Below are 125,450 nucleotides of genomic sequence, written 5' to 3'. Positions count from 1 at the left end.
GGCAGCAGCGCGCAGGCGGGGGGGAGGGGGTTGCCGGGGCTGGGGGGGGGAGCGGGCGCTGGCGCGGAGGCTTGGCCGGCGGCCAGGGGGAGGCTTGCCAGCTGCTTTGAAATGGGCTGTATCTTTTCTTTGCCTTTCATGTAACGCCTGATTATTTTTATTATTAATATTATTATTATTATTATTTTATATATATGGAAGAGAATGTAAGTAAATGCCATATAACTGCGGATGCCGTCCAGGGAGAGAGAAAAGCAGCAAATATTTGGAAGTCAGGCTGAAATATGTCCAGGCAGTGGGCAGATTAGATAGAAGGGAAGTAAAACCATTTTACGTTTGAAAGAATGCAGCTCCTAGGTAAGGATTCTGTGTTTTAATCTGTAACGTTAGCATGGTTGTTAAGAATGCGGATTTGACTTGGATTTCTGATCTGGGAAACTGTCTGGTGGAGCATGCAGCCAGGGTAGATCTTTCCAGGTTAAAAAAAAAAAAAAGACAATAAGACTCTATTTTTAGGTGTTAATTTTATGCCTTGATAACAGTGTTCTGAAAAATGGAGTAGATGTCTGTATGAGAATAATGGTATGGTCAGATAAATATAAGGATGAATGTGCGCAGAATATAAATTCTTCTGGGTTTTTTCCTCCGTTAGCAGTGAAAAGGACTGAATAGGCCACATTTTGCAGGGTGTGAACTGTTGCAGTCTGTATTGGTCTGTTTGTATTAATGTTGGTTAATTGCAGACTATCAGTCACTAAAAATCAAGGATTGCTATACCAGTTTTCTAGTATCCATTTTAAATATCATTTCTCATGGCTATCGCAGAAAAGTGCTGTGTGTTTCAAACAAAGAAGGGGGAGGAGGGAGCTTGCTGGTTTAAAAGAAAAAAAGGCATTCTTGTAAAATAAATAGAGGTTATTTTTAAGGAATAGTCTAAATGTAGAGTAGTGGAGCAAAGGATTGCAGAGAAGTAGATGTGCTGGTAGGAAGAGCTGTAGAATCCACTATTTCCAGGTGACAAGTAGACATGTAAAAATACAGTGAGCATCTTCATGCTGAAGCTATGTAGCAGAGGATAGATACTAATCTTTTTAGATTACGTTAAAGCAGAACTGTCATTCTAGCCCATTAAATTAAATTCCTGATTCAACTGTTACTATACATATTCTAATTGTGGGCCATGCTTGATAGTACAATTAGAGAGCATTTAGGGAACTTATCATAATTTCTGTTTTCCCTTAAAAAGACAGTAATACTGGTTGCAGAGAGAATTGACAAGTGTATGATCCTGCCTTGGGTTTATTTGACTAAAAATGTAGAATTTCTCAATTCTTGCATTTTCTAGATTTTGTAGAGTTTCTCCTTTATTAATCAAGGTCAAAATAGCTTCTGTCCATCCTCAGCTAGAATATTCTCAGTGGACCTTTTGTTTTAGAACTGCCAATTATTATATTACTGGAGATGGGAGGGAGATTTTAAAAATTACCTCCCCCCATCCCTCTATCTTCTGAAATGCACAGCAGCTTTGCCGCCAAGGCCTGGCCAGCTGCTGACCAGCCATGATAGGCCTTCATTAAATCAATCAAATGGACACAGACCTACTTAATATGTAATGAGAGCGTTAAGTCAGTCAGAGGAGTCTAATTCTGTGTATAGGAAGGATCCTAATTTTCTGAAGTAGGATCTTTTATGATGGTAATGGAGCAGAGAGACCTACTGTAGCTGGTGATAATAGATCCTACCATTTTTCCAGTAGCTTGGTTAAAGTCTGTAACTTTGTTTTGACAGAGAATGTCTCTCTAATTGTGCTGCTTTTCATGATGTCTTAAAGAGTATGGTAGGATTGGTACAACAGGGTTTCCAGGGTTTACATGGTTCTTCTTCGACGGCTTTTGTAAGCTAAGAAGTGGGAACCAGTATGGTGGTGGTGAGATGCTAATCCTCCTCGTTGGTGGTACCTCACTTATACGTGGTCCAGAGTTGACTGTGAAGGAGGAAAATGTGGAAATTGCTTATCACTGACTTTAACAGGGATTGTGTTCCATTGAGTTGCTCAGCATGTTCAAATTGTTGGATTTTTGGCAATAATTGCAATATATGGTGCAATTTACTTTTCATTCTCAATGTGAGGTTTGAATAACAGACCATGCGCTGCTTGTGTCACAAGAAGTGAAAAAATCAGGAGGTACTACAGGAAAAAAATTCTTTATCAAATGAAAATTTAAAGAACCACACAATTGGTTTGAATCCACATAAAAATCCGGATATTGCTTTTTGTTCCTACCCAGTTATCAACATGTCAGAGTAAGAGAAGTAATGGTGTTTTGAGGGTACGTGTGGCAGTCAAAGAATGCAATCCAACTAAAAGGAAAGAGAAACTCCAGTATCACCACGTAGAAATAAAAGATTTTTGGAACATTATCTGATTATTTTTGTTATTAGAAATTAGATTATAAATACTGTTGTATTTGCTTGTATTTAAGTTCTGTCAGGGAAGAAATAATACTTACTTGTTTCTCAGGACTAAATAGTCAAATACTCTCCATTTTACTAGGGTACATGGAGGCAACATTTGGTTTTGCACCTCGGTCTCCCTGTAGGCCGTTCTGATTCCAAAAGAATCAAGATTTTAACATGCAGCTTTTTAAACTACGTTTTCAGTATATGTTCTTAATAGACTCACATAAGATCAGCATAAAAGTAAGGAATTTGTTCTTTAGAGTTTGAATTTTGCAAGTTTCCAAATTGTATCTTTTGATAGTATAAAGAGCTAGAAAAAGGGATTTCTATCTTACCTGTCGAATTGGTTATAGCACCATCTTTGAGAGATTCTTCCACGTTCTCTATAACACTTTAGGAGCAATTCCTTATTCTTTAACTTCCCCTGTCTCTCTCCCTCTCCAACTCCCTCACCTCCTCCTCAGCCCTGCAATCAAACATGCAAAAAAAGTCTCCTGAAAAAAATTCTAGCTCTCTGATCTCCATGCCTCATTGAAGAAAGAGTTGTATCACCTTCAGGTGTAGAGGAATTTCTTCTCAGTCTTCATTTTGATGGTCACCTGAAGGATGTATCTGTAGTACCTTTAATAGTCTGCATTCATTTAAAGTTTTTAGGGTTCTTGCATCACAATAGCATCAAGAAACATTGGTCAGAGTTGCTTTATGTAGTTGAGCAGGGAAAGCACCAGAAGCATTTTTCTAATGCACCTATTCTGCAAACAAGGAAGGAATTCATTTCCCGTAATAAGTCATCACCATATATTTTATTAGCACTAAATTCATAAAGGAAGGATGTGTATATGAAATCCAGGGATGTGTGTTAGGAGGATTGAGATTCCTACAAATAATCAGTAGTAATCTATTAAAATATTTACATTTTGCTTCAAAGTGGATCTTATTTCCCACGTAATCTTTTCTCTACGAGACTACATAAAATGAGACTCAACTCATCCATTTCTGTTGCAACCTGTGAGTATTTTAAGATAACAAGAAAAAGCTGACTCTAAAAATTAACTACAGAAATACAGTAATTTCAAAGTTAAGCATGGTATCCAGAAATAAGTGGCTTATTTACATATGTAAAAAAAAATCCATAAGCAGCTGTGATGTGTAGTATGCAGAATAGCCTTTAAAAAATACCTAAACATTGATTAGCTAATCATCCTTCTGATGATACATGTATTTGTAGGAGTTTTGACTACTGTGAAGCATGGCCTACATCATGCCGTGCAGAAATGTTCGTTACGAAGACTTTCTTGCTCACAATTTTATGCTAACAGGTATTCTCAGAATATTCCTCAAAGAGGAGCAAAAAAAGTTGCAAACTGAGGTACAGCTCTAGAGTAAGTCATTGTTGAGGATGGTTGAATTCCTGGTTCTTATTGGTAAAAATTAACATTTTAAGACCAGTCTCATCTCCACGTGGTATAAAGCTGTTAACTTGTTGCGATCAGTTCAGTTTTTAAAATTTCCTTAATTAGTGTTCAAACTTGGCATCAGAAAGCAAATGTGCAAGTGATAAAAACACATTTAAGTATACTAAAGCAACAAAATTATGTTAACTCTAATTCTGGCAGATTAATTGTCTTGATTGCGTACTCTTCTGAACTCTAAATCCTGTATACATTGTTCTTCCTCTTAGCTTGCATTTATTTCACAGAAGACCTTATAGTATTGTAAGTCAATTAATAACATCAAAGAAATATCTGCCCCTGGTACCTTAGCTCTGTATTGATTTAGTATATGGTATACATGCTGGTAAGTAGAGATTAATTCTTTGTTTGGTAAAATAAACTATTTAATCCTTGTGCTGCCACTCAGGTCTACAGGCTATCATCCACAGAAGCTTTTAACATCTTTCTTTAGAGGAAACAATGAGTCAGGATAACAGAGCTATATTCTTGTTTCAAATCATGCTAAAACCAGAGTCAAAACTCATGGTGAATGAAGTGGCTCGAAACCAAATGAAGTAAAGCCAGTTACTAGTTTTTTTACAAGTTTCTGCGGGTTTTATGTTATGCTTATTTGCTGGTTGTTATTCTCAAAATAATTTTACAAAATACTTGAAAATTGCTGGTATTACTTGGAAGGCAATAAGAAATTGAGTTGGGAAAGGCATATACAGGCTTATACAGAGATCCTGTATTCATTGTTGATTTCAATGTTTTACTGTTTACAATATTCTCAAACTGCTGTGACCTGCTAATCAGAAAGAAGGACGAAAAAAATCTCAAACCCATGAAATTACAGCTTTTTAATTAGAAGCAAAAAAGGGCATATTGGAGATTCTTTATAATGAAATTCAGCCTCTCACCCTGAGACAAAAATAATCAAAACATTTTCTTGTGTTGCATTTATTTATGGGTATTGGATGAACAACAGAGGTCTCAATTTTGAACTCCTGCCACTTAAAATTTTCATATTGCTTTGCCTCTCACTTGGAATTATCTTTGGCTACAATCTCCCTTTTTTGCAACACCTGTATAGGAAAAAAATAAAATGGAGAGACAGAACTTTCTTAAGAAAACTGATTTTGAAGAACTGTTACTGTGAACTTACTTTATCCCCAGCCTAAAATGGGCACAAGTGTCTGGAGAGAAGTGAGGTTTGGAGGGCAGTAGTGTTGCCCTGGTGCCTGCTGGGAATTTTAGCTCTCCAGTGATGTTGATGGCAGGTTGTGGCATCAACATTTCTCAGGTGTTTTCTTCACTTTGGGTGCAGCTTTTAAGCTTGCTGATGCAGCAGCTTAGATGATGGTTGATATTTTTAAAATAAAACTCGGCTCTAACTCAGAACAGTAGACACTCCTTGCAAATTCGCTATGTCCAGTTACAAACAGAAAATCTTGATGAAAAATGACCTTTTACAAAAATCCATGTATCTTAATGTTGCAATAAGCATATCCATGAAGGGTTGGTCTTTCTCATTTTGGCCAGTAGCAAAAAAAAAGACTTTGAAATAGCTGATCTGTGATTTATTCCTTGGTGACAATTATTCAGGTCTTATTCAAGTCACCTATCATAAGGATTTGATGTCTGCCCTGGCATTCATACCTGGCGTGCTTCAGACTCTCTTTGTCAAGGGGTGGCAACCTAGCTCTTATACCATCAACAGAGAAGTAGGTACAGGGTTCAGCATGTCTCTCATAGGTGGATGAATATTGCAGTCAGGTTTTATGCCCTGGTCCTGTAAACATGTAAAAGCTTTTCATCTTTCCTTTTTCTTTTCTTCAGCTGAAAATACTTGATATCAGTGAAATTGTTAACATTCTCTCTGCAAGAGTGCTATTTCTAACCTATATTTCTGCTGTTCTGACCTACAGTTCTGGTTTGACACATAAAAAAATATTTGAATTCAACTATCCTGAAATATTTCTGAATGTTTACTGTTACTTAGATTTATTTACCTTGCCTAGTTTGAGTTGCATTGCCTTTAATCTGTAAACATTACAGTAGATCATAGAAATTTCTCGATCTTGAAGTTGGTTCACAATCTAGATGGAGAGAAAAAAAGCTGTGGTTTCTATAGCAATAATTCATTTGTTAACCTGGAAGAACATAATAATTCTACAGATAACTGTTTCTCTTTATATAATCCCTATAATATGCAGTACGAGCAAGTGGTAACTGATGCTGTACAATGTTGTGATTATTCATTTAATTCCCTCCAATTATTTCCCAAGAAAAAAATAGGATAAGAAGCAAATATTGTCTCTACCTGATTGTAGGTGAACCCTGTTGGGCTTTGAAGCTCAGAATTCACTGAAGGAGGCAGGGCTGAAATTCATTCTGATGCTGGGAAAATTGCTTTCTGGTTAACAAATCAGTAGTGTATACATTCACATTTCACTGCCTATCTTCCTGCATTGAAGATTAAAGTTTACAGAATGCAGAGATGACTGTAATAGAAATTTGTGTTCTGGTTTCCTTCTGGAACTGCTTGTGACTTTTCTGTTATTTTTAATAATGTAATAAGATTTTTTTGACATGTACTGTACGTCTTTTCTTCAAGACAGCTGCAGTCTTCCTTGTGCAAATTGCCTTACCAGCAAGCCCTATAGTTGATTGCCAGGCTGGCAGGAAGAAAGGGGCATGTGTAAAGCATTGCAGGGAAAAGATTATTTTATTTTATCTTATTTTATTTATTTTATTTTATTTATCTCTGCTAGAATTTCAGAATTCTATGAAGTATATGTTGATATGTAGACATTATTTCCTCTCCCCCACCCCCCAATAAATTTACTTTATTTTCATTTCTTTCCACCTGAACAAAAAAACCCCCTTCTTTCTACTATAAAGTTCCTAAGTGTTTATCTTTTTGAGTCTTGAAGTTGCAAAGATAAAACTAAGGAATTAATAATAATAAATTATGGGAATCTGTATTCCGGGAATTATGGAAGTGACTCTAAAAGTGTTTCCAAATATGAGCTGAAATCGAGCATTGGAGCTTAATCACAAAATGAACATTTTCTGCAGTATCAAAAACAGGAACAGTTGGAGAACGATTGTTCTGCAATTTTAGCTATATTGGGGTAAGGAAAATTAGTTAAACAAAAATAAAACCCCACAAACCCAAACAAACAAAAACCCCTAGAGTTCTTGAGAATTGCTTCAGTCTTGTAAGTAACAAACCTTTTCTGTATTACAACAATACAGAAAGTATATGAGTGTTTTCATTTTGAAGGTCCATTCTCAAAGTTTTTTTTTTCATGCATTGAGGGTTTCTCTGATATGCATATTTTTTTTTCCTCCTCCTGAGGTACGCACTTCGGTCTCCTGTGTAAATTTTGTTTTCTGCATATTTCACCATTATATGGGTGCATGGCCAGATGGGAAATGGCTTGGCTTTAGCTCTTGCTGTTAGGCTTTTGTACAAATAAATTGTTACATTGCATATTTTATGTTTTCATTATGACTACACATTGGTTTTCACAGCCTGAGGAAGAGCTTGATCCTGAAGAGAGGGACAACTTCCTCCAACAGCTTTACAAGTTTATGGAAGATAGAGGTAACACTGAATTTAATTTTTTTTTTCTTTTTAAATTTTATTTAATCTCTAGTCCACTTTTTTAATGGCTTCTAAAAATTACTTTAAAATGTATGGGCATTGTTATGAGCATATTCTCGCATCAGTGAAAAAGGATAACAGCTACTCTCTGGTGCAAGGGAATACACTTCTACCCATTTTCACATGGGGCAGGTCTGCTTCCAGTACTTGGAAGCACCATGTGCCAAGGAAACTGAAATCCTCCCTGTGGTGCTCTTTTTTTGTTTTGCTTTCACAAAACCTTTGTGATGTTAACAATCCCTGTTAAATAAGCTCTTGGTTGATTTCTTGTTGTGACAGCCATTGCTGGGACCTCTGCTGCTGTTCATCTCAGGCTGGAACCTGAGGAGGTTACTCATGGGTGGTGAAATTCAATCAGCAGAGAATGGGAGATGTGCTCTCTTCAAGTCTTCTTGCAGAACTCTCTTAATAATATACAGATGTAGCAGTGATACTCACCTGAAGAGACAACTTAAAGATTCTGCTTTGTCCAGTAGCTAGAACAGGAAAAATAACACATTTTAAATGCTTTTCTTTACAGAATTAGGAAAATCTGTTATAAATTGAAACAGTTAAACTCCTAGCATAAGACGTATATTGGAAAAGCATGCACTATGTATGTAGAGCAGGATATACCCACTGACTTGGGAGAACTGTTGTTGTATAAGCTGTTCACGTTTGCAGTTGTGATGAGACTGACGCTAAAGTGGACACTGTTCCTTGGCTGGACACCCTCCCTCTTTTTTTTTTTTCTTTTTTTTTTTCCCCTCTGTTAAATACATTTAAGCCTGGTAAGAGTTTTATCTCTGAGTAAATTTGGTTTATTCATTTTAGTCATGAACTCGCTATTTCAGTTTGAATATTGTGTTAATCCTGCAATAACATTGGTGGAGGTAGATCACAAGTGCAACTGCTGCCTTTTTTTTCTTCCTTTCTTTTTCCTTAACAAAATTTACCTGAATTATATTTCTGTAGCAGCATATAGTACAGCAAATGTTGATGTACTGGAATTTAAAATAACTAGAGCTAAGAGTAAAATGTAAAGTGCATGTAGTATCTGAATATTCCCTCTTTTCTCTTGGGTTTTAAAACTGGGGGGGTGGAGGAAATCAAGTTACCTTTGTAAAAGAGGCTCTGCATTCCTATTAGCAAGGTGTGTTCTAGACCACAGAAGCGTGGTAAATTCCAAGAACAGTTCCAAGACTTTGCAATATTACCAGTTCTTATCAAAGGTTTAGAAATTGATCCTGCATTATAGCAAAATATACTGGAGTTCATCCGATATAATTTTGAGGCCTCCTGTGTATAACCAACGTTTCTGGAGAATAACCTGCCTTGGGGAATAAGAGGCTCTGTTGGGGAAAAAGAAATCCCTATGCTGCTGGACTAATCCACAGTTTTCTTTCTTTTCTAATAGCCTGATTCTTCCCTCTTTTCTGTATTTCTCCTTCCTCACTCCCTTTCTTAAGCACACTTAGACTTAAAACAATTAGGGATCATGTCAGGGATTTGTAGAGGCAGAAGAAGAAAGCATGTCTGCACTGAATTTGAAGACTCAGTCCAGAAATTACTCTTTAAGGTAGTATGTCGATTGAGTGATGTACAGGACTTTGTGGGGACTGGGTCTTTCCCCCTGCCTGTCTATGGTTTTGGGGGGTTTTCCCTTCTGATAGCAAGATTTCTGTTCCCACCAGGTTTGTTCTACGTTTTGTTCTCTCGGTATGAATGTTTTGATTCGTGTAATTGTGACAATATTCCCAAAGTCCTATAAAATTATTTTAATGATTCTAAATACAATTGCATGAAGAGGAAGGAAGAAGAGAAGCAGCAGAGAAGAGGTTTGATATTCTTCCTTGCTGGGAAGAATGCTGTCTATGTACGCAGCCACTTGCCCCAAGTCACTTTTGATTTCTCCTCTTGCAGTTGATTATTGTTCTTTATACCATTGCCACTCGTCCCATCTGAGTTCTTTCTTTTTGCAAACTGTTGCAAATGCTTGTGTCCTGTCAGGGCTTTGTGCTTTTTCACGTTTTGCCTCTTCAATCCAGCATTTCTGCTTCTCCCCCGTTCCTTTCAGACCTGTGTTTTGAGTTAATCTCTTAGCACATTGCTATATTCCAGCATTCATCAGGTGTTCTTGGAGAGCTCACTGCAGTTTTAGCTGTCCCCTGCTCAAGAGAGGAACAGTGGGATGCAGCCAATTGGATGAGAGTTATTGCACAATCTGAAAAGGAGGTTGAGAAGCCTTAAGTTAATAAGCAATTACTGCCGCTATGCTAATAAACCCCCCAGAAACACGTGATGATTCAAAAGAGGGTAAAGCCTAAATTGGTGTTTGGAAACTACTGACTTGTGACGTATCTTTGAACTATTCAATACAGATTTTAAGATGTAGAAGGATATTAGTAATCAAATGTGTGCTAAAGGAATGGAAGCAGTTTGCTGTTCTGTGTGTAAATTCTTTATTTCTGGTTTTGTTTTATTTAGGTACTCCTATCAATAAACCACCTGTTCTGGGCTACAAGGACCTTAATCTCTTCAAACTTTTTAGACTGGTATATCAGCAGGGTGGGTGTGACAGTGTAAGTGTCAGATGTTTCCTGAACTAAATATGTCTATTTATTCTTGAAGGTTGTAGCTTGTGGCTGTGTTAGATGTTATTCCTTCATGTTCTTCATTAACAAAACCAAAAAACTTCCTTTTTTTTCTTTTTTTCCGCAAAGATTGAGAGTGGTGCTGTATGGAAGCAAATTTATATGGACCTTGGCATTCCTATTCTGAACTCAGCTGCTTCCTATAATGTAAAGACTGCTTATAGAAAGTAAGTTCTCACATTGTATAATGGTGAAAATATTTTTTTTTTTTTTTTTTTTTTTTACTAGCATGTACAATATTCAAGCAGTTTTTGATAGTTTAATGAAAATTTAGTTCTTCAGCTACTGAGCAGTTCTGAGTATTTTCCAGTGCTGAGGACTGAAGTGCTGGAGTAAAGGGGAAAGTGCTCAGGGCTGCATAAGTTCCTGTTGCTCTAATAATTAGAATTCCACTCATTTTCTTATCAAGAAGCATTCACTTTTAGCAAACAATGATGCTGTTTCAGAGTACAACAATAAAACTTATAAAAAAGCTTTGGAAAACTCAGCTTTGCAATTTATGGTGATTAACAAGAATGGACTCTGTCCTCAGTCTGCAGATGCTGCATGGAGTGAGGAGAATTTTATTCCACTCTCTTTAACTTCCTGAAAAATGTTGATAGAGATAGGCATGTTTCAGACTGCATATTTAAATATCATGTTTGTGGAATTTGTAGAATAATGGTTTTAGGGCATGAATTTGTACATTGCTATGGTGGGTGTGACAGTATTAAGTAGTAAAATCACTGCTTGTAATTAAAAAAAAAAACAAACCATAAATCCTTTTATTCTGACCCCTGCTTTTTGGTTGTGTTTTAACTTTAGAAATGGAAGCCTTTTAGAAATGACACCTTTCAAGCTCATTTTCTAAATAAAGATTATTTTTTTTATTTATTCTCCTGGAATTTTGACAAGAAACAATTGGGCTTTTTGAGTAACGGGGACGAACGAGATTCTCTTGACTCCAACCTAAGGAAGTTTGGCTGATTGAATAGGGATGACTAATGACTCAACTCATGTTAATGTTGATGAACGTGAAAATATTCAAATTATCTTTATTGGGATTTGAACCGAGCACTTATTTTACAGAGAACAGTATTTATCATAAAAAGAGCAATTGATAAATATGTACTAGGTTGCTGTTACAGTGGAAATAATTATATTGTATGGACAGAGTATAATATGTTGTAACTTGCATATATATTCTTTGGTGAATGATCATAGTTCGCTCACCTGTAACTGGAGTAGAGCGTGCACACAGGCAGCTGGTGCTTGGCAGTTTGTTACCAGGTGGTGACTCGTTTGTATGCCCACGTTCACACTAGACTGGTCTTAGCTGTCACTGTGTGTTTGCAAAGCAGTGGACGTGTTCTTAGGCTTTACTGTCACGATTTTGTAATTGGACAGGGATGAAGTTAAATTTGTGGGAAGCACCTGTGTATTCTTTCTCACCATTTTACTTACGTGCATCATTGTTTTATTGCAAAATCTTCTCTGGCTTCTGTTTGTTTATTTATTGGTTTTTGTTGATTTGTGTGGGGTTTTTTCCTGAAGTTACTGTTCCTCTTGCTTTTCTGTGAGCAGGAAAAGTGTTTTTATGCACTTCAGTAAATAGAAAATAAAACATGAAATATGAATGAAACTTTATTTGTATCTGTAGGTATCTTTATGGTTTTGAAGAGTACTGCCGTTCTGCAAACATTCAGTTTAGGACCATCCATCACAATGAGCCGAAAGTGGTAGAAGACATACAGAAACACGTGGAACCAATGGAGGAAAGTGTAAAAGAGGAACAAAAAATGCCCCCAACAGAAGTTAAAAAAGAAGCAGAAGAAAATTATTCCAGCAGTGAAAGTGAAAAGGAAGAAATATCCCCAAGGGTAAGTGGTGTGAATTGATTTCTATTTAGTACTTAACAAAACCCCTTTGTATAGTGAACGGTTTACATAATGAGTTTTCCCTTGTGGAGTGACTGTATGTTTGAATTAGTGTACTTGTACAAGCACAGGACAGTGTTGTGTGAATGCAGAATTGGTGTTAACTGTTAATTATGTTTTACCTGTGAATAGAATAGTTTTGCTTACTTCATATTCTAAACCATGGAGTTTTTTTCAGGCTGTGTTGTATGTCAGACATGTTTTGGTTCAGGGATGGTTTGAGAGCTACTGAGAGCTGTGTATCATCGGAACAGTGAAACTCAGCAGGATAGTCCTGGTTGTGGGGGAAAATTTCCGTAGGCACATGGCATCTGGAGCTTTCTGGCAAGAAGCAGGATTATCAAGGGACTGCTGCAGCTTTAAGAATCAAAGGAAGACCCGTTTCTCTGAGTTGATTTTTATCACAGTATCTTTTCTTTATATAAAAGAAACACTGCGATTTTACAGGGTAGTATTACTAGTTCCATAGGTAAGATCAGCTAGTGGATACTGAACATGATGGAGAATATAAGAATGCTTTTATGGTATTTGTGTATGAGACTGGACTGCTCCTGTCAATTCTGGTAAAAGGACATTTTGTGTTCCTTGACAAACCATGATTACTGAAGGAGTCGCTGCTTTTTAAATTCTTGAAGTTGAAAGGATTCTGTTCAACTAAAATGTAATTCTGTTGAAGTACTTCTTGCAAATCAGCTTTTCAAGGAAGTATAGGACCTTTAAACTAATAGATGACGTAATGTAAACATAAGTTTAGATTTGTATTACATACTATATTTCGATCTAACTGCAAGTGGTTTTTCCAAGCTGGATCAGCCTTAATGGACTTCCAGGCATGACATTACCTTTGTTGTTAATTTGTTGTAATCTTTGGATAGCTTCCAATGCTATGAGCAATGACTGTATTAAGACACTTCTGATAGTAAAATGATAAACCTGTACTAGCTCCCCAAGAACCAGTTGCAGATAGTTCCAGACAGCAATTGTCTGGCTAGTCAAAATACCTTTCAAAAATGCAAAACGTACTGTTTTTCTAAAATGACAGATTTCTGTTCTGTGAAATCTACAGGTAGCTATCAGGACTGAAGATGCTGAAAGGAAGATGCCTTCTTTCAGTACAAGCACCTTAATTAATGCTGTTGCTGTACTTGAGCAAAGGCATTTTGGCTATTTCTATCAGCACAACAGACTTTACAGGTCCAAACAAATGTCCTGAAATCCTCCAGACATTGATCAGAAGCTCAGTCTCTTTATTCTAAACCAAGCAGAATGACTTTATTTTGCTTTTTTCCTCAATAACAAGACTTTTAGCTATTATCTTAAGATTTTAGAATATTTTGCTTTTTGGTCTTTCTCTGGTCTTTCTTCTGCACAGGAATAGGATGTTTCACTTTTAGCTGAGGTTTGGAGAGGTTATACAGAGAACAATTGACAATAGTCATTAATCTGATCTTATTTCTGTTCTAGGGACGAAGGAGACTTGCCCGTGATGCAACTCCTGCTAAAAAAGATAGTGAAGAAGATAAAACACAAGAAAAAATAAAAGACAATAACAAAGAAAACAAAGATATAGAGGAAACACCTGAGAATCCAGAAAAGAAAGAAAATGAAACTCCACTAGGGAGAAAAAGTACACCAAAGCAAAAAGAGAAAAAAATTAAAAAACAGGAGGATTCTGATAAAGAGTCAGATGAAGAAGAAGAGAAGCAGAGGGAGAGGTAAATATTAACTTATAATTGCTTTCTTATGAGTATGTCTGTGTCATGATTGAGCTGTGCTCCAAGCAGGAGTATACACAGAGTTGGAGATCTTACCAACTAAAATGTGGAAATCAGGGACATAATTCACTTAGCCAGACAGCAAGGGGAAAATTATTTCAGGCTTTTAGAGTCTGCTGTACTTTATGAAAGCATCTTTTTCTGGTAGATGCCAGACAGTGGTTTTCACTTTAATTTTCTTTAAGGTCTTGTCAAGATTGTGTTGGTGTTTTATCACCCTGGGACGTACAGACACCAAGTAGACTAGGCTATAACTAAGCCAGGTGCTGTACGGAATCCGTTAGCAACTGTTTGGGATGGTTGTTCTGGGAAGTTGAAATATAAATGGAAAAGAGAGTTCCTCTTCTCCCGTGCTTTTGTTTAAGTGCTTAGTGATGGCTGATGAGCCTCTATAGCTTGCTTGTTTTTTGTTGTTACTTGGGGTATTGTAGGCAGGAAGGGGATCACCTAATAAAGTAAAGGAGAAAGAGGGAATTTGAAGGAAACCTAGAGGTAGGTTGAAGAGGAGGGGATGGAGAGACAGGGAAGGGCAGAGAGCAAAATAGGTTCCAGACTAAGCTTGACAAGTTGAATCAGATTTATAGTCCCGGTTACAAACAAGTTGTGAGCAGGTGACTAGTTTATTACCACAGCAGACTTCTTCTTAGCTAAGTTTGGCTATGGTGAAGGGCAGTATCTTGCCTTCTGGCTTTTCTACCTAGTTTTTCTTGTCCAGGTGGCCAAGTGGTGCAGACACAAGTTGATAGTGAATAAAGCCTGATAAGGGTATTGCATATTTTCCACTAAAGAACCTTGAGGAGTGGGAAGAACACAATTATTTTAAAGAAAGTGTTGCTGGGCAGTTCGCGGGGGGGGAATCTTGTAGTGCAGAAATGCCTTGAATGAAGGTGCAGCGTTGGGTGTGCAGCAGGTTGCAGAGGTATGTCAGATGACTAAGGCATTAAACAGTTTTCTTTAAGTGGTGCTGATGGTGCTGGTCCTCTTTATTTTAATTGTTTGTCACAACAAGTAGTTCATGTTTCACTGAAGGCTACCAAATGTACTTCATTAAAAGCAAACCCATAGTAATCTTCAGTATTTTCTTTTTTGGTGACATTTTTGTAGTTTAACTTTTACATTATGCTAAATTCACCCTGAAATAGGGAGGGAAGTATAGGTGAAAACAGGTTGGATTTGTAATTCTTGAAAATATGTTTAAGTAGAATCTTTAAATATTAGATATAGCTATGATAATAGGTAGATCTAGCTAATAAGAGCTGTGCAGACACTTTTAATCTTGGTTAAACACCAATGTAATCAACTTTTTTTTTTCAATGGAATGGTGTTTGTATCCATGAGAGGTTCACTATGATGGTGATTGAAACTTCTGTGCTGTTAGTGAACTACAGCCTGTTAAGCAAACTGTAGAAGACAGAAGTATTTTTTTTAAATAGTGTGTCAAAATCAAGTCTATTTTAAAAACTGAGGTTAGTTCTTCCTATCTTATTTAGGTGCCAGAAACCAAGTTAATTTATTCCTCTTTTTGTATTATCAAAATGTTCATTAAAAAAATAAGCTTTAAGGTATTGTACATCTAATAAATTGCATTTAAAATGTAATTTTTCTGGATATTTTTGGCACTTACCCTATTCTAAGTCCTGTTCTTGATATTAAAAGGTGCATCCAAACTAGAGACAGTGCAGGATGCAGAAAATGAGAAATTTTTTTCTTTTGTAGTAGCTTGGCTACTCTGGTTAAATGTTAAAACTTTGGTTGTCAATAATTAGTGGGTATTTTAAATACACTTTACTGCAGGGAGGAAATTGAGAACAAAGGAGAATCAGAAGGTGAAGAGGATGAGGAGGATGCAGAACCCTGCCTGACTGGAACCAAAGTGAAAGTAAAATATGGACGTGGAAAGACTCAAAAAATTTATGAAGCTAGTATTAAAAGCACAGAAATTGATGATGGAGAAGTTTTATATTTAGTTCATTACTACGGTTGGAATGTAAGGTGAGGATAACAAATTGCCTTTCATTTATTTGTTTTCTAAAATGATTATTTGCAAAAGAATTTTTGTTTTTAAGAAAAAAAAAGAGAAAGATGATCACTGAGTTGGCTCCAAATTGAATTATCAACGTGATCTGACTCCCTTACACTTCTCAATGTCAGTAATTTTGTTCATGGTACGACACTGTTGCATTGAAATCTCAGAATATACCTACTGTCTGTTTCCAAGTTTCAGTCTGTCTTAAAGTGAGCAATCCTGACTTCTCACAGGAGTGTCCCTGTAATTTATTGTGGCAGCTAGTGCTAGCACTGTCAGACTTTTTTTTATTTAAGGGAGTCATTGGTAATAGTGAAGACATCTACAATGAGGTATATCAAGCACTGGTATTTTGGCAACAAAATTTGCTCTTGTATTGAAAGTTAACTGTGATTATGGAGAATGGTTGTTATATCTAGACAAGGTAGGAGAGGGGTAAGCAGCAAAGAACTACAGGAAAAACATTCATCAAATGCTTCTCTTGGCAGCCATGCCTTATATTCAATACTGCTATAGAAATGGCTTTTTTTGTTGTTATTCTTAAAAGCGTTGTGATTAAGTTGACAAAAATAACACAAAATTGATCTTTTCTTAAAAATAGAATGCTTCTGGTATATAATATGAGATGTTCCAAATCCATACATTTCTAAGTAAACTAAATAAATTTCTTTATGTGGCAACATAAACTTCTGTGTAGGTGGGTATCTCCCCAATACTTACTTGTGTCTCTCCCTTATAACTCAGGAGATTTTGAGGAGCACTAGTAGTGTATTTGTGCTTTTCAGAATCTCATCCAGTTTGTTGCTATAATTTTAAAACTTCTCCATTTTTTTTAAATAAAAAAAAGGAAAGTATATTTTACTACTGAAGTATGGTGTGGTGAAAACTGTCTTTTGTATATGATGTGAAATAATTGACAAACTTTATAGCTGACTCACTGCCCTGTGTTACAGTGCTTTGCTAGCAAGTTACAGGGAAATCTGCAGCTCTGTTCCCCTATCCCATAATTACTTTTATGGGCTAGAAATGTAATTCATCATTTTAATGCCAGATACCGCATGTGTTTGTAATATATGCTCTGCTTTCCTACCTCTCCCTAATAAATATTCTCTGTAACTCAGTCTTTTAATCCTCATATTGCAAAAAATTTCTTTATATGCAGTGATAACAGTATGTCATTATTTACTTTTAGATATGATGAATGGGTGAAAGCTGATCGGATTATCTGGCCTGTAGACAAAGGAGGACCAAAGAGAAAACAGAAGAAAAAAACAAAAGTAATGGTTATTTCGATAAGTTTCTTAACTTACTTAGTAACTATCACTGTTCCTTACTTTAGAAAGCGAAATAGTTATCCAGTTGACAGTCTATTTTTTTAATAGAAGTGTAAAGTAAAAGAAGAAGAGGTTTGACAATCAGCAGTGAAACACGTTAATAAAAATTCATTGCTTTCCCCTCAGAATAAAGATGACAGTGAAAAGGATGAGAAGAAGGATGAGGAGAAACAAAAATCAAAGCGTGGGCGACCCCCTCTGAAATCTACTCTTCCATCAAACACATCTTGCAGTTTATCCAAAATGCCTAATAGCGAAGGTAAATCAGGAGCCAGAAGTGCACGGAACAACTTGTCAGATTCCTCACCATTACCAAATGGAACAGAAGGTACATCTGGTGCACTCATGTTCTGTCATGTAAACAGTGATGTAATGTAGTGCGTTAATATGGGACAACTTCAATGAACACAGTGCTGTCAGGAGCATTAAAGCCCTATTTAGAATCATAGAATGGTTAGAGTTGGAAGGGACCATAAAGATCATCGATTTCCAACCCCCCTGGCCTGAGCAGGGACACCTCCCACCAGACCAGGTTACTCAAAGCCCCATCCAGCCTGGCCTTGAACCCCTCCAGGGATGGGGCAGCCACAGCTTCTCTGGGCAACCTGTTCCAGTGTCTCACCACCCTCACAGTAAAGAATTTCTTTCTAGTATCTGATCTAAATCTCCCCTCTTTCAGTTTAAAACCATTATGCCTTTCCTATCACTATGTTCTCTGATACAGAGTCCCTCCCCATCCTTTCTGTAGCCCCCTTCGGGTACTGGAAGGCTGCTAGGTCTCCCTGGAACCTTCTCTTCTCCAGGCTGAACAACCCCAACTCTCTCAGCCTGTCCTCACAGGAGAGGTGCTCCAGACCTCTGGTTGTTTTTGTGACCCTCCTCTGGACCCGTTTCAGCAGTTCATGTCCTTCCTATGCTGAGGACTCCAGAGTTGGACACAGTACTCTGGGTGGGGTCTCGTGAGCACAGAGTAAAGGGGTAGAATCACCTCCCTCAACCTGCTGGCCACACTTCTCTTGATGCAGCCCAGAATGGGGTTGGCTTTCTGGGCTGCCAGTGCGCGCTGCTGGCTCATGTTGAGCTTATCCACGAGCACCCCCAAGTCCTTCTCCTCAGGGCTGCTCTCCAGCCATTCTCCGCCCAACCTGTATTTGTGCCTGGGATTGCTGTGACCCATGTGCAGGACCCTGCACTTGGCCTGGTTGAGCACTTCATTAAGTGTGCAGAGGCCCACCTCTCAAGCCTGTCCTGGTCCCTCTGCATGGCATCCCTTTCCCACTGTGTGTCGACCACACAGCTTGGTGTCGTTGGCAACCTTGCTGAGGGTGCACTCAATCCCACTGTCCATGTCTCCAACAAAGATGTTAAACAGCACTGGTCCCAGTACTGACCCCTGAGGAACACCACTCGTCACTGGTTTCTACTTGAACACTGAGCCATTGACCGCAACGCTGTGAGTGCGGCCATCCAGCCAGTTCCTGATCTACAGAGTGGGCCATCCATCAAATCCATGACTTTCTATTTTAGAGACAAGGATGTCATATTGGGACAGTGTCAAACACTTTGCATAAGTCCGGGTAGGTGATGTCTGTTGCACAACTTAACCACTCAGTGAACAAGCAATGCAACAAAACAATTTTTTGGTGCAGATTTTACTTCATACCAATTAATACTTTTGATTCTGATTTTTGCAACACCTCCCAGGCAGACAAAAGGTGGCTCAGGATTGTTCCTGATAGAAGATCAGACAGAGAGTGAATCTCACTCTTGTGCATACTTTTGAGGGTTTTATTAATACTGTTTTGAAAAGAGGTTTGATTTATATTTTTTACTATTTTTTTTTCTCTCCTTTTGCATTTTATTGAGGAAGTAGTTGAGCTGACACTGTTGAAGAGCACAGTTTTCTCTTAGTAGAGCTATGGCATGGAGATGACACTACAAGTCATTGTGTATTCTTTAGCCAGAGCCTTTCAATCCCAGACTTGAACAGACCCAATCTAGTGCTGTAGTGATAGTCTTTATTCTGGTAATTAAGTCCAAGACCTCAGTACTACATCATCCAGCAGGGTTGTTCATTATATACGAATGACAGCAATGTTTTTGGTATTTCTAAGCCTATGTGAACAGGAACTGAAGTGAAATCATTGTCTTCTTTTAGTACAGGTCCCTGAATAATCTTCTGGTAATGTAACAACGCTTGCTCTGAATGCGGTGTGTGATTCCTACTGTAGTTTAGCAATGAAATGTGTGTGGAAGAGTTGGGTTTTTTTTAATGTTTGGGAGTGCATGGAGGGGAGGAGGCTGTGATGTCAGGTGGGGGAGGCATTATCCCTAGGTAGATCATGGGGATCTTTAAAAGTATTTTTACTGCTATAAAATGTAATTTGTTTGTATTGACTTATTTGGGAAATAGTAGAAGTACTACTACTATTGTAGTTTCATAAACATTTTGAGAAAAAGCAAGAACTGTGTCAAGTAATGCAGAATTTTTAAGCTTGACATTGTTTATCGTAAACCTAATACCATAGATTACTGAGAAACAGGTTTTGTGTGGTTGAGAAAAGAAATTGTGCTGAAATTGATGATTTAGGGTGCTGTTTCCTTCTTTTTTAAAATTTTTTTGCAGACTCTGGCTCCTCTGACAGTGAAGCAGATGAATCAACTGAAAAGAATTTGAATGAAGAATTTCCTCCAGAAACTTCAGAACTGGAAAAAAGTGGAAAACTACATAATGAGAAGCTAGATGAAGAAAACCCAAAGATTCCTCATGCATTGAAAGAAAATGACAGGACTCAAGTGCAGCCATTAGAAACACTGAGACTGGAAGTTGAAGAAAGTGAACAAATTGTTGAGATTTTTGGAAGTAAAACAGAACAAATAGAAGAAATCAAAAGAGAGGCTGAAAAATCACCTAAAGTAAAAGGGAGAAGGGGCAAGACAAAAGATCCCTCTTTGGAGAATGCAAAGATTTCACCAGGAAACCAAGAAGAGGTGGGAAATGAATCTCTTGCAGAACCTGAAAGATTAGATGTGTCTTCATTGGACCATAAAGAAATTTCAAGCACTACAGAAGGTGAAACAGAACCTTCTACAAAAGACAAGAAGCTTTTGAAAAGGAAAACTTTGGAACAGGCATCACCTGAGAAGAGAAATCGACGAGAGAGTGAAATGGAAGTGCCAAATATAATATCTGAAGAGAGGACCAATGAATGTACTGGAACGGAGGAATGTAGAGGGCTGAATGCTGAAGAATCCCACAGAACTGAAAATGAGGAAATGCCATCCCTGGTGGCAGAATTGGTTCAGCATGGTCAAGAACTGAGGAATGAGAACTTTGAACGTCCACCTGAAGAAAATGAGAATGTTCCCTTAAAAGATGAGGATGATGCAATGCCTCAGATTGGTCCTGAAACGTTGCTGTGCCATGAAGTAGATTTGGATGACTTGGATGAAAAGGAGAAGAGCAGTAATGAAGACACAATATCAGAAAAACCAGAGCTTAATTCTTCAAATCCATCTGCCTTACCCCCTACTGTCCAGTCAAGCTTTTCAGTGGCCTCGCCTCTTACTCTTAGTCAGGACGAATCGCGCAGCATCAAGAGTGAAAGTGACATGACTATTGAAGTCGACAGTGTGGCAGAAGAGTCTCAAGAAGGTCTCTGTGAAAGTGAGTCTGCTAACGGATTTGAAGCCAGTACTACATCAAGCAATTGTAGTATAGCCATGCCAGAGAGAGAGACCGGAGAGAAAGGTGAGCACTTCCTGTGAAAAGTCATTCTGTGCTGTAATGACTTCTGAAGCCATCTTAAGTCTACTTTGCTAAAATTTGCATGTTTGTTTTGTCTTCTATTTTTAAATCCCTTTGTTGCTTATTGAAAAAAGCTTGTTAGTAGCAGAAATATTAGAGGTTGTTTTTTTTTCCCTTCTCATTTAGGTCAAAAAAGGCCCAGCGATAGCAATAGTGGAACAATGGCAAAAAAACAAAAACGTACTCCAAAGCGAGCAAGTGCTGCAGCCAAAAATGAAAAGAATGGAACAGGTACATTCCTGGGGGGGGGAGAGGGTGAAGGTTGTACTATCCTATGAACACAGAATCATAGAATGGTTAGAGTTGGAAGGGACCATAAAGATCATCGAGTTCCAACCCCCCTGGCCTGAGCAGGGACACCTCCCACCAGACCAGGTTACTCAAAGCCCCATCCAGCCTGGTCTTGAACCCCTCCAGGGATGGGGCAGCCACAGCTTCTCTGGGCAACCTGTTCCAGTGTCTCACCACCCTCACAGTAAAGAATTTCTTTCTAGTATCTGATCTAAATCTCCCCTCTTTCAGTTTAAAACCATTACACCTTTCCTATCACTATGTTCTCTGATAAAGAATTCCCTGGTTGAACACTTCATTAAGTGTGCACAGGCCCACCTCTCAAGCCTGTCCTGGTCCCTCTGCATGGCATCCCTCTCCCACTGTGTGTCCACCACACAGCTTGGTGTCGTTGGTCACCTTGCTGAGGGGGCACTCAATCCCACTGTCCATGTCTCCAACAAAGATGTTAAACAGCACTGGTCCCAGTACTGACCCCTGAGGAACACCACTCGTCACGGGTTTCTACTTGAACACTGAGCCATTGACCGCAACGCTGTGAGTGTGGCCATCCAGCCAGTTCCTGATCCACAGAGTGGGCCATCCATCAAATCCATGGCTTTCCAATTTAGAGACAAGGATGTCATGTGGGACAGTTTCAAATGCTTTACATAAGTCCAGGTAAATGATGTCAGTCGCTCTGCCCTTCTCTCCCAATGCTACAGCACCATTGTAGATGGCCACCTAATTTGTCTGGCATGACTTGCCCTTGGTGAAGCCATGTTGGCTGTCAGCAGTCACCTCCCTTATTTCCAAGTGCCTAAGCAGACAATCCAGAAGAGTCTGCGCCATGATCTTGCCAGGCACAGAGGTGAGACTGACTGGCCTGGATTTCCCCGGGTCTTCCTTTCTTCCTTTTTTGAAAATGGGGGTTACATTTCCCCTTTTCCTGTCAGCGGGAACTTCACCAGACTGCCATGACTTCTCAAATACAATGGAAAGCAGCTTAGCAACTTCATCTGCCAGCTCCCTCAGGACCTGTGGATGGATTTCATCAGGTCGCATGGATTTATGCACCCTCAGGTTCCTTAGATTGTCTGGAGCCTGATCATCTCCTACAGTGGGTGGTTCTTCCTTCTCATAGTCCCTGTTTTTGCTTTCTGCAACTTGGGCAGTGTGGATAGAGCCCTTGCTGGTGAAGACCAAGACAAAAAAGTCCTTCAGTACCTCAGCCTTCTCCAGATCCTGGGTGACCAGGTCTCGTGTTTCCTTCCAGAGGGGGCCCACGTCTTGCCTTTATCCCTCACATACTTGTAGAAAGTTTTTTTTTTTTTTGTTATCCTTGATATCCCTGGCCAGATTTAATTCTGTCTGGGCTTTAGCTTGCCTAAGCTGGTTCCTGGCCACTTGAACAGTTTCTCTGCATTCATCCCAGTCTACCCATCCTTGTTTCCACCCTCTATAGGCCTTCTTTTTTGCTTTTGAGCTTGTCCAGGAGCTTCTTGTTATCCATGCAGGCCTCCTGGCTTTTTGCCTGACTTCTCTCTTGGGATACACTGCTCCTGAGCCTGGAGGAGGTGATCCTTGAATACTAACCAGCTTGCTTGGGCATTTCCTTGTTGGGTTCCCTACCATTTGAAGAAGAAAATTGTCATCGACACATTCTAGGAACTTCCTGGATTTCTTTTGCCCAGCTCTGTTGTCCTTCCAACAGATATCGGCGTGATGCAAGTCCCCCATGAGGACCAGGCTCTCTGAACGTAGTGCTGTTCCTCTCTGTCTACAGAGGGCCTCATCACCTGCCCCTGTGTTCCCTTTAATCTTGACCCATAAGCTCTCCATTGGGTCTTCTTCATCCATCTCCAGGTGGAGCTCCATGCACTCCAGCTGTTCATTGACATAGAGGACAACACCCCCTCCTCATCTCCCGAGCCTGTCCTTCCTGTGGAGTCTGTATCCCTCCATTCCAGCGCTCCGATCATAAGCTTTTCTCTCAGGGAGGTTAGAGCCTGATTCCACCAATCTGTTTCTTGCACTCCGGGGGAGTTTGTCTGGGCAAATGACCTGAGCACGTGTAAGAGCCTCCTGTGCTTGGTGTTACCTGTTGTTTCTTTGGATGGGACTTCCTTGTCAGGGTTCTTGATTATTATTCTCTCCAGTTAACAGCCAATAATCACCATGAACTTAACCAGTTACATGGTAGCAGTGTTACTGGGAAATTTCTTGGCTATTTTTAGTTACTTCGTTAGGAAAAACTTTTTAATAACTGTGTATATTAGAAATGACTAAATATTTACTATTATGCTGATTTTTATGTATTCGGTTGGGTATTCATTTGGGAGAGGGAAATTTGTTCTGGATAGAAACATCTCCTTCAGAGTCTTGGTGTTTCTGATTGGTGAAAAAAAGTGCATTTATGAAGTATAAAAAAATTTTGATGCTAAAAAAGATCTGTTCAGCAAAAAGCAATCTTGTGTGGTTTTATCTCAAGTATGTGACTAATTTTTAACTTGCTATAGAAGTATGGATTATTGTGTTTCTGTAGCTTATTTTTGGTAATCGTTGTATTGAATGAGTCAATACAATTAGGCCCTGTAGCAATAATGTTACAATTTTTAAATACCAAACTAAAATATTAATTATCTGACATACAATATTCAGCCATACTTAACATGCCTGTGTAAAACTTGGTAATTATTGTGGGAGTCTAAAATATTTGCATATATCAGCTTAACATTTTCTATAACATGTTAAAGCTTTTACACTTTCAGTCATGTTTCAGAACTGTTCCTTTCAATGTGTAAAGCAATTTGGTAAATGTACAGAATCATGTGCTACCCACCTGTATTCATTCAGTTTTCATTTTATTAATCTTTAAGAAAGAGACTTTAGTGTCATCTTTATATTAGAACCCCAAAATATGTGCCTTTATTAGAGAACTGACAAGAATATCTTTTCTTATTTTAATTAGCTTCTTTACTCCTTCTGTAAAAAAAAAAAAAAAAAAGAGTATTGCTTTTTAACTAAAGGCTTAGTTGAAAACTTGACTTCTGCATTAACGATCAGTACGCTTGAGAGTTCAGTGCATGTTGTATCTTGTACGCATTTTGGGATCTTCTGAACAGGAAGGAGCATTTTTTTCTTTAATTTTTTTTTTCTGACTACAAACTGCAATTTTAAAAATGTTGAGGGGTTTGGTTTTGTGGTGTTTTCTTTTAAAGTCCAAATGCATTTTCTCTTACTGCAGGACAAAGTAGTGACAGCGAAGACCTTCCTGTCCTGGACAGTTCAAGTAAATGTACTCCTGTCAAACACATAAATGCATCCAAACAACAGAAGATTTCTCGATCACCTGCAAGAGTGATCTCACCTCACATCAAAGATGGAGAGAAGGATAAACACAGAGAGAAACATCACCACCAGAATGTTTCACCTAGACTATACAAATGGAGTTTTCAGCTCAGTAAGAATTCTTTAAGTGACTTGGTTAGAGGGAATTTACAAGAAAATTTGTTCTGGTAGAAAAACTTGCAAATTTGGGGATTCTAAATTAGGTATAGGCCTTTTATGGCACAGCTATGGAACCGTGTTATTGTTCATGCTGCATCTTGTATACTCTTAAGATTTGTGTTCATTTGTTTAAAATCACCTTGATGAAGCTATTTTTTCTTATTTCCCACTTTTAAGATGAACTAGACAATATGAGCAGCACTGAAAGGATCTCCTTCTTGCAAGAGAAACTACAGGAAATACGAAAATACTACATGTCCTTGAAGTCAGAAGTAGCAACCATAGACAGGAGAAGAAAACGATTGAAAAAGAAAGACAGAGAAGGTAAATTTCAGATTTGTTTTATGCTTCCCCTGAGAAGTTAATTTCCTTAAAAATACATTGCTCAAAGCAACTTAATTGGCAGTATTTTTGAAAAAGAAAGTATTAATGTCTGTTTATTGTGTTTGTGTGTATATATATTTAGAATATTTGTGGCTTTTCAGAACTTGAACCTAACAGAACTGTTGTTTTACTAGGTTGTATTCACTATGCTGTTTTCACTGTTTTATAACTGTGTATTAGAAACTTGGGCTTCCTAGTGCAAGCTTGATCTGAGTTCTTGATTAATGTAATGACTCATCTGATTAATCTGAAAAGATTGGTCTGTGATGCAGAAGGGCTAAGGTTACTCATCCAGTTTATGTGAATGTAGCAATGAAAGCAACTGAAAAAAATCTGTATTGGTTTTGTGGTCTTTTAAAGAACTTAGTAACCAAGGAAGCCTTCATTCTGAGGTGCGCTTTGATGATCTGATGCTGATCTGTTCTTCTGTATATTCAGTGTCACATACAGGAGCATCCATGTCGTCTGCTTCATCGGATACTGGAATGAGTCCATCATCATCTTCTCCTCCACAAAACGTGCTGGCTGTAGAGTGCAGGTGATACACATTTCTCTGCCTTGTCAGCAGCTTGCTGCCATGGACATAAACCCTGAAATTCAATCACAGAAAGCACTCGACTGGTTTGGTATTGCCAAGTATATTCTGTACACACTTCCACTACTGGACTGTACCTGTTCTCTCCTATCCTCTTCTTTTGCTTAATTTACCATTCAGAGAAATTAAGCTTATTGGTAACTGAAGGTTTGTAGGCACAATGTGACATGGTTGTGATTGTGTTCGTTTTTGTTTTGTTTTTATTAATGCAGAGAAAGGGCACTTACCAAATTTGGAAAGTTATGTCCAATGAAGCATTCAGGTGTTCTAGGGAGATCTTAGAAAAGCAAGTGAACCAAGCAGACATCAGAGTATTATCAAAAAGAATTGAGTAACTGCTGCACTTTCACCAAGCTCTATGTAACTCTTGGTGAGTAGTTCCTCTTTGTGGAAGCACTTGCGATACAGAACTGCCAAAGTACATGTTCAGCAGTGTGCCCAGTTATAAAGGTGTAAATGGGACAAAATAAATTGTGAAAGGAAGTGTAGTTGACTGAAAACTACAGTTGTAATAAGTCTTCCACTTTTTATAGGATTTTTGAGCACACAATTATGCAAATATTTTACTGTTTATTAATGTTTACAGTGGAATTGTGAATAGGTTTTCAGTGGACTATCTTATCCCTTGACAAAAATATTTTGTCTTTTTTCTATGTAATTTCAGAGTTTTTATTTTGTTACAAAAAGACAAAAAATGAAATATATAACAACAATGAAGTTATTTAACAGGATTTCTAAAGCTGAAATTTTTGTGTAAAATAAGGTATCTTGCAACTTGTTAAATATATTTATTCAGACATTGGATGTTGTATTTTTATGTATTTTTTAAAATATTAATAAAATTGGAAAAAACCCTCTAGGTTAGTTCACTCTTTGGATAAAACATACTTACAGTTACGGCTCTTAAGGAGGTTTTATCCAGTAGCCACGCCTGTATTTCAGATGGGTCTGTCTACATCTCCACAACACAGGTCTGTAAGTGGGCATCTGGATCAAACTATGACTTTATTTGGAAACTTTGGCAGTCCTAGTACTTACGTTGTTTTGAGGAACAAAATTTATTGGGTTGCCCTTAAGATATTTTGTCACAAGTTCCTATGTTTGCTATACTGCCGAAAGAATTTCTATCTCCCAAAGTTGAGATGCAACAATAAAGTAAAGCAACTGTGTATGCTTTGTCTGTGGATTGTACCACAGACAGATACAGTTTGTAAATAACTCTTCCAAAACCATGTATTTAAAACAGTTTGCATATACATTATGTATAAAAGTGATTTTTTTTATCAATTTTTTTATTCATGTTTGTACATTGAAAGGGGTTCTTAACTCCCTTTTCTGTGTTTAATGTGCTGTATAGTAATAACATAGATGCTCTAGACTGTATATCGGGATATTCTGGTTCACATGGGAGAAAGAAACACTAGTGATGGCATAGCATTACTACAATTGATGTTTCTTGAAATTTCATTTTACATTTGTCAACTTGTGATTCCAATTCCTTCTATTTTCACAGAAAATTAAAGAAAAAGTACTCTTGTAAATGCACTTTTTCTGTCTTTTCTTAAGCAAAGCAGAACTATTTCAATGTAAGATAAATATAGAGCTCACTAGACAGCATTAATAAAGGCCATGTTTTAAACATAGGCTTTATATTCTATTTTTATTTAAGTGATTGTTCTTGTAAATGTCTGGACTTACCTAAATAGGAAAATTTATCTCCATAAATTGTTGTAAAGACTTTTTTCAGAGCTAACTTTTACTGTTGATCTTATAATAGCTATGAATAAAAAGGAATACTCATTTAAAAGGAAATAACATGGGTCACATTTTCTCAGATTACCTTCCATGTTTAATATTTGCAGAAGTAAATTTTAAAATTGGTGAAAGAATAGGATTAATGATATCTTACGCAGATACCTAACCCCTCACTACAAACTGAGATCTTAAACAGGCACATACACAGGCTGCGCGTGCACGGAGGATGAATGAGCTCTTAACTGCCTGTGCATCAGGAGAGGTGTTAGCAGGCTGTACGCTGCCTGCTGCTCCTTATCTCTTAGCAATGTTTAAAATAGTGCCTGGAAGACTGAAGGTACGGTTCCATGAGACATGGAAACCCATTCGAAGGGGTGGTTGCTAGAGAACTCGCTTCTTTACTCCCTCTCTCCCCCTGCTTACCTTGCACTAGGAGTCCTCACACAGACAGGTCCCCCCCTGCTCCACAGTAACAGCTGCAGCCCTGCTCTGGCAGAAAACTCAACCTGCAAGAAAAGGTGGGTGACTTTCTGCCAAGCCACTGGGAAAGCCTCCAGCACGTTACTGATTTCCCAGTTTTATCTTTCTGGCAGGAAGCGTATCAGTCAGCCACATTATTCAGGGGATGTTTAAAGTAGTTTGTTATGATTTTTAAAAATACTGTAGGGAAAAGAAGATTAACTATATAAGATGGGACTATCCTGTACTAAAGGTGAAATCAACAAGAAACCCTAACAGGTCTTTCATTTCTAACTTCACTATAATCCCCTTATTTCTACTTTGTTGGCATAAAATAAATTCCAAATTGTCTTCCACTGCCTTGAATGGAATTTTTTCTGTAGAGGACACAGTAATTATACTGAATTAGGTATCATGTTTGCAAGAGCAAGCAAAAATAAAGCCCCCTCTTGGCAGTCTTCATGTTTTTCTTCTGCCTTCTAATCTTTACAGTTTTTCTCAAAATGACATATATTATTTCTAGCTTAGGAGGTAAAAAAAAAATATATATAATTAAGATTATGGGACCAAACAATGTTAGAACTGTTAAAAAGGGCTGTAAGAGAATTGAGACTTTCCTCCCACCTTCTGCAATTGATACAAAGAACTGTCAGATTTCTGGCAGATTTATTATTTTTGTATTAGCATTATCTGAAAGTTGGAAAAAAACTTGAAACATTTGCATGCCAGGACATAAGGTAAGAAAAGGTTCTTTTCCCTACTTGTTTGTTTTCATTTTCTTTCTATGTATACGAATGAGTTTTTATTTACTCTCTAATATGTAAGTCTGGCCATACTCAGTTAAATCTCTACTTGTTTCTGGCTCCTCCAGCAGATTGTTGTTTGAGAAACTTTCCTTAAATCAGTTTTAATGGATCAGGCAGGAGAAGCAAAGATGTTGGAACAGTAATAACAAGCTATTATTTCAACAGAGGTTAAACAGATTTACAATATCTTTGTGAAGTATAAAAGTATGTGACCTTCACAGGAAGCAGCAAAGACCTTTAATTTGAAAGACAGCTAAACCAAAAGATGAGTGTCTTAACAAAAAGCATGTTGAAGTGTTTACTTCACTGGGCCCTTGCATTTTGTGGGTATTTTGCACTAAAATACTGGTTATTTTTACTTCTCTGTGCTTGGGATTTTATTATTTTCTATAATGTGCAGGATAAAGACTATCTCTGGAGATTGTAAAGAACATAATAAAATAGTGGAACCAATGGGGATGTTGCCAGACACTGACTCACTATAATTCCAGGGTTTAGGAAAAGGACATTTTATAATTAGCTCACACTATTTACCAACCTATTGCCCTCCACCAAACAGGATGATTTTTTAAGAGGTCTCTGGCACAGTTTAAAATTAGTCACCTTTATTAGTTTCCACTAAGTAGCTGGTATTTATTGGGAAGCTTTTGTTTGCTTTGGAAACCTGTGAGTTCCCCAAATTCCACAAGCATTTATTAGTCTTACCTATTGCTTTAGAGCAGTATGTAAATTCAGGTTTTTTTGTGTTACAGTGTTATTAGTCAGAATATGTGCTTGTTTTAATGAAGTTGAGCGGTGGATTTTGTGACTAGTCATGGCCCAATGATAAATCCTGCACGGAAGCTGATCAAGGCAATTCACCTGCTCTCCACACACCTTATCTTAAATACCCTTGCCTTTCCATTAGGATCCAGAGACTACACTGTATTCTCATTTGTGTTCTGAGTTTGGCTGTGTGTTTCATTATGCCGTGCAAGCTTGAAGCTATTCAAGAGTAAGGGATGGAGAACAGTCCAGATTAAGTTTATATCATGGAGGTCAGAATGCTCTGCTGGGAGGGAAAAGGCTGCCTTTGTAGCCATTCCCAGCCTTCAGAGTGGAGACCCAGCCAGACACTGTACAAACACCAATTCTTGCGTTTGCAATTACATGTTTTTGAGAATTGAGCATTGGGAGACCTTGATCCAAGGAGGAAAGACCAACTGCAACACTTGGGCTGAAACGTGAGAGAGACACTGAAACACTTGGTCATGAATCGTTCCCAACCCTGAGTCCTATTCACAAAATCTCACAGGGTGATATTTTCTAAGCAATGTGATTTGGGGCAGCCATGGTGCTAACGCAGCAGGGAAGAGAAGGGAAGCCAACGCTCAGCAAAGCAAGCTGGACTTCTCAAGAGTTTTCACTGTTGCTTTTTGTACCACCTGGATGCTTTAAGTGACATGGATGCATTTTATTCCCAAGCTAAAATATATTTGTTTCCTATTTCTTCAATCAGTCACCTGGATTGAAAGATTTGGAAAGATTGCACTATTTTTTGAGTGAAATAGAAGTAGGACAAAACTGCTCATCCAGAAGAGCAGGCCCAGTGTCTCTGTCCTTATTGTCATGTTTGTGGATTAGCATTGCAACTTATTTTCCACTCTGGTTGGCTTTGAAATAGTCACGATTAACAGGCACATCCCGGACAAACCAGGGGCTGTAAGCACATGGCGCCTGCAGGAGTAAGAGACTCTGTCTGGCCGGCTCCCGAGCAGGGCAGCAGCTGCCAGCTCCACACCTGTACTTCCCGTGACACTTCTCATTCCCCCTGAGATGACGGGGGAGGCAGAGGGATGTGACATCTCATTAGATTTTTAAGAACTCATGCTTTCCCTGGGTAACAGGGGGCTAAGGCAGCTTTAAAACTGCAGTAAAAGGAAACTGGGGAAACCCGAAAGTGGCGTCATTTATTAACTAAGTCCCTCTAACACTTGCTTAGCCTTTTGTACAGTAAATCTGTTTTAACAAATATTTAAACATCTTCCTACCCACAAACACTGAAACATGAGGAAAAACACGTATTAGCCTCGTCTTCCCCTCCCCCCCGACTTCAGCCCCAAGGAGCTTTGCCCAGAAGACATGAAGATCCTCCAGCCCTTTCACTTAAACTCGTCAGTCATTTTACACACTCACATTCATTTTGCACACTAAGGTACAATGGAAAACGGGATCATTTCAATCATGCCTTACTTTCAAATGTTTAACAAAAAGACAGCTTCAAAGAAATCCTTAAATCTTCATTATGGATATATTATTTCCAATTAGCCACAACGTGGCCTAATTGTAGCAAACACTCTAGAAATTATTAGCCTGCTATTCCTTTGAAAAAAACCAGGTCATTGGAGACTTGCTGCCTCATTTGGGCTTTCTTTTAGCCTTTACTATTTTAGAGGTAGCTCTTTTCCATCTCCAAAGCAGGCATGGGCTGTGTAAGGAGAAAGCTCTGATAGGCCCAGTACAAAACACATGTAAATGAGACTATAAGAACATACTTGTTTCTTCTTCCACCTGCGAGAAGCACGTGAACAGATTTCTGTGAGGAGCTGGGGCAGCTTTCGACAGGAGCAAGCAGAGCGACGTCCAGTGCACGTGCAGGTGTACGGTGCTGCAGACAGGGCCCAGCAACACCCAGCCTGGATCGCTGAGACCTTGAATAGGAAAGGAAAAAAACAGGCAGGAAATCATTCTTTCAAACTGCTGTTGCTTTCTATTTCCAGCAGAGAAGGTAATAACACAAAAGCATGTGGGCAGGCTTCCTGCCATTTCTCTTCCTTATTGTTGCCTTTCTACCCAACAACAGAACCTGGCAGCTGACACGAAATTGCTTTGTTTCAGTATTCATTACTTGAAATCCTACAGTCAGATTGTTAGTACAGTAGAATGATAGCTAACAGGCACATCTTACTTTAGTTCTAACTAATAAAATACAGTAACAAAAGGAACTGAATATCAAGATTACTGTATCTATTTTGAGACTTCAATTATCAAGATCCCTTCAAAGGACTGGTGTTTCTTCTAAACCAAACCCCCACCATCAGAACAGCTAGCTTCCCAGACTTCTCTCTGTTCTTAACCAGCAGCAAGAAAGACATCATTTTGTGCGTACCTGTACTTTCTGTTGGCATTTTCACAATTAAAGGAGAAAACTGCCAGCAAGCTCAGTGTTTGGAATGCATCATGCTTGCATCAGGCCAGCAAGCTGGGGTTGGAGGAAACAAGGAGTGCATAGAAGTTGCCCTGGGCACAGGTGCTGCTAATGACACACTCATGTCCCTTGTAAACCACCTGGTGAAGTAGGAGGTAAACATAACCTAGGGATAAGCTGGCAGAGCATCTCTGCCTACCTGAACTCATTAGTTACAGCAGCTGTCTGCCATTTATAACCACCCTTGGCTTGGTGCTCTAATAATCACCATAGGGCACCCTGGGAGAGTCAGAACGATCACAAGGCTCTTCAAAGGTGGCTCAACCCTTCCCAATTCCCTTCCCTTAATTCTTCCCAAATTAAGAGAAATAACATATTCACAGATCTCCAGCTGCTGAAACAAAGCCACTAATTCTGTTATCAGCAACTTAAAGCAGCCATGAATGAACAAAATTCTATAGTAGCTGAGAAGCAAACACACAGAAAACAAACCACTGCTCTCAAGCAGTGTCCTAAAAACATTATCTTTGGAAAGAACATACACACAAGTGTAGAGTTTCCATTTATTTTACTTGATTTAAAAAAAAATAAAATAGAAGTGTATTTCCCACATTACACTTTTTTTCATCTGAACCAGTCCTAGCAGAAAGGACGTATAGCCCTCCCGCCACCCCTGAAATTTAAACACCCGTCTGTGGGCCCTGGAAAAGTTTGTACCAGGGTACAAACTGTACATTGTGGGGTGAAAAGGACCTCAGAAACACACTCCATTGCCAGTCCACCATGACTAACTTCTTGTTTAACCTTCATGGTTTCCACTGTCTGAAAAGCATCTAGAACTCTTTTCTGAGTTGCTGGGGATACATCCCGACAGTAGAAAATCCAAAATGCATTCTTGCCCAGTGGCACTGCTTGTAAACTCTGAACAGAGGGCTCTTGTCTAACGAGGTTGGCCAAGTAGTCCTGCTTTGGCTGCCAGAGCTTCATTCTGCTGAATATGGTACTCCTGAAATCTCATGGAGATCCTTTGTGTCATTTTTAAATACTTCTGTAAGCAGTGGTCTGAGCAAGTCATCTAGAAGAAGAGGGAAACAGAAGGTTTCAAACAGTAATTAAAACACTTCCTCAAACAGGACCCAAAACATTATGATATACAAGGACAAATGATTAGGTGATTACATCTCATATTCTGTGTTAAGCCTCAAGATGAGGGCCTACTTGTGCACAGCCTGTCTATGCAGTGGAAAACATGAAATTCAGTTTTTGAGACATGTCTGAAACATCTTTTAATATTCATCCTCATATGAAAGACATCTCAGATATAGTAGATTTTACCATTTCATCCTTGGGCACCTCTTGTGAAATTAAAAGTATATAAAGCATTTCATTTTGCAATAAATACTATATCTATTAAATTAGAGTCTTCTTTTTATTAATTCTCTTTACAAAGACATAGTATTTTTGACAGTCAAATATGGTCTGCTGTATACTAGCTCAGTCTAACTTTCTTTGATCTTGTTCCTATTTGCTCTATCAGTCTTCTTGTACCTGCTTGGTTAACCTTCACAACAGCAACCCAAGTATCCTCTGCAGTTCTATCATTCAGCTGGACAGGGAAAGAAATACCAGGGCCTATTCCACCCATGGCATTATTTTTTAAATTTTGGGGGTGGGGGATGCGTGCTCTTTCTTTAAGTGTAGAGAAAGAGTTATGAAATTATTTCTGAGCAACAGTTCTACCAATTGGATATTCTGTATTATGGTTCTAAACCTTGTTATCACTGTAAAAGGTAGCAAATTTAGATAGAAAAGAAAGATGACCGCTTTGCATGATTACTAGAAAACCACAAATTTCTTTGATTCTGCTCAGTATAAAGGGATGTGGAAAGCAGAGGGGCTGAAAATGAACAAGACAAAAACATCACGCAGCTATGCACGCCACCCACCCTTCTCTCTCCTCTTGACTTGGCATCAGCTACAACAAAACCTGTTAAGCTGGAAAGTCTGACTAGGAAGCAAATTCTGGAATTAGCCCAAGTGACTTCTCCCAGAGGGCGTGGTATTTGTGATCTGGTGCCCAGGGAAGACTAGACTTGCAGGGCAGACTTGCTGTATGGAAAGAGGTCAGAAGTTGTTTTTTCAAATGTAGAATCTCAAAGGAAACACATGGAGGTATTCATGTTTAATAAGAAACTACAACCTTAAATAGGACCATAGGTATTTCCATACCAGATCAGACCAGTGGTCCATCTAGACCAGTGTCCTGTTCCGAGCAGAGGCAAGAGCCAGATGCTCTGCAAAAAAAAAAAAAAAACAACCCATAATTGATAATCATGGGCAAAACTTCCAACTTCCCATAAAAAGAAGTTTCTTCCTAGCCTTTATTGTTAAGAGATAGCTCCTGCATGGCCAGACATGGCCCCTTTGCAGATCGCAGATGCAAAAAAAATAGAAAGGGCAAATCAGAATCTAAGCAATTTTTTTAATATCTAAATAATCTTAAGTTTTATTCCCCTCCAATGAGCATTCTTTGGTTTTGGATCCCCAGTCTTTAATGAAAGCCTACGTGAACCATTATTTTTAAATTAATTATTGTGACACTTCAGGTAGCAGAAGAAAAAAGTATAATCTTTGGGGATCAAAAAATTTGGGGATTTTTTTCCCCATGCCAGCAGGGTCAAGCGAAGGTTATTAGATTTTTTACTAACAAAATTATGAGATTCTGAAACAGCCTCTCAACAGGAGAGGAGAGGCAAAAACCACACAATTAATCTTACCAAGAGCTTAATCTTTTTCACAGATGACTATGATGGAGCTCCCTGCAATGCAGAGAAGTGGATATAACAGCCAGAGTTTTGGAGGCCTACATTTCTGTGATTCACTATGATGCAGGGAATGTGGGCAAGTAAACAAGTATTTTAGTAGGACTCTACCTTCAAAGAATGAGATGCAGGCTGTAGGTGAGTAACTCCCTGTCCGTAAAGATGCCACCCACCAGCACCATAGCTCAGAGAATGAAATACACAGAATGGCAACACGCAGCTAATACTCGCAGTGAGATCAGGAAGATTCCCTCTGTGTGTACATACTAAAAAGAAGACGATGTCAAAACCTTTGGACATACTTGAAACAGCATAACTACAGACAAGCTCTTTCTTCCACTAACACACTTCCTCACTTGGAAGCTATCCACGAGACTCCACTAAAGACTGCTTCCTAGTTTTTTTAGCTAGTTCAAAGACCAAAACTTTTAAAGTTGCTTCTAAAAATTGAATGCTACGCAACAATTCTACGAAGGGTTATTAAGGCATTTACCTACCTCTTCTGGTTTAACCTCTCTACTAGTGAAATCCTTTATGCAATCCAGAAAGCAGTTTTCTGTAAGTTTATTGTATGTTCCAAGAAATTCCTTGAACTGTGAATAAAAATTGAATGGATGAGTATTAAAAAAATTCTACGTTAGTTTCTTACACACAGCTGCATGGGCCATCTGGTGACACTAATATTAAAGAACAAGTCACTACAAGTCAGAAAATTTCAGGACCAAATGCTGCTAATACTTAAATCAGACACTACACTGTGTCTGTCAATGGTCAAATGTTTAAATTTTTGTTGCTACAGAGCTAGTCTTAATGCAGGCAACTTAAACTCTTTGTCCTTCTCCATGCCCTACACCTTTTACTCAATGTGATAAAGTAACATATAATATTTTCAAAGCCACCACTCATGAATACAGCACCTTACCTGCTTGATCTGCTCCGATTCCGATATTTGTCCAGCCATATTCCACCGCCTGTGATTCACTCACCTATTCTGAAGATAAAAGTCAAGTTTCACACAGAAAGTATATATATGAACTGCAACATTCTACAACAGAATGGAATTTTATATGTCCTTGAAGTGTGTTTAAATGCAACTTTGCTAGCAAGCTTTCAAGAAATCCACATGAAAAGTTACCTAAATGAAATGTATTCAGTTAAAAGAACATCCAAGATAATTCCAGGTATGAAACCTTCCCAGGTCGATCTGCTAACTGCTGTTCTTTAAATACTTTTTAAGCATTTCAAATAGTTAAAGTGATTTAGGAAAAAAAAAAAAAAGGTAGTTTATAAATGCTTCAAAACTCACAAAGTAAAACTAGAGCAGGAGTCAGGGGAGAAGCAAGCAATAACATTTTCTAGCCTTACAGTTTCAGTGACTTCAGATGTCATCTGTAAAACAGTAAGGAAAAAGGCAAGCAGGAATGGTAGCCACTCTGAATAGATGCAACATGAGTGAGCTTCCATCAGAGAAGCAGATGCCTGGTTTTTACGTAGCTGCATTCTCACCAAACACTTAAACTAGAGCAAATGTCATTCGATACAGTGAATTAAACGCAAGAAAATACGGAAGAATGAGAATGGCCTTAAAGGATGTGAAACAGACAAAGAAAAAGTTAATAATGAACAGCCACAGATCCAAGAATTTAAGCAAGTATCTTCAAGGAAGACTCACATTCCTAATCCAACATGGTAAAAAAGTTCAGTCTTGAAAGCATCCCTGCAGGTTTCCTAGACAAATACTAAAAGCCAGATAATATATAAATTAAGAGAAAAGGAAGACTAAGACCTATCATAGATGCTAACGCAAGCTGGCATTACACATGGACAACAACAAGATCTAATTCACATCAACTTGCGGAAGAGAAATCAGCACTGCAGTAGTAATCACTTTGTGAAATAAATTCATTTAGCCCTTTAGCACAGGCTATTTATAATTAATCTTGTACTATGCTTTGCCAAGTTTTGAGCAAGACATGCATGTTTTAGAAAGCTTAACCAGCAGGGGGAAGGGAGAGGATAAGCAAGCCTTCTGAACAAGAACAAAAATATATTAATAATTGTTTCTACAACAGAAAGAAAACTAAGCACCTAAAAATACCACAGTGGAGCTCTCACAAGCCTGCATTCTCCCTACATCCCCTCCCAGTAGCAGAGTAATTATAACATCTGCCTTTTAACGTTACACTTTATCACTCCACAGGAAGCAAATGAAAGGATTGGCGATGAAGAGCACATACGATTCTTGGATTTAAGACATATAGTCCCACTACCAAGAATTCTTCGTAGGCAGATAAGTCACGTAGGTTACTCTCAAGGAGAGCCTACAGCATACAGTTGCTCTGAAGAAACAAGACATCACTCAGGTTAATGTAAACCTAATTTTTTTTAGGAGAGGCAGACATGACTATCATCTGGGACAACTATTGAAAAGGGATAGCAACTCCACTCTCTCATTTCTCAGCCTGTTTCAAGAAAAATCAGTGACAGTTTCTATAAAGTCAGTGTAAGTAGATTATTAAACAGAGTTAAAAAGTACAGAGAATCCTATCCCGTATGTCCTATTCCAAGCACAGAAAACTAAAGCTTCAACTGTCAGTGCTATCCTCTTACACTTAGTATTGCTTCGAATTAGGTGTAGGTACAATCTACTCTATTTATACAAGGCTGCAATTTTTTTTAAAACTTCACTTCTAATTGTACATACAGAACACCATACAAGTGTTTCTGCATGTGCATAAAAGGGACAGAGAAGAATAAAAATACCAAGTCAAATGTGCCAAGATAAAGCACCCTTGGCTTGTAGAGAAAGTGGGGTTTTCTATAGTTGGGCATTATTAGGCTAGAACTTGATTGTCCTCAGATAAAAAAAACCCTCATTGACTTAAAAAGCTCTTTTACTGCAGCTAATCAAACTCCAAATACCTATGAAACAGCAGGATGCTAAACTAATCATGTAAAGATCAGCACAAGAGACAATTTAACACTAAACTCTGGGTGCTGTGTGCCTGGGCAACCAACCTTCCATCCTATACCAACCCAGCAAGGCAGCAGTGCTGGCCCCACTGTGCCAGGAAGGCAGAGCCTGGCTCTCCCCGCTCCCCCGCGGGCTCAGCCGCTCTCCCTCAGACTGGTGCCAGGAGTGTGCTTACTCACAGGTCTTCTCGCTCCACACACGCTGTGCTCTGCCTTCGGAGGCTGATGGCGATATGAGAAAGGGACCGGGTCAGGTGGTGGCTGGATGACAAGATGTATACTGCACGCTGGTCGCTGTATGTCCTATCTCCTGGGTGTGGGCCTAGACCCTGCTCTGAAGGAAAATGGGTCAATGGTAGAAGAGGTCTCCTAATGAGTTAACCCAGCAAGACTGAATCGAAACACTCCAACAGCCTCTTTGAACAGACTGAACACATGCAACGGGGTCTGCCCTGAAAGACAAATATGTTGTCTACTGTTTAAGTTAGATTAGGCGTGGCTGATACTTATGACCCAGTAAGATCAAAATCTAAGCTGGAAATAAAACAATTTCACCTTGATCTTGTTTGTTTGTTTCAGCTTCAGGTTTATTTGGGTCGGTTGGGGTTTTTTTACTACATCCTTCAGTCCCTGCTTTCAAGGGCACCTTGAGTTTCTCCACCCAGGGAGACACTGTCCAGGCCAACCCCCAAGGCCGCAGGCCCAGCGCCCGCCAGGCCGGTTCACAACTGCGCCGCCTCCCCTCCCCTCGGGCCGAGGAAAAGACAAGCCGCCCCCGGCAGCAGAAATGCCTCCAAAGGGATAGCTTTTTTTTTTTCTTCTTCCAGGGGACCTTTTCCGTCCCTCCTGTCCCGCCGCCCGTCTCCCAGTAACGGCCGCTTCTGACGGCTGACCCCTGCCTGCCGCCCTCACAGCCCGCGCCCCACATCGCTGCACCTCACACCGCCGCAGGGCCCACCGTGAGGCGCCGCAGGGCCGCCTGCTCGCTCCCTCCCTCCCTCCCGCAGCCGCCCCGTCAGGAGAAGCGCCGCCACTCGCGCGCGCACTCACCCACACCGCCGCCAACCGGGACCGCGCGGGAGAGCGAAGAGGAGGCCGGGCCAACCGCAGGCCCTGCCGAATCAGCCGGCGCGGACTCACCAATAAGCGGGCTCTCCTCCACCGGAAAGCAACGCTCCCATCCGCCGCCGCACCGCTGCCGGGAGGCGCGGGAGGCGCGGGAGCAGGTTTCCCTCCGGACGCTATTTAAGGCGGTGACGGCGTGCGGGCGGGAGGGGGTGCGGGTCGCCGCTGTTGCCATAGCAGCGGGCGCTTCCGGCGCGGCGGTGTCGGGCAGGCGTGTCGCGGAGGCGGGAGATACCGTTCCTCGTCGCCTTCAGGTTGCTTTCCCTGCGTGGAGGCAGGCGGTGGGGCCCGGGCTCTGCTGGGGCGCTGCCTTTGAGCTCCCTTCTAAGCCTCGTGGAAGCGGAAGGCAGCTCCAGCATCAGCTAGGACTCCCGGGCCGGGCTCGGGGTGGGTGTCGTGCTCGTTCCCCCCACCGGCGTTCGCGGGAAGGAGCTCCATCGGTGCTGCGGCAGGAGCTGGTGACCGTATGAAAATAAAATTTGACGTTCGTTGTCCAGCGGGTTGGCGAGGCGGCTCCTCCCCGCCAGACAGCTGAGGCCGCAGAGGAGAAACGCCGCCTCCTCCCGGGCTGGGCGCGGGGCAGCCCGCGGGACATCGGCTTTCAGTAGGACAGTCTGCCCAGCCCGTGGTTTTGTCACAAATGGTAAGAAGAGTTACTGTTGCTTCCTGCAATCCCGAACTAAGAGAAGCGCGTTTTTTCTCAAAAAGTTGCAGTTCCTGTAAAAGCATAGCAAATCTTTAGCTCAGCTTCTACAGAGTAACTGTGCAGCTGCTTTCTCTCTTTGAGTTGCTGCTAACGTGATACTAATGCTGAAGTGTTTAGAGGAGCTTTGTTTACTGTACTGCTGCATAATTAATACCAAGATTTGTTTTTAAATTTTCTCAATTGGTCTCTCTATGGCTCGAAGTAGACATAGTGAGCTAAGCAAAAGTCTCAAAATTATGAGACATCAAATAAGGTTAAATAAGAGATTTTTGCGTTCCTAACTTGCCTCTATGACTCCTTACAGACTTTGATTATTCATGGGTTGCTCTTAAAGAAAATTCAGCTCAATCCCTTCAGTTCTACAATGTTATGTGTGCTTAATTCTGTGTGCATGGGCAGTCCTGAATTGTTTGAGATGGGCAACTAGTAGCAAAACTACACGTTTAAGTTTATACTACTTCTTTGGCCATAAATGAGGAGAATACACTTAATCAGCACTTAGAACACTTTTAATTTGAATTGTGTTTCTATTTTTTTTTTGGTCCCTAAAAGGTCATATGAACTCTTGACTACAAAGGCCAGATGATTTTGTGTTAGAGGCTTTGTTTTGTTCCATTAGTGTGTGGAGATGCTTACATTTGTGTATTCAGCAATTCCATGTGCTTCTAAAATTTTGGCTGCTGATACCAGAGGCTTTGATGTATGCTTTTCTGCTCTTGTTCTGAAGGATTATCCTAGAGAAGCTGCAGTACAAGAAGATCTTTCACTGCTACTGGAGGACAGCAGAAGACTTAAAGGTAAGATGCATCAATGCACTGCTACAGCCCCTTTTTTGGTAAGAAAACTTATTAATTAGAGAAAAAGGGAGCTTTAATTTTATCTTTGGTGTTTTTCTTCAATATAAGAAGTTTTAAGTGAAAATATTCAAAGGTGTCTTTGATAAAAAGATGATAATTGTAATTTGCATTCTTTAATAAGTAAAATTTTGTAAATTTTACTTCAGTCTTGGTGGCATTATGCTAGCTTATGTAGCTCTTGTGCTTAGCTGAGAGGAACTTCTACTGCATGAGAATGTTGAGATCCTTTTGCCAATTGAACTATTCATGTCTCTAAATGGAAAATTTGGGGGGCACACACCTTTTTTTGGATGTGTTTTCCTGTTGTAATTGTACTGCAAATGCATATTTTTCTGCAAGCAGCCTTCACCATGAAAGTATATGTTTAATTCTTAAGAATCTAAGAAATCACATTGTCAGTGCCTTTTCCTGCTGAATCTCCCAGTAAGTTTCAGTCAGATTTGGGGAAGTGAAGGGTTTTTAAAGAAAATACACTTCTGCAAGTTTCTTGGATATCTGTGGCTGTGTAGAGGAAAGAAGCGCAAATCTGCACCCCCACATAAGGCCAAAACCCAATACTTTAGTTTCCTCTTTGATGCTTATAGAGGCAGCAGATAGCTGGCTTGTCAGTCTGTGTGTACTAACTGTGTGTAATTAGCAGTAGAGAAACACCAAACCTGCCACATCTGCCCAGCAAACAGTAGATGGAGAGCCTGCAGTCCTTTTAGCATAATTTAAAGCTATTAAGAAAATTTTTTGTAATTTATGATGACTGCTGGAAAATATTCATATTGCAGTTCTGTTTTTTTTTACTTAAAATTTTTTCAAGTTTGAATTTGCAGGGTTTTATTGAATAGATTGTCTGAGCTCAAATTACCATTTATATGGCATTTTCCCCCAAATTTTATGGAAGTAAGGTATTGTCATTTTCATAGCATACCAAAATAGATTTTGTTGATACCAACATTCAATACTGTATAAAATTGTGTTAAACAAAGCTGAGTCTTACTCTCATCATGATTTAAGTGAAGGGAAACAATTTTTTATTGCAGTAGATAATGTGGTTTCTGCAATATTGTTCACATCAATATTGTACATGTTGTTGAAATAATGCTTTGTGTCTACCTCTAAAATAGATATTTTGTCAGGTAATTCGACCGAGTATATTTTGTGTCCTTCCCCACAGATGATGTTTTTATTTCTCAATATGCTACTGGCCAGAAAGAGGCTTTGAGAGCAGTATTAAAGCAAAAGTAAGTATGTGGTATTGTTCGTGTCTTAGCTGTTCTGTTTCTGTACAGATATACTACTATACTTACTTCTTCAGTTTATGCCAAAATGCACTGCTGGTAAGGAAAAAGTGTTATTTATTGTTCTCTCTTAGTATTCTTTTTCTGACTATGAAGGTGTTTTCAGTTTGTCATTCTGAGCTAACTGTAGTATCTTGTTTATTTTGTCTACTTTTGGTAATGCCTTCAGACCATTTGAATTAATGTTTTCATGATACAAGAGTCAGGCAAGATCTGCTCTGATAGATAATTCATTTCGTATCAAAACCATGAAATATTTTTGAAGACAGATAAGGACACATGCTGTTTATCCACAGGCTGGAAATCTTGAAGATCAGAAATTTAGTTGGACTTTGCTAGTAGTACATTGAACTTTGCAAAATACAACCTGTAAGCATATTCTTTGTTGTGGTTGTAGTCATCACATGGAAATGCCTTTTATATTGAAATTTCTCAGGATTGTGTTACAAATTCTTTGTGTCATGCTGAAAGATAGAATAAAATTGTTTCTTAGCTGTCAAGAGCTTCAAGGAGAAATACTTATATAATTAGTGATATCAGTGCTCTGTGTGGGAAATCATCTGCTTGGAGGGGATGAAACAATGCTATTTACAGGCACTTGTTTATTTTTATAGAGCTCAAAATGGTCCTCTACTTAAGGAGGAGAAGGTACAGCTCTTAGGAAATGCCTCCACAGAGAAAAAGAAAAGCATTGGTTATGAGACCAGGTCAGCACACAGGGAAGTTGATTCTGCAACAACCATTGCAGCAGCAACTGCTGCTGCAATTGCTACTACCGCTCCGCTTCTTAAAGTAAGTGGTAATACTTTAAGTGGTAATACTTTAATACAAGTAAGCTTGTGGTAATACTAGTTCTTTGTCCATTTAAAATAGTAGATGTTTTAAGCGCGCCTGAAACTGTCGGTATTTGAGCCAGAGGGACTGAATGTGTCTGCATACTGTTTTCTCTGTGTTGATAATCTCAGACTTGCTGACCAATATATCAGAGAACTAACTCAGATTTGGCTAAATGAGCAAATGGATGGAGACCATTTGATTTGTCTTTTAGAGTAATTCATAGTATTGCTAAACCACCAGGCATGAGGGGTAACTAGGATTTTATTTGTGTCTTTTGGGAAGCAAATCATTCCATGATGGATGGGAAGGATGTTTTGTTCTCTTCATCGAATCACAGAATGGTTTGGGTTGGAAGGGACCTCTAAAGGTCATCTAGTCTGACTTCCCTGCAATGAACAGGGACATCTTCGACTAGATCAGCTTGCTCGGAGCCCCATCCAGCCTGACCTTGAATGTTTCCAGAGATGGGACATCTACCACCTCTCTGGACAGCCTGTGCTAGTATTTCACACCCTCATTGTAAAAAAATTCTTACTTCCATCTAGTCTAAGTCTACCCTCTTTTATTTTAAATCCCTTAGCCCTTGTCCTGTCATAACAGCTCCTGTTAAAAAGTTTGTCCCCATCTTTGTTATAAGCCCCCTTTAAGTGATGAAAGGCAGCATGCTTGCACCTCTTTTTTCCTTTTATTTTTTTTTCTTTCTTCTCTCCCAGGTTCAAAATGAATTGGAAGCAAAAGTTAACTCAGTTTCAGAATTACTTCATAAACTACAGGAGACAGACAGACAATTGCAGCGTCTTGCTGAACAGCAAATAAATACTAAGACTCAGCCTGAGAAGCCCTGCTATCATGAAGGAGTCAATGAGCTTGCAAAACAAATGAATACTTTCATGGTGCAACGGATTCAACATTTGGAAAAGTTACAGGAGCAACAAATGAATATGCAGGTGTCTAACAATGCAGATGCTTCAGCTTAATCGTTTCTTCTGTATCTCAGTGTTAATGTTATAATACTTCTGATTATATTTTAGGATTAGAAAGAAAGGTCCAGCGGCCAGCACGTGACCTTAGAGCTTTTGGGGAAAAATTATATTTCTGGTTCTGTCCCAGGTGTCTGCTCCTCTTCCCCCCGTATTTTTTGTGTCTGTGGAAAGTAAATGCAAAAATTGTGAAATGTTCTTGTTCCCACTAAATTTGTTTAGAGGTTAGTAATTGAAGAAACTTTTAATTTAATAACAGTCAGTCAAACAAAACAAAGAACAGTTATAAATTATTTCTTTATATACTCCTCCATGCTTTTTTGAAAGACAGAATAATATCCAAGCACATCTGTGTTCCAAGGTTGTTATAAATGACTTCTCTCAAATAGCATGTCAAAATGTGTTTGCTGTGATTACATGGCAAGTATTCATGCTTAGATATTTACTTGGGGAAACTTAACGCATAACTTGTAATTTTGTCTGTTAGTCTCATCTCATTAGCTTTGCAGTCAACACCAGTGGCTTACAGCAAATTCACCTGCCTTCCTCCAGTCTCATGACAAAACAGTCTGGGAAGCCAGAACAGCCATTTCTTACTAGCGGAGTGTCTTCAAGTCAGGGGGGTTTATTTCCTGCCAGTGGTCCACCTGCCCAAGGTGAAGTTGAATTCTTAATGTCTTCTGGTGTTAGTTTTGCATTAATTTTGTTTCCATTAATATTGAATTGTAGACCCCACCAGTAATAAGTAGTAAATATTTCTTCTGTATAATTGGTTTTGTTGCCTAGTATAGTATATAATGGTTGGACTCGATGATCCCAAGGGTCTTTTCCAACCTGAATGATTCTATGATTCTATAATATATACCACTTACTCTGAAAATGTTCCGTTTTAAATTAAAGTGAGAATTTGGTATTTACAAAGTACTTCATCTGCACCAAGAGAGGCCTCGACTTAACCTAAAATAATCTTACTGAGAATTTTTTTCCTAGATTTGTTTTCCTATGAAGAAAATTGTTATCATTTAAATAACTTTAATTTTCTTTTTCCCTGAAGTGTATTCAAGCCAATTTCAAAGTCATGGCACTTGTACACAAAAATCTCCTCTAAAGACACCGGTTCCTCGGAGATGTGCTCCAGAACCTGTATCAAAAAATGTGAACATCTCAAAGAAAGAAAACTCTGTAACAGAAAAGGAAAATATTCCCAAATCCATGTGCAAAGGTACTGTAAGACACTTGACATTCCTGGCATGAATAGTATGTCCTGAGGTTTACTTTGTGTGGTCTTCACCTAATCTGAGCTGTTGGGTTGCTGGCACTTAAATACATATAGTCAAAATATTTGAAAGTATTTCTGGGAAGGGTTAATTTTGTGGATAAGTCACTTATTGTTAACAATAACTAATGACTGAATGGCAGTACTAATCTAATCTACAGTGTTTTAACATGATTGCTGCCTGAAGTGTTTTCTTAGATGAAATTCGAATGACTGTTTGTTGTCAGGTTTAAGGAAGATTATATAGATTAATGAAAAACCTCCTATCTGCTCAATAACTTAGTCATTATCATTGGTTGAACTGATTTATTCATTTTTTTCATTAAAACATGTATTCATAGAGTCCCTATGCCATCATAATGAAAATAGCGTTTGTAAAGCAAAGGGAATAATTTTCTTTTGCTGCTTTGATCAGTTTAGTGGCATGAAACTGAGTTTTGAAGATGTCATCAAAAAATAAAAGCGTCTTTTTTTTTTTAGCTGGTTGTGTTTAGGCTTGCTTGAGGATCCTCAGATCAAGGAAGAACCTTTATAAGATCCAGCCATTGTACTCTATCGCAGCCTGTGATGGGCCTGTTTGTGTTTTCATCAGATCTTTCTCAGACTGCTGCTTCTGTCTCCTCTTTTTTTTTTTACAAATCTCTCACATATTGCTATTGTTCCATGAGTCCAGGAAGAAATGAAACAGGACAAAGGAAAAAGAACAATTCTGTGACATTATGGATAGAATGTTTCTCTGTGACTCAGTTAATTGCTGTCACAGTTACATTTATCTGTTTTCTGACTTTGCTAATGTAAAGAGTCATAGTAAAACAGATTAGTGAGAGTGGGTTTATGTGACTTGTCTTACCTGAAGTAAATCTGTATTTTAAAATTTAAGAAATGATTTTTACTATCCTTTGTGATTATTATGTAATGGTGAAATTTCTGGAAAGGAGAAGAAAGTATTGAACAAACTAACAGTAAATATAACTTTCCTTTTTTTCCTGCCTTAGGTGAAAGGCAGTTTCTTGAGCATATTCTGAATTCTCAAGAAATGCCACTGAAGCAAACTGAGCTTTCAGAGAAGGCAACAACAGAGAAGGCAACTTTCAGAGAAGGCAACAGTAATAAAATGAGCTGGCATTCTGAGAGAAACAGGTAAATAAACGTAACAATCTAAAATCGAGGAAGATGTTTTGTTTTAATGAAATGGAGAAAGGTGTATTAGATATTGATGGTGTAATGGAGGCACAGGCATGGTCCTTGAGTCTGACACAGCTGTGCTTGAAGTAAGACCCTGGAGCACTGATATTTGTATGCTACTTTTGCATTTCTGTCATACTGACAGTAGATGAAGCTCGTTGCTAAGGTCAGTTTGTAACACCTTTCTCAGAGGTCAGTAGGTGTTACTTGAAGTTGCTTCTCTGTGTTCTGAGTGTATTTCTTCTGTTGCAGCAGCTTGTAGAGTAGTGTCAGGGAGCTAGGCATTGTGTGAAAGTGGGATTGCCCTTGTCAGTGAGACTCCAAGCTGCCTGCGTACGGAGCATCATCAGCCTGCCAGTTGCTTAAGGTTTAGAGTGAGTTAGGAAATTTTTTTAGCCATCCAGTCTGAAACATATTTTCCCCAGGAAATGTTAGTTTAGTGAAATTATGAAATCAAACTAATATAATGAGAGACAGCTACATAGATACTATCTTATTTGTGATAGTTTAGGCAAAAATATTAATTGCTTCAAATGAACAGGTATCCAAAGTTTAAATGTTGCTCTCTTCGATCTGAGTTTTAGATGTAGTTTCACTGTTCAAAGTACAAGGATACAGCACAAGTTGTTAAGTGGTAAATACAGAAAACCCAATAATCTGTCTTTAACCTCAGGTGAAAAAGCCAATTCCATTTTATGTAAAGGTTGTGTATTCTTGTATTTTAAATTCATGCTTAGTTTCAAAGTTGGCTACTTTCTTGGGCCACATGAGGGACCATGAGACTTATTAGGAGTGTTTCTCCCATCAGGCGTACTGCTTTGCGTACAGACTCATTCCCCGCTTTTGAAAGCTCCTTCCAAAATTGCAATTCAATTGAGAAAACGGTGAAAAAAGCAGATGATTTACTTCAAGATCTTGGCCAGTTGAGAAGAGAAATGCATGATGTGCTACAGGTAAAGTCCATGTTATCAGAAAGACCAAGAGTTTGAATAAGGGGAATAAAAAACATGGAGAAAAACTTAGAGGTCTGGTATCAATAGCAGTGTTGCCCTTGTTTCTGCCTCTGTGAAAAGACTGATGTTTGTTTACAAGTACTTGAAATGTTGCAGTCTTTGTATGTGGAAGGGCTTTGAGCCTGAGTAATGTCTCAATGAGTTTGCAATGGACTAGCCTGGGCTGTAGAGACTCTTACTGCTGTTCCACCAAACATAAAACAGGTTAAAAAAATGTTTTTTAATTTATTTGTTTTAAGGTTTCAGATATTTTCAATGTCTGTTTTCTGCTTGCTCTCTTCCTCTGGTACTAGAGCTATGGAGCTGCTGTACCATTCCCATTCGGGAAAGAACAATGTTATATTTATCTGCACTCAAATTTAGGGAAGACTTAAGCTACTTCCTTTATCATTTTGCCATTTCTTTTTCTAAAGAGTGTTGTTTCCAATAGCTGCTTGGCATATGTCATTGTATTGTTCCTCATATGAATGATTTTGTGCCTCTGGTGCTGGAATGGTTTTGTGCTGGGAACATATAACGTGTCTGGCTTCTGAAGATTGAGGCTTTAATGTGTTAACCTGGTTCCATGTGGAAGGAAGGTTTGCCCGATCATTTAGCGTCTGTCCTGTGGTCCTCTCTGTGTAAACGTAAGCTGTGGGAGAGAAGAGAGACTTTAATGTCCACAGGATTGTGAATTGGCTTGGAATGTCATAGGTTTGGTTCTGTTGGTTTGTTTCTGTGGTTGAAGGTTTCAGCTTGCAATTTCCCTAAAAATAATGTGTATCACGTGCCAGTTATTTGTTACTGTAGCTTTAGAAAACGTAGCTTCATCCGTTATAGTATAGCTGATACATTGTTTCATGGATTTTGTAAGGTATTAGTGGATTGCACATTTATCTAACTGTTCTTACTAGTAAGAGAGAACCGATGTCATGTGCCCTATTTATGTTGCAAATATTTGCTTACCACTATTGCAAAAAAATTCCATTGAATAACATACCTTAGGATAGGTAGCACAGAACATGACGAGATGGGAGAAGGAATAGCAGGTAAGAAAGATCACAGTTGACATAAACAGATTCAAATATTCTTCTTTCTTATGAAAAAGGTCAGTAGAAAGACAGAGATGATTAATTCAGCAAATGTGGAGTTAAGTCAATTAAATACTTAGCTATTGACTCCTCATTATTAAGAGATAGATGCTTGGGAAAATAAATGCATGGAATAAATGACTGCTAGTGTTGTCATACAAGCAAATGAAAGGCCTGAATTAGGCTGAGACAGAACAGAAGGTGATGCTCTAACCCTAAAGAAGCATGCAGTGAGATTTAGTAGTTCACAAGGAATTCATTGTGCTGATTTAAATTGATCAGATAGCTACTCTAGATTTTACCTTGACAGAGATATCTTTCAATAAGTTTCAACAGCTCTTCTGTATTTTTAGGAAGCAAGTTCATGGAAATCAGACATGAATGATCTCATTAAGGTATACCTTGATTATTTTTTTTAATGCCTTTTTAAAAAAAATATTATTATACTGAAACAGTTTTGGATAAGCTTGCAATAAGATAATATTACAATAACTATGCATGCTGGTATTTTTTTGAAAAATTTGGTATATTGTTCTTTTCTCAGCAGGCTAAACCAAAATAATGGAATCAGTGTGTTGACTTCGGTTTTGCTATATCCATTGTGCTTTGGCAGGATACCTGTTAGAACATAAACTTTTGTTCAATTCTGATTTGATAAAAGGTAGCCTTAAAGCCAAAACTGATTTTTGATCTGTGAGATTTTTCTTCAGTTCATTCAGTTAATGCTTTATGAGTCTACTCAAGTTTTAGGTTTTTGGTTTTTGTTTGAGGATTTCTTTTTCTTTACATTCTTTTATCACTTTTTAATTTTTTTTTTTCTTCCTTTCTGGAAAACGAAGCACTCTATTTGGGGCCCTCTGGGTTTCACCAGGGGTGTGAGAATGAATGGGAGAACTATAGCTGTATGGCTCATTTCCCGTGTACTTGTGTCCCTTCTGTTTGTATTTAGCAGCTAATATATGCTCAGTTTTTATCTCTCTGAAAGGGTTCTGCAAAGTTAAAGGCTAGTAGTTAATTCATTATTTCTTATAAAAAGTAAAAATTGGGGAAAGAGGGAGAGAATCATGGTGCTTGTTGAGGGGTTTGTTTAATTTGTTGTTGTTAAAACTTAGGCATGTTGCCTGGTGTTTCTTGGGATAGATTGATGCCAGATCATAGAATAATGTGGCTTGGAAGGGACCTTTAAAGGTCATCTAGTCCAACCTCCCCTGCAGTGAGTAGGGTCATCTTCAACTAGATCGGGTTCCTTAGATAAGTGTATATATTTTGAGGACTTTGGTTTTTATTATGCTTTCAATTCTAGTTCAGTATCGTTAAATGCAAATTATATTGCCTGCAATACCTATTTATTGTATCTAATTGCTGGTTTTTCACATGCTTGTTTGCTTCGTTAGCATTGCTTCTCATACATGATATCATTTAGTATTTGAGGGCTTTTGGATGCCTTTCCATTTTCTTAAGTTTTAAATATATTCACATCCTACTAAATGTTCTTGAGTAAATCAAGCTGATGACAATACACATAGATAGTATTTCATATGATGGGCATTGTTTTGATAATAGATTAACAGGAATTCTGATCAGTGTGTAGAAAACTTAAATCACAATCTCTGATTAAAAGCTAGTGGTTCTGTTTTAATTTTAGTCAAAAAACCCTGCTGTTGCCTCTGATCTTTCTGAACATCATCAGCTCAATAAGTCATCCATTCTTCAAAACGTTGAAGTGCCAAAATCTATACTGAGAGATGCTGAAAGGATTTTGAGAGGAGTTCAAAACAATAAAAAAGTTTTTGAAGAAAATTTGGAAGCTGTCATTCGTGCAAAAGATGAGGATGCCATGTATACTTTTATTAACGCCTTGACTACAAACAGGTTAGACACTATTATTCCGTGCTTTGTGTGACTACTCATTCTATGTGCTTACCTTTTATCAACTCTCAGGTTCTTTTAATTCCATGCATTGAAGTACTAGTGCAGTACCCTGAAAAAAGTATTTATTGATTCTTCTTTGCAATCATGAGATGATTCATTGGGATGTTAAATGTTTTTTGACCTTCCTGATGTGAATTGAATTTTTTGATGGATACCTGTTACTACTTGGTATGATCTATGCTCCAGAACTTAAATCTGAATTCTGAGACTCTGTCATCTGGACAAACTGCTCTGCTGTCATGACAAAGAGGCATTTAGCTTTTTATAGGCAAACATGCATTAGTAGGAAAATTAAGCAGTAATTCATAATGCTAAGCAGAATAAGCTTCATTAACCTGTAAATGTTACAGAATTAGTCATCCTACAGCAGATCATTGGCTTTTGGACTTTTGCTTAGTTAGTAGTGTTAATGTGGTTTAACCTCAGCTGACAGCTAGAACCACACAGCTGCTCACTCACTCTCCCCAGTTTGAATGAGGGAGAGAATCGGAAGAGTAAAAGTGAGGAAGAAGGACTGGTGGATCTTCCTTCTTCTTCTCTCAGCTTTATGTGCTGAGCATGATCTCATATGGTATGGAACGTCCCTTTGGTCAGATGGGGCCAGCTGTCCGAGCTCCTTCTCCTTCCAACTTCTTGTGCACTCCCAGCCTGCTTGCTGTCAGGGTGGTGTGAGGAACAGAACAGGCCTTGAGAGCTTAGCAACAACTGAAAACACCAGTGCACTGTCAAAAGTATTTCTCATCCCAAATACAAAACATAGCACTATACCAGCTGCTAATATAAAAGTTCACTCTATCCCAACTGAAACCATGACAGTTAAAACCTCCTGCTTGAATCATAATGAAAGTTTTCCTATTAAAATGCTCCTTAATCTTGTGGTCTTTTGAGGACAGTAACTATTCTCTTCATGTAAATATTTTTTCAGGCATGATAGCTGCCATCATTATCTTTTAAAGGAAGTAGTAATTTTTGTCATCTGTTTTTTGTCATTTGAGTTGGATTGGTTTTGTTGCCTTGTTTTTTCAGGTTTTGATCAAAATGGGAACTGACACACGGCTGCCACTTATTCACAGATGTATATAATAAAGATTGAATATGCAAGTTGGGTGCAGGGTTTTGATTTGGGAAACTCAGGGTATGCTTAGTGCCTTTTGGAGGCTGCAGGGGTATATAATCTTACTGTCTCTGTGTTCTGGGTTACTTTTTTTAAAATGTTGGTAGGTCGCTACTTTCCCAGGATCAAATCTGCAATTTCAGAATCGCTGACCTAAAATACTTATTTCTTCTATTTCAGAGATGTATTGGAAGAGATCCGTATCAGAAAGACTGTGGATGAGTGGATTAAAGCAATCAGTGTAGAAATCCAGGTATGCCTGGAAAAAATGAGTTCAGGTTTTTGCATTGTATTTTTCCACCTTACATTGTTCTTTCATGTCAAAAGTTAAACATGATTTACTCACAACTTGAAAACATTAGAAAACTGCTTATTATTACTAACATGTACTATGTTATAATAAAATATTTACCTCTGTTTTTAAACTTCCATTGCTTAATGAAAATCACTGGTCGCGGTTGCTGGCTAACATGAAAAACACGCCATTTCTCAGAACTTCAAAGGCATCCACAGACTTTTCTGATAGCCTTGAAGATAAAATCTCCTTTTATTATGTTTATGTTTAATCTTCAGGCTGAAATGACAAGAAATGATTTGGAACAAGCGAAATACGATCAAAAGGTCCCATGGATTGAGAGAGCCCGCAACATCAAGACTATCAAAACCAATAAAGAAATTAAAGCAAAAACTCAAAAAATCCAAGGATGCTTGACAAAGAATCCTTTATCAGCAGCTAAGCCGTTGCAGAAGCAAGGAGAAGATAACATGAGCAAACAGAGGTTTAGAACTTATTTTTCTTCTGAAAGTTTGCAGAGGAAAGAAAAAAAGGCAGCTGTGAGTTCTCAAGCAGTTGGTTTCTTTTTTGGTAATGACTGCTATGCTTTAGATTGCAGTATATGTAACAGTAATAATTTTAAATTAAAATGATAGCCTTGTCCTGTGCGTTGCTGTTGTCAGAATTGTCCTTGTTTTCATGTGCTGTAGAAGCCGAGGCTGAGTGTGTGTAAAAATGTAGAATTCATTGTCATGTTACTGATTGTCTACTAATTGGTCTAATAGCAATACTAATAGCACCTGCTATTTTATCCAGCTGTTGGTAAGCTTCTTGTATGTATTCTGTATGCATAAGTTTTCATTTGTACTTCCAATTTATACTACTTCTTGCAGAACTTCTTATTTTTTTCCCTCTAGACTTTTGCAACACTACTGATGTATTCAAATTTTCATAGATTTTCTTTTTGTGTGTGTACATGAAGAATTGTAAACTACCTTTTTTTTATGTGTGTCAGGGACCTGTGAATGGAAGTGCAATGGTACAAAATGAAGACAATCTGTGTCAAGTCTATGGGAAACCAATTTACCAGGGCCATCGTAGCACACTTAAAAAAGTACCATATCTGAGATTCAACTCTCCCTTTCCCAAATCTAAACTTCAAAGACCCAAGCTGATAGAGCGTGTTAGGGGTAAGTACCTTCTTTGATGTGATCAAAGTGTTTCTTCCCAGATTTTCTATTAGGAATTCCTTATATAAATGAAATTATTTGATTGTAGTTCAACTGTTCTTCAATTTAAAGTTCAAGCAACTGCAGTAGACTTCCTGGAGAGATGTCCCATGTTTGTCATTGTTTAAGATGAATTTGAAAAATACCCTTAAATGCTTTAACTTTTGGTCAGCCCTGAAGTGGTCAGGCTGTTTGACTAGATTATAATTGTAGGTACCTTCCAACTGGACTATTCTATTCTAAAAGATGCTCTTTTCAAAACTAAAAAATACCAGTAGGTTTTCAGATTTGCTTAGTGTGTATTGCATTTATTTTAGATTGTAAAATAAGTACTTAATTCTAAATTTAATAAACTTATTAATGTGTATTTATTGTTGCCCAGATCTTAAACAGCTGAATTGCTAGAAGTAATGACCTGAAAACTAACTCAGTTTTTGATAAAGACTGCTGAGAGGTGTATTCTTCGTGTCAGGTGTATCCAGTTACGTTACTTAAATGAAGAGTTTAGAAATCCACTGAGATTTGAAAAGTTAAGGAAGCCAGATAATCCATTTCCCACTTCTAATACATGAATTGAAATATGAAAGTTTAAAATTATTGGTGTGAAGATGACATCTCTTAACTTGAAAATATTGAAAGACACATTAATCTGAAGCATTGTTTAATGCCAGTAACCTCTTTTGTTAGTCAAGTCAGGGTTAAAAGTGAAGTATAACTCTTTGGTACTAGCTTGTTAAGGTTATTAGTTGATTAATAATGAATTCTATTCACTAGTTTTGTAGGCAAAGTGTTAGGATCACAAGATTCTAATTGTCAAGCCTATTAAAATATGTAAAAATAATAAAAAAGTGAAACTATGATATCTGACATAGGTAAGTGTAGATGAACTCTATCTTGAGTTATTAGAAAGTACTGTTTTAAGTGGATCTGTTTTTATTTCCTAGTTCTCTTTTCAAAACTAAACTGATTTTTAATACAGAAGCTAAGATTGATCTTTAACTGATATGTCAGAAAAAGTAATGCCTATCATCTTCTTACTGCAGGAGAAAGTGAGGAAATTACATAATAGAAGATAAAGATAGAGAGAAAGTGTGTTAAGTGTAAGAGGCAATTAAAGTGGGCACAATCGAGTTAATAGAATGAGTATTGATGGAAAAATATTAGTTGGCTTCCCTCTACACTTCTTGCACTTATGCTGTTGTTACGTATGCAGGGAAAATATACTTGATACAATCTTAATTGTGTGAAAAAAAAAAGTGCCCATTTTCATTAGAACTGTCAAAATATTATATTCTGTGTGAAATATAAGAGATTAACATGAGAAGGCAGTCACTTGATGAAACCATGGTTTTAGGCCATTAAAATGCATCATATAAAACATATACATGTCTTTGAAGATAAGCACTGCTGGGGTTTGGTTTGGGTTTTTTTGACACTATGATGTGATCCACGGTGGCAAATCCTCAAAATAGTACAAGAATCTATTGTTAAGCTTTATAAGCTTAGTTAAGTGTAGTTTTTATGCCATTTCCTGATGCTTTTCTTACCTTTGCTTTGGAAAACTTTATTTTTTTAAAGGTGAGAACTTGGTATCAACAATTCTTTTTGACTACTGGCTATGCTGCACACCCATAATTTAGTTTATTTTGTAGATTTTTTTTTTAATAAAATTTGTGCTAATAAGCACTTAGTGTAGCAATAACAGTGAAACAGTGACTGCTAAGATTTGAACTGAGAACAGACAATTCTTTAAAAATATTTAATCAGCAATTCTGCCTTTGCTGAGTCCTAAATGTCGTTTTTCTTCTATATTTATTGGGCAATAGTGTCCAATAAGGTCACAGTCTTTCCAGGGAGGCTAATTTCATAATTCCAGAAAGAACACCTTGTAAAGAGGCAGAAAACGTCCCCCACTCCCTCCCAATCTAATTATAATTAAGTTGGTCATTTGATCATTTGATGCTACTAGTTTTCTGCTGGTATTGTGTTTAATTCAGCAGTGTCAGTGAGATGTAAGTTACAGGTTGCATGCAGTTGTAATAACCTGCTCCTGTGGTTTAGCTTGTTTTCTGTTGGAGGTGAATAGAAATGAAGGAGAAAACTGTGTACTGGATCCGTGCTGCATTGTCTTCCAGAACTCCTGTGTGTGACAAATACAGATTAAAAGCTCTCTGCTTGAAAACGGAATGAACTCTGTACAGCCTTTACCCAAAGTGATTCTCTTCCAAATCATTGTCATGCTACAGCAGTACAGCAATGTGTGTGCTTGCAAGAATAAAGCTGCCATAAAACTAATTTCTCTATTTCACATCAGACTGCAGTTACAGAGAGTTATGGTTTTGTTTCTGTCATGACAGTAAATAAAATAAGACAACCCCTTGTATTCTTATCTAAGAGAAGAAAGGAAGGATAAGGATTTTTTTGCATGTCGCTTAAAAGAATAACACTCCAATGAATATGTGTCCTATTTCCAAGTTTTCTGATTTTAATGGCTTTTAGACTGAGGTCAGCCTTTGTTTGATACAGGCATTAGTTGTCTTTGACTCTTAAGACAATTTGTCAAGCTACTTTTAATTTTTTGGGCTTTGCTAATGAAATGGAAAAGTAGTACTTCTGTGTTTGTCTTATGAAGACAAAATAGTTAACACTTTTTGAGGGCTGCTATTCTGAAAGATGCTGTTATGGCAGGAAAGTATAAATAACAAAATTAGGAACAGATCTGTACTCCTCTGTAGTAGGAGTGGAAATAAAATGAAACAAAATTGAACGCGTTCTTAAAAAAAAAAAGAGAGAAATCTTGCTCACTTTAGGCATGGTTAATTCTTTCCTTCAGAGATCTGCACCCCCAGATTCCTTTCCTGGCCTTGATATACCAGGTGATAAAGGCTTAAAAATTATTGGAAGTCGTTGGCCTTGGGTTTGATTGGCTGGAAAATCCAGACTTACTAAATTACTCTATTTTGTTAGAGCAGCCCACTGAGCTTGATTTAAATTAGCGTTAGAAAGAGGATGTTTATTTAAGACTGAAATGGCCATCTGGAGAGTCTCTTTTCAGTCATTTTATAACTTTCTCAACCATTTTCTTTGCAAATAAACTGTAGTGATTAATGCTTGGTTTCTTCTGAGAAATTAGAAGAAAAATCCAACTAACGCTTTTATGAGTAAGAGAGCATTTCTAGAAAAAAAAAAAAGTTGGAGTTGTTTTCTTGCATAATTTGAACTGATGTAAAATACCAGGGTTTTCTAAAGCTAAGTTTAATTAAATATCTAGTTTCTGCCCAGCGCAAATAAACTTTTCAGGGGGAAATGAAAAGTTGAAACCAATTAAAATGAGGTGCTGTTTGTATACAGTACTTAATCATTCTTACTGTGAGAACCTTGTTTTTACAAGTTGGCGCTATTACAGATATGTTGCCAATTTCTGCTTTTACTCAAAAGTTCTAGGCCAGGGGGGACTGTAAGATCATGTGGTATGACCTCTTCTAAATCACAACCCACTGAACTGTATCTGTTTATGTTACTGAGTCCAGTAATTTGTCTTTGACTAAAGAAATTTTTTCTGGCTAACCTATGCTTTGCAGAAAGACACATGCTCATCATTTGAAGACATCAGAAATTCTGCTCTTAATTATGACTTCCCATGGCTAGATACCTTACAGTTCAAAAGTAAACAGGACACTTCAAATTTAGTATCTGATTTATAGTGAATTTTTGGCTTCAGTTTCCAGGTGTTTTTCCTTAAAAAAAATGAAAAAGGCCTTTTAATGTCTGATCTATTTTGAGATGCAGAATTAGTAGTGAATGCAGTATTATCATTGGTTACCAATGCGATTCTTTCCAGGTTCATTTTCCTAGCGCCTACAAAATAGCAGTAGAAGCGCTTGTATTTGATTTATGATTGTTGACTCCTTTTTTGTGGATGTTTTTATCCATTTAGATTGAAGTTAATAATTTCCCTAATAATATCCAATGTTTGTAAGGAATATAGGGTGAATAAGACCTTGCATTACTGTATAGCAAGAAATGCAACATTGCAATAAATGATCTCCTCTGCTATATGCTTAGGCTTTGATACATACAAATTACTTCTGGTTAGCTATTTAACAGTACATTTTCAGAGCTGGACCAAAAAATCTGAGCTTCCTTGATGTTGCAAGTCAAGACTTATGGCTATTAGTTGTGGCTTTATTTTCTAGTAGCAGCGAGTTGCTAAACCAGGAATTTGTAGATTATACCTGTTCCTTGTCAGTCTTCTGGCTGGAGACAAACTGCATGTTCATAAAACTGAGGCAGTTAATCAGATGAACAGAAGATAAGTTTGGCTATCTTCTATATTCCTTCTATTTTTTATGCCAGGCTTGCATGCTCTTCTAATGTTGTATTTCAGACCTGAATCGTGGTTTTCTTCTTAGCTGATAAATCATATGTTTCATTCCAACATAGTACCATTCTTGTGTCCTTTTCTTCACATTTTTGTACCTTTATTTGCTAGATTCAGGTGTTCAAAAATTGTAATTTTAACTCCTTCATTGCTGTCAATACTGAGACATCCAACATAGTGCTTTTAGATTCTGCCCTTCCTCCCTCTCTCCCTCATTCCCTCCATCCCACAGCAAAAATTTATAATTGTTTCAGTAGAAGGGCTTAAATTAGTAGTGTGTGATGTTACTGGGTTTGTACATGTGTTGATCACATGCAGTTTATCTTCTCTTGTTTCAGGTACAAAGGTAAAGTCAGCAAGAACACAGACTTGTTCCCTCACGCAGAAGGTGGTAACCAGTCCTAGGAAGCAGCATCCTTTGTGTGCCCTTGCCCAAGAAAATCAGTATCTCTTTAGTCCACGTGGAGACGTGTCTGCTGTTTGCGATCCACTCGAAGATCAACTTATTCCTGTGGCTATTCCACTAGGTAGGAGCAAATAACCTATAGACGGATGCATGGAGGTTAACACCTGCTACTTCATGGAAATACAACTTACATCTTCTTCAGGCAGTGATTTGGCCTGACCCATGAGATTTGCAGCTGCCCATCTTGTGGGAAATCTAGATGGGGTAACAGTTTAAAATGTTCTGGTTCTTGTTACTCTTTATGCTGGCTGTCTGGTGACACCCTGACAGAGCAATTGTTTGCTTAGCTGTACATAGCTTCTTTGGTACACTTTATATTTCTAGGGTTCTTGCTCTGGCTTTAAGTTTGGTGTCCATGTAAGCAGGAACTGAATCATTGGCACTTGGATTCGACATTTGTGATGACTTAAGTCCAATGATTTCAGTGGGATTGTGTCAAACACACTAAATTGATTGCCATATTGCCTCTATATTTTTGGACCTTCAACAGAACTTTTATACAGGTCTTGTTTTGGGAAGGGTTAATATTATATTGGCATTTAAAGAAAATAATTATTAAAGAGAAAAGGTGTCTCAAAAATTTGTGGGATGCTATACTAAGTGTAATGGTGTTTTGAATATGGTTAGGAAAATGTGAGATGGAGGACGCGTGTAATTTTTGAACAGCAAACACAGTAGTTGTTCTGGTTTCCAGCAGTAGGTGTCACCATAGTCGAGAAAAGTGAATAATTTCAAAAGATGACAGTGTTTACAGTTTCTGCTGGGAAAGCACTATACTTTACCCAATGTTAATAGGGGACTTTTTAATTGGTCTGTAATCTCATGTGAAATACAGACATCCAGAATTTAATGAATTTATTCATTTACTGACTTTAGAGATTTATGTATATCTTTAGTTATTTTTAAACTGTCCTTAGGTCAAACCCAAATTAGCGACACCTCACTGCAGCCTGCTGGAGTAGTTACAGGTAAACCGCCCCCAGTTGCAGTTACAACCTCTCTTCCTCAAGTGCCACCAAAACTACCAGCTGAGATAAAAAAGCCAAACGTAGCTGTAATACAGATGAGATCAGAGAAGAAGGATTCACCTCAACTGTCTGTGCAGGTACGTGTCAGGAATGATGAGTATTTGTTTATTTTAATAAAGGCTAACTAAAGACAGTCTCATCCATCTTTGGTATCATCCTGCTTTGATATCAGTGGATGGTTTTCAGTAAGCATTAGAAACAAATAGACTTGAGTGACCAAAAAGTTGTGATGCTATGCTAATATTTTTATTCATATTTTAACAATTATCTTTATTATTTAACCAAAATAGAAAATCTTCACCTATGTGGGGTGTTTGTAAAATAGTTCTTTGTTACAAATCTCATTAAAAAATATGAGCAAGAACAAACTTTGAATGAAAAGAAGTATTAAAATAAATATCAGTTTTCTTGGATGAATGCTTTAGCCTTTAAGATTTCTGTTTCAAGCATGATGATCATCCCCGGATTAATCAACCATTGCAGTCCTTACCTAGAGAGTTGGTTGTTGTTTTTTTTTTTTTAAATTTTTTACACGAGTCTGTTGTCAAGGAAGTTAATGTTTCTTATGTGTTCATTATTTTGCATTCAAATTGTTGAGGATATACACACTGCTACACACACCTTTCAGATACAAATGATTAATGGAACTCAAAGTTATGTAGAGGTAGAGTATGTGGCTATTCCAGTGCTGTATCACTGCTTTCTTCCCATGTGCATTTTGCTGTTATTTCACACAGTTCTTAAATTTTTAAGATGATTTTTGTATTATTTTTACCCCAAAGAATTAATCAAGCATTTAAATATATGTTCTTTAAAAAAACCCCAACCAAATACCAAAAAACCCCAACCAAAACCGTTTTGATGCTGTAATGGACGTGCCTTCGTTACAAACTATATCGTAATACAATTATCCCTTTATTTTACCCTACCAGATGTATGACAACATGAAACCACTAACCAGCCTATCACAGTGGCTTGCAGGCCAAATTAGTGTAAACATGCTGCCAAGTCAAATACACAGCTGCTATATATATAGTTAAGGATATAGTCACCTTTTGTCACATGCAAGACAAAGCGTAAGGGAATTAGAGAACAGGAGAAATCAGGTACTGCAAGAAAAGAGGTGAACATTTCTGGGGTTAGTTTTTGTATGTTACAGCATTTTAATTTTCAGAACCAAGTTATTATCAGTTACAGGTATGAGAAAAGGAGATCACTGAAATTTAGTGGCTCAGTAGCATGAGGAAGAAAGAATCTAAAAAATTCAATGATAGTAGCTCAGCTAATACACAGATTTTCAAGTTGGTGCTTTTTCTCTCTTCTAGGTGTTACCAAATGTAGATATTGACAGTATTTCAAGTGGCAGTGTGAGTGTAAACCACGTTCTTCCAGACTCTGAACCTGTACTTTCTCCTGTTGATGCTGGAATACAGGTATTCCAGGTATTGGTCTAAATATCTGGGAATTCAAATTTGTTAAAATTTGTTAAATTACTACCAAGTTACCTTGTTATCTTGTTTTAGTTAGAGAAATTAGACGGTTCTGGGAAGAACTGAGTAATTCTGCATAATTTATAGGATGAAGTATTTGTTTAAGAAAATAAAAAATTGCAGCAAGACACTGTTCTTCCAAGATTAAGTAATCACCATAGCAAAACGCTGAGAAAAACAGCATTTCTCTGTCCTGTTAACAGTTGTAGTCCCTTATTGGCCTATGTCTGTTGTGTTTGTACTGGCTTCAGTGTTCTGGTACAAAGACTGAGGATATTCTTCGTTCCTCTATCTGCTCTTTGCTTGTACTGAAGTGGTTAGTGGCATGTATGTGTAGCCTGTTCACTGGTAGCCTGCTGTATGTGGCAGACTGTGGCCAGTCTACTCTAGTCTCTTTCCATATGACTTTTCAGAAGTGTTTTTAATCTAATATAATCCAAGCAGTAATGAAAGTTTTTGTGCAACTAAAGGGTTAACTGCTGCACGCTGAATGCTAGGGTTGTAAGCTAGGGCACATGGTTACAGCACAGCATATTGTTTCTTCCAGTGAACTTGTGACTTGTGCATTGCACAGTCTGGACAGTGTAATGGCACGGTAATGCAGTGATTATTTTTCTATAGTTATTGTGCCTTCTGTTTTCCCTGTGTGTAAGCTGCTAGTCTGACTTGAGGAGTTAGATCCTCCAGAGTCCTCTGGTCAAGGTACTCACTAAGTAAGACAGACCTCATAGAGTAAAATAGCGATTGTTATTTACAAATGATAGTATTAAATCACACTGTAGAGATCACACATAAGTAAATTCCTTAAGACACTTCGAGACTCTTGTGTGCTATGTTTTACAATATTTTGTCATACTGATTTTTTAATAAGAGTTACAGGTATTGCCCAGAACTTCTGATGGTGAAGTATTCTATTAGGTTTGGAAACAGCAGGTTTTAGTTTTCAGCATACAAGAAAGAGTTCTAATAAACTCTTTTTATTCTATAAAAGACATTCCTCCTAACTTTTAAGGTAGGTAAAGCATTTTTTCTGGATTCAGGCTATTGACAATGAGTCGTGATTAAATTGCATTCTTGTCCTTAAGTTTTTCTGCTAATGCATTTTTCCCCACAATATGAAATACTTAACAATTTCAATCTGTCTCTATAAGACATCAGAAGATGTACACTGTGAGGAGGAAGACATAAAGTTTCCAGGAACTAATTTCATTGATACTACTGATGTCATGCAGGTAATTTTATTGCAAAGATATCCTTTCCTTTTAAACATTTTTATGTTTGTTTTCCTATTATTCTTATTATTCTTGTTTTATATTATTCTGAAAACACAATGTAGAAAATAATTTTCCTTTACTAGCAACTTTAAAAATACACATTGTGAGAAGTAGTGAACTGTTTACAGTGCTATAAACAATATTAGAAGTTTGTGTGTGTGAATAAGTAAAGAAACTTCCAAGAATTACAATAAAAAAAATAAAATTAGCTTTTATTTGGATGTGTTAGAATCCACTAGAAATAGAAGTAAAATCAGTGGTGATTATAGCACTTCACAGTTTCAACATCTAAATGTAAATGTAATGCATTTGTAAGATGTAGTAAGTTGTAATAAGATGTCAGAAAATGTGTGCATAATCTTGCAGATTTTAAGTAAGGCAACCTATATTTTAAAATATGAAACTATTTTCTGAGTGTTCCCTTTTAGAAAATTTGCTGTAGAGCAATTTGTATATGTTTTTGAGGTACTAAAATGCTTTTAGCAAAATACCTAATTTCAGTCAAAAATTGAACAACTGAAAGGAAAAAACATAGGCAAGCAGTGTATGCAGATCTATGTGTAGAGACAGCATGTACTACTCATCTCACGGATCCGACCGGTAGCTGAGAAGTTTTATATGTTGTTTTTTTTGGTTTTTTTTGCTTGATGCCTAGCTAACGTGTCTGTACACAATTAACTTTTTTTGTTACTGGACTGTGATAACATGGGTTTATTGGGGATACTCTTTTACAGTTTAATTTTTTTAGGTAGCAAGTCCTTTGCTAACCTCTCGTTAGTCAGAGTGGGGGCTGACAAATGCTCAAGGTTGATCCAGGCTGTATTTCACTTCTCCAGTTTAAGCAGAAACGTAATGGTAGCTGGGAAAAGCTGCCTTTGAAGAAAGGTGCCACCTTTCTGAAGATGCTGCCACCCAGCTGGTCTGTGGTATCTTGCCTCTGCAGAAGATGGCAGCTTCCACCTCCTGCTGCATTTAGTCTCAGTAAAAACCAGGAGCTTGAAATTGCTATTGAGGGCTAGTATTTCTCTTGGAGTGCTGCTTCCACAAGCCTCTTTCCAGTGAGCTAGACTTGCTGCGTGCATATCAAAATCTACCCAAAAATGTATTCTTTTTACCTGTTCTGTGTCCTCCTGGTCTCCAAGTTGAAGTGTGCATTAAATACTAACTATATAGCCTACAGATTAGTATGGCGGATTTATTTTTAAAATTAATTCATCATTTAACATGATTAGTTAGTTAGAACAGTTCTAAAGAGGTGGTTTACCTATCAAAAGTGGGGAAATGCATTTTTAATTTCAAACTTACCTTATGTTATTGGAGCAGAGGAACTAAATCTATTTGTACAACTTTCTTCTGTTTGCACAAAACAGCTTTATTATTATAAAAATAAATTAGAAAGCTATTTAAGAAATCAGTTTATGAACTAACAAAATGCTGCAACGTTAATTTTTTTGTATGTGAAAAATAGTTATTATTTGTCTCTTCTTTTTGGCAATAGGGTATTCTTTAACCACAATACCAAAAATGTTTCAAGTGAAACATATGTTTGGCCTATGACTACACAGACAATGGTCTTAAAAATGTGCAAGACAAACACAATGTGGAAGCATAAAATCAACTTCTGGAGTGGCAGGGATATTTAAAACATCAAAAGAAAGCAAAGTCATAAAAGAGGCTTTAGATGCATGAAAAAACGTGCCTAGAATGCTACACAGGAAAATAGCTTATTGTTGTCTTTCTGTCACACCCCTTTTATTATGAAAACTTATTCCCTTCAGTTTTAACAGAATTAAGTATTCGTGTGAAATATCCTCCTTTTTTTTTTTTTCTTTTCCTTCCCTGATGTGTATTGCAAAAAAGCTTCAGGACCCTGGCCCAGGCGTTTCCTTTTTCTTTGGATTTGGTTTACCTTTATTACTAGAAGACACGTATTTAAGAGATACTTAAGAGATGAAATGCTAGTTGTTAAGCACTGGTAGCCCAAAATAGTTGATTTTGGTGCTCTTATTTCACAATAAGAGAATTCAGATGTGGAACAAAGCAGAAAAGGCTGTTAGAGCTTTGATTTACACAGTTCTTTATTTCTGATCAATGGTTCCACCTACGACAAAGTAGGTTCAGACTTTCTGAACAGAAGAGGTTTGGTGAGGCTAGCCCTTGTGTGGACCCTGCTTCATTCCAGAGTGAGAAATGTGCACGGCTAACAGGAGCCCAGAACGGGCTCTGAGAGTTAATGACTCTGCTCTCCAGCTCTTGTGACCAGCTACATCCTGCAATGCCTTCAACAAGTTTACTAGGATTTAAGATTAGAAACACTTTTTGCTCTCTCTGAACATTCCCTAATTGCAAGGTGGGGACTTGTTTTCCGGATTTTTCACTTCCATTTTTGATACCACCGCAAGATATATAACCTGCAGAGATCAGAGTAAATGTTTTCCTCAGCCCTGGTTTCCCATAGATGATCTTTGGGATAGTGATTTTTTTTTTTACGTATATAACTCTTCAGACAAAAGATCACAGGTGGGACCCGCAATGCAGTGTGACCTTGCCCGTGAAAATTGCTTTAGAAATCTGTCAAGAAGAAATAAATGACTAGGTTTTAGATGGCTTTAATAAAAGAGTATGCATATACCTGTTTGGTAATGGAAAAAAAAAATCTATACCACCTAATCATTTCAAACGTTCTTTTAATTATCTGAATGTAATTTGGGAAATAGAATTTTTCAACTTGATACTTTTTAATTTATGCCATGTTTTGTTTGGGAGTCATGATAGATATTTTCAGCACTCTTACTGGAAGTAAAATGCAGAATTGAGTGCAAAGTATTCAAGATTGGTCTATAAAGTGATATATGTACAAGTTCAATCTTTATAATTAAATGCTATCATGTTATTTTTTTATTTCAAAAGAGATAATACATCACCCCAAAATGAAAAAAAAATCTTTTGGATTTGTGCACTATTAAGTATAAAATATTTTTGCATATAAATAAGAAATGCAGGAGAACTGCAAAAATTTGTCAGAAATTGGTAAATATATGTAAGATTTATTGTATGTACTTGGTTTATTTAATCCAGACGTTTGTATTTTGCATACTTTCAGAAAATAGATTAAATTGGCAACATCAAAGAAAATTTATGGAGTAATGCAGTCAGAAGAAAATGCATAATGAAACACTGGACAAAGACATCTTTACACTTGCTGTCAGAATGAATTGGGGTTATGAATACATATATCCTAACAGAATGAACTGCTTATCAGCTTGCAAGGCATCCAGTGCTATTCTGAGTTTAACTTTACTGTCTTATTTGTGTGCCTAGAATGGTTTAGAGATCTTTGTTTGTCTACCAAATATACGTATTCTGTCTTGCCTGCTTTGTAAGCTAGAGCTTTTCTTTGAAGAATTATTACTCTTTAAGATGCGGAGGGGTGCCACTCCCCAATAGCTATATGTTGCAATACCTGTTATGGACGATATGACTTTTCAATTTTAGGTAGGAGAGAAGTATTAATGCTGGGTTGGGGAAGGAGACAGGGAAACATTACTGATTTTTTTTTTTTTTTTTTTTTTTTTTTTCCCCTTCCTCTGTTCTTTCTGGTTTTAGTGATTTTATTCATAGAAAATATATAGCATTTTTTTTATTTTATGGGTTAAAATGAAGCTTATATAAGGGAAAAGGTGGGGTTTTTTTCTCTTCCCTGTGTTGGAGATTAATCTTAGTAAATGTAGATTTACAGTGAGCTCTTTTATGCAACATTGCATGCTTCTTGCTGGTAATTTAGGGCTCAGCTCTTCATCTCTTTCTGGCATACCGAATTTTCTTCTTAGAGAGTCGTATATTACTATTTGAGACATTTGTTTTTTCATATTATTAGTGAAAGGTGCAGGTTCTTATCCATCAGGAGACATTTCTAAAGTGTTACATCATGATATGATGGGATGGTGACTGGGTTTTGGGGCTTAATGCTGTGTATGTCCTCGGAGGGGGGAAAAGGAGGGTGGCGTCTTTGGAAACAGTAAAACATTATAATGCACACTGAGTAACTTCCGTAACTTTTTAGAAATAGCACATTAAGGTTAAATTCAAAGCGTCTGCAAGGATCTTCTGAATTAGTTACCCAGAGATACCTTTCAACTTTCAGCAGCTGAGGTTAGTGAAAGTGTAAATGTACGTGTAACGTATGTGTAAACTATTAATGTCTAGTCTTCAGTGCTGACAACTTTATTAGCATTTTCACTGGCTGCATGCTCATCAACTTTTGAGATGTATCTTTTCAGGCAGGAGACACTAAAGTAAAAGCTTAATTTCTAAAAAAAAAACCCAACAAACAAAAAACAAACCAAATGTTTTTGGAAAAGGATGAGCATTTCTCAAGTATTAGCATTACCATTGGCTTCCTGCCCTGCGCAGAACAGGCAGGAAATGTGAGCCAAATCATGTTTTACTTAGCAGTTCCTATAGCCTTATGCCTCTACAGATTTATGATTTTCCAAGTTTAGAATTGTATCAATTAACTTCAACATACTAAGGAGGGAGAATATGGTTTGTGTGCTGTGATACATCTACAAATGTTTCTCAAAAAAATCAGATGGTTACCTCAATGACATTGCCTTCCAGAAACTCACCATAACTTAATTTACTTCTTATTTATTAGGATCAGGAAGAGGAGGGGAATGAAATTCCAGAATTCTTTGAGCCTCTTCTAGAGCTTAATGGACAGTTGCAAGTTGCCTCACCAAAATACAATGGTCCTTTGTTTCCGCCAGTGGCTTCTGCTCCTCAGCAGTCTTCTGATGTTTTGGATGAACTGATTCAAAGGAGAGAAACTATAGAAAACAGGTTGATAAATTGGTGAGTTACAAAGTAGGGAGAGAATATGTATGGAAGAAGGAATGACTCCGTAAGATACGTTTCCTTTCTTCTCCTCCATTCCCTTCTCCTCTTTCCTTTGAGCTGACTTGCATTTTATGGCAAGAATGCTCTTTTGTATACTTTTTACAAGTCTTGGTGTTTGCTGATAGAATAAAACCTGTTTAACTGCTAGGGTGGAACAAGAAATAATGGCAAAAATTATCAGTGAGGTGTACCCAGTGCAGAAAGAAACAGTGCCCGATGTCAGCACTTCAGAGAGTGAAGACAGTGAGACTGCAACCTCTGACATTGGTAAGTAGGAATTATTGTTCTCAGCAGATAGGTTATCTCAATTTTTGGCTAATTTTAACAAGTGGCGTAGGTAGTTGTTGCCTAAGAGTGGATGAGGCTGAACCAGTGAAACTATAAAATGGTAAAGTGCATGCTTTAATTTATGTTGAGACAGAGCAAGAATTATAACGCCATTGAAATAAATTACCTAAAAAAATAAATAAATTTGTACCACTGTACAAAACAGCTTCTGTTATTGGCCATCCAGATCAGATTTGGCATTTTGCTACACCTGTAATGTTTGCCTGCCTTTTCATATTAGATATGTCAAAAATTCCTTCTGTTATAAACATGTGAGAATGGGAGACAAATGCATTTCTCCTGTGATTTCACTGCCTGTTGCTGCTGTCGTCTTTTATGATCCTGAATTGCTTCTCTACTGTTGTTTATCTGTAAAATAAAAAAATAAATAAATAATAGAAATAATAGTAAAATAATTTAAAAAACCCCTAATGTTTAGAAGTTCATGAGTGGCTGTGGTTCACTACATGGCATTTTAAGTAGTGAGACCTGGATGTGTGTTTTTTGTTTCTTCATGTTCAGTTGAAGTTGCAGGTGGTGGAGGATTTCAGCTCTTTATCAATGCTGGTGTGCCTGTGGACTCAGAGATGATAAGTCATTTTGTAAATGAAGCTCTCAGTGAGACGATTGCGACCATGCTGGGTAACAAGCAGGCTCAGAAAGCTGTTCCCTCTACAAATGTTCTTCCAAGCACAATGATTATGATGGTAAGAGGCCATTTAATTTGAACTTTCCTACTGAAGTTCTAAGGAATAATTTCTTCATGGCATGACAGTTCAACTAGGTGCAAAACAAAGATGACAGAAAAAACTCATGAATTGAAAGTGCATGATTAGCATTTTTTGTTTATTTCTTATTATTTCCCAGCAAACAAGATTAAACCTATTTCACTTTAAAAAAAATTTGAAAAGAAAAAATAATTAATTCCTTTGTGCTACATGCAGCTTGCTATATTGATTTATTTACATTAAGGCTGAGCAGAAAACTGTTTTCTAAGGGAAAGACTTGGTACTTAGTTTCATGTTGTCAAAAGATAGCTTGTGTTGTTTTCAACAAAAATAGCTGTTTTCCTTTCTTGCAAAGAAATGAAATATGAAGAAAATAATTTCTTCATACAAGAAGAAATAGAAGCTGAGCACGATACTATTTTTAGTCTCATGGGTTTGCAGCCATTCTTTAATATCTGTAAAAATTATTATTACTTCTTTCTTAGTTTTGAGTTCAATAGTTTTCATTAAATGCTTAAATGATTAGCAGAGCTTCCTGTAATACAGGATAATTTTCTCTGTTCCCTTTGATAATCAAATGACAGCTGACTCTTACTGTGATATCATGGCTGTGCTACAGTCTGGTGGTGCAGAATGTCTTTAGGATGAATGTGGAAATTGCTGCTCTTACAAGTCTTAACTATTCAAAGCTTTGTTGAATGTGAGATCAATTAATTATTCCGCTACAGTGCATATATACTGAAATACCACCTAGTACCTGCTGTAAGTGACCAACAGGCTATTCTATAGTCAAAAGTAATCATTTCACTGCTGTAGGCTTAAATACAGCTGTCCTGTATCTAAAGAGCTCTTCCCTACTCCATTACGGATTAAGGAGGGTATTGTTCTGATACTTAGAAACCTCTTCTAATAACCGTTCTACATTTACTAATGGCTCTCTTAAGGTTTCTTGTTTTTGTACCAGCTGAAATGTCCTTAGGCTGAAATGGTTGTTTTCTCCTTACTACATATATTCATTTGTGCTCTTCAAGAGATTAGTTTTGTCCTTTTTGACCTTCGTTTGATTTGGCTGAAAAAGCAATAGTCTGTATGTATACCATTTTTCGACTTTTGCTGATGAACAGCACTTTTATGTTTTCCCATTTAGGTTGGTCTTGACCATAGCTAACGCTAATATGCTGATAGGCATTTTTTTAATATTAATGTAGTATGGAAGGTGGGGTTTCCTCAGTGCCTTATACTATAGTAGTGATACTCTCCTGCTTTTATTGGAATCTCAGGTAGCTAATTTTTTTTTTTTTCAGCCTTTCCACGTTTGTGGCTAATAGTTATCCTTTGGATAACCTGTATGTTCATAAGGTTTTTTCTTCTCCTTTTTCCATTTCTGCTCAGCTTGTAGCAGAAGTACTTGACTATGTAGTTATGCGTTCTTAATCTACCTCTTCTTAATGTGAAGTTTCCTGTGTTGAACTTCAGCTGCCCAGTTACCGAGTTCTTTGGTGGTCATGGAGTCACACAGTTGTGTGTGAACTGCCAAATGTGTTAGCATCTTCCACTTCCCATAAGAGTTTTTAGCCTGGATGCTTTCCTTTAGCCCCATTACCTTTTCTTTGTGAAATGTCAGAGAACAGGGATGGAAAAAACCTGGAAAGGTTGATAATATTCCTCCATAGCAGGCTGAACTTCATCATATCTGCTTGTCAGATTTATCTCCATCTCTGTCAGTTTTAAGGAACATCACAACTGTGTTTGAGCTTATTTTAGTGCTTTACTGTCTTGGCTATTACTTTGTCTGTAATCTTCTTTTTAGCTGAGTCTCTTACCATGAAATTGTCATACTGACTCAATTTTATCCATGTTATAAATATTTTCTTGCTTAACATTGTATCAAATGCTTTATTAAAACTAATATAATCATATTATTCATATTTAGACTGGACATTAGGAAGCATTTCTTTACCAAGAGGGTTGTCAAATACTGGAACAGGTTTACTGGAGAGGTGGTCGATGCCCCAAATCTGTCAGAGTTTGAGGCATGTGGACAATGCCCTTAGCAATATGCTTTAACTTTTGGTCAGGCAGTTGGACTGGATGATTGTTGTAAGCCCCTTCCAACTGAAATTATTCTATTCCATTCTATTATATTCATAATGATTTCCAATTGTAATAATTCTAATGCATACTTTACGTTTGGTTTTTTTAATTTATATTGCTATTGTTAAATTTATATCATTTAGCCTGATGCAACTTCATGTTTAGATGGAGGAGTTAGATCCATGAAGCATGTATCTAAGCAACAACTGTTCCTTTTCTGTGATAATGTGCCTTTCTATTTCTTCCTCAGCTGTCTCTGGGGATACTTGGAAGATAGGAATTCTGCACTGAGATAATAAATAACTGTAGTTACAATTTTTTTTCCTCAGGAGTCTCGTGTGCCTACTCCATTGCCAACACCCCAGGCCACACCACCACAAACACCACCTTCAGAAAAAGAATTGCCTCCAGTCAAAACTCCAGAGTCTTCTCTGTCTCTTACAGAAATGAGTGGGGATGTTCATGAACATGAAAAAATTAAAGAAACAGGTAGTGAAGATAATCGTTGATGTTTAGAAGTAGCAAATATGCTTTAATCTACTGCCTTTAATTTTTTTCTACAAAGACTTATTATCTCTCAGGACAAAAATTCTTGAGGCTGTAAATCAAGTGGAAACTCATTTAATACAAAAATTATGGGCTAATTCATGTAAAAAGCAAACATCATCTATTTGGTAACAGTTCTATTTTCAGACTTAATGCACATTTCTATGGTCTCTGTGATTTCAACCCTTCCGCGCTTTTTCACATCAGAAACAAACCTGTCTTTTGCTCCTTCCTGTGTTCTTAATCTGCAAATAAAGCAGCTAATATTTTAAAATGCAGAGCAGTCTCCCTTATTAAAGGAAGTAAGCAATTGAAGTTTTATTCTAGCTCCTTCAGATGCCAACAGTGTACTTAGAAGAAACTGGTCTTAATCTAGTCTTTTCTTCATAACTATCAAAAGATATCACAAACAGTACAAGTGCTTAGTGGACTGACTATCTCTGTCTGAGATGTACTTCCCTCTTTCCTTTCTGATCTGAAATTTGGCTTCACATGTGCAGGAGTTGAGATTCCGGCTGTCACTAACCGTGTAGGCACACCTGTGGTTACGCCTCTCAATACGCCTCCTAGAATAACCACACCAAGCCCTCCTGCCTCAGAATGGGTCTCCAAAGCTGCAGAAGTGGAAAGTCCAAAGCCTACAAACCCATTGGATGATGCAGAAGTTCCTCTGGAAGAAGAGAAACCCAGTCCTCTAACTGAAGAACCATTCTGTCCTAAGCCTGTGTGAGTTGAACAGGTTTTTTCATTTATTAAAAAACCAAATGCATTATTTCTAGATACAGCCTCAAAATGCAGTAGATAAATGATTAATGTGTATATTATGAGGCATTGAGATAAGCGAGGATTATTTTTTTTTAATTGCTTCACTTATATGTTGGGGAAAAATGTGAAATCAGGACCTTTCTCAGAATTTATTGGTCTTTATTGATTGTCCTGTTGAGCAGTGTAGTTAGTAAACTGGTATCGTTACACCTACCAGTAACAAATGTAGCGACAATGAAATATTGTACTATTAGCATGATATTTTTTCTAATACCTTAGTGGGAATACATTATATTTTTTTAGTTATATGTAGAAATTAATTGAGAATGTTATTTAACCACGTTGATTCTTGGACTATTCTGTAAAGTCCTGTCCTTTCATTTGAAAAAATGCTCACAAATTAATTTCAGTATTAAGACTTTAGTTCAATGTGTTTTGATGTATTCATGGTGCGTATTGTTACATTACAGTGAGATTTCAGTGGCTAATGATGAAGAACCAGAGGCCTTGATTTTCCCACCTCAGCAGTTGTCAGCGAGGTCCTTCGAATCGCTTCCTTGCCATCTCCAGGTTCCAACACCTGTGCCTACAGTTAGTTCTGGGCAGTCCTCACAGGAGAGCAGCCTTACCCTCACAGAAACAGAAGCTGCAGACAGACCCATCTCGGAAGGGGAGGTACTTTTCAGCTATGGACAGATCCTGGCTGCAAGAGGTAATTAACTAGACAGATTTGTGGAAATTAGAATTTGGATTAATGTTTTTTTTCTGTATAAACTTCTCTTCCAGTCTACTGAAGTTACATTTCACACATTTGCTGATAGAACTGTGAACATTAACCTGGTCCTTAAGTTCTGGTTCACGGTTTTTGGATTTCAGAGACCTCATTGCTCTTTTTCTTGTCTCCAAACAAAATGCTTCTCCTTACTAATGAAAAATATTAAATCTTTTCTTTTGCCATAACATTAACTTGTAAAATAATTGGAACTGTGTTGCACAAGTACCTTGTGGTACGAAGTCCTAAGTTTTTGTTGAAAGCAAAGTATAAGGGCAATTTTCTTGCAAGCTGAAAATATGTCTTTATAATATACCTCTGGTAGTAGGAGTTTCCAACTTTACTAAAGCACTGTGCTGCAATTGTTAAAATAATGTGGACTTGGCTTTCTTTTGTATATCTTGCATGTTTTTTAGTATTTGTAACTTAAAATATTTTTCCGTGTTAGCAGAAGGAGGACTGTCTCTTCCAAACCTTGCTGAGAGCTTAATGAGTACTTTACAAGATGCCAATGAAATGGTAAGGAAATGTTTCACAAGGAAACTGAGTTAGTGTGGTGTTCTACCTTGAGCATCTTGATAAATTGGAGGTGCTTTAAGCATTTGGTTTATAAACTTTTTAAATTTATGCTTTTAAACTGTACACTTAGAAAGAATGTTAGAATTTCAGAGTTCCAAAGGAAAAAAACACATTATACAAAGCAATTTATATATTTCTTTTTAAGCTGAATTATTTATATATTTCCATGGATGAGAGAGAGCTAATAAGCTTTTTCATCTCTTCATTGTGTTTAGTTTTATGACATCTTAAACAGAATAGAATATTGTTAATGCTCTGAGATGTCTCTAGGTATTGCAGTCTTGTATATCAGATAAAGACTGTGCATGTCTGTGGGTAAAAGGAGAAAACAGTGGATCAGTTTGCTTACTTTTAAATTCCTAGATTTTTATGACACAAGTTCTCAATGTGGAAACTTGTAACAACTTCTTTTATAAAAGAAAAAAGCTTAATTGTGAACTTAAGTATGAAAGATTCAAGTTCCTACAAAAAAATAGTTTTTAGATCATGTATTATGTGCCTTTTGCTTCCTTATTTTAGGATTATGATCCTCCCAGTGAAGGGCAAGTAGTGAGAAGACTGGATAAAGGCTATCACAGGGATCCTGTCTTGACTCTTTTAGCCAAATTAAATCAAGCACCTGTTGCTGCAAAAGAAGGAATGTACCATTTGGAGGTAACTCACAGTCCTTTTCCTTCCATTGCAGTAGTTTTGAAGTGATACTTTCTCCCTCAAAATATTTCAAGCTATCCTTGCTGTTTAGAACAGGTTCATACACTTCATTCCCTGCTGGAGGTGATCACACTTCTGTTACCTATGTTCTCATGTAAAACTTTTAGAAACACCAAAGGTTAAGTGTTATAAACAAGTTAGCTGTACAGAGTATGACATGTATCTAGTTCTCAAGGTGTGTATGTGACTGTTCCAGTGTACCACATTTGTCTTGTAGTTTGCACTTGGTGTCTGTTCTAACTGGCATAGCTGGACTGACACTGCCCTGTGCAGTCGCAGGGCTGTGATCTCATTGCAATTCCAGAGACATGGGGAGATAGCTCACATGACTGGAATGCTGCCACGGACAGCTATGTACTTTTTAGGAAAGACAGGCCAGGCGGGGCGAGGTGGTGCAGTTTCTCCATGTGCAAGAGAGCAGCTGGAATGTATCAAGCTCTGCCTAGGTATGGATGAAGGACGTGTTAAGAGCTTATGGGTAAGAATTAAGGGGTGGACCAATATGAGAGACACTGTTGTGGGTGTTTAGTACAGACCACCAGATCAGGAAGAGGAAGATGAGTCCTTCTACAGACAGCCTCACAATCACAGCCCCTGTTCTCATGAGGGACTTCAACCATGCTGATATTTGCTGGGAAGGCAACACAGCCAGGCACACACGGTCCAGGAGGTTTCTGCGAGTCCTACTCCCCACGCTGTTCCTGACACAGGCCAGGATGCTGGTGGCCTTCTTGGCCACCTGGGCACACTGTTGGCTCATATTCATTATAAAGTTCATATGTGTATTCAACCTCTTTTCATGTATAGAAGCACATTGTTTCTTCTCTGCAACTTGAAAGTCAGAACCATCCCTGTTTTACTTGCCATCCAAATCTAAGTAAAAATGGAATTTTTTTATCTGACGTATTATACAACAGACAGTCAATAGCTTTTAGATGCTTCCAATGTTACAAGGTCAGGTAGTCAACAATGGCCATATGCGTAACATTGAAGAATTCATGTGCTAAAAATATACCTTAGGTTCCGCTCGTGTTGGGATACCACTAACAAAATAAATGATGTTCTTCGGCTGTAAGTGATTCTTTCCTGTCCAGTACTGATAAACGTAGGCCTTGCTTTCAAATCCAGTTAGATGGTAGTCTCTTAAGTTCCAGTTTACTTATTCATTGCTAAGGTAACAATGCCTGGTTTTGGAAGAAAAACATTGGTGTTTTTTTGTTCCTGCTCTTCTGATGTTGCTGTTCTATGTAGGATTCTGATGATAGTGTTGGGGAGCTCAGTGAAGGTCAAAGACCAAGGCTGACCAGAGCAGCAGAGAGAATCCTAATGGAACATTCAGTTTATATGGACCATCCAACGGCTCGGACTTCTCAGAACAGGCCACACCAGGGTTTCCGTTCTCCATCACCAGGGCAGCTTGCCCAAATTGGAGGTACAATTACACTGTTAATTGTTTCTCTGAGGTACTTCTGTGCATTCTGAGGTTTTTTCTATAACAGTATCTGAAATAATTTCAGAATGTTCAAAATCCAGTATTATAAATTTACAGGCAATTGCTGCAATGAAAAAGATTAGCATTCCTATTCTGAGAACTGGATTTAGTTCAAACTGTGTCTTCAATCTTCCTTCTCTGTAATATTCTACAATTTTAACAAAAATCATGCCTATAAAAAAGTTGACTTGTAAAGTGTGTATTTTATTCTTTTAAGTCAAATTCAGTTCTCAAAAGCACTTAGTTTGACCATTCTTCAAATCAGTTTCCATAGGACAGTTATTAACACGGCAGTTGAAGCTACTTCTCTCTGTCCCCTTATACAGCACTCCTCCTCAGTGTTTTTATGACTCCATCAAGGTGATACTGTAATGTCTCATAATTGGTAATGTATTTTAGCTTCATATGTTCCTATAATAATATGGAAATACTTTTTTTTTTTTTTTTTCCCAAATGGGTAGCTGAGGCACACAGGTAACGGCTACTACAAAGTAATGCAGGGATAAGTTGCTGTGGCAAAGCAATGAAATTAATTTCTTTCTTTTCAGTTGAAACTAGTGCTGTAACCAATGGCCCATTGTTCCTCTCCCTTCTTATCCTAGTTTCTCTATTGTTATCTGAAAATGTTCTTCTATACTGGCTTAATTAAACTGCTGCGAGAATGTAGAAACTCTTCATTTTGTTGACTGTGGCTTCAAATATGAATAAACTGAAATAATTATTAAGCTAGTACAACACAAATGTGGTTGCACTGATTCATCAAAATTGGTGTGAACTAAAGTGATCAAACAACCGGTTTTCTGTCCTTCTAGTTTTCACATTGATGAGTTTGACAAGAGAAGCATATCTCACATTATCAACCCTTGACCAGTAGGAAGTGGACCGAAATTGAATGTGTTCAATGTGTGGCAAAAATAATCTCTGACGAATGAGAGTATTTGCTTAGTTTTGAACTGATGCATGTGTGAGTGAGCTGGTCATGCAGAGACTAATCTTTTTAAGATAGCTGTTACCTAACATTTTGGACCAGCTGTACCACTGTTGGCCTTGACAGTATGTTTTGGTACATTATATATTACCAAACTTCTACTTGAAAGTAGTTTGTTGAATGTTGTTTGGAGATTGGTTACATGAGGCTCCCTGGCATAAGGCATATCATCAAGTTGCTTGTTTAACACTGTGTTGTTAGAAGACAGTCAGCATTAAGAACACTGTGACGTAGGAATAAATTAGTGATCTAGATCAGTCTGCAGTAAGACTAATGTTGCTCGGGATCATGTATAGTTAGAAGATGCACATTAATGAGAGAACCTGTCTATTAGGGATATTTCATTCTTACCCAGACTGTCCATAGCTGTAGCTGGCATAACATGTTTGTATCCCTTCTATATTTATTTTTAATATTTATTTAATTTAATTTGGGGTGCCCTTAGTTTGTCCTGTGAATATCTAACACTTTTCAAAACCAGCTCCTGCATGTGATGATGGTTTAGAAGCAGTGTGTTTCTGTAGTATTTTATTGTCAACTCTGTAAATCTTGTAGTATTGTTTCTGTTGTAGTATTTTTTTAGAGGTGGTAAATGCCCTGGACTAACTACCATAGGGGAATGCCCTGTACTTTTACATTGTCTGTAATAATCCCAGACTGATTTCTGTTGCATTCTGATAATTTTTAACTTAGCTTCCCTCCTTCCCCACCTCTGAACGCACAGCACAGTATTCATTGATATTGCTAAGGAAAGAACATTGTATAAAAGCTAGGATCTACTTTCAAGACAAGAGTATTTTTGTATCCGGGAGGAACAGAAAATCTTGTTTCCAGCTCCCTTTGATAGCAAAGTCAACACTGAATGCAAAACAATGTGTTCTGGGTGAAATGATCTGTGATTGTTTCCGCTCTTCTTCCAAATCTTTTGTATCTGTCCACTGGTATGTGAGATTGCATGTCCTTTAGTCTGTTGCAAGTCAGGACTAGGGACTGATAGCCACAACAGTTACAATGCAGGTCCACCATTTTAATTGAGAATTATTTTGGGGGGTAAAATTAAATAATTATACCAAAGGGTGTAAAAATTCATATATTTCAGGGTATATATCTCTGTATATATAACCTTGCAGTGGATACTCAGTTTCTCTGTTGGAATGAGTCAGACACAAATATGTTTCTAAGAATTCTGGAGACTGGGTGTCTATGGGTATTTTCAGTTTTGTGACCAGTTTTTATTCGTATTATGGAAACATGATGTCTATTTGTAGGATGGAGAAGGTGTTGCTTATGTAGCTATATAACAGCATCCTGATGATCAGTCTTTCATTTATGAATCCTGTTTTCAGTTCTTAAAGTTATGGATACAAAAACCAACATGCAAATGAAATGTGACACATGTAGTCTTAAAGTGGACAATAATTATAGTTAATTAAGCAATAATTTTAGTCATTTAGACATATTTAGTCATTCATCCTATGGCTCTGTATGATAGTAGAAGGACAACATTTTTAATAAAGATGCTTTACACACTTTCAGGCTGCAAAAGCATGATGAATGCTGGATTATATAGTAAATTATCCCTTTAAAAAAAGACTCTATACAGGTTTCTTTTGCATTCCCAGAACAGTGAAACATTTTCATGAAGAAGCCTTTCCAATCTCTTTCCAGTACACGTGATAAAGCTCATTAAGCATTTAATGGTATGATGAATGATACAGCTCTGAAGCTATCATAAATGCTTGCCACGTTAGAAACCTATGGATGACAAAACTGATATGTTTTTTTCAGTTTCAACAGACATGCATTTCTTATTTCTTTTTTCCCCACCAGAACAATTTAAGGGATATACAATAAACCATGTAAGGAGGAAATAATTCTCTTCAACATTGCATGTCCCATTGTTGAATCCTGAAACACTTCACATCCTGCCATATGAGTTGCTGAAGCAATAAATTCCAGGTCTCATCAAGGAATTTTTTTCTCTTTGTTTTTCCTCTCTCAACAGAAATTCTTGGAGATGCAGATACAAGTCTTGGTCCAATGCTTATGGCTGAACTGGAATCACAACCAGTTTCAGATCCTGTTCTGCAAACAGCCCAGCTAAGCTGCAGAGTGACATCTCTCTCAGAGGATCTGTCCCAGGTAAATTCAAAGGATCTTTTCTGTGACTGTGCAAACTGAGACCTAGGAAAATAAATTTTCCTGTTTTGCTATGCTGACTGACATCACAGAAGTAGCCCATTTAAAGTGACACATTCAGCTGAGAAACTGAAGTAAAAAATACATGTATGTAATAAAAATGATTGTTTTTACTATGGTGGAATCCTTACAATCCTTTCTGTTAGGGTCAGAGGTTCTCTATTACCTTTTCTGCACTTCCTCACACATTCACTCATCTCATGGGATCTGATACTATTTATACTCAGTAGAGATGGGGCACGCCACTGTTGTAGGGGCACAGTGCTTCAAATACAGAATAACATGATAGATATATGGGAGAGGAAGTAGAAAGATTTGGCCTCACCAGTTGTAACCCACTGGCTACATTTCTGAAATTCAACATTTCAGAAGCTTCAGTTGTCCTCGTGGGGTGGGGTTAGAAAGGCAGTAATGATGATGTACCTCAGAATATTTGAAGGCAGAGGAAGATCCTACTGATCTCTGTTTGAAATCTATAGAGTTAATCTTCTGCTGCTTAATAGTATGTGCTGTTACCTAGAGATGATGGTTTACTCACTAATTAAAGATAAATTCAAATAGCAGTGTTTTGCCTTCCCTGAAATGAAACTGTATCGACTATGTACAAAGCAAGAAGACTAATCTATTTAGGAGCAAAACTAGGCTTTTCTTGGTGTTTGCCGAGAGGATGGAGAAAACACACTGTATTTCAGATAGTGTCCAGCTGGGCCTTGCTTCTGGTAGAGCTTTGTTCTGATTTAACTGGGAATTATCCTCCTGGATGTTAGGGTTTGTTACGGCAAAGCTTGGATGGTTTCTGTAATCTGCCTGTGCAGGATCCTCATTTCGGAGAGGTTGTGAGCGGTTGTATGGAGCTGTAATATACATACCACTTGTTTGCTCCCTGGCATGGATGTGTGAATCAGATTCTGAACCAACAGAAAGAGTGTTGTCTTTCATGTAGGGAAGGAGCAAATGCCTTCTTTTAGTCATGAAGAGTGAAGTCTGTGTGGTCACTCACTTGAAAACAAATGGCCTGTCTTACAGGAATTTTCTTATCTACCCAAATTCTTTGGCTGCTCCTCCATTTCTGGCATTAGATTTTTGTGAGATTTATATATTCTTTTAGCCACTGTTAGACTGAGTGCCAGACCGAATGGATCTTGTGTTTGACCTCTTCTGTCCATTCTTGTTCAACAATATGGGAATTAACTGTTATTTGTGCCCACTTTGCCCCTGTATTCTTAGTTATAAAAGCAAGAGATGACTAAGAGAAAGCTGGGCTTTTTTTGTCCATTCTAGATAAATCATTTTGATCATGGCAGGGACATGAGCACTGAAAGTCATATTTGTGTGGCTAAACATTTCAAAGAAGGTAAATCTAAATAGTTTGAAATCCCAAATGCATTGTTAAAATCTTAGAAAATCAATTAGTTGCAAAATATTTTCATATCATACTTACATAAGTATGAATGTTTTTATACAAATAACATTTTTTAAGTGGGCTTGTCACTTTGGTATTCTCATTAGCTTTCATTTTCAGTGTTCAAAAGACATGTTTTTTAATCTGCCAGGAATGCATAATTGTAGTTTATGAATCTATGTGTTATCTTAACTTCTGAACCTCAATTCAGTTTAAACTGGTTTTGGGGGGGGTTGTCTTACTAAAAATCCAAAACAAAACTTAAAAAAACACTTCAAATGGACTCCTGAGCATACTGTTATGCTGCTTCCATTTAATGTTCTGTAACTTTAGTGGCCTTCAATCACATTTCCATTTCACATGAGACCTTCCCAATTTTAGAAAACCATCTCAACTCTTTCTTGTCTTGTCAGCTTCTGTCATGGTTTTGGCCGTATTGGCCAATCAGAATGACAGATGGCCCCTTCTTCCCCCCTCTTCAAAGAGAGGAGAGGAAGACATAAAGAGGCTTATGTGTTTAGAAAAAGAACTAAACTACTTTAATGAAAATATAAAAAAAAATAATGAAATAATAAATAATAGGAAGAAAAATAATTTTTAAAAAGAAAAAAAAAGGTATCCAGTATATAAAAAACCATATCAAGCTCCCAGGATGGCGATCAGGTCACGAGCAGGCACAGGGAAAAGTCTCAGACTGGACTCAGTGATGGACAGGAGTTGGATTCCAGATCTGGAGTCAGGAATACTCGGATTGAGATCAAAGGCAGACGAACAGACAGGGTCCTCCTCAGACCTTGGCCATTGAAGAAAGAGAGCTGACCCCTTGATCCCTCTGTTTTTATACTGACTGTGATGCAGACGGGATGGAATACCCTGTTGGTCAGTTTTGGGTCACTTGTCCTGTCTGCTCCTCCCCACAGGTGGGACCCCTCTACACTTTTCCGCTTCTGACCCTCCAATGGGGCAAATTACCTGACCTTATTCTTATAGCAATAAGTATAAGCAAGAGCCTCTCCACATGCCATTCCTTGGTATAATCAGGTCTTATCACTGTGAGATTGAACAGTTTCTGCACAATATGCTGTTAATTACAGAGTTTAGTCAGTTAGAAGCATCCCAGCTAAAAAGTAAAATTGCTGAACAGAAAATTGGTTCTGTTGTACCTCAAACCAGGACAGCTTTAAACAAAGAGAGTTGGTCAACATCACAGTGTGTAGAAGTACTGGAGTTAGTGCTAATGGTAACTGGTGTAGCCATGCACGTAGCGCCTTGTGAAGATGCCAGTTTGATCTCAGATGCATGCATATTCACTTTTGTCAGCTTAAGCTCAGTGCTGTGCTGGTGAGGTTGTGTTGGTACTAAATGACATGCTATATGTTAGTGTAGGCTTTGTTCACTGGCAAGTGTAAACAAGTCCATTCAACCTCAACCCTTGAGGAGAATACCGGGACTGAATGGCTTATCATTTTGCTCCTTCTGATGTTTGCAACGCTGGCTTAAATGGTTGTTAAGTATGTGACAAGCAGTATCATTACTGATGAGATTCCCATTATCATAGGAGACACTTGTTAGCTGAAAGAAATGGGAAGCCCTGGTTGTGTAGTTGGAACCATGCTTATTGCTTCCCAGATGTAAAAATTTTCTTATTTTTGTTTGTATTTTGGCTGCTTATTTCACTTGCAGCTTCTCTCATGGAACTGAAGTGTACTTTCTTCTTTTTTAGCTTTTGTTGAGCAAAGTACCACTGGTATTTTGTCATCAGGTTTTCAAGAGAGTATCTGTGTCATGCTTCTCAGGGTATATAATTCTCACAGAAGTCATATAGCAATTCTGTCCATAGCTTCCAAATGCTGTGGGATATGCAAACATTTATGATCTTTCTCATGTTCCTCCTTTAAGAATCATCACCAAAAATCTTACGTTAATCTGTAGGATCAACAGAATAACTGATGAAATCAAATTTATTTGTTATAGAGAATGCTTAAGTCTCCTAGGTCCTCTGTGCCTCTGTGTTTTGCATGTTTCAAGTTTCCTGTCTACACGTACTGGAATGTCCTTGGGCCACAATTCTTGTTCCAGTTAACACATAAGACAACAAGCGTATTTGACAAATACAATGTCCCCCTTTTTAACATGCAGAGTGTTTGTTGCTTCTAAGAAGCTGTTTTCCCATAGGCATTGTTGCAGACCTAGATCCTGAAGAGCATTTCAGGAAGAGTGGAAAATGATTTTTAAAACATAGTCAAGGAAATAAAATTTATACTTGACATGGGTTTTCCAACCTCCATGCAGAAACTTTTGTTTTTCTTTTTGCTTTTTACTTAGGAGGATAATACCTCTGGAGAAATCCTAGGTATTGAAGAAAGCCAGATAAATCTTGTATTCTTTCTACTACATGCTTTGATTAGAAATGGAGAATCTTGTGTGCCTTCAGGTCTAAGTGGCACTTTGCCATACCTCCTGCTCCCAGGATGTTTGTCTAGAGGAAATAGAATTGCAATAGGCTAATTCAGATCTGAATTCTTTAGAAGTCAAAAGGAAGGAGAGCAAGTGTATATCCTTTAATGAATCTTTAAAAACCTCTTTGGATGTTTCTTGAAGCTCCACATAATTTTACTGAACTTTTACATCAAAAGTCAGATCTGTAATATGATTTTAATGTATGATATATAGGAGGAAAACCAAGGAGCTGTACAAGTTGAGACTGTGAGACCCCGAGTTATTCATGTGAAAAGGAAGTCTGAAGAGACGCAACAAGAAGGTAAATCAATGTCAATAACCAAACATAGTTCTTTCACTCAACTTTTAAATGTTGTTGTATACTGATTTTTAAGTTTTGTTTTCATTACAACCAAATCCCAAAATTTCCAAACATTTATATGTAACATGTATAAATCTGTGTACATAGTTAAGATATTGTTGGGGTGCACTGAAAGGATTGGTAATGTATCTGTATGCAACTCATCAGAATCCTTGCAATTACATATTTATTTACATTTTTAATTGCCAAGAGCATTGCAACGTGCAAATTATATAGTCAACTGAATCTTAATTGCTTTATAGAATGCTGCTCAGCAAACAAAATATTCATAATGTTGTGACAAACATATATGAACAAAATATTCATAATGTGCAGTGGCTCATACATTTGAGAAAATGCAGGGGGTACTAGAGGAGAACTGAAAGATGATACAAAGTTAAGATCATGCAAATCCCAGGCACAAATGCAGGTTGGGTGGAGAATGGATTGAGAGCAGCCCTGAGGAGAAGGACTTGTAGGTGTTGATGGATGAGAAGCTCAACATGACCCGGCAGTGCGCACTGGCAGCCCAGAAAGCCAACCCCATCCTGAGCTGCATCAAGAGAAGTGTGGCCAGCAGGTCGAGGGAGGTGATTCTACCCCTCTACTTTGCTCTCACGAGACCCCACCTGGAGTACTGTGTCCAACTCTGGAGTCCTCAGCACAGAAGGGACATGGACCTGTTGGAACAGGTCCAGCAGAGAGCCATGAAGATGCTCAGAGGGCTGGGGCACCTCTTCTGTGAAGACAGGCTGAGAGAGCTGGGGTTGTTCAGCCTGGAGAAGAGAAGGCTCCGGGGAGACCTTATAGCAGCCTTCCAGTACCTGAAAGGGGCTACAGGAGAGACAGGGAGGGACTCTTTGTCAGGGAATGTAGCGATGGGATGAGGGGTAATGGTTTTAAACTGAAAGAGGGGAGATTTACAGTAGATATTAGGAAGAAATTCTTTGCTGTGAGGGTGGTGAGACACTGGAACAGGTTGCCCAGAGAAGCTGTGGCTGCCCCATCCCTGGAGGGGTTCAAGGCCAGGCTGGATGGGGCTTTGAGCAACCTGGTCTGGTGGGAGGTGTCCCTGCCCAGGGGATGATCTTTGTGGTCCTTTCCAACCCAAAGCATTCTACGGTTTCTGATTGTACGAAATGTGAAAAAAAAATTAGAGCTTTTAAATGTTAAATGGCCTGGTTTGTGATGGCCTTCAAGCTAGTACGTGACAGGTAGTGATTTTCTTTTGTGAAGGACACTATTATTTATGCATAGCGATGCTGTTTTTGGAGATTCTTAACAGTGTTTGTTAAAAGTGTTAAGGATATTGCATGAGAAGGAGATAATATATTTTGTTTATTGTTCAAGTCAGTGTTGAAATAACATAAACTGTGCATATTACTGCCATATTTACTTGTTTTAGCAGATAATAAGTTTGTGGAGGTGATAGAGTGAGATATGGAGCAGTTTTAATCTTACATGATAAGGCAAGGAATCTAAAAACCTGCATGTCTACAACATGTGCAATTGTAATTGCTCCACCCTAGTATAGACAAATTATTCCTTCAAGCCCTTTTAAAAATAATTCTTTGAATTTCTTCCATTTATTTTTTTAAAAACATCTAATCAAAGTATAATTCTGATGAACTTATTTTTCTTCAACTACAGTGGTAAGAAAAGCTCTAGGCTAATGTTCTTGGTCATGGGACTTGGAAACTAATTTCATAACTGTGGTTTACATATGAATAAAGTTATTAATAATTTAAAATTTAGCTTCTATGGACAAAGTGGAAAAGCTTAAAGAATTGAAGTAGCACACTGTAGCGCATGTATATGCTTTTTTGTAGGGACAATTATTAAAATGTGCTTTTAAAGTGGGTAAATAAAGAATTTATTAAAAAAAATGGGGGTTAACTCTCTTATTTAACATTAGTGGAAAATATTGCAATGATTTTTTTCTAATAGGAAGAACGGTATTTTTTCCTCTGGTGTTCAGAAATTCCAGATTGCCTAAGGAAAGTGAATACTCAACTTGAGTATGACCTCCAAATCAACAAAAAGGAAATCATGTGCCTTGCAGGATCAAATCATTCCCAACTTTTTAAAGCAATTTTCCTTAATAGAGGATGTAGGAATCTTTCTTCTTCTTCCTCAACACTTCATATTAAGCATCAGAGAGAAGGCAGAAAGGGGCGATATCCTCTTAACACTTTGTCATGCTTTTACACCACAAGTTTTTCTCAAAGTGTTAACAAAACAGCACTTCCAGCCTCTGTGGTTGGGTGAGGTGTTACGGATGGATACGGAGTAAAATATTTTTTTTTACCAAATCTCTTGTTTTCTGGAATATTTATCTTAAAAAAAAAAAAAAAAAAAAAAAAAAAGTGCCTGTACTGCAATACAAGGTTTGGGCACAGTGTGACTGTGTGTCAGATGAAAATATTTGACCACAAGATGGCAGTAGTCAATTTTCTTTAAGAGGAGAAAAAAAATTGTGATTTATATACCGGGATAATTTAAGTCTCATTCAAAGTACACATATTTAATGACCTAATAAAAATCTAGAGCATTTGCAAATGGAAACAACTGTCTGTCAGTTTTAACCACAAGGTCTTGTCTTTGTAAGCTTCACTACTGCAAACTTAATCGGTCAAAAAGTTGAGGGTAGGAATTAATAAGAATCATTTGAAAGAAAAATGAAAACTTGTAACATGATAAGTATACATGGGTTTAAGTAAATAAAACGTTTTTAAATTGAGCACATCTGTTACTATAAATTCAAAGTACCCTATAAAAAAAACTTTTTGTCAAACAGTTGCCTTTACTGAGATAGCAAGGGACAATGTGAATTTGCCTGAAAATGTAAAAGCGTTTCAGAGGCAGGATCATTTAGGTGCTTTTTTTCAGAGTTTAAAGGGTAAGTGGTTGTGTTGGTATTAGAACTTAGAAAATCTGTAGCCCTAAAATGAAGTGTGAATTCAGGATGTTGGGAGAGAAGGAAAATTGTTTTGGACTTAGAGTTAGATGTAAAAAAAGCCTTTTTTTGTTGAATTGATAAATACATGACAAGATTTGATTCATCTTCTGCCTGTGGTCATAAATATATATATATGATAGAGCTTTCTTTTGTTGTTGAAAAAAATTTTGTGGTCTACAGTGACCATGTGTTTTTACTAAAAGAAAGTTGATTGATGTTTTCTAATGAAAGTTGAAGTTCGGTAGGATTGTTACAATATCATGCCTGAAAGGGTAATGTCTTCTGAAAGTTACAACTGAAAATAAAGCTTGAATGTATTATTAATTGAAATGTGTGCCTTCTCTAGACATAGTGGAGACAGTGGTTTGAAAACATATATTTGTAGTGTATAATATGCATGCATATATATTTTTGCCTTTATAATACCCTTTAATCTTTGTACCATTCTTTCATATATTTTCATAGGCCTAATATGATAATAATTGTTGCGGTTGGTGAATGCACATATTTCCAGAATACAAGCATTTTCAGGCTTACACTAACATGATTCAGAATTTTTGAATTAAAATGAAAGAACAGGTGGCAATTCTTGGCTGCAGAGCATTTTTAAACTTTAATATAAGCAGCTCAGAACCAGAAGGTAGATGTATTTTCACTTAATTATTTTTCTACAGCAAAGACTCACAAAATGTGACCTAAAAAACACAACTTCATGACAGTAATTCCTTTTTATCTCCAGCTAGTGAATTGTATTCAGGCAGCGGAGAGTATATGGGAAAGTAACATTGCAGCACTAAGCAATTGGCTTTGTTGCCACAGAGAGATTGCACGGTTTCTTGTGGGAGGAGATGATCTGTGCAATAAATGAATAAGGAGGGCAAGAAGCCCTTAAAACAAGCTGCATAAAAAAAAATAAAGCTTCCAGAGTCCCTGTTTGGTACCGAAAACAGGCTAGTTCTGTGTTAACATTGACATTATGCCGTATTAAAAACTGTAATATTGAAAATATGGATAGAGTTGAATATTTCTTTGCTGCTCTTCTTCAGCCAGCCATTGCTCTGAATTAGATTTTGGATTATTTTTAATTAAAGCTATTGTGGCATGAGGCAAATCTCTTAACAGATGCTTCAAGTAAGGAAGATGATTAGGATAAGGCTGAAGGCCTTTTTTCTTGGAACTGTTTTGGTCAAACTATTAAAAACTATTTCTCCTTAATATCCTATTTCTTTCTCTTGGACTGAATTTTACTAAAGGATTTTGCTAAAGACTGTTCATACCACCCTGAAACTAGCAGCTAGTGAAGCAAACTGGAGCTATTGTTTCACACTGCAGACAGTGCCACCACAGCCTGAGAGGTAGGAATAGTTTGCGTAGCCTCCCTTGGTCCTTGAATTTGACTAATTTCTAAGAAAATATCTTGGAAATTTTAGTAATTATATCAATTAGCTATAATTATGGCATTTTAAAGTAAATGTCCTGTTAGAGCTTCATGTAAGTTTTTCAGTTTTTCTTCAGAGCTCTTATTTCTGGTGTATTTTGAGTCTGGTTTTCCTGTACAGTTACCTCCCTGTGCTGTCGGATGGCTCACTGACATAATTCAGTTAATATATTTTACATTTGGGCAAGTCAGGAAATGCAAAGCTGCATTTGCCACAGAAACGCTCTCTCTTCTGTAAGTGGTCAGTAGCTTTTAGGTGCTCCAAGTGGTTTAGAACACCAGTTCTCAAAGAGTTTTCGTTTGCTTTTCCTGTACCTGTCACCATAGCAGTTACACACCAGCCCTTGCATTAAGGTCCATGCATCTGAGTAATAATGAATTTTATATATTATCCCTGCATAAAATCATCTGTAGCCACAGATGAGAGTTTCTAGTTTGGACTACAGTCAGTCAGAATTTAGCTGTGTCACCATACATTTGGAACAGGAGTTTTGAATTTCTTGGCTTTTGTAAATGTTACTGTATATCTGTATATGACAAAATTAAGCCTGGTATTTCACTCATACATGGGGGTTGTAATGTGCAAATAATGAGGGACCAGTCCTTTTTTCATATTGGTGAGTTGAACCTGCTCTGTGGTACCGCTGCATAAATCATCCAGTGTACGTTCTGGAGTTTCTATGTCCTTTTTGCCTCAAAAATGGTACCCAGGATGGGTGCCTGCTGAGCATCAGCTGTCTGTATCGCATCACACAGGCACCAAGGGCTCTGAGGAACTTCTCTTAAATATATCTTAATAATGTAAAGGAGTCTACTTCTAAGTTTATTAGAATTTATTTTAAAAATTTCGATTCATAATTGCATTTGCTTTTCAAACAATTCTGACTACCTGCCTGGAACCGAAGCAGTCCAGACTGCCAGTTCTGCTAAGCTCCATGCTGTACCACTGTGTCATCCCTACAGTGCAGATTTCATAGAATCATTTAGGTTGGAAAAGACCCTTAAGATCATCGAGTCCAACTGTAAACCTGCTGCCAACTCCACCACTAAACCATGTCCCCGTTTCATGATTCTAAGTGTCTACACATCTTTGAAATACCTTCAGGGATGGTAACTCCACCACTGCCCTGGGCAGCCTGTTTCAATGCTTGACAGCCCTTTTGGTGAAGAAATTTTTGCTAATGTCCATTCTAAACCACCTGTAGTACAACTTGAGGCTGTTTCCTCTTGTACTATTGCCTGTTACTTGAGAGAAGAGACTGACCCACCCCTCACTCCAACCTCCTTTCAGGTAGCCATATAGAGCAATAACCCTCAGTCTCCTTTTCTCCAGGCAGAACATCCCCAGCTCCCTCAGCTGGTCCTTAAGCGTAAGACTTATTGAGACCCTTCACCAGGTTTGTTGCCCTGCTTTGGACACGCTCCAGCACCTCATATATCTGTCTTATAGTGAGGAGTCCAAAACTGAACACAGTATTTGAGTTGGGGCCTCACCAGTGCTGAGTGGAGGGTGATGATCAGTTCTTTAGTCCTGCTGGCCACACCATTTCTGATACAAGGCAGTGTGCTGTTGGTCATCTTGGCCACCTGGGCACACTGCTGGCTCATATTCAGCTGGCTGTTGACCAACACCCCCAGGTCCTTTTCTGCCAGGTAGCTCCAGCCACTCTGCCCCAAGCCTGTAGCGTCCATGGGGTTGATGTTGACCCGAGTGCAGGACCCAGCACTTGGCCTTGTTGAACCTCATATAATTGGCCTCAGCCTGTTGATCCAGATCCCTCTGTAGAGCCTTTCTACACCCCATATTTCTCCACGCTTTTCTGTTTATTCCTTTTTTGCTGGTTAGGGGCAAGGGTTGAGGGTTTGGTTGGTTTGGGAGTTGTGGGGTTTTTTGTAGCTTGTGTCTCTAGTGGCCAGGCATATTCTAAGCTTATTAGAATTCTAATTCTCCTCATTAAGAGGAGAGTATATCTTGCTGCTACATATCCACTATATCCACTAGAGCTGGAATATACTAGCTAAGAGTCCTAAATTGCTGTTTCCAGATTGGCAGTCTATCTTTGATCTTTCACTAGTTCCAGTTTGCAGTTGTATAAATCCATCTAATGTCAGCCTGTCTAGGGTCCAAGCATGTATGTGATGCTTTTTCTTGTGTGTAAGATTCTCATATGGTGCTGAATCAGCTGGAGTTGCTGTGCATTGCAAGTACAGAATGGTCTTGGTAGCAATTACTGAATACAGTCTCATATCTCCTGGATGCTAACATGCTCCTCACCGGTTTGGCACAATTGTTGTGCCAAAGCAGTCTTTCTCACAGCCTGTGTAGGATTCGTAAACGTGGCAGGATCTGACTGAAGCAGCTTTGTATTGAGTATTATGATTTGTATGCACTTTTACAAACTTACAGTAATTGCTGTGGCCTTCATTGTAAAGAGCAAAAAATAAACACACACAGTAAACCCCTAAATGGGCACTGATCCCACTGGCACTGATCTTTAGTAACTCTGAATAAAAGCAGATGGTAGCAAGCTGACTAGGCTGACCTGCTTTAGCCTTTCATGCAAATGTTGCTTATATAAATGGGGGACACACACACAAAATTAATAGGCTTGGGCAAGCCACCTAAGGACAGAGACTCCCCATGTACTTAATGCTTACATCAGCCCAAGGGCTGTTTCAAGTTAGCTGTTCTCTGGAGGGAGATGTTTCTCACAAATTAGTGGTTCCACAGCCCTGAGCCCATGGTTTAATAAGAAAGAACTGATGTGCATCTAGAAAGTGAGTGGGCTTAGCTGTTCCGTGGCCTGTGTGTTGTGGTAGATCATGGAAAATGATCAGAATAGTCTCTCCTGAACCTGCTACTCATTTATATACATATAATTGAGTCTGAAATCCCTTTGCACATCATCTTCTGTCATAATGTAAAGAGGCATTAGATTTTTATGGTCTTGTATTATTTTAATTCACGTGCCTGTTCGTTAGCAGTGATGGCAAATGAATTTAAATTGAGATTCCTAGTTGTTATAAATGGTGTGCCTCAGTATGTCACTATAACAAGATGTTTTGTGAGAAATAGCTTTATCGTTTCCTTATTTAGCAGACCATTTAGTTGGAGCTAGTGCCTCCAGGAGTATGGTAGAGTCTCTGCCAGAGATAATGTCCTGCAAAGACCATTTCCTGAACAGGATTTATTTCCACTCCTCAGTGGCTATCGCTTTCGGGCTGGTACATCAGTGCCAGCTATGCTGGGGTCAGGAACCGCTCCAGCTCTCTTGGGTAGACCTGCTGCTGACTCTCTGTCCTTCACTTGGCAGGTCAGCAGTATCAGAGCAGGAAGTCTTGATGCATTTGGGTGCTGGCAGCACACTGTATGGGGACAGGTAAAGACAAGGAGCATTACAAACATATATTTCAACTCGGAGGAACGTATATAGCACTGTGGTATGAGCACTGTAGGCTTTCTGTCTTTAGTATGTGCTGCCTTTGTTTTATTTTTCTGGTTGGCAGGGAAGGCAGATGTTGCCCTTTATAATTCAGCAGGTTGTGTGTCTGAAAGCAACGCAAACAGCTTCTGCTTTCCCCGTATGTTGCTTTTGGTGATCCTTGGGCAGAGGCAGTTGGACTCCCTTCAGCTTTACCTCTTGTTAGGAGCTCTCAATTTGGCTCCTTAAAGCACTACATAAAATTTGGAAGGAGCCAGCTTTTTGTGTGGGGAGTGGCTGAGTAGGGACAGGAGCATAGATGCCGAGGTGGCTTAATGTGAGTGATGAATAATCCACACATTCTGACTGTCTGCCCCCAAATAGGGGATGGGTGATTTTACAAAAGCTGTCATTCTCACCCATTCAACTTTTTTATGCTTTGTAAATTTTTGCACTGCTAGCAGAGACTAGGCATAGTTGTAAAGTTCTTAATAAAACCTAACTAGTCAATGAAGACAGTTATTTAGATGATTGGTGTCCACAGTCAAATTGTAATGTTGTTTTTAAAATTTTAATGCTAATTATATTGTGAGAGAGCTTGACTTACTGGCAGTTTTCAGCATTGAACAGTGTAGTTACCTACATATTTTTTTGCTTATTTTTCTAGATACTTTAGAAGTAAACAGACTTTCTACTTTATGTGCTAAAGAGACACCAGATTTTTCCAGCACCAGCTTCTCAATACAGTGATATAAAGACTGCCTATAATTAAATAGAAATATGTGTTTCCAGCCCATGTGATTAATTTCTTAAGACTGAGAGCCCAGGAAACTTTCAAATAAGGCAACAGCATGGAGTAAATGTTATCTAGGATGTCTTCCAAATCAAGAATACTATATAAATAATGGTAATGCTACTCTTTGATAACATGCTGATTTTGAAAAATGAAGCCTGCCAAAGTAGCTTTCTTCTTAAAAACAGGGTAAGGACTGGTGAGTGCAGATTAAAGTTGTCATGCGTGACCTGTTGCTCACTGCTGAGGTTGCATATGGGACTACATTTCACAATAGTGTTGAATAACACAAGCAAATGTAAACCTTGGTTAAAACACATTTCATCTTCCATAAGACTAATTTTGAAAGTAAAATGCAACAAATCCTCATCTTCGAAATACCTGTTGCAAATCTGCTTTTGGTGACTACGTTTGCAAGGAACAGTAGTAAATGATGGAGATGGGTTAAATTTTGTCTGTGGACTACTGTCTTCTGGTTTTTATCATGAATGCTGTCATTCAGGAAAAAAAACCCCTACACCTAGAAAAACTTAATTTAGATTTAGAACCTTTGTATCTGTGTTGTCATTCTTCTCTAATCTAAAACTTATGTATTGCTTTTAAAGAAGGAAGAACTGTTTTTAAGCACAGTTCTAAACAACCCGAGTGAAAGTTGTTCAGTATGATACAAAATATGTAGCAATTCTGTAAAATGCATTTTCCCCCAGTACTTGTCTGCAGGGAGTTAACTGTTTCTTTTTGTGTATGGCACAACTTTGTCTTCTGTTAAGTCTTTCTTTTTTTATATATTTAGATAGGCATGTAGTTTTAGTACAAAATAAGAATTCATCAACCCTATGCGAGCAATGAAAATGTGTATCTTACATTTTCTAGGTCTGATAAAATCACATTTATGTTGTGGGTCCAAACTGTGCAATCGGTTGGACTTAATAGAGGTCAACTTGCACACCTCCATCCAAACTGAGGTTGTTGGAGTAGAGTAATAATCTCACGGTTGCACATTGTGGTCTTGTGTTATGCACTGTACATATTGCAAGACTTAGGCAGAGCTGTGTTTGTTTAAAGACAGTATAACAGCTGCAATTTCTGTCCTTATCAGGCCAGTAGAAGTAAAAAGCATGGAATTTGTTGGCAGTTGCTTAATTTCTGTGTTTTTTTAGTTTGTTTTTATAATCCTAAAACCGTAATTACAGATCTTGAGAAAGTTGTTTTATTTACTTAATAGCTGCTATTGTACCCCATTACATAAATCAAAGCTATAAATGGGAAATATTTACCAGTGTGAGTTACAGTATAAATACACAATTAAGTTCTTAAAAGCGCACGTAGCTTATTTCAGTAATTGGACCCGCTCCTAGAGACAGGCAAGCGGGGAGATTACACAGGGAATGCTTGTTTCTGAAGATGAAGCTTCCTGCCTCATTAACAAAGAGGAGCAAAGAGAGGGGGAGCAGTTTCCTGTCGGAGCCCTCACTTTCCAGAGTTGTTTGGAGCCGCGTCCCCGTGCTCCAGCTGGTCCTTACATGCTGTCCCGTGTGGAGGTGTTCTCTGACAAATGATGTCCAAAACCCTTTTTATAAGAGCATTTGGGGCTTCCCTCTACAGACAGACCTGGAATTTAAAGACATTTTTGCTCGTCTCTCACTTTTAAATGCAAGGCTACAACAGCCAGTATCTCTAAGGTTAAGGCTTGATAAAGGCTGTTGTTTTCCTAAGATTTGTAACCTTCTAGAACACGGCCTAATGAAGAGACTCAACACAGAATTTTAGCTGTATGTAAAAAATGTGTTCTGACCTCGATTATATATGATGTGAAAAATGAATAATAGCAGCACTGCAGGCTGCACAGCTGCTACGATGTGGCAACCCACCCCGTCATCAGAGGTTTCAAGAATTTGGCTGCACATTTGGAAATAAGCTGGAGAGATGTTTTAGCTCAGACAGAGGTCAGCACACAATGGTTTTGTTGGAGTGTTGGCTCTGGGCTTACAGCAGGAAACTGCAGCAGAAAGCATACTTCTCTATCTACAGTATGTGGTGGCTGTTCTGAATGCAGCCAAGGCTGCATTTTAGTTTGGTTTTTTTGGGGGTTTTTTTAAGTTTTTTTTTTTTTTTTTTTCTTTTTTTTTAATTCTTTGTTTGAGCACCCCAGCAGGTAAAAGCTAGAACCACTTAAGGTGACAATTAGGGCCTGACTCTATACTTCATTAAATCAATAGGTGTTTTTTCTTTCTTTAAGAACAAACTTCCTTGTTCTGTCTGTCTGTGGGCTGTTAAACAAGAGCCATACATTCAGCTCTTTAATCCCACTACTTCTTGCAAGTCACCATGGAAAGTGAGGTGCTTATAAAGAAGAGTAGACTTCATGTGTACCCATCACAGGTCTGGGTGATGTGTTTAGGAGATGTTTACATCATGGGACACTGGTAGCTCAAAAAACAGTGACCAAGCCATCAAGCAGTCTCCAGAAGCAGTGAAGCTCAAGGGATGTGTGGAGGTGTGCTAAAGCTGGTGGGTCCCAGGACGATGTGAGTTCTAAGGCATCTAGGACATCCTTATTTTGTAGAGATACTTGCATGGGTATCTGAGCGTGTGTCTGTCTTGCAGAGTGTGCCACCCAACCATTCACACTCCTGTAGAGCACTGCAGCACAGGGCCTGCCACAGGGAATATTTTTAAGTACAGAAAAAGAAAGTTCAGATGTTTTGAGTCTGAGAGTGAAACTGCAGAAGGCCCTTAGAAGTCTGACTTATTGTGCAATCTCTGTAAGTAATTTGTAATGAAAATACCTTTGCACATGTCATTTTTTTTTTATTTCCTGTAATAAAATAGCAAGAGCAATTAAGATTTTTGGACCATGATCTTCTACAAGCTTCTAAAAATGGTTCATTCTAAAAAACAAACGGGTTGGGGATTTTTTGAGTTCTGGCTGAAATAGCCAATTTTAAAACTTTTTATTGCTTCAAAAAAAGTTTGGTAGTAGCTATTCTAGTAGATTTTTAGCTATAGGCTGACAAACAAACTGTTATGTGGCAACATCATTGATCTGAAGTTTTCTTCTGAAAAAAGTTAAGTAAGAAGCCATAAGAACTCTTCACAAAACTGGAAGACATCTGTATTCTGGTAACCCAATATGTGACTTACTGAGCTTTAGGCATTTAAAATCAAAAAGAATCAGTAAATATACTGCCATATGCATGCAAATGTGTCTGATAACAGGCTGTGTGCTGTGTATCTGTAATGTTATTCTGACACAGTTCAGAAAGTTGTCTGTGGTTTTGGCATTCTTCAGGAAACATTAAATGCCTTTTGTCCTACAATTCTTTTCTTGTTTAGGTAGGTGTGTGAAGGCTGGTGCTACATAAATGAATTATATGGAGGACTTTGGAGGAAGAGGGAACTTGTAAACAAGACTGAAATTAATGAATATAATAATTAGAAATCAAAACTTTACGTTTAGTCTGAAGAGAAACAATTCCTTAAACCGTAGCCACATGGCTGTTTCTTGTTTGCATCAACTCCGGTAGACTGTTATTGTCTTTTGTTAATTCTCTGGGGCAGTGGCCTGACTGTTGAATGAGCCAATTGTTTTCCTTTGTGTTGCCCATCAAGTAAGTCCCCATCTGGTTTGTATCAGACTGTTTTCACAGCCAACAACTGCTGCCTTTTCTATATCCTGACACTTAAGGGCCCCACGCTATCAAAGCATTGCTGTGATAGCCTGTCTGGCTGGGCCCGTCCAGCTGTGCCTTGCAGCTTGAAGCTATTACCCAAGTAATGGTAACTTAGAACTTGAACTGGCTCTTATTCCCATTGGTGTCGTGTGTACAGTGAACAGAATACATTTTTGTTGAACTCTGTGTTCAACAAAAAAATTCTTTAAAGCTCTCAGTTTATATGATTGGTTAATTTTTATTTTCCAGCAGCTTCCTGTATCTAGAGGCAGTTTTGTGTTCTTCTAAAACATTAATGAGTATGAGACAGGCAATAGTTATTTAAGGCACTGTTGCTATTACTTTTATGGTTTTACTTTTATGTTACTACGTTATGGTACATTAAAGCTCAATAAGTGAAAATTAAACAAGCAAATTATTCTTACTGAGGATTTTTCTTAACAGATTTAGAATACATTTTCAGGAAACTTTGTGTGATAAATGTAGGTTGTGTGAATAATGATACACCTTGGCTACTACGCTACTCACTTTCCAAGTAGCTATCTAAAAACATAGAGTGATGGACAATGGATCTGCATTAACCTGTTTATTTCTTCTCTGAAGGAATTAGGAGGAATTGGATAATTCTGTAACCTGGGCAGTAAAACTATATTACAGGTTGCATTGCAGAATCACTGAGGAGGCCCCTGACATGATCGAGGTACTTTCTGCCTGGCTTCCTACATGGTAGGAGACAGTCCTGTTCCAAGACAACCTTGCAAGGTGTGCATTCTCTCCCTCCAAGATTTAATAAGAAAAGTCAACATTGCATCAAATAACAGTCACAGTCAAATGTTACCCTGTATAAGGAAAACCGATCTTTTAGTATTTGTGCTTTTCTGCTCTTATGTATTGCATGTAACTCAATGACAGAGTAATGATGGGGGGAAACACACCCCCCAACTTGTATATGCATTGAATTTTAAGTATATTCTGGACTCGGTTCTTTCATGACATTTAAGAGAGGAAGAGAAAGAAAATAATGGATAATGCATTTCAAATTTCTGGTCTTGCTGTGAGCGTGTGCAAGAAACTGCTAGAATGCAGAACTGATTTATCTAATAAAAAAGTCAGTGTTCCTGAACTTGGCGGAGCATGCGTGTGTATATAATGCGAATGAATTTGCTTCAAGTAAAATACTGGGGAGCCATTAAGTTCCATGAGACACATGAGATGAGATTTTTGTGCCTTTGTGGTATTCATACTGGTATACACTGTGTGTCATTGTGGCAGATTGGGGTTGTGCTCAATAATTTGGTTTATGTCATTGTCAGGTATACAGAAGGTTTGCAGAAGCTCCTTTCTGAAGGAGCTTTCCATAATGGCTTTTCCTATGAACCCTATGTAAATTCAGGAGCTGCAGTGTGTGCTCTCGAGTGGTGGGCAGACGCAGGTGTCTGTGCCGTTGTTCACCTGCACGAGTTGTGTCCCAGCAGCACACGGTAGCCCACACCTCTGCAAGGAAGCTGCTCCCCCACATGCCAACTGAATCCCAGTACACATTCAGATCTCCCTGTACTGTGGCCAGAAGTATTTAAACCCAGACAACTGAAAAATTAATTTCATTCAGGCCGCTTACAAGCTGTATGAATCACGTGTGTGGCCCAAAGCAATGAATAAAGCTATTGATGAACCGAGTGCGACCAGGTTTGGCATCAACAGTTTGAACTGGGAGGAGTGAATGTCAAAGTGCTGCAATGCTTTCTCAAATAAGTTGGCCGTAGATACCAGAAGGAGTTGTCACCATCAGTTAAGGCAGCCAGCATCTTCAGAGTTTCAACTCACATGTGTGTGAAGCGCACAGCTTCAGAGGAAAAGAACATCTGCCCGAAAGAGAATCTAATGTAAACAGGTATGTTCCCAGAAGGCGTTGCTTGACTGCTGCTTGAAGATTTGTGTAGAGCACCTCCTGGGTTTCAGGGAACTTTTGGTTGGGAGTGAAATCTTCAAGAAGCACAGTGTTGCTGGGAGCAGTCTGCAGTGTTTTCCCCACTTTATGCAGTGGTTAGCAGAGATGGAGATGTGTGTCGTATTAAAATCAGCAGTGATGTGCATAACAGGGTTAAGAAGGTGGTGCAATGTGCTGAGTACATAACATAGATGTAGATCAATATGTTTCTGCAGTTCATTTAATGTACTGATTTAGAGCTCAGATTCGCCCGCGTATTAAAAAGGAATTTTGTTTTTACTCTTTCCCATGTAGCAGGCCAAGGTTCTTGGATTGGTGTTTTTCTTTTTTGTTTTTGGTTGTTTTGTTGGATTTTTTTTTTTACAAGGAGGAATGCTTATCTCTATTGCACAAAATTTAAACATTTTAGATTTTAACAAACTTAAAATAGCACAGGTAAAAATATATATTTTATAACCAGTCTTTGGCTCCAGGCATTAAATTGTAGAGGCAGTGTTACTTGTCATCACCCCTCAGTGGGACACCCATCTACACTTTAAGCCTGAACTGGAAAGATGTTAATTCTCAAACCCACTGCAACCCTTTTTTTATGATGAAACATCATTTAATTTGTTCATTCAACTCTAATTACTTGTGTAAATTATTTTTAAATTCTTGTTAAATAGAAACAGGCCATGTAACTTTTAAGAATTAAAAGGATGCTTTTATTGTTTGGGTTTTTTTCTCACTTGCTACTGCCCATGTAGACTATGAATGATATTATGTCTAGCACTGTGGTACGATGTAGATAAGCTGGAGGCCGTACTGCTGTAATTAATATTGTTGAGATACGGGGTCTCAGTAGAGCCAGTCCTACTGCTAGGATTGCAGTGAATGATTCTGCATCCTGAGGGAAGTCTGCGTAACTTCATCTTAGAATTTGGTATGAATTCCCACTATCAATAATTTGAATTCTTTTTTCGTTTTTTTCAAGTTGCTGTATTTTGCTTCAGATACATTAAAATGTCTTTTGGATCCCCAAACATGGTGTGAATAGCAGAGCTGAATATATTATACAACCTTACTTTAAAAATTACTTTCCCATCCACTTGCCTGTTAGATTTCATAGAAAATGAGAAACAGATGGGTATGTGGTGACATTTAGTTTTACTGAATAAATAAAATATTAATTACACAATTAGATATGCAGTTTTTAAATTATCACTTGTCAGATTATCCTGATGCCACCAACTCTTTACCTAGGTTGTCTCTTGTGGATTTAGAGATTACTCCTCCCTCGAGCCTTTACACAAGATACACATTTTCCTGGTGTTATTCAAAGACTCTGGCCCAGTAATGAACCAACTCCTTCTCCTTTTTTTACTTTGAAATAAAAGCTGTTTAAGCTTTACTGCAGCCCCCTCATCTCACTTCTCAAGAAAATGGTTGCAGTCAAGAAGTAGCAGTGCTTCAAATTTACAAAAAGACTATTTGTTTCTGGCCAGTTACAAATCAAAAATTAAGAGGCATCTGTACAGAAAAAACAAATTGACTTTTAATATTTCTTCTTAATAATTATTGTAGTTATCTGGAAACATCATCAGACATCTTTTGGAAGTGATTTTGTGGGAAACAATAGCAAGAGTTGTGGCTAGGGAGGGAACTTGTTAAGCAATGAGATACTCAGTGGGGCAAAAAGAAGCAGAGTAGATTTTAGTCACCAAAAGGAAATACTTATTTAGTAAACTCTGCAGCCTCATTCCTAGATGGTTTTGAAGCTGCTTTCTGTCTGGCCTTCCTTACTGGTCTCCATGTTAGGATTTTGTAAAATCTGATTCTAGTTTATTTTACGTATTTCTAGTTTTTTGTTCTATTTAGTGTTGTTGGTGGGAATACAGCATGTTTTGGAAAACCACTGAACCTTGAACTCAGACTTGAGAGGAGGAAAAATAATTTTCAAATATTCTGCTTTGAAAAACGTGTTAGCTGCTTACCCTGTGTCCCACCCTGCTTTACTGACCCGGGATCTGAATTTATTTTCTTTTCAGAAATATTTATAGCTAGGATATACATCAGGGTTTAAAGAAACAAACAAAGAAAGAAAAGCAGTGTGTGTGTATGTGTGTTTATTTTCTGTGTGCTTGTATGCAGAGTTTCTGTAAGCACATTATACCATGTGAAGATGGAATTTGCCAAGTTTAGGTCAAAACTTGAACTGAACTCGTACTATATCGTTTTCTGTCTCCACTGGTGTCTGTGGCCTGCTTAGGGAGGTTTATGATTTGGCTGAAGCCTTTGAGAATGAAACTGTTTTTTCAGCTCAAGCAGTAGACTCATACTTTTAAATCCAGACATTTTTGGCTCAAGTCAAAGTTTGGATGTCAGTCAATTTCTATAAAACAACTCAAGTGTTTTAATTGTAAATCTATCCCTTTCACATAACTGAGCCATAGAAATTTGGCTTAAGTTTTGCCTAAAGTCTTTTCTGTTTGCGTGAAACCAGCTAAGTTAGGGGCAGCCTATTTTTGAGTTATGAGACCAGAACTGTATGCGTTTCCAGACCATCTTGTTCTTGCTTTCTGTATTTCTGGCCTAGTGGAAGGCAGCTGTCTGACCTGCAGTCAGGGGCCCTGTGCTTAGCAAAGCCTTCACACCATGAGAACGGAGTCCCTGCCCTAAAAAGCTCATGTGCTTAAAGATTTTTGCTTCGTTTCTAGCAGAGCTAAGATACTTTCTTCCCAATAACATAAATACACATATGGATTCAAGGTGGGAGTGGGCCAGGGCTAGAAAAGTGGAGGAGCTATCATTTCTAATGAATTAAGAATAATTTTGTCTAAACAATTGGATTATTTGGACAACCGTTGATGGTCATGCTTATTTCTGAGAATGTAATATTCTTTACCATCACAAGTCCATGTGACTTGTTCCTTACCATGCCCACTCTCAACTCTATAAAGCATTAAATCCCAGAAGAATTGAATTATGTATTTGATATGTAAAGTATAGCTAGACATGAGTCTGAACTAGAAATACTGTTCCTTATAATTAGAAACATGTCTGACAGTGCAGTGTATTTTCTCCTTTCAGCGTAGCCTTCAGAATTACTTACACTGATAAGAAACTGATAAATATTTTGATGTATGTTTGCCCAGTAAGTCTGGAATAACTTGGATTTTGCCAAAAATGCTGCTTCTTGAGTTAACAGGTAACTCGCCTGTACAACTACATATGAAAACGAGTGAAGTTTGCTCTGGTGTACCCTACAGGTAACCATGGAGACATGGACTGGACACACATTGGCACAAATAGGTATCTCACATCTTTACTTACAGCTAAGAGCAGCAGATAAAATGTTTCTACTGATAGCAGTTCTGTTTGTAGGTTGTTGTAGTCTGTAGCAGCTTGTAGGTATTCTTCTACTTTAGTCATTACTGTAAAGATATTCTGACCACTCTGTTTCCTTGCTAACAGTCTATATAACTATATCCCATATGTAAATCCCTTTAGGTAGGTAAATGACGAAGGTTTAAAAAAAAAAAAAAGGCACCTATATTGAAGATTTTAAGATGCTGAGTTAGAGGTCTGCAGGTGCTATGCTGTCCCCAGTACTCAGAACACTTGAGATAATGGCATCTGGAGGAAGTTCTTTGTTGGGACAGGACAGTGTTTTAAACTTTGAAGTCCTTAATAAACAAAAGGAAGCAGCTGGAATCTGGCAGAAGAAGAAACAAGCCATTCATATCAACCCATGCTATTAAAGGAATGAGATGAGAGCACTGCACTGGAGTTGTTTTTACATATGCTTGGAACTTCATTAGCATAGAATCATAGAAGGGTTTGGGTTGGAAAAGACCATAAAGATCATCAAGTTCCAATTCCCCTGCCATGGGCAGGGACACCTCCCACCAGACCAGGTCTCTTAGAGCCCCATCCAGCCTGGTCTTGAACACTTCCAGGAATGGGGCATCCACAGCTTCTCTGGGCAACCTGTTCCAGTGTCTCACCACCCTCACAATCAAGAATTTCTTCCTACTGTCTAATCTAAATCTGCCTTCTTTCAGTTTAAAACCATTACCCTTGTACTATTGCTCCACTCCCTGATAAAGAGTCCCTCATGTAGGTACTGGAAGGCTGCTATAAGGTCTCCCTGGAGCCTTCTCTTTGCCAGGCTGAACCCCAACTCTCTCAGCCTGTCTTTAGGAGAGGTGCTCCAGCCCTCTGATCAGCTTTGGACCCATTCCAACAGGTCCATGTCTTTCCTGTGCTGAGGACTCGAAAGCTGGACACAGTACTCCAGGAGGGGTCTCATGAGAGCAAAGTAGAGGGGTAGAATCACCTCCCTTGACCTGCTGGCCATGCCGCTTTTGATGCAGCCCAGGATGTGGTTGGCTTTCTGGGCTCAAGTGCACATTCCTGGCTCATGTTGAGTTTCTCATCCATGACCACCCCCAAGTCCTTCTCCTCAGGGCTGCTCTCCAGCCATTCTCTGCCCAACCTGTATTTGTGCCTGGGACTGCTGTGACCCACGTACAGGATCTTGCACTTGGCCTGGTTGAACTTCATGAGGGTTTTCACGGGCCCACCTCTCAAGCCTGTCCAGGTCCCTCTGGATGGCATCCCTTCCCTCCAGGGAATGATGAGGATGTCAAGCAGAACAGTGTCAAACACTTTGCATTATTCTTGCTCTGGAAGTTACCTTCTTCAGTTGTTATGTTAGAAAGCAAAGGAGAGTTGCTGGAAAGCGATGGTTGTTTTTAAATTTTAGTAAGTAGATAATTACAGTAATTATGGTTCTGGTTTTATACTGAAACAATAACCTGCGTCCTGATCCTTCACACCTCTCCCTATTTGTTTTTTTGAAGATAGCTCTTTTCACTTATAAGATATGGGTCTGTTTTACGTCTGGATAGATCAAAAATAGAAGTTTTATTTATTGTGTGGACACTAGCTTGAAGGAGTTAAAACACATGTTTTTTATTTGGCTTAAAAGTCAGACTTGTTTAGTCTTTTTATTTTGCCAAATAGAAAAATTTAAAAAGAAAGATTTAAACAGTTTTCCTTGTTCTTATTGTTGCCATATGGTGTTAGTAACCAAACCTCCCTTCAGTGTGTTTAATTCCTTTCCCATTTGGCATACATTCACAGTACACTTGTATATAGCATACTCTCTGTGTGACGATACCTCTTAGAGAAAAAACTCCCTTCACAGGTCACTGGATGGATGACACACCATTAATTTTTATGTTTCTGTTACACAAAGATCTGGAAATTTAGTACTGGACATGAATTTGTTACAGATTGCCAAGAGCAGGAAAAATCTCTCATCTGAAATCTGACCTTTTCCATCAGTCAGTCACCAGGATGTTTTCAGTCACTATTGAGTTTCTACCAGTCAGGGACTGTTATGCACTTATTAAGAGTGTCAGTTTTCACATTTTATATGAATGTATTCTATTAGGCAGTGACAATGAATTTGGAGAACTGGAGGTCATCTCAGGGCACATGTTCCATTTATTGGATTTTAACAAGGAAAATTTTTATAAATACATGTAAGTACATGATTACAAAATTGTACTGTGTACTTCTAGAGCCTCTAAAGAGGGGGGGAAAGCTGTGAAGATTACCTGCCTTCCTGCCCTGCACTGCTTTGTAAATGGAGGAGTTTTCCATTCTGTTTTTATGGCATTATCAAAAGATTATAAACAGCATTGGAATTTGCGTATTTGTTGTGGTGAAGAGCTCAATGTTTAAGCGGAAGCCATCTTAATGTTGGTTATAAGCTGTTCTCTGATGGGGGGAAGAAATAAAATGGAATATCACATTGTTGAAGAAGGAACTGGCCAGGGACTATACAAGTGCTATCAGTGATGTACAAAAGGCAGATACAGACACCACTAAATGTGAGCAGGAACACGGGCATTTAAACCTGTGTGCTTGTATTTGTGTATTTTTTCACATACCCATGCCTATATGTTTATATGAGTGTGTTGTATGCACTGTGCTCACACGGGGTTAGATTAAGCAAGAGGTGATAATGATAACGCACATGTGACAGTAACTCAGTAGTTGTGTCCTTGGGCCAACGCAGAGTTTCAGGACTCGTAGCTTTCTGTCCTGGAATGTTACAGTCATGGAGCAGAATTTCCCATGTAGCTGAAATAAGATATCCATAGGTTTTTTTTATAGTTAAAATTCTGAAAAAAACAGGTCCTGTATTTTCTGTATGCATCTAACAAAGTCAAAAACTTCAGATTTCTGTTTTTAAAAAAAGGGAAATTTTTACTTCAGGTCTTTGTAAACTTATCTTTAAGGATATTTTAGATAACTCAGGACCTGGTCACTTTTCTGTTGAGCAAGTAGATGGAATTATTCTTTAATATTTCTAGCCTTTTAACATTTTATAGCTATCATAAAAGTATGTCTGTAAAATATATTAGAGTATCTGCTAAGGAGAATGTAGACCAATATGATATTTTCTTTCAGCAACCTAGAATCGCATACCTGGGAAGTTACTGTGGAGCCTTGGGATAAGGGAATATCCACACCACCACCGCCTTTTTCTTTTTTTTTTTTTTTTTTTTTTTTTTAACAAACTTTAAAACAGCTGTTGAAACAATGACATCATGGAATGTGACATGACTGGAAACTGCTAACAAAGTCAAGCTTTGAAAGCATCAAACTACATAAAGTGTTGGAGAGTTGCTTTAGTGTCTAGCATGATTTACAAGGTTTCCTCAGGCATTACACGTTCACATCTTTACCAATCTTTACCCTTCTGAATAGCCTATTTTTATCATGCAAACATGGCTACAGACTAAGCTTGTGGAAGTACTTCTGGAAAAACAAAACATGTATGTTGCTTGCACGTCTTTGTGGTGTTACCATAAATGTGCTTTTGAATCATGTTCAGAAGACGTAGGATTTCTCATGTCTTCTTATGTGGCAGCTGTGCTTTGTAGAGGGATTCAGGCTTGGGGTGTCGAAAGCTGTCCTACTAGTGAGGACAGTCTGGTGAAACTATGGACATGGCTTCTTGCAGACTGCACAAGCAGTTGTGGTGCGCAGGTGACAGACACCTTGATGTCCTAGGGACACAAGAAGGGCTCATGTGCTCTTGCCGCCCCTCCAGCACCCTGCCTTCCCAAGGGGCAGGAGGCTTGGCTGGCACGGGTTGCTGCATGTACTGGCTTTACTGTCTTTGGCCCCATCCCTGTTTGGCTTCCTAGGCTGTTGGCAGCTGTTCTGGCAAGAAAAACACTGGGTGAGATTTTATTTTAGCAGTGGGTTTTTGTTGTTTTAACTAGCCGTTTGAAGTGTGCTTTTTGCAAGTCAGATGAAAGCAGATCACTACTACAGTGACATAGTAGATAATTAACTGGGGTGAAAGAAAGCCTAACTTCTTGGTTTTATTGGGAAAATAATGTTTTAATTACCTAGTCTATCACAGAGGAAGGAAGAATTGCTACAGCTCATTGGGATATGAACAAAGTCCAAGAGAGCCTTTGCTGTTGTACAGAGACTCATGTTTGTTTTGCTTGTAGCTGCTGCACTTAAAATAAATGTCTCAAGGACAACTGAAATCTCAAAATGCTCTTTCAAAACTCACCCAAAAAAAATGTTTGTGTGGATGAGTGGATGAACGTTGTACCATTCATCCAACACCATTTTTCCTCTCCTCCTGTGTCTGGCATCTGATTCATGTCTTGCTCCCCCCTGCTCCATGAATTGATTCACCTTCTCTCCTTTGCCTAAACGTTGTAACTCTTACCTGTGGCCCTTCTCCCTTCCAGTGCTGCTGGAAGCTCTGTGACACGTGTCCCCCTTCCTTGCAGGGGCTACTGCCATGGTGGTGGCTGTGCTGTGCAGGGGCTTGTCCCTCTCCCAGGACATCCCACGTTTTTCAAGGTCAGATGGCAAGAATGGGAAGTGGCAAGGTGCTATCTCAGACTTGCTGGAAGATGAACGTGGTTTGTAAAGTCCTGCAAGTCACATCTCCAGGGAGCAGGCTGTGTACATTTTCTTTGAAGTCTGTCAGAGGCTGAAAGAAGGGAGATAAACCACCAAGGAGTAGCACCAAGGACCCTTAATGAGCCAGGGAAATGGCCTGGGGATAGGGAATAGCTGAAACAACTTCTCACCTGTGTTTTGGGCAGCTGAAGCATTGATAGGCTGTTTTTTCTCTGTAGAACTTGTAGCCAGTTGCTTCAACTGGATACTGTCAGTATCTATGGGTCTCATTTCATTTCTGTAGAGAACAGCAGTATTCATATTTGTTTTGGGTCTACTGGAGATTACCCATGTACGTGTGTGTGTCTGTATAGTGTATCTGTGCCTGAATACAGCCCAGTCTGTATATGCACAGAAATCCATCCCTTTGTTACCTGATCAAGAGAACAGTGATGGCAAAACCAGCACTCCTTGAAATGCCTCAAAACTGTGGACAGTAACGGATCTGTGTCTTTGTATTTCCAGCAGTGATGCAATATGGAGATTACTCCAGTGCTGTTCAGTTGTTTGTTACAGACAGTAAATAATGTGTTTTGTACTGCTTTGTTTATTTTTTTTTTAGGAGAGGATGCTGCTCCACATTTAAATTCACATGTTTCTGCGGAAAAGGTGTCAGTGAAGCTGCCTTCCATGAACAGAGAGAACGAAACGCAGAGTATGAGCAGTGTACATGGCAATTCAGATTCTTCAGGGACAGAGACATTTTAAAGCTTGCACCTTTTTATGACAGTCACTGTCTGAAGATTTTGTCATTGGTACATTTGTCTCCCTGCTGTGATAGTTTGGATGTTTCATCAAAATTCTAGTCTGTTTATTTTCTAATATTTTTCTTATAATTTTGTTATGGTGATAAAGTTAGACGATGATTCTGTTTGTGAATATATCAAATATTTTTAAGCAAATAAAATGCAATTATATCAGAATCATTGTGAGTTTAAATCAGTAAGAACCATTTACATATTTATTGTACATATAGGTGAATGTGGAGATGATTAGTGTTAAGATCCATGGCAAAAGCTGTCCCGCTGATGGAAAAAAATGCTTGGCTCATTACAGTGTCAGTACTATCAAAATGCTGAGCCAAAGGGAAATATATTTGAAATCAAAGTTTGCAAGAAAATTGTATCTTCAGAGCTTGTGCATCCTTAGAAGACTGCTATCACAAGACAGTAATTAAAAATTGTATCTGAAAGAGACCATTAGAATTTGAGGAACTATGAGAAATTTTTTTTTTTTTTTCTGTAATTACAAGAATTTTTCAGCATTTTTGGTATTTGTTTCCCTAAAGATTTTTTCCCATCTTGAAACATGTCTGAATGAGAGATTGTGTGGGTAGGGTTACTCCTCATGAGACAGAGGTGGTTGCTGCAGTCTCAACCCTTCAGAAGCACAATAAGCTTTAGCCTCCCAGAGACTGTTCAGTTTTTTATTGTTTCAATCAGGACAATGTGGTCGATCCAGCAGTGTCAGTGGGGGTAGGCAGGATCATCTGCCCCAAGCAGTATCTAAGTAGAATAAGAAAGAGGAATTCAGACATGTTCCAGTAGGAAAACTAGGAAAGGAACTCTTTTCCAGACAGGGCAAACACAGCTTTTTCTCTGCTCCTCAACCAGCCTGAGCTTTTCATGGGATATCTGTGGAAAAGAGGAGATACTGTGGCACTTTCAAAGACATGGGGCATGAAGGCATCTCTCAAAAGCTCGGTAGGTACTTCTTTTTGGTTGACTTGTACCTTGTTGTGACACCAGAGCATATAACTTCATCTGTGCAGCTTCCCTGCATCGCTTAATAAGAGGCACTTTGCTGTTGCAGATACTCTTAACCATGAACAGTTCCCATTACTCTTACTTTATGGAGCCTGCACTGATTTAATCTCTCCATAATAGAGAAAGATTAGAAGTTCCTCTTGGTTTTATTTTGATCTCATTGGCCGCAAAGTTCAGTTGATTTGCTGCAGAATCTGCAAGGGTAAGTGGAAAAAGAAAGAGCTGCAGCCATAAGGTTGGTAACATCCAGAGGATTCAACATCAAAGGGAGTCTCTTTAGCGTGTTGTAGAGTTGATTTCTTGTCTGTCTTGACAGACATGTAAATAGTGGATTTGGGTGAGGGGTAAAAGCATGGCAGGCTTCATGCAAAATGCAACAAAAAGAGAAGATACAGATGAGACGGCATCACTGGGAGCTGGTTTCCAGTGTGTGATGCCACAAGTGCTGTCTCCAGTGGTAAAGCTGCTTCTGAGTGTTCTTACACCGTGACAAGCCACCAGCAGACGAGAGTATCTATGAGGTTGTGCTGATGCTGCTGCCTGTGGAATTGCACCATAAATCAGACTATTGACACAATCAATGCTTTAAACGGCAACAGCCTTTTTTAGGAAGGTGAAGATGATTTACCCAGCATCTCTTTGCTACAGCCAGGCATCAAGTAGAACAACTGCCAGGATAATGAAATGCACTGGGGAGAACAAGGGTTTCTTAAACCAACTTTCCTCCAAGGGAAAAACCTTCATCAAACTGTTCCGTGCACTGGGACGTCAATCTGCTAGGGTGTTGGTTTTTTTAAGATGCTACTACATAATTTAGGTCCCCTTTGTTGCACTGTAAATGGTGAATGAGCTGTGCTGCCCCTGCGCCTGGATCAGGACTGTGCTTCGCTAAACAAAGCTCAGTAATGGAACTGAGCACGGGCAGAGAGCTGACAAACTGAGGATGAGACAGGAGGCAGCAGATGGGTACACAGACGAGGAGAGCGCACAGGAAGGGATGAGACAGCACTTGCTGGTGGGAGAGGCAGTTATCTCATCATTCCAGGAAAATAACTGTCAGATTTTAACTGTCTGCAGCGCTGAGCACCTCACGTTTTGCTCTACATTCTCTTGTTTTTCTCTTCTTGTGAACAAATGCCTTTAAGTCAAAGGTGTTGTGGTTGTCATTGGCTGAAGACAGTCGGCTGTGAAGACCATTTTCAATCAGTTTTGAAAATTCCCCATAGAGTTAAATTCTCTCCCAACTCAACACGACTGAATGATCTTTCCGGAAGCTTCTGAGTGCCTGGCACTGTGCTAGAAAGATCTGCTGCTGGTGGGGATTACATTGTGGCAGTAGGGTGTGCTAATTTTTCATCCCCACTGCAACCTCCACTCTTTCCATTCAAAAAGAATTTTGGAGAGGTGAAAAAAGTGCAAACTGTTTGCTTTTCCTTCCCCATAGCTTCCCCAAAATGAAGTATTCTGTCACATAAACAAAAGGAGACCTCTGTAAATATGGCACCACGTGCACAGATTGTATTACAAGTATTTATATTCCTAGGAAAAGTAAAGGCAGCAGAGAGGGGGCCTGGGGGGAGGTGGGGTTGCTTTGGTTTTAATCAGAGTCTCTATTTTTCCTTTTTAATACAAAAAAAGAAAAAAAGTATCTTCTAGAAATTTATCTATTTCTTACTTTTGGATTCAGTCTTGTATTTCAGATTCCTGTAAATAGTTTTCCGGAGTTTAAAATGGTAAGCACATGTTCTGTGAACACAGCCAAGTTGTGATAAGGAATTCGTCTGTCTGTGTCTCCAAGTTCCATTTTGTTTCCGCAGCTTTTATGATTGAAAATGCACATTTCTCATGGGCACTCACAGAACTGAAACAGCATGATTTACAAGCTCGCTAAATGGATTTCTTCCAAGCAACTCATTGGGGTATGTCATCAAAGCTTAACAGCATCAAATAGAATTCCATCCAGGAAAAGTATTAAAAAAACACCACTATACAGCTATATTTTTCAGTTAATTCTCAGCAGCAGAGGTGGGGGTTAGGAAAGTGTTACTGGATTTCAGGATCATAGTGTGGAAACCAAAACCCTGGCTTTATTTTTTGGTTGAAATGAATTCCTGGTGAAGCTTCCTTGTATTTTCCCTTAGGAAAGCACTCAAATGATAGTATTTGTTCATGCATTGGACTTGCAGTATAAAAATGTGCAAAACTGAAATGTCAGCAGTGTTTATATTTGTAGAGCATCTCTTTCTGACTTTGGTAAGTAAAATCTGGCACTTGAGATGTGAAGTGCTCAAAATTGAGTTTTTTTTTTTCTCCTACTCTCCCCCTCCCTGAAGAAAAAAGTGAGATGCTGTATGGTGAGGACGATAGCAATAAAGAGGACGGGTGGATCTACAGTTCCTAGCACAGGCAGAGCACACCTGCCTCCAGCAGAGGCTCTTGGGACAGGACTCCAGCCATAAACTGGTAAGTGGTTTGTCTGATGCCAGTGTCACCCTTCCCCTGTTCAGATGAGTTATCTTGCTTTTCAGTATACGAAGCAGAAAATTCCATGTGCACGCCTAATCTTATCTGAATTGTGGGAAAGTGGATAAAGTGAGTTTTCTGTTATTTCTGTTCACCTTCATAGCTCAGAGATGGAAGTTGTCAAAATTAGCTGTTAAAAACATATGCTAACCTTGCAAGTTGCTTTACAAATCACTACGGGATGTTGTTTCTGTCCTGACTGGATGAAGATGTATGTGCCAACTTCCTCCGTGTGAACTAAGGACTCAGATGTTTTAAGTTACACATGTACAAAAAGTTGCTGGATCCCAGTCTGAAATGCAGCCATGTAAGAACGGAACCCTGCAGCTGTTAGCAGCTCGCTGTTAACACTCGACACGAGAGTTTAAGACAGAAAAGCAAGAGGATTGTATCCTACAGAATTAACATGACATGAGAAGTTCATCCTTTCTATAGGTGTCCAAGAGTGTTTTGTATGTGGGACTGTCAGCTGCTGTATAAGCGTTGTGATATTTGTACTGGTTGGCAGATGTGTTCCTGTGGAGCTCTTTTTTTTTTTTAATCTCCTTCTGCTGCACTCCTGATTTAGATACATGTCTTTAAAAGTTTTCTCTAACATGTTCATTATTGTAGTTGTTTGTTGAGATAATGCGAAGCTAGAAGGAATTCTGGTCACATCTTTGTGACTTCTTCAGCCTGATGGGGCTCTCCTCTGAGTCGCCAAGGTTGTCCTTTTAACATCTCAATACAGAAACACATGAAGGAACTGCAACAGAAGCTGTTGTCAGAAATCTCAAAAGATTTTGGAATCTCACTATGGTGACATGGCCATAATAATGGCTTGGGCCCTGCTCCTGTAATAGCAATAATACAATCCTGTGTCCACATCTAGAGCTTTTGTTATATTTTGGGTATGTGAGAAACGCCAACTCACTAATAGAATGTGAAAAGAAGGCAAAGTCTTCAAAGCAAAAATATAAAAATAGTTTATTAAAATGTACAAGTCAGCTGAGCTGGGTGCCTTCCCTAAAAAGGAGACACACACTCCTCTTGGCTCTTAGAGAAATTACACCTTTTCCCAATGGCCTGATTTCCCTGAGACTCAGGGACTTACAATCTTCCCGTCCGCCTACTGAGCTCATGTCAGGATTACAATTAATTGTAAATTAAAAATGATTAAGTCTTTCTTTTCTTATGACCTCCTTTGCACAATTTTTGGTTATAAACTTCTTACACAGACAATTCACACAAGTTCCCTTTTACAAAGCATGGCTCTGTGTTAGTCTGAGTTTATAGAAACTTATTTTCCATATGTACAGGCAAATTCATTATGGCTGAAGCAAAATGGTTATCCATCTCTTGCAGGTAGAAGTTGAAACCCCCTTTTGGTCTCATCCTCTGCTTTCAGAGGTGAGTGCAGAAAGTGGACTCATGATTTAGGAGTTGGTTTTTTTTTCTTTTATACATTGCTTCATCCCTAGGTCAGAAACCAGAACATGAGAAAAGTCAAGTCAGAAGTGGAATCGGAAGCCTCTGAGATGCTTTGTTCATGGAGGAGGTGGTTCCCTAATATTTCCAGTCCAAGAAAGGGCCGTTTTGGGAAGAGGTGCTTTTTCAGCCCCCTGTAGAGCTTGCTTGGGCCAGAGAAGCACCGTTGTTCTGAGCAGACTTCGCCTCAAAGTTCATGTCTTGCTCCAGGCTGTAGGTCTTCCAGGCTGTAGGTCTTGCAGTGAAGCCATTGGGTACCTTGATGGCTGCCCTGGTTCTGGTGGGGTTAATTGTCCTCAGGCTCTAGCAGGGACCCAGTTATCCCATCCCACCTGGTATTGTCATTGTGGTTGTGTATTCCTCCCTCAGGGCTATTGTTGTTCTATTGTTCCCTTTGCTGTTCTGTGAAACTGCCTTTGTCTCAACCCACTTCCCTCAAGAGTGGCTGCAGCTGACAACAGCCTACATGAAGACCCTGAAATGGCTTGAACCATTGGGGTTGAGCCATCATAGCTTGAGCCAATGGGGTTCTTGCCCATGTAATTGCCATCACAGGTCTAGGGCAGTTCTCAGAAAACATCAGTCACCTGAAGAGTTGAGTGAGTGCTGAGTAACTTTACTAAACTTAACTTTTCTAAACCTCAGAAAACTAAAAGCAACTGGAGTGTCTCAAGCCTGCTGCTGCTGTCTACTTTGCCGATGAGCAAGAAGCTTGGGCAGCTGCTTGGGGAGGAAGGCAGTCACTATGGCAGGCATCACTTCTTTCTTGGGATACACAGCTCCTGAGCCTGGAGGAGGTGATCCTTGAATACTAACCGGCTTGCTTGGGCCCCTCTCCCCTCCAGTGCTTTATCCCATGTTACCCTGCCAAGCAGGTCCCTCAAGAGGCCGAAGTCTGCTCTCCTGAAGTTCAGGGTAGTGACCTTGCTGCATACGCTCCTTGCTGCCCTAAGGATCTTGAATTCTACCATCTTGTGATCACTGCAGCCAAGGCTACCCCTGGGGTATTGGTGGGGTCCTTCCCTGCTCTACTGTCTCAGCACACTGATTTCTTATTGTCAGCTGAAAAAAATCTCCCCCAGTTGGTGCCTGTTCCTTAGTATTTGTATAGTTGTACTTACCCTCCAGCTTGCTATCACCTGGATAGCCAACTGTTTGATCACCACGTAAAAATCTTGCCATTGAATGATGACTTAGAGCTTATTTTTAATGGGTTCTGGGAGATGCTTCTTACAGTGACTGGGGATTTAGCTGGGTGAGTGGCATCCTGTCATTTTTCTTCCCCTTCTTTTTATTCTGTCAGTCTTGGAAACTGTGCTCTTACTGCATGATATGCCCTTGGAGAAGGGCATTCAGCATCCTGCAGCTGTCACATAAATACTGTCTTCCCTTCCTGTGCTTCAGAGTTGTGGCTCCTTCCCTGCTGCGTTTCCTTAATCAGCACCTATGCCAAAGCAGCGGGCACTGAGCCACAGATCAAACCTGTGAAACCCAGCATCTGTATAAATAGCACTTAACGTCTGTTAATACCTATTGTTTAATGCAGCTTTCTAGGCAGTGTGGTGCCAGGTGCTGTAGAGTAAAGGGTTCCTCTGACTGATAAGCTTTGCAGCTCCAGATCAGGAGGATTTCCCTTTCTGTTTTCAGGTTGCTGTGCCATTGTCTCTTTCGATGCTCAACTCTGAACAGTTGATTTTGTTTTGGGGTTTGCAGTTGGGTTTTTGGTTTTTTTTTTTTTCCCAGATAAATTAACTAAAGCCTTCTTTGCACTAAGTATTTTTTTTTAATAGCAGTCACACTCTCGCCTTTTCCAAATTCGACAAGAATGTTGTTCAGGGCAGGGGATGCCAGTGGTTTTGTTTAGGTTCCTATAGACCTTTATAGGGATGATAGTGGCTGGTTTCTGCAAGCCCTTCTTAGCCCTTTCTGCTAAAACCACGAGAGTGCAGAGAGATGAGATGGGGACCACACTACAAAAAAGCACCCTAATGGAAAACAAAGAGAAAGAGTGTGGGTCAGAGGGTGACAGATCCCTCTTTCATCTTTGTAGGAACATTTTTGCATCTTCTTGTACTGTTTGACTCCTCCTTTAGGGAGGAACACTTTTTTCTTTGCACTGGGCCAATAAATAATAGCAAAGAACTGCTCGTCCCTGCCTACCTGAACTATGTTTGTTATCTTAATTGCTTCATCCTCATAACCCACACTCAGTCTTTTCAGAAAATCAGAGCCTTGAACTTCATTCCAGTATCTTGAGGAAATCTCGCATCTTGCTGACATTTCCCAGCCTCTCTCATCTTTGAGAACAAACCCTATCTCTCCCTGCCTGATGTAGTCTGAACTTCCTCAGGGATTATCTAAACACAGCCCATGTTATCCATTTCTCTCAGCCCCTCTACAAATGGGGAAGCACAAATCATGGCTCCCTACAAATAAACACAACTGGTGAGATGTTATTTTTCTCTGTCTGAGGTAACATCAGTTCTTTAATCTGCTGATTCCTAGAAGCATGTCTGTTCAGAGAATGTACAACCATTACCATGTATACACAATGTTTTTCTGCCACTTCTTGCAAGTTGTAATGGGAGTCCTGCACCAGAAACATTGAAAGAAACGCGGCTGAGTACCTCTTACTGTTTTCATTTCTTCAACTTGGCTTTGAAACCAGAAAGCATTCCTGCTTGCAAGGAAAGGAGCTGCCAGCGAAGAAAGGGAAAATCCTGACCATGAAATCCCACTGCAGCTTAATTTTCAGACTTGTGACTTTTGTTCAAGCATTGTTATAGTTGGGGGGTGGGGGGGGGTGCTAGGACATCATTAATTCTGAAAATATTCTTTGTGAACTGAAGAAAGGGTAAGTTCTTGCAGTAAGAAAAACAACTCCGAGCTGAACACTTAAAAATGCTTCAAAATCTGCAGATGTTTTTACAGTTCAACCTCGTCTGGAGTTCATTTAAAATAATCATGTTTACATGGAGGTGAATTAGAGTGCTGAGCTCTGCCAATGCCTCACTGTAGTTAAAAGTACACAGCCAAGAATTATAACCTTGGTAATTTAGCCCCTGAGTGCTTCACTCCCGGGTATATGCAAGAACACAGAGGCAGAAAGGCCAGTCTGGAGAGGTGGTGGGGAGCCAAAATCACTTTAATCACTGATAAGCCTTTTAGGAATATTCCAGGGAGAGTAAGTGCTGGGTCCATGCTTTGCTTTCCCTACAAAGCAACTATTTCTGTATAGCAAAGCCTATACAGAGGTCCTATTGCCATGTCTCTGCTGAGGGTGGGATTCAGTTTGCTGGGCAACGAAGATGTCCACATCTCTGCTAGCCCTCTGCACCTCCTTATGGTTTTTGGAACAGGATGCGAGTCATCACTGTTCTTGGAGATGCCTCCTTTAGGTTCCCTTCTGAGTCCCTGGATGGCAGGGATCAGAGGGTGGTCAAGATGAACTCACCCCAAGGGTCATTTTCCAATAGCACCATTGACCCGAAAGCTTCCAAGTGAGCAGATGTCATCTTCTAACCTTTCTTTGCGGAGCATTGGCTGCTATTTGGAGTTAGCAGTGACCTGGATGTGTCCCTTCAAACGTTTCACTGTTCCACTCCTGCTACTCCTATTTAAAATAGGAGTATTTAAAATAGGGCTGTCTGAGAGCAAAATGTACTTATGAAAAGAGTTGTGCATATGATACAGAATCACAGAATCTTCTAGGTTGGAAGGGACCTTAAAGATCATCTTGTCCAACCGTCAACCTAACTTTGACAAAAATAGACACCCGCACAATGAACAAAAAGCATCACCATCACTAAACCATATCTCCCAGCACTACATCAACCCGTCTTTTGAACACCTGCAGAGGTGGTGCCTCAACCACTTTCCTGGGCAGCCCATTCCAATGTCTGATAACTCTTTCAGTGAAAATTTTTTTCCTAATATCCAACCTGAACCTCCCCATACGCATGTATAATACCTGGGAATGTCTCTGGCGTGTCTGTGCTGTGTGGTCCTCCCAGGAACCTGAGAAAGCATTTCTCTTGCTAAAATTTTGAGTGGCAGGATTACTTCCCAGCTAAGGTCTGTGGGCAATTGCAGAGAGCAAACCTTTTTGGTTTTGCTTTGATGGTCAAAAATGCAGTTGCCTTGAGTGTTGGCTGATATGAGAAGGAGCTTTATTTCAGCCTCTGCTGTTTTCAGTTAATAGAAGCTCATGGTTGTTGCAAACCCTCTCCTGACCCTCAGCTTCTCTCCTGTGCTATTGAGCTGTTACTGGAGATGCTCTCAACCTGCTCCTGGAGATGCTGTTCCTGCTCAGCCTGCTCTTGGCAGACTGGACCTGTCCTTGCCAGGCTGTGTGTCAGCAGGGACATGTGGCCTGGCAGCTGCTCCATGCTGGAAACTCGTTTTTTGCTATCCTCCTGTGTTGGCCAGGAAATGTCAGCCACGGGGCTGCCAGCTTGGGCTCTGCTCAATGACCCGCAGGGCTGTACGCATGCACCCCGAAGAGAAAGGGAGATTTAGGGGAAAAGGGAGACAACAAGAAACAGGGTTACAAATCATACAGATGAAGGTGCAAAGCAGACATAGGGACAAGCAGGGGACGTGTCTCAGCAGCAGACTGGCTCTGTGCTGGGCGCTCACTTCTTTTGGTCTGGATCTGTATGACCATGAGATCAATTTCTCCCAGGGGAACTAGGCTACGGGAATCTCAGTAAGGTCAAAGGGAGATAATATTATTAGAGCGGCCTGCAAGTTCCTTTTTTGTATTATTGCTGTTGATCCCTCCATACATGGGCATCAAATTCTTAGCTGATATAAATCTGCATGTACCTCCATTCACTTTGATGGCACTACAGCCATTTACCGCATCTTGTGATTTACGGGGTCTGTGTTAGCACCCCACACGGATGGTTCCCAAGCTGTCATCTGCAGACAACTGGAGTCGCAACCATGGGTTCGTGGCCCTCCTTTGGGTGTTTGCAATCTTCTCCAGACCATCTTCCATTAAAGGCTTAGTAATTAGACTGCCTTGTATTCCACGATAAATTTCATGTGTTGACAGCAGTCTGTGATCCAAAAGCTACAGACGCCACTGCTCCAAACACTCCTCACTAATTCATTAGCTTTTAATTTGTGTAAATAAAGATCCTCATTAACTTTTTTTTTTTTTTTTTTTTGGTCACTTGTGGGCCTGGGGAAGCTCTTTGCTCTTTGCCAGCAGCTTTGCCCAGAGATTTGTTTCTCCAGATAACCAGCAGCTGAACCAGGGCACGCTGCCATTTTAATGAACTGCAAATTTGGAGCATCTTAGCAGACGTGGAAAAAGTGTAAATCATAGGTTGCTTCTGATTTCTTTTTTTGTTTGTTTCAAAAGTGCACAAGTCGCCAACCATTAGGTTTCTTTCAACAGTGACAGGCTAATTGTTTCAAAATGGGGCTGTGTAATACATTGAGTGCTGTGATGGGAGATCTGCTGGAACATCTGTTCCTGAAGATCGCTGTGCAGGAACGTAACTTCTAAACAGAGATAAGCCGGTTCCATCAGGATATGAGGGAACCTCGCAAAGCTGAGAAAACTACTGTCATGACAGCTGTAAAACCAAAAACCTCTTGGAAATGCAGCCTGGGAACACTGCTCTTAAACAGAAGCAGAGGAAAAACTGATTTGGGTTCCCGGGCAGGATGCTGTGTCGTGAGTAAGCACAGTCCTCTTGCAAAGTCTTTACTGGCATTAAAACATTCCTTCTCGGTTCCTGTCTGCAGGAGCATTTTGTAGGCTGTGAGATGGCTTTAGAAGGCCAGTTCTCACACAAGAACACAACTCAAAACTAGATGGATGCAGTACAGCTGTTACACTCCATCTGTTATTTTTACGGCTATTCCTGTATCTTGCTAGGTATCTTTGTTAGGAAAAAGGTTGTTCTGTTGGGTTGTTTCTTTTTTCAAGGGGTGCATGGTGTAATGGGAACTTTTAGTTGTGATATTTAACTTTTGCATGGCAAATGAAACACTTGAAGAAAAGAGTGCTCAGAAATTGGATGGTTTAAAGGGTGCAAAACTGAACTCTTGCAGCAAAGACTAAATAAAAATAAAGGTAATGCATACACTTTTGCTGTCCAAGTACCCAATTTTTCTGTGACTTTGTCCCTGGAAGTATTTGAATTGTTTGGGCTGCTGCTAGTAAAACTGACGCTGTATCTACACAAAATAGAAGATACTAATGTACAAAGGTTTTGAGCAACTTGACAGAAGCTCTGAAAGGAGGAGGGCCAGGGACAAGCTTAGAAATGTGAAAGTATTTTGGATTATTGCACGCAAGCCTCAATTTCACAAGATATTTAAAACACATGCCTACATATAAGCATATGAATAGTTGTACTGATTTCAGTGAGCCCCTTCTCTTGGATAGATTTAGGCATCGGCTCAGATGTCTCACTGAATGAAAAATGTAGAAGTACTGCGTGTACTTCCTCCTCAGAGCCCAAACAGTAACAACTCCGAGTAAATCCCAGTTGAGTATGTAAAGCAGATGAGTGCAAAGAACACTCTGATAAATCCTCAAACAGTTCTTAAATCTTGCTGATCTTTAATCTGATAACTCTTCCTCCCTTAGACAAACTGATGGGTATAGGATTTCAGCTCTCAGACTGCATGCTGGTACGCATAGATGTATTATGTGCTGCATCTCAGGGCAGTGACAGTATGCAGAAATTAGGAATTTGGGTTGTTAAATGGGGTTTAAGCTGTCTTTCATTAAGACTATTAATTAACAAAGAGCTTTCTCGCTCAGGCAGGAAATGCTTCTCTAGAGGTGCTGCTGCTGCTGCAAGCGGATTCCATCTCACAGGGGACGTGAAATCAAATCATTTCTCCTGCTACTCCCCATCCTCTGCTACGTCCCAGCTGAGGGATTTGCTCCAAATGACAGTGGTGGGTGGGAGCACTCTGTGCTGGAGGATGAGAAGGGAGCTGTGCTCCATTCCCTGTGCACCCCTCACGGGTGATGTCTGGAGGATGAACGTGCCAAACCCTCACCACCACGCACTCCAGCCGAGATGAGAAATGGCTGCTAAAGGACCTCCTGCTCCCTTCTCCCTGCCAGCGTCATCTGGTCCTTCCTTGCATCCTCCAGGCACCACTGGAGGTAATGGGGAATGATTGAAAATCCCTGGGTTTGTGCTTTCTCAGAGGATGGAGCAACCCATCCTATTTCCTGCCCAGTGCACCCATGGCTCCCCCGGTGACCGCTGGACCAGCACCATGTGAATCTGTGCTACCACGTATCGCCCTGCAAGGCAAGGCTGGCGGCCAGCCTGGCTCCAAGGCTCAGCAGGAATACCCTCCTCCATTTCAAAACAACTTTTAAAAATAGTATTTTGCATTTCAGAGCTCGTAATCAAAGATACCGGGGACATCATGGATCAGGTCAGCAGGACAGCATCCTGTCAGGAGGCACAGCAGCTCCGTGAGCCGATGGCTATCTATCTGGGGAAGACACCAGCTCTCAGCTGGGGTGTGGTCCAGAGTTTCTGAAAGTCAGAGGTGGGGTTGAAAAGTGAAGCCATCTATTGATTGCAGCTGGGAGAGGCCGAGGACAGGCGGGCAGCTGCTGATGATTGCAGCCTGGCAGACCCGGTGTGGGAGAGGCGAAGAAGCCACTCATCTCTGCTGCAGGTGAGAGGCATCTGGCTGGGAAAACAGTCAGAGGGGACCATTAGGAGACCTTTAAACAAAGCAGGTCACCCGATGTGAAAATCTCCCTACTGGTTGGAGAATCAGGGCTCTCCTGGAGACTGTTCTTTGTTGAGTGCTGAAGCCAGCGCTGTGTCACCATTACCTGTTGGCCCAGATACCTGCGGAGTGACAAACACCAGCTCTCGCAAGGCTGTGGTTAGGTGACCAGTGCAGCCTGTTTTACTGCTGCTTGCCATCATCTCTGCCCTCCCATGCTGCTGCTCCCTGGGCCCTTTGCCTGGCTTTGGGGTGCTCAGAGCAGCCCAAACCTTCCTTCACACTGGCTTGGGGTTTTGTGTTCCTGCATCCCCTCAGGCTGGTTTGGGCTGCTCCGTCCCCAGCAGACCCAGCAGTTGGCTAGTACACCACAGCCTCCTTTAAATCTCAAATATCCTCATTTTTGAGGACGATAGGCATGAAGACAGCAGCACCAGGAGGAGTTTCGAAGCCTGTTCTTCGGCAAGGTGCCTTTAGTCACCAGTATTACGTTTACTCTTACAGATGAAAACTGGCTGTAATGCCAAAATATGAAATAATATGACTTACTTTTTGCTAGCTGGCTTGATGCTCCCACTGAGAGGAGACGTTTTTCATGAGCTTCTGGAGTTGGGGATCCACCAGCTACATGCAACAGCAGAGCCTGTTCCCAATGTCTTCTTTTTGGGAAGAGGATTTCAGAAGAGCCTTGACTCCTGCAGCCAAAAAGCACCGATACTGAAACTTCATGTAAAAGCTGATTTTATTTGAGTACGAGTTAATAAAAGCAAAACAGAGCTGCTGCTTGGGACATAAGAAGTTGAATTCCTTCTGTAGAAGCTCAAGAACTGAACTAAATTGTCAACATGGAAGACATCCCTCCAGCTGGGGGGAGAGCTGCTGCTCGCACACCTCTGCTTTCCTGTCTGTCTTTTGTAGGATATTGTGGTGCTCACTCCACTGTCTGCCGTGCAAGCACCTTCCAAATTGATTTGGAAGTGCTTTAGTGATTTGGGTGCTTTAATTATTGTGTTTTGTTCCTCCCCACGCAGCGAGGAGATAAGGTCAGCCTTGATTCCAGCTGCATTTTCTAAGTGCTACTTTTGACTCAGGTGGTCCGTCATTTCCAGAGCCCTTGCTAACTGGCTGGGCTGGGGGCTGCTCACATAGCCCTATAGATCTGCTGACATGTCCGCCTGAGTTCATTTGGCTGCTCTGGCTATTTCATCGATCCCCACATTAATCTGCCTGCAGACTCCTCTTTTAGCTACCTTGCAACTTCTCAGCAGCTTTGCCTGGAGCAGGAATGTCTTTTTCATCTTTCTGCTGAGTTTACACAAGGTGAATTTAGAGGGTTGCCGATGCCTGTGAACTTCCCAGGCTGCAGTAGAGGCATCGCTACCTTTAAGTGAAAATCCAAGGCTGAATTGTTTTTCTCATTTCACTAATTTGCACAGAGCTGTGGTGGGTATTTATTGCTTTTGTGCTGGTCCTTCATTTCTAGTTCTCTCTGTCATATTATGCTGCTCCCATGAAACACGGAAATATCATGCTTTTCTTGGATTATGCCAACAACTCAGGAAGGGGGCAAGTGTAACCAGATTTCCCACCTTCAGGGGCCAGGAAACTGCTGAACTGTTGCCTGCCTTCTGTTAAGCATGTGACCTGCTGTATAAACCATATTTATTGTGTTTATTTCTCCAAAGAGAATGCAAAGACTTTTGCCTCCACCATGCTGTAGATCCAGGTGCTTTGTGCCTTCCCAGGGAGTCACTTGAACAGGGTTGCCCTTGCCTTGTCCTCTGCCAATCCAATCCTCGCTTTTGAACAAAGAAACCCCTGGTCTTCCAAAATAAATGGTTTTCAGCCATTATGAGGCTATAAAAAAGAAAAGAAAAATGCCGGGAGAAATTTTGCACAACCTCTGATGACATGTCTGTGACCAGTGATGAAACTCCAGTTGCTCTTCTGAAGCTTTCATCACTGGTTAACTTCTGGCAAAGTTTACCTGCAACCAGGCCGGTGGCAGTGGTGGTGCAGCCATACCTGCATGGATGTCCCTATCCCTCCCAGATCCTTTGCAGAACGGGAATAAACAACTTCATTATTTTTCTTCGTAAGTCTGCAATTCACTCTTGGTAAATGCGGTCTGGCAAGAGAAAAAGATACTGCTGGGTGCATACGTGGAAGTGACGGTGCAATTGATGGTGTGCCTCTGCCTCTTCCTAAATCGAGCCTTTTGAAGCCATCCTTGAGTGGAAGTCACCATGCAGCAGGTTCTTTGTAGGAGGTAGGGAGGGGCCTGCAGGGCCATGGTGGGGGCACAGTGGTGATTTGGGGTGGGTGAAGGCAAGAACAATGGAGATAAGCTGCCTGTTTTGGCATTTCCTCTGGGCTCACCTGCCCTTAGTTCACCAGGAGAGCACCAGGGAAACTATTGCCTTTCTTACCCACTTGATTCCTCCCTGTGCTTTAAAGCAACAGCTTTTCCCCACACACAACTGTAAAAAGTGTAGTTTAACAGCAGCCTCTTTATAACTTTTTATGCAGCCACATTCTAATTAAAAAACAAAACTTATAATAAATTGCTTTCCAAGGAACCTACCCCAAGTGCAGATTGAGGGCATTTGCCATACAGCAGCCAAAACTTTTAAAAATTTTGGTTTAGAGTGCAGCAATTTCAGCAGCTATTCCCCACCATGGAGCCCTCAACAGGGCCTTGCCGAGGACAAAAAAAGCCTTAAACAAGTACAAAAATCCCCTTTAGCTCAAGGACTCAGCGGATGATTGTGCTGGGAAAGTGAAGCATCAGCAAGAAAAGCTAATGCTTTGGTTGGATTTTGGCATTTTGGAGACCCAGCCTTCCTGCAGGATTCATCCAGTGCACTCAGTCCCCATCCTGGCAGATCCTAAAGACAGTATGACACTTGCTCCTTGGTGACTTCCCAGGTTTCATATATCATAAAACAAGCAAGAAATAGGCTATCACCCCAGAAATAACACCTGAAAAAACATGTAAGGCTGGGATAAGAAAATCCCTATGTAAAGAGAAGATTGCTTGTGCTTCTCATTTGTTTCTGGCATTGCAGGTCTAGATGCATCCAGTGGTTTTCACCCTATAATTATGAGAGCCAAAGATTTGCTCTGTTTTCTTAGCGAGAGCTACTGTGATCTGAGACCATCAGGCAATGCTTTAGAGCTCTGCTAAATACAGCCACTAAGTAACGTGACATTTTTGAAAGCATCAAGTGACTCAAGACATTCTTTGTGGCCAGCAGCTGGTGGGGCCCAGTGACAATATGGTCCCAGGTTGGGATTAGGGCATGGTAGCACCTAAGCCACTTAGTTTTGAAGGGTTCTGTGAATGTTCTGGGCCCTTTACTCGAATGCTATCCCAGGTTTTAACATTTTAAATATTGGGGTTTAGCATGGTGCAGTGTCTCTCCAAGCTTTTTCTTAGCTTAATTCACCTATCCACATCCATGGCAGAACTTTCCCATTCCCAGGAGAAAGATGCTGGGCTCCAGTTTTGTTGATATTCATAAAGTAAGATCTAAACCCCAGTACTGCCGGTCAGGCCTCTTCCCAAACTCTGCCCATTCTCAGATAGGTTGCCACAACGTTCTCTGTAAAATGCTTCTACTGAGACCCTGTGTCAGGGTGAGCAGGGCTTGCAAATGCCAGGGCTGTGATGTGGCAGCAGAGACCCCGTTTCCAGCAAGAAGGGAAGTCTTCCAAGGTAGTGGAGCAAACTTGACCTTGAAATGCCTTCCAATTCAGGGCAAGGGAGGGAGAAATTTGAGGTGGGGTGTGATGTGGGACCATGCCCTTGGATACCCATGGCTTAGGGAGTCTCAGGGCACCAACTATCTGTAGATACACATATAAATACATACATACAGTGTGTGCTATATATATGTGTGTTATATATGGCAATCAGTCTGTCTGCAGGCAGCTGCTGAAATGGGCAGTCTGTTTCTCCCCTGGGTGGGGAAAATGAGCCAGACTGCTGAGAAAAGATAGGGACATTGAAGTCAACTAAGAAAATTAAGGGGAAAAAAAAAGGACTGAGCCACAGCTGGAGACGTGAGGGCACAAATTGTTTTTCTCTTCCGTTTCCCCACCTGCCTGTCTCCTTGGCCAAGCTCTTGCCCATTCTTGCTGCCAACTTGCTTTCCTGCAGCCTGTTTCACTTCTCCAGTGCCCAGGTACCTCCTGCAAAGCCTCTGCATGGCTGTGGCAGAAGAGTGATGAGTTTGATGGTGCTGCTGGTGAGGCAGCACTGCCAGCGAGGGAGCTGCCATGGCAAAAAAAAAAAAACCAGTGGCAGATTTTCTTGAGCCCCAAAGTCCTCCCTCTTCTCCCTCCCGCAACATAAATCTCAGCTCCTGCTCACGGAGAGTGCCTGTCCCTTCCTGCTGTCCCCTCTTGCTCTCCCCCACCACCTGGGCTGCAGCTTTCCCTGGTTCAGGATGCAACACCAGACAGTAAGTTTTGATGTGATTGACAGGCTTGAAGAAAGCCTGAAGAGCTGCAGAACCGAGCTGCAATGATGGAGCTGAAGTTGCCTTTAATGACTGTAAGAAAGTTGTGAGCATCTGCAAGCCCCCCGCGCCATCCCCGGGAGGGACGGCCTTCGGCAAAGGGCCCCAGTAAAGATGGGATCCTCTGGGCAGGCTTGGGACCACACAAAAATGCACGGAAGCTCTTTAAAACTGCACCCTTCTTCCTGCATGGGTTAGAAACAAGTGGTGTGGTTTGTGTTTTGGTTTGGTTTTTTGTTTTGTTTTTTTTTCTCAGGGGCTATTTCCCTGCCTTGCCTTCTTGTGTGCCATGGCATCCCCTGAGCTCAGCAACTGGACAAGGACGGGTACTGATGAGGGTGAGGGCTTGCAGCTGGTGGAGGAACCACCAGGCTGCTGGGGAGCACGTCCCAAAATGGGGCAGGGAGAGGTATCAGACCCCAGCCCAAGCTGTCAGCTCAGAGCCAGGGGCTTACGCTTGTGTTTCCTTGCAACTGAAGCATTTTTGCTTTTTTTTTAAAAAAGGGACAATAACTGCAAGCTACCTTCTATTTTCTGCTCCCCCACTATGAAAAAGCTAGAGAAATCTCATTTTGAAAATGAAATTGTGGGGGAACGATGTGTCTAAGTGATACACATGGTTTTAATGCTCTATGGGTTCATCACCACAAGCATCTTATGTATCCTAAGCTATTTATAAGTCCTGTCCATGTTGTAAGTGACTGCCTTGAGGTTGCCCCAGCAGTTAACACCGGAGCCTGGGGAAAAATCTTCCATTTTTCTAATCCTTGTCTGTACTTCGAAGAAGGCAGAATTTCTACTGCTGAATTTGTTTTCGAATCAGGACCAGGCAGGGGCACAACCAAGTTACCAGGGATCTCATCGCACCCTAGATTTACTCATTTTGTTTCATAAATTCTCATTATCTTTCCTTTTTTTTTAGGGCACTTTCTCCCCTGTGACATTGGCTCAGCATCATGAGGACTGTCCATAAGACCAATGCCACATTTTTCTTTTGGTCACCAAAATTTAATCTTGGGCTCAGACAGAGCATTAAACAACCACCTGTGTGCGGGAACACATGCTGTTCATTTTATTGCACTGTGGAGGGAAATGCCTCATGTGCTGCTGGGTTCCATGGTTCCCCCATCGGATCTATTACTAAAGATACTCCTGCCACTGAGCTCATTAAGAAATGTGCTCCCCAGCTCCTTCTCGCTTGGGCCTGCCTCTTTTAAAATGGAACCTTTTAATTTGAATGAATCTTTAATTCGATTCTGCCTCCTTTCATGTTCTCTGTATAAAGAGCTATTCCCCAGGTTCCTTAGGATGAGGAGTTACTTGACCGGGTTTAAATGTGGATCTGTACCTGTGGAATTGATCTAATTTTGTTGATGTGGCTGCAGGATTCTATTGCCTGCTCATAGTAGGGATGTGCAATCATAAAAGAGTGAGAGTGGGATGTCCTGGGGTTTCTTGGTCTGCACTGCTCATCTCCAATGGATTTAGCACATGGGCAGGAAAAGCAAGGGTTCACTACTGGGTTGTTTTTCTCTGGGGGATGCTTCATTTTCAGCTGTGTGGGTTTTTTTGTACTAGAGCTCTCCATGCAACAGGATACTGGGAGGAAGGGGGAAGGAGGGGGAAAGGGTTTAGCAACAAAAATTAATCCATGGGGACTTTTTGGAGGGGGATTAATGCCTACTTTTAGGCCCTGATCCTATTTCTGTGAAGTAAATAGCCACAGGGCTTCAGCCTTTTTGTCTCCAGAGGAATGAACCGAGTTGGGGAGCGGAGCCAAGCAGGAGTGTGGTGAGAGGCTCTGTACTTGTGGGCTTTTGGTTTTGACTTTTGGTTCGATATCCAGGTGGTGAGCATGGTGGGTAATCCGCATGGCCGCGATGCTGCTGCAATTAAATGCACATGGCTGCAAGCCTTATCTAGGCAAAGCATCAGCAGAGCCTGATGTGCCACAGGGTGGTATGAGATAGGGACAAAATCCCTTTCCTGCCCAGACCACAGTGCCTTCCTGCAAATTCTTTCTTGGCTCTGGCCTGTGGCATAGCTCGTGTCACTTAGTCCTTGTCACTGCTTGCTGCAGCAGATGACAGCTGAGCTGGGCTGTGGGTATGGGCTTCACATTTCTGCCCGTTCAGGCACTAAACTGACATGAAAACTCCTTTTAGTTGGCATCAGAGCACGCTATGGGTGGGACAAACCACCATGACTAGCCTCAACCTAGTGGAGCTGGGCAAGGGGATGGACTTCCCAGTACATGGCTTTGACTACACTCTATAGGGATGCACCCAAAACCTGAGATCCAGAAAAGCTCCTGGGTGCTCCTTGTGTTGCCACGCTCCTCAAGGAGGGCTGTGACCAAGCTCCGGGGCTTTGCCTTCAATTCTCCCAGCTCCCCAGGAGCAGCATCGGGGTGCAGATGCCTGAGCCCCCCGCTTGCCAGGCTTAGCACCCCACTTGGGAAGACACAGTGGGATTACTCCCAAGGGACCCAGACCATGCCGTGCTGGAAGAGTTAAACTAGCCCTAAATCTCAGACTTAGCTTTCTGCATGAATCTTGTGAAAACCCTCATCTGCTGAAGAGCTTATTTCCCATCCAGAGCGCATGGACAGCACAGTGGAAAAAAAATGCGGCGTTTGTGCTGCTGGATCCAAATTGCCATCTGTGTTTTAGACCTCAGCCAAGATAAAGACAGGTGGTGAAAGCTGGTTAACCTGGGCTTGGTGTCTCTGGGAGTGCTGGCGGCTCAGGCGTGCATGTGATTGTGCCATTCCTGGCTCTGGGGATGGGAAGATGGAGCAACTCTGGACTACCTCATTTTTAGGTGCCATCAATACAGATAGAACTAGACTTTGCAGCTGATTCAGATGAAATTTGACCAGCAACGCCATTCTCAGCCTGATTTTATACTTCCTTTCCTCTCCCCCTCTACATTCACCTTCAAATGTTTTATGGATTATGCAGCTCCTGGCAAATTATTTGGGTGTGAAACTATACTATATTTTGGCCTGTAAAGATATTGAATAAACGATTTAAAACTCTGAGTCATTAAAACTGTCCAAGAGAACCTAATGAATGTTATTTACCGTGCTTCCTACCTCAGCTAAAGTCCAGCTCTTTCTTCTACTGCTTTCTATACTTTTCTTTTAAAATCAGCAATCAAAATTGTCTGGAAAGCATTCCTTGCTAGGGGAAAAAACTGGATTAGTAGGTGGAAATGTCAGTTTTTAAGAATCTCCACCAGTGCTTTGAAGTAACGTCATGTTTTCATTTGAGTACTCCAATTCAAAAGCTTTGTCTTCCAGGCATAAAAAAGGAAAAATCTCATAAAAAAGGAAATTTAGTGGCTGCAGCTAGCATTTAAAAAAAAAAAAAAAAAAAAAAAAAAAAAAAAAACAGCCAAATCATACTGAACATTGCCAAATGTATTAAAACGAGTAGCAGAGTTTCTTCTAAGTAATCTACTTGCGTACGGAGGAGAAACGACAACCGACAGCGTGAAGCCCCTCTGGAAAAAGCTTCCCGGTCCGGTGATGGTGAATGGACAGAGCCAAAGAGACAACCAAAAAGTCTC

At 39.2% G+C, this 125,450-nt stretch overlaps 3 protein-coding genes across 15 annotated transcripts in view; 2 read left to right on the top strand and 1 right to left on the bottom strand.

Annotated features, from left to right (window-relative positions):
• The window catches only part of ARID4A (AT-rich interaction domain 4A), a 51,750-nt gene extending 24,276 nt beyond the window's left edge, over nucleotides 1-27,474 (top strand). The window contains exons 12-24 of the mRNA XM_014959956.1: nucleotides 7,434-7,506; nucleotides 10,033-10,127; nucleotides 10,269-10,366; nucleotides 11,839-12,058; nucleotides 13,580-13,830; nucleotides 15,685-15,882; nucleotides 17,109-17,193; nucleotides 17,377-17,578; nucleotides 19,877-21,001; nucleotides 21,185-21,289; nucleotides 24,576-24,791; nucleotides 25,016-25,162; nucleotides 25,661-27,474. Of these exons, the coding sequence (XP_014815442.1) occupies nucleotides 7,434-7,506; nucleotides 10,033-10,127; nucleotides 10,269-10,366; nucleotides 11,839-12,058; nucleotides 13,580-13,830; nucleotides 15,685-15,882; nucleotides 17,109-17,193; nucleotides 17,377-17,578; nucleotides 19,877-21,001; nucleotides 21,185-21,289; nucleotides 24,576-24,791; nucleotides 25,016-25,162; nucleotides 25,661-25,764 (2,919 nt within the window). The 3' untranslated portion in view covers nucleotides 25,765-27,474. The remainder of the gene's footprint in view (nucleotides 1-7,433; nucleotides 7,507-10,032; nucleotides 10,128-10,268; nucleotides 10,367-11,838; nucleotides 12,059-13,579; nucleotides 13,831-15,684; nucleotides 15,883-17,108; nucleotides 17,194-17,376; nucleotides 17,579-19,876; nucleotides 21,002-21,184; nucleotides 21,290-24,575; nucleotides 24,792-25,015; nucleotides 25,163-25,660) is intronic.
• A 5,099-nt stretch (nucleotides 27,475-32,573) lies between these two features.
• On the bottom strand, nucleotides 32,574-39,144 carry TIMM9 (translocase of inner mitochondrial membrane 9 homolog (yeast)). 9 transcript variants are annotated; one of them, XM_014959963.1, is made up of 6 exons: nucleotides 38,870-38,998; nucleotides 38,000-38,153; nucleotides 36,519-36,585; nucleotides 35,769-35,837; nucleotides 35,344-35,439; nucleotides 32,574-33,099 (listed from the first exon to the last, which is right to left on the bottom strand). In XM_014959963.1, the coding sequence occupies exons 4-6, from the start codon at nucleotides 35,805-35,807 to the stop codon at nucleotides 32,965-32,967; spliced, it is 270 nt and encodes an 89-aa protein (XP_014815449.1). In that variant the 5' UTR covers nucleotides 35,808-35,837; nucleotides 36,519-36,585; nucleotides 38,000-38,153; nucleotides 38,870-38,998; the 3' UTR covers nucleotides 32,574-32,964. The 9 variants fall into 9 exon arrangements, with proteins under 9 accessions (XP_014815449.1, XP_014815450.1, XP_014815451.1 ...); XM_014959964.1 differs by lacking the exon at nucleotides 36,519-36,585 and having other exon boundaries at nucleotides 37,996-38,153; XM_014959965.1 differs by lacking the exon at nucleotides 36,519-36,585 and having other exon boundaries at nucleotides 35,769-35,832.
• Nucleotides 39,145-39,149: 5 nt separating this feature from the next.
• KIAA0586 (KIAA0586 ortholog) lies at nucleotides 39,150-104,793 on the top strand. 5 transcript variants are annotated; one of them, XM_014959954.1, is made up of 30 exons: nucleotides 39,150-39,587; nucleotides 40,378-40,447; nucleotides 41,673-41,739; nucleotides 42,411-42,588; nucleotides 43,347-43,580; nucleotides 44,101-44,269; nucleotides 44,668-44,835; nucleotides 45,885-46,029; nucleotides 46,883-47,027; nucleotides 48,511-48,552; nucleotides 49,803-50,029; nucleotides 51,384-51,456; nucleotides 51,777-52,037; nucleotides 52,493-52,667; nucleotides 57,426-57,614; nucleotides 58,471-58,658; nucleotides 59,907-60,014; nucleotides 61,223-61,303; nucleotides 66,003-66,199; nucleotides 66,393-66,511; nucleotides 67,094-67,278; nucleotides 69,723-69,882; nucleotides 70,440-70,665; nucleotides 71,175-71,416; nucleotides 71,928-71,995; nucleotides 72,575-72,709; nucleotides 74,018-74,198; nucleotides 77,252-77,388; nucleotides 81,521-81,608; nucleotides 104,433-104,793. In XM_014959954.1, the coding sequence occupies exons 1-30, from the start codon at nucleotides 39,585-39,587 to the stop codon at nucleotides 104,576-104,578; spliced, it is 4,407 nt and encodes a 1,468-aa protein (XP_014815440.1). In that variant the 5' UTR covers nucleotides 39,150-39,584; the 3' UTR covers nucleotides 104,579-104,793. The 5 variants fall into 5 exon arrangements, with proteins under 5 accessions (XP_014815440.1, XP_014815438.1, XP_014815437.1 ...); XM_014959952.1 differs by having other exon boundaries at nucleotides 71,925-71,995; XM_014959951.1 differs by having other exon boundaries at nucleotides 59,907-60,023.
• The last annotated feature ends 20,657 nt before the right edge of the window (nucleotides 104,794-125,450 follow it).

This window comes from Calidris pugnax, unplaced genomic scaffold, assembly GCF_001431845.1.
Source record: "Calidris pugnax isolate Ruff unplaced genomic scaffold, ASM143184v1 scaffold435, whole genome shotgun sequence".
Lineage (NCBI taxonomy): Eukaryota > Metazoa > Chordata > Aves > Charadriiformes > Scolopacidae > Calidris > Calidris pugnax.
This window is presented reverse-complemented; position numbering and strand designations above follow the sequence as displayed.

Coding starts and splice junctions, on each gene's coding strand:
- TIMM9 (XM_014959957.1), bottom strand. CDS start 39,119: ATGGCAACAGCGGCGACCCGCACCCCCTCCCGCCCGCACGCCGTCACC. Junction 38,154..38,869: donor CCCGGTTGGCGGCGGTGTGG/GTGAGTGCGCGC, acceptor ATTTTCCTTCAG/AGCAGGGTCTAGGCCCACAC. Junction 36,586..37,999: donor TGTGTGGAGCGAGAAGACCT/GTGAGTAAGCAC, acceptor TCTGGCTTTTAG/TATTTGTCTAGGAAACCTGC.
- KIAA0586 (XM_014959950.1), top strand. Junction 51,457..51,776: donor CAATCAGTGTAGAAATCCAG/GTATGCCTGGAA, acceptor TTTAATCTTCAG/GCTGAAATGACAAGAAATGA. Junction 57,615..58,470: donor TCCTGTGGCTATTCCACTAG/GTAGGAGCAAAT, acceptor AACTGTCCTTAG/GTCAAACCCAAATTAGCGAC.